The 141,528-nt window shown below is 50.0% G+C and overlaps 3 protein-coding genes and 1 long non-coding RNA gene across 6 annotated transcripts; 1 reads left to right on the forward strand and 3 right to left on the reverse strand.

Annotated features, from left to right (window-relative positions):
• Window positions 1-8,866: 8,866 nt before the first annotated feature.
• On the reverse strand, window positions 8,867-56,407 carry Myom3 (myomesin 3). 2 transcript variants are annotated; one of them, XM_040756359.1, is made up of 38 exons: window positions 56,260-56,407; window positions 53,807-53,985; window positions 52,948-53,028; window positions 51,515-51,674; window positions 50,738-50,895; window positions 47,394-47,462; window positions 47,215-47,310; window positions 46,452-46,540; window positions 44,251-44,295; window positions 43,819-43,959; window positions 41,452-41,613; window positions 40,691-40,832; window positions 39,793-39,992; window positions 38,624-38,677; window positions 38,123-38,250; window positions 34,901-35,084; window positions 32,991-33,165; window positions 30,777-30,898; window positions 30,245-30,432; window positions 29,910-30,036; window positions 28,206-28,384; window positions 25,855-25,969; window positions 24,650-24,806; window positions 24,151-24,260; window positions 23,730-23,774; window positions 22,607-22,743; window positions 20,060-20,204; window positions 19,806-19,865; window positions 19,454-19,521; window positions 18,469-18,579; window positions 15,718-15,805; window positions 15,039-15,077; window positions 14,677-14,785; window positions 13,385-13,548; window positions 12,579-12,615; window positions 12,394-12,416; window positions 10,795-10,850; window positions 8,867-10,220 (listed from the first exon to the last, which is right to left on the reverse strand). In XM_040756359.1, the coding sequence occupies exons 2-38, from the start codon at window positions 53,965-53,967 to the stop codon at window positions 9,957-9,959; spliced, it is 4,389 nt and encodes a 1,462-aa protein (XP_040612293.1). In that variant the 5' UTR covers window positions 53,968-53,985; window positions 56,260-56,407; the 3' UTR covers window positions 8,867-9,956. The 2 variants fall into 2 exon arrangements, with proteins under 2 accessions (XP_040612293.1, XP_012975634.1); XM_013120180.3 differs by lacking the exon at window positions 47,394-47,462 and having other exon boundaries at window positions 56,260-56,406.
• LOC121143893 lies at window positions 10,418-20,066 on the forward strand. The gene is made up of 3 exons (XR_005881184.1): window positions 10,418-10,530; window positions 10,997-11,099; window positions 19,823-20,066. It is a non-coding gene; the product is annotated as an uncharacterized LOC121143893 (long non-coding RNA).
• A 3,620-nt stretch (window positions 56,408-60,027) lies between the features above and the next one.
• On the reverse strand, window positions 60,028-84,956 carry Il22ra1 (interleukin 22 receptor subunit alpha 1). Of its 2 annotated transcripts, XM_005079607.4 has the most exons (7): window positions 84,796-84,942; window positions 80,544-80,676; window positions 79,923-80,101; window positions 76,532-76,707; window positions 69,314-69,452; window positions 65,223-65,344; window positions 60,028-63,188 (listed from the first exon to the last, which is right to left on the reverse strand). In XM_005079607.4, the coding sequence occupies exons 1-7, from the start codon at window positions 84,836-84,838 to the stop codon at window positions 62,235-62,237; spliced, it is 1,746 nt and encodes a 581-aa protein (XP_005079664.1). In that variant the 5' UTR covers window positions 84,839-84,942; the 3' UTR covers window positions 60,028-62,234. The 2 variants fall into 2 exon arrangements, with proteins under 2 accessions (XP_005079664.1, XP_040612294.1); XM_040756360.1 differs by lacking the exon at window positions 80,544-80,676 and having other exon boundaries at window positions 84,796-84,956.
• A 16,150-nt stretch (window positions 84,957-101,106) lies between these two features.
• Ifnlr1 (interferon lambda receptor 1) lies at window positions 101,107-122,175 on the reverse strand. The gene is made up of 7 exons (XM_013120128.3): window positions 121,523-122,175; window positions 117,478-117,601; window positions 110,599-110,783; window positions 108,136-108,278; window positions 105,342-105,501; window positions 104,995-105,122; window positions 101,107-103,996 (listed from the first exon to the last, which is right to left on the reverse strand). The coding sequence occupies exons 1-7, from the start codon at window positions 121,578-121,580 to the stop codon at window positions 103,223-103,225; spliced, it is 1,572 nt and encodes a 523-aa protein (XP_012975582.1). The 5' UTR covers window positions 121,581-122,175; the 3' UTR covers window positions 101,107-103,222.
• Window positions 122,176-141,528: the final 19,353 nt, after the last annotated feature.

Genomic DNA, 141,528 nt, shown 5'->3' on the forward strand with positions numbered 1-141,528 from the left:
CAAACATACATAATGTGAGGTTTACCTGATGTAATTGTTTTGAAGTGTTTTGCAGTCACACCACTGTCTATTTCTGGGAAGTATTCATCACCCCAAGCAGAAACTCTACACCCATGCAATACTTCTCCAGTCCCTCCTCCCCAGAGGCTCTGGAAACCTCAGCCCTATTTTCTGTTTGAATTTGCCTATACTAGGTCACTTGCTTAAAGTAGAATCATACTATATCTTTCCTTTTTATCTGGCTTTTAAGGTTTTCCACTGTCATAGAATATGCTAGAATTTCGTCCTTTTTAAAGACCAATTAATATTCAGGTATGTATGTATGTGTGTATGTATGTATGTATGTATGTAGTATGTATGTATGTATGTATTTCATTCACATGAGCTATCCATTCCTCCGCTGATACACAGTGGAATTGCTTCCACCTTCTGGCTGTTGTGAATAACGCAGTTCTGTATGTTGGTATGTGTGTGAGTATGTGCTCGACTCCCTGTTCACCATCCTGAGTATACTAGTAAGTGTGATGGTTAATCTTGATTGCTGACTTGATGATGGGCTTTGGAACCATCTCTGGGTGTGCCTGTGAGGGAGTTTCTAGGTCGGGTTAATTGAGGTGGAGGACCTAGCCTGAATGTGGGCAGTGCTCCTCCATGGTCTGGGATCTCACTCTGAATAAAACGGAGAAAGTGAGGCCAGGCATGGTGGCACATGCCTTTAATCCCAACACTCAGGAGGCAATGGCAAGAGGATCTCTGTGATTTCGAGGCCAGCCTTGTCTGTAGAGTGAGTTCCAGGACAGCTACGGCTATGTTACACAGAGAAACCCTGTTTCAAAACAAAAACAAAATGAAACAGGAAAAAAAAAAGGAGAAAGTACGCTGGTCATCGGTGTTTGTGGCTCTTTGCTTCCTGACTGTGGCTGCCTCATGGTCCTACCCCTCTGTCTCTGCCAGGGCCAGGGTGGATGTGTCCTGCAACTGTGAGCAGGAAGAAACTTTTCTTCATTAAGTGGTCTCTTAAGGTCTTTATTCCCAGCAGGGAGACAAATAACTAAGGCACTTGGCAGTGGAAATGACATGGCTGTACTCAACTGTCTATGTTGGTCTTCTACCCCTTTGAGAAAACAGATGTCAGCACCTAGAACACACCGGAAGCTGCACCTAGAACATGCTGTAAGCAGCTGGAGTACAGGGCCTATTCTTGGAATGAACTGAGCACATGTCACAACAGCAGCCTTCCACACAGTATTAGAAGAGGTTTAGGTGGAGTCATCAAGGCCTAGCACCAGGCTCCGAGGACAACTGTCATCCCCCAGTGAACCTTCAGCCAAGAAGCTGATAACTGCTTTTGAGACTTCTGTCCCCATTCTCTGATTCCAGTAAAGAGGTTTGTGTGTGTGTGTGTGTGTGTGTGTGTGTGTGTGTGGTTTTTCCTTCTTCTTTTTTTTTTACATTCGGCAATTTTCCTGGTGTGGGAAGGGCATCTGTGTCAGGGTGATGGGGATTCTGGAGTGGGAAGCATAGGAGGGACTCTGCATCTATTCTCAAGCCATTCAGAGTCTGAGTCTGGAGTTTGGGCTTAAAAGTGGAAACTAGCCAGGTGTGCCACCATGTGACTGTAAACTCAGCACTAGGAAAGCTGACGTACCCTAGAGGATCACCCCAAGTTCCTGGCCAGGCTGGGCTATGTAGTGAGTCTACAACAACAACAAAAATCTGGATGTGGTGGTATGTACCTCTAACCACAGTGCTTGGGAGGTGAAAGTAGGGAGATCATGAATTCAGGTTCATTCTCGGCAACATATTTCACTGAGAGACCAGCCTGAGCTACATGAGACCCTGTCTCAAAAAGTCAGAATAGCACTATAATTTTCTATAACACATAAATGCCTACTTGCTTCCATAAAACAATGGGCCATTTAACACAATGTAAGGTGATAGTATCCATGGGCTTCTATGTGGGAATGTAATGAGAAGTAGGCTATTGGAATTAAACAAACACTTTTCTGTGTTTGTACTTTCCATGTCTATTAATAGCTTTGCTTCATAAAACATGGAAGGGATGCAGGGATGACTCAGCAGTTAAAAGCCCTTGCTGCTCTTGCAAAGGATGGACTTTGGTTCCCAGCACCTATGTTGGGTGCATCACAACCACCTGTAACTCTCAGACTCTAGGGAATGTGGCGCCCTCTTCTGGTTTCAACAGGAACATGCACTCATGTGCATATACTACCACACAGACACACATGGGTACACACAATTAAAACAACTTTTTAAAAACTGAAATAACCTTCCACAAAATTTAGCCTATGCCCTTCCACCAGCAAATCTGTTACTAAAGTGAGCCATGATGCTATCCATGTGCTATCTGATGGGCACAAAACAATCTGTTAGCTAACTTCCTAATTAGCCTCAATATTAACTCCCCATTGATATAAACAAAAGGCCTCAAGTGGCCAAAAGTTATATCCAGTAGGAGAGAAAAAAATGCAAGGCTATTAATTAAAGCTTGCTACCTTGTTCTCAAGCTGCAAGTGCCCTTCAGACTAGCATTAATTATCCTTAATTAGCTGTGCAAACAGGGACATACAGGCTGATGTTTGCTCTGCAACAGATAATTACATTAAAAATAGCCTAATTATGTCATAGTTCAGTTGGTCATGGCATAGTTTCCCTAAGGGGGAAAACATTTCTTGTTCTTTAAGAACCCGGTGGGGGGAAGGGGGAGGGGAAATGACGTAGCAGGCACAGTGCTTTGCAAGCATGAGGACCTGTGTTCAGATTCCCAGCACCCATGTAATAAAGCTGGGCACAGCGGCCTGAACCCATGGTCTCAGCACCGGGAAGACAGAGACAAGAGGATTGTTGTCTCTGTGGCCTATGGAATTGGTGAGATCCAAGTTCATCAAGAGAACCTGTCTCAAAAAACCAGGTGGAAGACAACTGAGAAAGACACCCAACTCGGCCTCTGACCTTCAAACGTGTTACGCTCACTCGAGCACAGACACACATGCCATACAACATATAAGTAAATAAAATGTAAATTAAGGCCAGGTAGTGGTGGCACATGCCTTTAATCCCAGCACTCGGGAGGCAGAGGCAGGTGGGTCTCTGTGAGTTTGAGACCAGCCTGGTCTACAAGAGCTAGTTCCAGGACAGCCTCAAAAGCCATAGAGAAACCCTGTCTTGAAGAACCAAAAAAAAAAAAAAAAAAAAAAGTAGAATAAGTAAATGTAAAACAATATTTTAAAAGAAAACATATTAAGTAACTTGCTAAAAACTAGGCATTTTACTGTTTAAAACAGCAAAACAAAGTAAAATCCAATGAGACAGGAGGAGGTGTGAGTTTCAGATTGAAGCGATCCTGAACAAAGGTGTGAGTTCCCGTGCACTTTTTCACAGCTTGGTGTGTGGGTTCCAGCCCAGACTCATCACTTGCACTTCCAACTATGACCCAGCTACGACACATGCCAGGGGAAGCGTCACGTGTCAGCTGCAGGACTGTCTACCGCCAGCTCAGGAAAAGGCACTGTAGGGACTGCTTGACAGACTAAGCCCCAGAGCCATCTCAGTGGCCAGAGAAGTATTTCTGAGTGGAGCCTCTGTTAGTTATAGTTAGGACAGTTGGACAAAAGCAGACTGTATAAATCCCAAGAGAGGGAGTCTGCAGTCATGTACCCGGATTCTGTGTAGCTCACATTGGCCCCACCTTCGCAGCAACCCTTCTGCCTCAGCCTCCCTCGAGCTGGGATTACACCCCACTAAGAAACATCACTGTTTTACTAATGTTCCTATTTATCTCCTCCCAATGTATCTTTCTTCAGAGCATTTAAAGCAAACACCGGGAAGACTCATTTCCTCACGAACAATCCTCACTGGGAATGAAAAGGCTTTTGAGTTTCTTTTTCTGTAGATCGGCTATCATAGGGCAGACAGGTCATTGGAAGAGGCCCGCTCAGAGATGGTGGATTTCTGGGAGGCCCAGGGAAGCGGGGTACATTCCTCACAGGCTGAGTAATTTGTTTTGCCCTTACCCAAGGCCTTCCTTTGCTGCTGAAATGTCTCCAGCTCCTGCAGTTACATTTTCCCAAATGCTGAAAATCAAATAGCTGGCTTCCATTTATTGGAGACATCTGAGGAATGTTGCTTCAGAAAGTGAGTGTGTGTGTGTGTGTGTGTGTGTGTGTGTGTGTGTGTGTGTGTGTGAAAATGTCACGTTGTTTAAAGCTATTTGGAATTTTTATTTATTTATTTATTTTTATTTTATTTTCCAGTTTAAATTTAGATAAGAAACAAGGCTGCTTCACAAGTCAGTTCCAGGTCCCTCTCCCTTTCCCTCCCCTCCTCCCGTGCCCCCCCCCCCCCCGTTATCCCCTCATTCCCCCAGGGAGGGTGAGGCCCTCCATGGGGGTGTCCATAGTCTGTCATTTCATATAGGGCAGGGCCTAGACCCTTCCCCAAGAGTTCAGGGTGAGAGTGCACCTCACATTGTTCTATGGGAGTCCAAAGCCCGTGTGTATACTTGGGATGGGTACTGATCTGCTGCCCAAGGCTCAATAGATTACCTAGGCCTCCTCACAGACACCCAGATTCAGGGGGTCTTGATCAGTCCCATGCTGGCTTCCCAGGCTGATGCCTGGGATTCAAGAGTTAACCTTTGTCTGGTCAGCTGTTTCTGGGGGTTAAACCAGCCCAGTCTTAATCCCTTTGATCATCAGTCCTCCCTCTCTGTTACTGGCTTTCTTGAGTTCAGCTCAGTACTTAACCGAGGGAGTCTGCCTCTTCTTCAATCAGCCACTAAATGAAGTTTCTGTTTCCCAGACTCTCTGGCCATAGAATTGTAGGCTGGCACTCCCCAAATCTATGTCTAAAATCCATATATGAGAGAGTACATGCCATGTTTCTCTTTTTGTGACTGGGTTACCTCACTCAGGATGGTTTCTTCTAGTGTCATCCATTTGCCTGCGAATCTCATGATTCCATTGTTTTTTTCTGCTGAATAGTACTCCATTGTGTAAATGTACCACATTTTCTCTATCCACTCTTCGGTTGAGGGACATCTAGGTTGCTTCCAAGTTCTGGCTATTACAAATAAAGCTGCTATGAACATAGTGGAGCAGACATCTTTGTTGTATGAATGGGCATCTTTATTTGGAATTTTTAAAAGTTAATTAACGGGGGTGGGAGAATTAAGTATGGAAAGTGTCCACCTGGCACCTCAGCAGGGTCCTAGCTGTAATTATTGCCCAGGCCTGCTACTTCCCATCAGTCAGGTTCCTGGTGCTTCCTGTCAGTTTTGAGCCAATAATTGCACACTGCTTATCCTGTGAGAGGCGGCATAGGCAGGATGGGAAAACAGTGACCAGTGGTTTATTACTGAGGGGACCCTGTGGCTGCCTGTGCTTCCTCCAAGCTGTGCGTCCAGCCTGGGCTCTTTGAAAGATAACACGTTGGATGATCCCATGTTAGGGTATTCTGGAGAATTCTTTGCTTGTGTGCTGCTAATGGGTTCTGCCAGGTAAGAGCTAAGGTTCCTCGTGTACAGTGTTCCCCACAGGGGACCAGGAGTCAGGCTGAGTGAACTGAGCTATTTCCCAGGAGGAGTCAGACAAAGAGGAGTCAGACAAAGAACAGTAAGAGAGGCTGATGGGACTCGGAGCTAAGGAGCAAGGTGCTGGGAGAAGAGGCAGGGGCCAGGGGGTCTTGGAGCAGGTTGGGGAGGGAGAGTGTAGGGAAGTTCAGGCTCCCAAGCTGCTAGATATGAATGAGATGCGGCTGGGCAGTCTGGCTTCACTGGGCCATAGCACACAAGGGTCGCTTACCCAGGCTCAAGGAATATAGAGTCTGGAGATGGAAAAGGCCCATGGGAGGTTGTTGGCTAGTGTCTCTCCCTCATCCAGGTTCTATCCCTGTGACACTGGAGATCTTCCCAGGACTAAGTGCAAGAGGTCAGAGTGACAGTGGGAGGTTCCAGGAACCTTTTGATGTCAACTTGATGAACTCTAAAGTGACCTGGAGGATGGGCCTCCAAGGGTGTCTGTCAGGGATTATCTGAACCCGAAGACCAGCCCACAGCGGGTGGCACAATTCCCCTAGGCAGGAGATCCAGAGCTGTGGAAAGAGGGGTCTGCTGAGCCCTGGCACACGCGTGCACACACTCATTTATCGCTCACACGTGTGCACACACTCATCCATTGCTCACACACACGTGCACACACTCGTTCATCTCACACACACGCACACACTCATTCATCGCTCTCTGCTCCTGACTACAGATGACAAGTGACCAAGTTCATGTTTCAACTTCATGCCGCCTTGCCTTCTCTGCCATGATGAACTAGTCCCCAGGGACATGAGCTTTAACTGTTTCTCTTTAAGTTACTTTTGTTAGGATACTGTATCACAACAACCAGAAAAGAGCCTCAGATGAGCCTCCATGTCTGCATTCTTCAGAGCTGGGGCTTCTACTTTGGGGTTTGGCCTAGAAGAAGGTTAAAAGTTGCTACTCCATTCTAACAAGTACAAAACCGCTCTTCAGCCATCTGCCGGAGAAGTTAAGGTCACAGGCATATTGCCATCCCTAATGGTTCACAGACAGGTGAACACAGGGACCTCACAGGGACGAGGGGACCAGTGCTGGGGTCCAGCATGAGCTTCAGCGGATGACTCACTGGGTACTCAGTCTGCCAACTCTGAGGGACAATTGGTGGGGATCCAGACTTCTGGGGGCTCCCCCACTTCTGTGAGTTTTACAGTGAACAGCTGAGAAAAATCTCTGATGTCCAATAGGAGGAGGACAAATTAACCAGTTTCTAAGTTGCTAGAACATTCTAGTCCCACTAGAACCTGACCTAGGACCACCATTTTACCAGCTCCTACTCTGCTGAGGAAAGGGCAAACACTTACTGCCAGCCATGGAGTTTTCCTGTCCCACGCTGGGGAGGAAAGAAAAGCCTGAGGGGTGGGTGTGGAATTCAGGGACCAGCACAGGTTCACTCAAGCCAGAGATTCAGGCCCTGAGATGTGACTCAGCTGGTAGAGAGCTTACCCAGCATGCAGAAGGTTCTGGGCTCAGTCCCCAGCCCTGCATAAACTGGCTACGCTTGTAATCCCAGTGCTTGGGAAGTGGTGGCAGGAGGAGGGTCAGGAGTTCAAAGTCATCCTTGGCTAGTAGCCAGCTCCAGGCCAGCCTGGGCTACATGAGACTGCCCTTCCCCCAAAGTCTGAGATCCAATCACACACCATATAATAATTTTTCCTCTCCCACACTTTATACCTTCCCTCAGCATTAAAAACCTTTATTTTCCCTTTTATTATTACTGTTAATATAAGTTTAATAATTAAAATTAGATTGCAATAAAAATTAAAAGCCTATGTATTTTCCTTTCCCATAAAATGTATGGCATTTTATTTTTTATGACAACTATTTTTACCTAGATACTTTTATCTGGTCTGTCTGTCCACAGGAAAATACAAAGGCAGGCTAGAAGGCAGACCACACAGGTATCAGAGCCAGGCTCCGGGGTGCCCAGGACATGGAAGTGTCAGATTAGGGATTTAAAACACCCACCTATGATTAATGCACTACAGAAACTCCAAAGCAGCAGCAGGGACCAGCTTCTGTTCCCAAGTGGGCTTATCACTTAAATAAGTGACATTTTCCCCTGGAAAGGCTTTCCTGTATATGCTTCTTAGAGTGCAACACAAGTCATGCCAATAGGGGGCGCTCACACCATGTTCCTTTATCATCACTAGGCTTCTGAAGGGCATTGAAATGCTCTATTGTCATAGACAGGAAAGCAGCAAGGATTCCTTTTAGAGATTTCGAATTTGCGAATGGAAGAGTGGGCCAGGGGAGAGCTTTTTTTTCTACACCACATTTTGATGGAAAAGGAAAACCAAAGGAGAGCAGAGTTGTGGAAAGTAATAATAATAATTAAAAAAATTAGTGTCAGTTGGCCAGGCCCTGGAAATTATTATTATTTTTTCTCTTGGTTTCTCGAAACAGGGTTTCTCTGTGTAACCCTTGCTAATCTGGAACTTATTCTGTAGACCAGACTGGCCTCAAACTCAGAGAGAACCCCCTGCCTCTGCTTCCCCGTTGCTGGGATTAAAGGTGTGCGCCACCACTGCCTGACTTGGACATTTACATTTATTAATTTATTGTCATGTGGTGGGGATGCCCTGGGCTACAGAACACATACGAGGTCAGAGGACAACTTTTAGCAGTTGGTTCCCTCCCTCCACGTTGTTACATTTCTGAGACAGTCTTATGTAGTCCAGGTTGGTTTTGAACTCACAATGAAGCTGAGGATGACCTTGAACTCATGATCCTCCTACCTCCACCTCTGAGGTTCTGGGACTACAGGGGTGTGTCAATTTACCTGACAATCTTAATTGTTTTATAGATGGGAAACTGAGGCTCAGGAAAAGGAAAAGTACTGGCAAGACCCACGGCTAGTGGACCGAGAGGTGTTTGTGGGTGAGTTGGCCCAGTAAATAAGGGCCCCTTCCCTGCAGCCTGATGACCTGGGTCTGGTTTCTGGGACTCACAAGATGGAAGGAGAGAACCAGCCACATGCGTGCCACATGCACGCCCCCCCCACATCACACACACACACACATACACCACACACACACACACACACACACACCACACACACACACCACCCCTACCTCTCCTCAGCAGAGATCTCATTAATCAGCATGGAGCCCAGAACATTTGCCCCTGGGGGCTGCAGGCACCCACATATCCTGCTAGGTGACTAGCTGCTGGCCTGAGGACTGGTTCACTTTGTCTCTCAGTTCCAAGGTCATTTCAGAAACCACAGGCAGGCCTGTGCCTCCTGATGTTGAGAATTCAGAGTTTGTTTGTTATTTTATTTCCTCCTTTATAATTTCCAAGCAAACAGCTATGCTTTCATAACCCCTCCCACACCTTGTTTCCAGTGGGAAAATTGGAAGACAAAGAAATGTCCAGCTGTGTGCTGAAATCCACTGAGTAAGGCCAGCCGCAGTGTCTGCTACAGGCTGTACAGGCTCTATGTTGGAAGAAGCCCTGGAGGCCATCAACTGCTTGCCTGGCATCCCAGGTCACCTAGGCAGGGACACGCTCTCCTGTCCTCACCTTTGCTTCTGCCAGGTCTGCTCCTGAGTGTCCTTCTCCCATCTCCATGGCCAAACTGGATTCACCCTTCAGAGTCCAACATTGCCCCACCCAACGTGGAAGGGTGTTGTAAATCCCTGTGTCTCCCAGCTGCGAGGGCCATGGCCCACTTCCTCTGATCAATGAAGATACTTTACTTGGACCCATTTAGTGATCTTTGCCATCTCCTGCCTTGCCCTGGAGTTACCTGCACTCCGAGTCCATTTCCGGGTGGGGCCTGCGTAATGTTTGTAGCTCCAGGGCTGTCCTCAGCTTTCTGTATGTATGCTATTCCTCCAACAAGTGATGGGCATACAGAGCTTCAAAAGTGCTACCCTAAAATATACGTTCTGTGCCCTGGGAGAAGTGCTCACCACCCTCTGCAGCCTCAACCTACTCAACACCAGTAAATACATCCAGTGTGACAACCAAACTGTCAGTTTTGCCAGCTGTCCCCTGCAGAGCAAAGGTGTTTCCTGCTATGACCCACTGATATAGATTGGTAAGGGATTTTCACAAATCCCCTCAGATTGGCTAGGAATGCCCATTTCATGGATGAGAAAGGCAAGGCTTGTGAAGAGATTCTGTGGAAACTGAGTTCTGTACCCCAGCGTCTGATTTCTAAGGTCAGTGCTTAATGTTTGTAGCTCCAGGAAACTTTTGCTCCTCTTCTTTGGTATATTGGATCCAGCTCAATTATGTCCTTGTCCCTTCCGCTGTCCCACCCCCATAGCCTGTGCTAAGTTGTGACCCATTGGCTGGACTGCTGGCCCATGTAGTGTGGATCTCAGGCTGTCCCTGGACATTTCAATTACATCTTCTTCAGCTCCTTGGGCTCCTCCCCGTGTTTAAACACGCTGATGGTGACCTGGCCTGTTTCTGAGCCATACTTGTTCTTGACAAAGATTCCGTAGCGCCCACTGTCTTCACTGGTGACCTTTTCAATGGTGATGGTGACCTCATTACCCTTCACCTCCATGTGGTATCGGTCAAGGAAGGAGACAGGCTGGTCATTCTTTAGCCAAGAGATTTCAGGGGATGGGTCTCCTGAGATGACGCAGGTTAGGCACAGGGTCTGTTTTGATTGACAGGAAGAGAGCAATTTTACTTCCTTGTAACTTGATCTCAGCCTTCACCTTTACATAACACACGGGAGCTACTAGTACAGGCAGCTGCTCTGAACAAAGGGTATGTGTGCTTGCATCATGCGTGCAGGGGTGGGTTTGCCTGCGTGTTTTAAAAACAAGGTCTCATGTATCTTAGCCTGGCCCTGAGCTTGCCAGCTAGCTGAGGACGACCTTGAAATTCTCTCTTCCTGCCTCTACACCCTAAGTGCCCAGTTTATGTAGTGTTGGAGATGGAACCCAGGACTTTGTGCATGCTAGGTAAACACTCTACCAACTGGACTACATCCTCAGCTCTTATGTGTGTTTGTTCTACTGAAACCCATAAAGGGAGACATGTTTTATTTCAGTGCCACTTTCTCCAGCCCTCAGCCTTCTACAGGAAAAGTTACTGGTAGAGTCTTAGACCATTTTCTAGCAATGGCCTGCCCAGAATGGCCTGCTCTTTGCATTTTTGCTTTTGGTAAGATGTCATTGTGGCACACAAGCGTGGGATGGCTGGCTGTGGATTGGGAGGAATAGTACCTTATCTTCCATGATGGTGGCCACATCTGGCAGGCCTCTCACCACCTTGGCTCGATCTGGAATAGAAAGAGAAGACCCAAGTGGCAAAGATCTGCCAGCTGCCCTCCCCCCGCAGCTTTCCTCAGAGTAGAGGCTTAGCATCAAGATGCTTTCTTTCTAGTTTCTTCCTCAACGCCCTATTCCGTGCACCTTGTCGTCACAGGGAGAAGATACGCTATGAGAGCTGCTTCTGCCATGGAGTTGAGGTCACCATTAGTGGTACCCAGGAGTGACAGTGAATTGCCTCTGTCCTCAAGAGAAAGAAGGTGAATGGGATTGCTCCTAGCTGGAACTTTAGGATCCATCCAGTAACCTTTGTCTCTGACCCATGGGTGTGTGTGTGGTGGGGGGAGGGGGATACCAAGAGGGGGCTAGGAAAGTGGAAACTTTTTGGGTATCCTGACTCTGGTCCAAGGAGGGTCCTGGTGGCCACAGGAAGACACTGTGGCTATAAATTACTAAGTAAAGAGTCAAATGTGTCCCTTATACTGCACCAGAGGACATAGGGAGAGCCAGATCATGTGTCCCAGAAGCGCAAAGAGTTTGGTGCATATGGCCGCTGTCTGCTGGTTTAAGGGAGAAGGATCCTGAATCAGACATGGAAGGACACTGTCACAGGCAGGAATTTGTACCCACTTTCCACAGTGGACCCATTTCTCTCACTGATTCTGATTTCTCAAGCCCCAGCAACCACATGTGGTCAAGTTTAAATTCCTTCTATGAGGGTCCTGGATGGGAGGGGACATTTGTGTCTGGCATATAGTTAGGTAGTGGTATGAGGTCCCCTCTGTCCTGAGCACATGTGACTGGCTTTTGGATATGCTGTCTCCCCCAAGGTTGGCTGACACTGTAAGGTCACTTGGAACCTTGGATTGTCAGGGCTGTGGTTACATATCCAATGCCTGTCCTTCCTGTCACTTGGGGACAGTAGGCATCACACAGGAAGGGGTGCCAATATCTCTGTGTTGATGGTTCTGCAGTGTCCTTGATGCTCATAGCCATCCAGGTCCCTTCCTTGTCAGGCTGGCAAGGCTGTGGGACTTTTCTGTTGCCACTGAAATCCCTATTTCCCATCCCTGGGCCAGGGAGACCTGAGGGCGGGGAGAGCTCACAAGTGAGGCAGATTTGAACACAGATTAGTGTTTTTTGGAGGGGGCATAGCTCGGAAGCTGTGTCACATCCTCTAGGCCTGAGGCTGACTCGGAGTTAGACCCACAAACCTCATATTCAGTTTCCAGGCCACCCTCTTCCTATGGCCCACCTGGAAAGGCTGGCTCAACCTCATCCCCCTCAGTTCCCTGCTTTGGGCTCCCACCAAGGGCTGTGTGCACCTGCTTGGTACCAGACCCACACTGGTCCTGCCCAACCCATGACTTCAAGTATCCTCAGGTTCATTATCCATCTACAGCTAGCTCCCAGGTGTCCCCAGTAGCAGAGCGAGGCCCCAGAATGCCACAGAGCCTGTTGGGAGCTGGGACTTCAGCAGTCTTCCAGGAGGCTGGGGTTCTAGAGAAGCCAGCTTAAGCTCAGGAATGAGGACCAGGACCACAGGGGACTCACTCTTCTCAATGATTGCCAAGGCCCTGGAAGACAGAAGTGGGAACAGGGTTGCATCGTCTGTGGCTGTTCTGTCTCCTTGTGAGGGGGGGAAGGTGAGCTGGATGGGGTTCCCAGCAGTGGCCCAAAAACTGTCACCCCACCCCTGAGGGGCCGTGATTCACAAAGAGAGTGTGGGGAACACTTACTTCAGTCTCTGGTGCTCTGCCAGGGCATCATCAAAAGCTGTGGGACAAAGAAGGCAGGACAGGGCTGAGGGGACCTTCAACTTGCCTCCCATTCCAGGGTTCTCCCGGGCAGTGCCAGGTTTGGAGGAGGAGACAGCCTCCCCTTTCTCTTTCTCTTTTTTTATTTTTATTTTTTTTGGTTTTTCAAGACAGGTTTTCTCTGTGGCTTTGGAGGCTGTCCTGGAACTAGCTCTTATAGACCAGGCTGGTCTCGAACTCACAAAGATCCGCCTGCCTCTGCCTCCTGAGTGCTGGGATTAAAGGCGTGCGCCACCAACGCCCGGCTTCTCTTTCTCTTTTTTTGAGACAAGTTCCCACTGTGTAGCCAAGGACAGGACTTTGAACTTGGCTATTGTCCTGCCTCCACCTCCTCAGGGTTAAGGTTGCCTCCCTGTCTGACCTTTCATGGAATTTTCTTTTAATTGTCTTCAATTGTTATTATTGCGTGTAAATGTGGAGGTCAGAGGACAACTGTGTGCACTTGGTTTTCTTCTTCCGTTTCTATGTGGGTTTCGGAGCATGGACTCAGGACATCAGGTCTGTGTAGCAAAGTGCTTTTAACTCCTGAGCCATCTCATCCTCCCTCCTTCCTCTGTTGTGAGATAAGTTTGCAGTCTGGGCTGGTCTCAAACTCACTGTGTAGCTGAGGATTACCTTGAATTCTGCCTTAGTGTGGGAGCTACAGATGTGAGCCACAGTGCCTGACCCCCTGCGATTTTCTAGAATGATCTCTCAGGAGACCACAGACAGATTGGAGGGTGGCTTACCTTGCCCAGACAGATCTGCCGAGAGCTGCCGGACCTCCTTCCCAGCAGTTATCTCCAGGGTGTATTTGCCCTTATCTGAGTCCTTGGGGTCCAGGATGTGGAGCCAGATCTCATCCAGGGTGGTACCCGCTCTTACCCGGTCGCCACTCTCCAGACGTTTGTCTCTGAATGCGAAGGCAGAGGATGGCTAAGGCTGACTGTGGGTCTGGCTCCCTGTCGGCGGCCCCTCTTTTGGGGGTGTTGTTTTCAGATGGAGGACCACCCACCAGACAGTTGCTACAGAGCCACTCATCCATTCATTGTTCAGTGCTCCATTCGCCATCCAGCAATCTATCCATTCGGCACTCAACCACCCATTCCTTCCTTCCTTCATCAAATCCCATGGCAGATCAACTTCATACCAAAGCTGGGTCTTTATCTGTCATGTGCCCTGCAGACTGGGCCAATGAGCAAATGGCTCATTGGAGCATTGACTTCCTGCCCTTGGGAGTCACTTCCCTACCTCTCATTCCCATCTTAACCCTCCTAGCATTTCTGCCCAGTCAATCCTAACTTAGAAGCCAGCTAAGTTTCAACTCTTCCTTCTCCACTTACATTTCCTCCTGAAGACACCTAGCCAATGTTCCTAATGTTCTGTTGCCTACGCCCATTGTCAAGGGCTCAGAAACTCTGACTAGAAAAGGGGCCCCCATCATCCTGAAGCTTCCTGTGGCTCTCTCTCTCTCATTGCACAGAGTTGCCCAAGTTGGTCTAGGCTTCATGATAGAATGGGTGCAGCCATGTCTGCTCCACGGGGTTGAGGCATACTCATGGTGAGATGCTCTAGGGAGATCCTATTCTCAAGTTATCTGGGGGTGACTTGGCTGAACCTCTGTGGAAACCTTCTGGATTTCCTGTCCTGACCCTCCCACAGCCCTCTCTGCCTGTACCTGCCTCCTGAGCCTGGCTACTCGGGTTTGCAGAGGCCCCCAAAGGCACCATCACTCTGTAACTGGCTCTTCTTGATTCTTGCATCCTCCCTTGGTTTCCAGACAATGCTCTGGGACCATAACCCTTCAGTTGTCATGGAGACCTCAAGTAAGTGGTCCTACCACCAGCATTCCCGTCTTCCCTGGGGGAAGACTCTTCTATTTCTCTCATCCCCGTGGACAGGACCTGTGTAAGGGTGCCCCCTCTGATGGTCCCTTGGGTCTGTGACCCGTGGGAGGGCAGGTGGGGGAGTAGGAGACTCCTAATGGGGCAGGTACTGGGACCTTCCAGCATGCACAGGCTCTGGGGCAAGGCCAACCTACTTGTGGAACCAAGCAGTCTTCATGTACTCCACATGGTAGTATTTGACCTTGCTGAAGAGCCGGATCCCCTCTTCAGTCCCCTGGATTTTCAGTGGGGTTGCCGAGAGAGCTGAGGGTGCAGAGGTCAAAGGTGAGTCCTTACCCCCACCCCCAGGACCTGTGAATGGTGTGTTTGGGGCCCAGGCCGCTTGCTGCAGCTCTGGGCAGCAAGGTAGGAACACAGTACTGTGTGGGAACAGGGGCCTCCGTCCCTTTCACCAAAGGCAGACACTAGACCTATGCCTGCAGCTGAGGCTGTTGGGGGCACTCCTAAGAGGCTCATTGGCATCAGGACAAGGCAAAGAGGAGGCATGCTCACTTACCACCAATCCTGCCCAGCTCAGTGAGGACAGCATCCAGGCCTGGGGAAGACAGAAAATGTTCAGCTGGGTTTGTTCTCTTGGGGATGTCCAGGGGTGACGGCGGTGGTTTTGGAGAAGGGTGAGGGACCTCAGAGCCTCTCTGAGGGTGGAGGTCTCTGCAGAATAACTTGGGTGGTGAGTGACACTGCCATCTGATAATTTTCTTGTGAGCTATGTCAACCAGCTTCAAGAACAGCAAGGGTGGGATTGGAGAGATGCTCAGTGGTTAAGAGCACTGGCTGCTCTTCCAGAGGACCCGGGTTCAACTCCCAGCACCCACATGGCAACTCACAACTGTCTGTAACTCCAGTTCCAGGGAACCTGACATCTTCACACAAATGCACATAAAATAAATTTAAATACATTATTTTTTAAAAAAAGAACAGCAAGGGCCCTCTGTGGGTAGAGGGTCTTCAAGCCTGGATTAATTGTGGCATACTATAGTAGCACGAATACCAGGTCCCTGCTGTTGGCTAGCTGTGTAACCTTGAGTAACTCATCTAACTTCTCTGTGTCTCAGTTTCCCCAAGTGACATGGAGATCCCATAAACCTTAGACCACATGTCATACCATAATCTCTTGCTCCAGTGTGACCTCTCCACAGCCCTTGTGGCCTGTCTCTGACATCACTGGCTCCTACCTTCACCTGTGAGGTCCAGGATGGTGTCGTCTTCCCCTCTGTCATCAGAAACCACTGCTCTGTAGATTCCCTGGTCTTCTTTGGAGAACTATGGAAGAGGATACAGTGTGTGCAAGGGTTCCAGAAGGAGAGATGACAGCAAGTTAGGAGGTGCCAGGTCCCAACCCTGTGTGGCTTCTGTCACCTCTGGGGTTGGTGGGTGTAAGGAGTATATGTATGTGTGTCTGTGAATGTGTGAAAACATGTGTGAGAGTGTGTGTGTGAGTGTATGCAAGTGAATATAAGTGTGCATATGTGTGTGAATCTGTGAGTGTGTGTGCATGTGTGAGAGTTTGTGAGTATATGTGTGTCTGTGAGTGTGTGTGTACTGAGGGTAGAAATAGACACCCTATTTGATTCCCAGGTGGCTCTTGGAGCCCAGCCCAGCCCAGCACGTCCAGCCTGGGCAGAGCTTGTCTGTAGGAGACACAAACTCTCCAATGTGCTCCCTGAGGCCCTGAGGCAAGGGTCCCCTGCAAGTTCCCCAGAAAGAATCATGTTTTCCTTGGCTCAGAACATGGGGTCCTTCTGACATGTGTTTGTGGTCTCAAATCCGAAGCAACGACCACCGAAGCAAGACCTGATTGCACTTTTGAGAGGTTTGCTGAGGACGGAACTGTGTTTGTCTCAAGTGCTAGGCAAGGCATCTAAGCAGGCTCTGCCTAGGGGCCTGCTTTTGGGGCCAAAAGCAGAGGTCAGACGTGACATCTTATCAGAAGGCCACTCCTTCAGGGCTCCTCGAGGGTCCCTCCCCCTCAGGCCATGATCCACATAGAGACTTTGGGGAGGATCCAAGGCAGAGAGAGGTAGGTCTTCTAGAACACAACGATCCTTTCCCAAAGCTTTTCTTCTATATCCACGGAAGGCCATAAAGGCCCAGTCATGCTCGGGTGGCACTGGAAAGGTCCCTAGAGTGGCCACCGGGTGGACAGAAGACCAGGGATGCCTCAGCCGTGTGGAGCAGACATGGCTGCACCCACTGGGGAGTGATTTCTGGTCCCACTCGAGCCTCCCGTCCTTGTACTTCACCGGGCAGAGCCTCAGCTAACTTCTCTGGTAGCAGCTCCGGCTTCCTTGCTGTGCACCCCAGGTTCCAAGGGATTAACACTACGAGAGCCAGAGCCTCCAGGAAACAGGTGATTATATCCAGAATCCATGAATATTAAGAACCCATTGAGTGACAGACCCCTTTTGAGGCACATGCTTAACAGTGACAAAGGCTGACATGGCACTGTCCTGGACTTATCGTTTCCGTCCTAGTAGGAAGCGATGATCGACTGTCCAGCGTCCCCAGCACATAGCTGAAGACGCTGCAATCAGTAACAGACAGAGGCGTCTGGCGGGTGGGGATCGGCCTTGCGTTTCCCTCCCTTAGTCCTCTGGGGACTGTGTGGAGAGACCCAGGAAAGAATCCAGCCCCAAGCCCGCTTTTCTCTGGAGCTGCCTCACTGCGGGACATCGTTCCTGTCCTCAACCCTAGCCTGGGGCAGGGAGCTCACAGAGAAAAGATAACTGAAGGTCAGAGTGGGCTGGTGACTAGCCCAAGGCTGCAAATGCTGGACCAGAACCAGGCCTGGGTCCCCAGAGAGGGAAAAAAATCAGTAACAATTAATAGTGGGCCTGGCTTTTGAAACATTTGTGTCCTGGTTTTTAATGTTAACTTTGAGTTTAAAAAATTGCTGGGGGAGGGCAGGTGAGGAGAGGGAGCTGGGATTGACATGTGAAGCAAGCTTGTTTCCAATTTAAATAAGAAAAAAGAAAAGAAAAGAACAGCATAGAAAAAATTGCATAAATTAGTTTTTTCTTTTTCTTTCCTTTTTTTTTTTTGTCTTTTGGTTTTTCAAGACAGGGTTTCTCTGTAGCTTTGGAGCCTATCCTGGCACTTGCTCTGTAGATTAGGCTGGCTTCGAGCTCACAGAGATCTGCCTGCCTCTGCCTCCTGAGTGCTGGGATTAAAGGTGTGCGCCACTAACTCCCGACTTTTTTTACTCTCATGTACCTAGGCTGGCCTCAAACACCTTATTTAGCTGACAGTGACCTTGAACTTCTGATCCTCCTGCGTCCACCTCCCCAGTTTGGGGCTGTAGGCAGACATTTTCACACTTGGTTTATGTGGTATGGGGATCAAACACAGGACTTTGTGATTACCAAGCAAGATTGGTACCAGCTGAGCTACGTTCCCAGGCCCTAGGATCTGTCTCCCAAAAAATATTCTCTTTAAATTCTTATGTGTAGGCCGGGCGGTGGAGGCGGTGGTGGCACACGCCTTTAATCCCAGTACTCAGGAGGCAGAGTCAGGTGGATCTCTTTGAGTTCCAGACCAAGCTGATCTACCCAGCGAGTTCCAGGACAGGCTCAAAAACAATACAGAGAAACCCTGTCTCGTAAAACCAAAAAAAAAAAAAAATTCTTTTGTGTATGAGTGCTTGTTTGCTTGTGTGTCTGTGCACCATGTGAATGTAATGCCCAAAGAGGCCAGAAGAGGGCATCAGGTCCACTGGAGCTGTAGTTACAACTGTGAGCTGCCCTATGGGTGCTGAGAACTGAAGTTTGTTGGGTCCGCGGCAGGAGCATCCAGTGCTGGGAACCACTCCAGCCCCTCCTGGGTTTGGATGCTCCCATGTGACCAGCTCTGCTCCGGCTCCACCCAGCGCGCTCGGCGCCATCAGCTGGCAGCGACCAGGGTGGACCCCAAGCTCCAGCTTCATTTACCGAGTCGATGCAGAGCAGCCCGGCTCCCGTCTGCGGGTCGTACTGCCCACTGGGAGCCTCTTTCTTCTGGAAGAGCCACTGAAAGCGAGTCTCCTTTTTGGTGTTGGTCACCTGAGGACAGGGCATGGGGGGAATCCATCAGACTTTCGATTTTAAAAATGAAAGCCCAACTCGCATAACTTCTTTACAAACACAACTCCTCCCACCGAGACTCACACACCAGTCCCCTGTCCCTTCCTCACACCACGTGTCTCATTCGCCCGCCTCTGGGTCCCGACTTTTGCTAAAGTTACTTCCTGCCTCTCGACCCCTTCTGCTCTGTTTTCCTTGTAAATACTTAGGCTTCTTAGCCAGTCAGACGTCGTCTCCTCCAGGAAGTCCTCCTGGAGTATCCCACAGTGTCTCTCTTTCCCTGTAATTAAGTTTCCTGAATGTGTCTGATCATCCATAAGGCTGTTTTTCAGTAATTTGCCTTGTGTTGAGGATTCCCAGAGGCCCAAGGGAACTGTGTCTGCCCAGGATCTTACTGAGCAGTGGCATTTTTCTTCTCTGAAAGAGTGAGATCTCCCCCGCGCACGTTATGGAAGGACCTGGGCTTTGGGGTCAGGCTGGGACTTGGGCCTCTGTAACCTGTGTGCCCTCAGCTGATTCCCTAATTGTGTTCTCATCTCTGAGGTGGGGTAGTAAAGTAGAGACGACAGTGCGGCAGGTGAAATTAAATTGTCCCCGAGTGCACGGAGCAGTGTCTGACAAGGGTTACAATAAACAGGAAGGTCGTCAACGCAGAGAGCCCTCACTAGCTCCCAACCTGTGTGTGTGTGTGTGCACATGCATGAGGGGCCACTTTCCAGCTGTGGGATCAGCCAGACATGGGAGATAAAATTCCAGAACGGAGTGGGCAAGGACAGCCACTGGGCTTGGGGATGAGTCACAAGTTATGCCCCACTAGGCTGATGGCAGGGTTGGAGGTGGGGAGGAGACTTGCCTTGCATGTCAGAAGCACTTGGCAGTCCTCTGTGACTTTCCACTTCAAGGGCTCCTGGAAATAGGGACCTGCAGGGGAAGAGAGAATATGCCCATGAGTCATGAGCTTTAGGCTGATCCAGGGCGCCACCTAGTGTTCAGACAGGGAAAGCCATCTGGGCAGGAGCCTGCTAAAGCCTCCAAGACCAAGACGAGGACTGGGGTCTCCTTAAATGAAAATAACTTTAAGGAGGCACTGGCTCTTGGGCTGGAGAAACGAAATTTTGATCTGTCACTAGGGGAGGACTTGACCAGATCACGGTGAACTTCCCTGGCTGGGTTGGTATTTTCCAGCACCGGCCAATGGTTCTTACCCTGCTTTCTCTTCCAGTCTCTTCTGGTTGCGTCTGCCTTCCTTAGAAGCTTGTCAAAATCTGTGAATACATCAGGAGGAAGCGGCGTGAGTGGGGAGAGCGAAGGTCCCCAAGTGGGCACTGGGGTGGACAGCACTGGCTGCTGCGTTCCGCAGACCCCAGAGCTGTGAGCGGAGAGCCCGGGAGGGTGCACGGGGAAGGGTGGGTTCAAGCCGGTGGGGCAGGTGCTTCAGGGAGGAGTGGAGTCAGCTGACCGTCATCCACCAGGGCGAGGGTGATCTGGTTCTTGGCTTTTCCATCTTGGAGCTGGGCGGTGTATGACCCCTTGTCATCCTCGGACAGCTGCTGGATGATCACCTCCACGAGGCCCTTCTCTCGGACAAAATTGATCTTGCGGTTCTGAGGGAACAAATCCATGAGTCCTTTTTGGGCATTTCCTGTTCTGGGAGCTTTCCCGGGGGCGGGGGGGGAAGCACCTCAGGATGTGATCAAGATTGGGGTGCTAAGAGCAGAACCGTCAATGTCCAGGGGCTGGGGAAGGGTTCCTGGTGGCCTTTTCCTGCTTGAGTAGTTTGGTGTCCCCAGCACCCCATGCTTGAATTAATTATAATTTAATAATAAACTCTGTATGTACCCTTACTGTGTCTCATTGTTGGCTATTTTCAACTTTTTACAATTTAAATGAAAAATGATTACATTTTAATTTAGTGCGTGCGTGCGTGCGTGCGTGCGTGCGTGTGTGTGTGTGTGTGTGTGTGTGTGTGTGTGTGTGTGTGTGTGTTGTAGATGGGGAATGTATAGGCCACAGCAAATGTGTGGAGGTCAACAAACAGCTTGTGGGAGTCAGTTCTGCTTTTTCCTTCCACTCAGTGGACCTGGGGGATTGAACTTATGCTATCAGGCTTGGTGACAAGTGCCTTTACCCACTGAACCATCTCTCTCCCACTCCCAGTTTTTTTTTTTTAAAGATTTATTTGTTTATATTTTATGGTTATGGGTGTTTTGCCTGTATGTCTGTGTGCCATGCTCATTCAGTACCAATGGAGGCCAGAAGAGGGCATCAGATCCTTTAGAACCGGAATTACAGACAGTAGTGAGCTGCCATGTGTGTCAGTGATGAGAATCAAACCTGGACATCTTTTGCAAGAGCAGTCAGTGCTCCTAACTACTGAGCAATCCCTCTAGTCCCTGGCCCTCATATTTTTTTTTGAAGCAGGGTCTCATGTAGCCCAGGCTGGCCTCAAACTTGCCCTGTAGCTGAGGATGACTTGGAACTTCTGATCCTTCAGCCTGGACCTCCTAAGTGATGAGATCACATTCTAGGACTAGTTACACCCGGTATTCCCCTTACAATTTAATAATCACTCTCTAGAAATACCAGCCACTTACATCTTGCTGCACACTAACGGTTTAAAACTTTTATTCTCTGAATTTAGGTCCTTACTAGGCCTGGCTTTATTTGCACGTGTGATTGAAGGGAATGGCCTACTTGTATTTTCTGTAAGGATGGCCAATTATCCAAATAATATACACCGAAGCCTCTAGACCAGTGCTTCTCAACCTGTCTAACGTTGTCACCCTTTAACACAGTTCCTCATGTTGCGGTGACGCCCAACCATAAAATTATTGTTGCTACTTCATAGCTGTAAGTTTGTTACTGTTCTGGATCACAAGGCAAATATCTATGCTTTCTGATAGTCTTGCGAAACCCTCAAAGAGATGGAGACCCACAGGCTGAGAACCATTGCTCTAGCCCTTACAGGGCCTCTGATAACATGTGGCAAGTTCAGTGTGTACTCTTTACACACAGCTTTCAAAATACTCCCTGATCTATTCTTTATTGATTCTGGGAAAAACCTGCCCTGCTGTGCAGATACAGAGAGGGAGGCAGAGAGGGGGACATGGGACACCCGCAGGGCTGGTCATGCCTGCCCCTCATCTGGCTGATATTTCCTCTGATCAAAACCATCATTCCCTTCTCTGGAAGATATATTCCCTCCCTCCTCCCTCCCTGCCTCTCTCCCTTCCTTGGTTCTAACTCAGGGTCTGGCCCACACTAGTAGTTGTGTGCTTGACCACTGAGTTGAATCCATGTTTTCCAGATAGCTGTTTTACCATGTGGAGATGGAGTTCACAAGAGATTAGACACTTTCATGAGACTGAAATCAATACGTTTTACAGGTAATAAAAAAATTGAATGTCAACAGCCCATTCCAACAACCTATTTACCTTCAATTAAAATGAAAACAATGCAATGACCTTGTATAAATAGCATTTAAAATAAAACCCCATGTATTTTGGCATGTAGCTTCTGGGACACAATGCACTACCCCTGACCTACAGCAGCAGCACCTTGCCCTGATTTGTAATGGGGGGGAGAAGCAAAGGACCAGAACAGGAAAACACACAGTGTAAAGCAGCTGAGAGACGAGCTGCTCTCCCTGGACGTCTGTTAAGCCTGTATGAAAGTGTTTTAAATTTCTGTCTAAAGCAGAGGTTTAGGCTTGGGAACCTGTCAGTGCCGACATAGGCTTTCTGTCTTAGGGATGCCGGGGAGACATTTGAAAGTGGCAGTGGGTTGGAAAGTGCTTTGTGGAAATGTCCCCAAAACTGGTTAGTAACTCGCACCCCTGTGCTCTCTTCCTGGCCCCACCTGCCACGTATGAAAACTGGGACTTGTCATCTGTAACATCCCCCTGCCCCCGCAGAGTCAGAGTGTCAGCTATTTCTGAAATGACAGCTAGACCCAGGCACCGGCTCACAGGTGAGGCCTTGGGGCAGGGACTGTGGGCGTCATTTACCGGTGAGCTGAAGATCTCTTTCTCGTTGAAGATGAGATGCAACTCTGCCGCTGGTGACAACTTCTCCACCTCCAGCCAGAGCCGCACTTCTCCTTGCTCGAGGATGTCCACGTTCCAGCCAGAGATCAGCTTGATGACTGCAAGGCACAGGAAGGGTGTGGGCGGGAGTACTCTCCTCTCTGCACTCCCCGCCCCACCCAGCCCCACCCTTGGCAGTAAATATGGGAAACACTTGCAGAACCTAAAGGAGCCGGACCTGCCTGGAGGCGTGTTAAGCTCTCTATAGATGGAATTGACCTCAGAAATGCATTTTCTCTTCAAAGAACCTTAAACACCGGAGTCTGGGCTTCATCCCTGCCTGTTCTGATTCAGCTGGGGCAAGGTCTGGGCACGAGGTTTGAAAAAGTTCCCAAGGTGATGCCAGTATGTGACCAAGTGTTTGGATTTAAGGATTTCACCATCCAGAGACGAAAGAACAGTGGAGGTTTAGATGATCTGATGTCCAGATGTCTCAAGATCTGATGAGGATGATGATGATGGCTGGGGATGATGATGATGGTGGTGGTGGTGACAACAGAGATAGTGGTGATGGTGATGGTGTTGCTGGTGACGATGGTAGTGGCGGTGATGAAGGTGGTAGTGATGATGGTGGTGGTGATGTTTTTTTGTTTTTAAATTTTTTTTGGTTTTTTCGAGACAGGGTTTCTCTGTGTAGCTTTGTAGACCAGGCTGGCCTCGAACTGACGAGTGCTGGGATTAAAGGCATGCACAGCGGTGGTGATGTTAATGATGGTGGTGGTGGTGCTGCTGCTGCTGCTGGTGGTGGTGGTAGTGATGGTGGTGGTGGCTGTGGTCATGATGGTGTAGGAGGTAGTGTAGCAGCGGTGGGTGATGGCGGTGATGCTTAAGCTGGTAAGAGACTGACTTGTTTTCCTCCTCTGCACACCTCTGGGCCCCTGCTGGTGTCCTTCCCCCATCAGTGTGCCTCTGGTCTCTGGTCTTCCAGCCTTGGTTGCCCCATCTCTTGCTCCCAGGTTATCCCTTGCTGTCTGCCTGACTCGGTTCTGCTCAGCACATGTTCACAGGCCTTAGAAACCACAGGAAGCTGCACCTCAGTGTTTACCTGGGTTTCTGATCTCATGACTCAACTTCTTCAGCCTGTTCAGCTCTGAAACAAGGTGCAAGGAAGAAAACAGAGGCAACATTAGGCCACAGGGTTCCACTACAGCCATCCTAGGGCCTCCCTGCTGAGATGTTCCAAGAGAACCTCACATTGCCATCAACTTGGGGTCACATGCTCCACAGAGGTTGGTGGTGAGAGCCGTGGGCACTGTGGGAGATGCTGCAGCTACAAGGTTGCATATGCTCCCCACCTGCTCAGAAAAACATCCCTTACATTACAGGCTCTGCAGGAATGACCACATTAGAGCCCAGCTCTGGTCAGGCTGAGCCTCAATGTCCTCTTGGCTTCTATGGGCACTGGTGCTTGAGCTCTAGATCAGGACTTGTTTCCCTGAGGAGGTGGCAGGGAGTAAGGCCATTACCTTCCTCTGTCAGCGTGTGGCTTGCAGAGGTGTCTTCATCAGCATCAGTGACCACCACCGAGTAGATACCCAAGTCTTGAAGGCCAGGGTCTTTCAAGATGACCTTGGACCTGGCAGAGAGAGGTGAGTTGATGCTCTGAGCTGGGCCTTTGGGCTCGGGCATTGAGGGGGTAGGAGCTGGAGCTTGGCTTTGGTGGCCTGTGTCCCATCCCAGGTCCTGGCCAAACTTGACAGCAGGGACAACTAATCCCTTGCATCCCCTTGAGGTCCCCCGTGGACCAACAAAAGCTCTAGAGCTGGGCAGTGTGGCACATGGTCTGCAACCAAGCAGCCAGTCACTCCGTGTATGCTTGAGGATTCTAGGCAGGGGCATCCTTCCTTGCTTCTCTCTGAACTGGCAGCTAGCACCGCCATGGCAGATGGGGCAGCCCTGGCTAACCTGTGTGTCTCCCTACAGCTCTGCCACCCTTGGATGCTGCCCCCGCCACGCCCCACTCACTTGTTAATTTCATCCTCCACCTCCACCCTCTGTGGGTCGGGTGGACCCTTGTAATCCTTTGACCACTGAAACTCAGAGAAGTCAGGGGCTTCAGGGGCTTCGAAAGCCAAGTAGATGCGGCCCTCTTCATCCACACCAACTTTGATCTCCTGTGCATCTGGGGGTGAGATCCAGGAAGGGACAGCAGCGGGGATTCTGTGTTATGGCTGGAGTTGGGTCGCTTCCCTGATTAGAGCCTTAGACTTCTTGTCATGTCTAAGGCCTTTCATGACCCTCAAAAGTCACCTCCTCAAGAGGTCCTTCTGACTGACTTTTCTCTTTCCTCCTCCCCTTCCTCTTTCCCTCCTCTTCCTCCCTGCCCCTCTTAATTCTCCTCTTTGACACAAAATTTTGCTACATTAGCCCAGACTGGCTTTGAGCTCACTGTGTAGTGCAGTCTATCCACGATTCCACAACCTTGGCCTCTGGAGTGCTCGGGTTATAGCCATGTACCTATAACCTGGTTCCTGTTGCTAAAACTTCCTTTTGTCTTTTCTTTCCACCTCGGCTGTGACAAAACCCAGAGCTAGGCAAGCCCTGCACCACTGAGCCACATCCCGACCTTACTCCTGGCCATCCTAAACTTCCTTGTAGACTAGTTTTGTCATCTGCCCTTACTCTCTGTCCACTCCCTGCAGCCATCTCCCCCATCACAACAGCAGAGATCTGCTTCCTCACCCACAGCTGTGTCCCTGGTGCATTTGGACCTCACCGAGTGTTTGCGAGTTGAATACTTAACAGGTTATACTTTACAGTTAGCCGTTTGGGTGAGTCTGGTGTCTGCGACCTGTGGACCTTGGTGGTTTAATTGTTTTGCACTCGAACAAAGTGAGTTCTACTGTGTGAGGACCTAGGTGCAACTCTTGGCACGCATGGCTGGAGACCATAGGCCCTGTGAGCTCGAGAGGCAAAGCTACACGGAGCTGGCTATCAGCTCAAGGAGTTGCATAGCTCATGCCTACGGCATAGAAATCACGGAAGACACCCTCACAGTCTGTGGAAGAGGGTGGTGAGGGGAACAAGCCAGAAGGGAAGACTGAGATGCCAGTGGGTGGGACAAAACCAGTGATCCAGGCCTCCCCATGGGTCTCCCCCTTTGCTCCGAGCGTCTCCTGCACCCAGCCCCCAGCCCTGCAGTGCAGCCTGGTACTCCCTGGTCATCTTACCTGGCTTGTCTTCCAGGAGCACAGGGTCGGTGGGTACTGATGGCTGTCCTAGACCGGCTGAGTTCATGGCCTGGACTCTCAACATGTATTGCTTTCCTGGCTGCAAGTCAGATACCTGGGGTGGGAGAACAAGACCTGAGGACAGGAAGGGTGCGTCAGCCCAGACACCGTCAAGAGCTGCTGGGACCCCTTCTGGGCTGGGGCAGGCCGGGAATATGCCCTTTTCCTGGGACCCAGGGTGGGTTTTGCTTTTGTTTTGAGATATGGCCTCTATGCTGTCCAGGCTAGCCTGGGACTCACCATCCTCATTCTTGGCTTTCATGTTCTGTTTTAAGACAGGGTCTTGTAGCTCAGGCTGATTTTGTTTTTCTTCAAGACAGGATTTCTCTGTGTATCTTTAGAGCCTATCCTGGAACTCACTCTGTAGACCAGGCTGGCCTCGAACTCACAGAGATCTGCCTGCCTCTGTTTCCCAAGTGCTGGGATTAAAGGTGTGTGCCACCACTGCCTGGCACTCAGGCTGAGCTTTAACTGGGTTATGCAGTTGTGACTGGCCTCTTGTCTCTACTTCCCAAGTACTGGGATCACAGGCACCACCACCATTCCTGCCTGAGAGTTCCAGTTTTCTATTGGCCTCTCCGTCTGGCTTTGTCCTCTGGGCACTGATGCACGGAACCTGATTGGACACAGCTCACTGTCCTCCCATCTAGAAATTCCTCTTCCTTCCTGCATTCCTCATCTCTTACAGATGCTGCCTTCTCCTCAGAGGCTCTGAGACAGATCTGGGTCACTTTCCGTGCTCCTTTCTTAGGCCTAAACAAGTTATTTTTCTTTCTTCCCCTTAATGACACTGGGGATTGAACTCAGGCCCTCATGCATGCTAAATAAATATTCTACCACTGAATTACATTCCTAACACTGAAAAATAATCTAGCTGGATGTGATGGTGCGTTCCCATAGTCCCAGTATGGAGGCACAGATCTCTATGAGTTTGAGACTAGCCTGGTCTACATACAAATTCCAGCTAGCCAGAGCCACACGGTGATACCCTGTCTCAAAAGTAATCAATTCATTAATTTTTGGAAACAGTCTCATGTATGCCAGGCATATAGTCAAGGATGACGTTGAACTTCTGATCCTTCTGCCTCCACCTCCTGGGCAAGGAGATTGCAAGCCACCATGCCTGGCTGACATGGTGCTAGGGATCAAACCCAGGGCCTTGCACATCCTAGGTAGGCGGTCTGCTACCTGAGCACAACCTCATCTCTAATATGTTATTCTGAAACAGGGTCTCATACACTGCCCAGGCTGGCCTCGAACTTACTCTGGAGCCCAGACAGGCCTCCAACTTCTTACCCTCCTGCCTTTGCCTTCAGAGTAGCTGGGATTACAGATGACACTGCCAAGTATGGCTCCTCAACTCATCTTGAAGGAGGCTCTCCTGTCCATGTCCCAGCTGTGCTTTGATGGAAACTATTTCTGCTCCTTTGGATTAACTCCACAGTTCCCTTGAAGGTATCTCTGCCCCCTGGACCTTTCTCCAGTCTGTCTTTACCTCTGCTAATCTGACTATGCCTAAATCTTCCAGTGGCCTTCAGGGTCAATTTCCAATTCTGATGCTTATGACCTAAAGTCTTTGAGTGTGCCTAAGATTCTGCCCTCTTACTCTTACATAAGTGACTTTCACTCTAGAGCTCCCCCAGGGTCCCTGGCCTTGGCTCTTGCTGAGGTCTCTGCCTGAGCACCCCAGCCCCACATCCTTCTTGGTCTAACTGATTACAACTCAGGCTTCCTTATTCAGCTGTGACCTATTCCAGGATGCCAGGGAGTGGCTCTGACTTCCCTCCCTGGAGCTCCCAGAATCCTTCTGATATCTCCTGTCACCAATGCCCGTTTCATGTTTAGCTTAAAATGTCTGGGACCTGGTCCAGATCTGGCAGTAAGTAGGTGTCAAGAAGTGGTCAGTGAATTACTGAGTAGCAGCCAACCATCTCAAGGTGGAAACCAGAGCCAAGTCACTGAGGCCATCTGCCCCGGCCTGAGCCAACACACTTAAAAGGGTAAGGAGACCATCCACCATGCGTCGGATGACCCTGCTGTGGGGAGACTGACCCAGAATCTGTTGGACTTCTACCTCTTCATTTGACCTACCTTATATCTGTACCCGTGTCTAGTAGACCTAGTACCATCTAAACATTTCAGCCGCCATTTGATAGTGACATTAGTGGCTGTAGAGACTTTCCCTGTATATCTTCATTTGTTCACGAGGATCCTTTTTTCTTGGTATTCGTTATTACGATTGACTTCTGCCAAATGCAGTGACACAGGGGACGGGGGGGGCGGAAACTCACCCTGAGGTGGGTACCAGAGGTGACGTCTGAGGTGACAGGCTTCCACTCCTCAGAGCCTTTCTCCTGGAAGCTGACACGGTAGCCTGTGACTGGCCCAGCTCCTATATAGAGTGGGGGCTCCCACTGCAACATCAGGGAGGTGGCCCGCACCTCAGAGACCCTCACGTCATATGGGGGGCCTGTGGAGGATGAAATACGGGCAGAAATGTGGGGGTTGTTCAACCAGGCAACAGCTAGCCATCCATCCATCTACCCCACAGTCTTCTAGCCGGACAGGTGGGTGGCCAGTTGTGCAAGTCAGTGTGCAAGCTGGAGAGTTTGTCAGTCATCACTAAGTCTGGAAGCGCCTCCTTTGGGCACAGCAAGACTAGCCAGCCTTGGTCACACAACACTTGACCTTGGATCCGAAGCTTGGCTAACTGTTTAAAAAATATGCTCAATATCACCTCCTTCCAGAACCCTCCCTGACCTCCCCCACCCCCATCTGAGACTTTTGCCCCTTTGATGTCAAACATGGAGGGTGTACTTGTTATGACATCCAGAGACAGATTGCTAGGGTCTTGTCCCAGCTCTACCCTTCCCAGTGATGGGGACTTGAAGTTATTTAGCCTGGGTGTTTCTGTTTCCTCACCTCTAAAGTGAGGCAACAACAGTTCTTATATGGAGCTGTAGAGAGCAGCAGGGAGGTCATTCACAGAGAGCACCCACACAGTAAATACCCAGTTGACATTAGCTGCTTGTAATTGCATCCCAGCTTGTGATGCTCAGGGCATGCTACACGCTAGCAAGTGCTCCACCCCTGAGCTATTCCCAGCATCCGGGGAAGGTTTTATGTGGAACACAGAACTGAGACATGCAGGGTGATCTGGCAGGGACTGTTTCTTCCTAAGAGAGCTAAGAGGCTCATTGGTGAGCCAGTAAGGTTGCAGGAGCAGAGTTCAGGGTGGTTGATGTCCCTGTTTGTCTAGGATTGGGTTTGGGGGTGGTCGATGGAAAGTCTTGGGTGAGCCTGGCTGTCCTAACAGTGTGGCCTTGGGGTTAATGATAGGTCTGTGGCCAGAAAGAGATCAGATGACGTCAAGGTGGGTGACAGTTTAGCTAGGACCAGGTGTGGTCTGGTTAGGGATCCTCTGAGGCAGGCATAAGATAGTCTGTGTCAGGGTTTATATCAGTGATTCTTTTCTTTCTTTTTTTTTTTTTTTGGTTTTACGAGACAGGGTTTCTCCGAATTGTTTTGGAGGCTGTCAGTCCAGCCCCGCCTCAAACTCACAGAGATCCGCCTGCCTCTGCATCCCGAGTGCTGGGATTAAAGGCGCGCGCCACCACCGCCTGGCTTATATCAGTGATTCTTAACCATGGGACATGATCCCTTTGGAGAGGGAGTTGAACGGCTCTTTTTCAGGGGCCACATATCAGATATCCTACATATTAGATATTTACATTATGATTCATAGCGGTATCAAAATTACAGTTATGAAAACAGTTTTATGGCTGGGGATCACCACAACATGAGGAACTGTATTAAGGGTCACAGCGTTAGGAAGGTTGAGAACCACCGACTCACAGGGTCAGCTTGTGCAGAATGTGGGATCTCGACCAACAGAGCAAGGCAGGACGCCCAGGGTGAGCAGCAGCGTTTGTGCTGTTGCTACGAGGAGAGGGCGTGTGGACAAGTCTGGCATTGGCCCTCAGGCTCTGTCTCACCTGGCTCGGGCATTGTCCATTCTTTGCACTCAAACAGGCCGCTGGGTGCCGACAGCTCGCCAATACCTGCCCAGTTCACTGCCCGGGCTCGGAATTCATAGAAATGGCCTTCTCGAAGGTTGATGACCTGCAGAGGTGGAAAGTTAGACTGTGGAAGCTGAGGCTGGACAGAGAAGTAGGAGGCCCTGGGCAGTGGGACAGCCAGATCAGGAGACCTGCGGGGACTTCCAATACGGCTGTTCTAGGGGCCTCTGGGTGGCAGGGCCTGGGGCTCTCCAAGGTGTTCCCACCACGCCTTTTGTGCCTTGGAGGTTGCCGTCACACTCCAGCCTCACCTTGTACACCCGGCTGGGGAAGGGTTGATGGTTGGCTGGGTGCCAGTCTGCCTCCTCCGAATCATGCTGGTCCAGGAAGTAGCCCAGGATCTTGCCACCTCCACGCCGTTTGGGGGGTTTCCAGCCAATGACCATTTCATTCTTTCCACAGGATAGGAGTGCAAAGTCATAGGGGGCGGATGGGGGAGCTGTGGGAGGCAAGGACTGAGGAGAGGGCTCCCTGGGGAGGCTGAATTGGGCAGTGGGGCTCCAGGGAGCTGATAAGCCTCCCCTGGTGGGTGCCCACCCTCATTTGGGAGTCCCCCCTTAGTCAGCTGTGTCTGCTCCCTTCAAGGGTGTCTTGGAATCTGGTCTCTGAGCCTGGGAGGTTTCCCACTCACCATGGCCTCAGGCCACTGTCACTTCCTCCCTGAAGGAAAGAGTGAACAAAAAGCTCCCATTCCCTTAAGAGACCTTTGCAATCAGACTTTCCAAGACATGGCCTTGGCCATGCTTCCCTGAGGATTGCAGGCTGGACCTGACCTGGACTCACCCAGAGCCTGCTTGACCCTGATGGGCTGTGTCGCAGCTGAGCTCTCGCCAACTCCAGCCTCGCTGACCGACCTGATGCAAAATTCATACTCCTTCCCAGTCCTCAGCCCTGGAACCTCAAACCTGGGAGAGAAAAGTCCAGCCCTCAGGGGTGTCCAAACAGCTGACACTATCTGGCCACCTTGTGGGATGTCACCAGCGAGAGAGGAGTAAACGGTTCTAGTCTAAATATTGCCCCCGTCTCACAGTGATATATGAAATGGCACATGGAGGATGTCCTTGGGGTTGTAAGAATATCTATTCTTCCAGAATCTATCACCCACATGCAAAGATGAGGGACTTGGGGTAGTGTAGTTGGTAAAGTGTGTTCTGCACGTGCCTGAGGAAATGAGTTCGGTCTCTAGCACCAATGCAAAAGTGGTGTGTGGTGGTGTATACGAGTAACTTCTACTCAGGGTGCATGTGTCTGGGTACATCCCTACAGATGTAACACAAAAAATAAAAGACCCAGAGACAGATATTAGGGTTCAAACTTCAAACTGAAGATCAGAAAAGCAAAGCATTTGCCACTAGCTCTTACCTCTACCTCAGTTCAGACCAAAGGGGCAATCCTCAAACTGCTCCTGACTTCACTGTTCCTTAGATTCACTCAGACTGCTATTCTCTCCTAGACGTGGCTAGAGACTACTCATGAGACTGAAAGCCTCTACCTTTTATACCTCTCAAATCCTGGGATTAAAGTTGTTGTGAGCTCTGATTCACTCTCCGGTAGCCCAGGGTGGTCTTGGACTGCGAAATCCATCTGCCCTTCTCCTGAGTCCTGGGATTAAAGGTGTGTATCACCACTATCTAGCGTCTATAGCTAACCAGTGTGGCTGGCTTTGCAAACTGATCTCCAGTGGCTTTATTAGATCATAAACATTGTATCACTACAGACAGACCACTGACTGGCCAGCCTAGTCTATTAGTGAACTCAAGAATCACAGACAGACCCTGCTCAAAGAATAAGAGGAGGTGCTGGACAAATGGCTGAACCGGACAACCCGAGTGTGACTTCTGGGGTCCGTGTGGTGAAAAGAGAACTCATTCCCACAGGCTGTCCTCTGACCTCTACATGCACGCAAGTTAAACATAATTAAAAAAATTTAAAAGGTGGGGCTGGGGAGATGGTTCAGTGCCACAAAAAAAAATCTGTAATCTCTGCTCTCCTAAATGGGGGTGGGGGGTGGGGAAGTGGGGGTGGGGGGGGTGGGTGGACAAATTGGAGAATGGCCTGTGGCTTACAGGCCAGCTAGCCTAGCATACACAGCAGTGAATGAGAGACCCTGACTCAGTCCACTTGGAAGGTGAGGACTGACATTAATGGCTGTTCTCTGGCCTTCAAATGTATTCAATGTCATGTGCGCACCCGCATTCATACACACACGCACAGACACACACACACACACACACACACACACACACACACACACACACAAAGATTTTGCAAAAAGGAAGGTGGAGACTAAGGAAGACATCTAATGTCAACTCTGACCTGCACACTTGTGCACAAACCTACATGAACACAAATATGCACACATCCGCCACATCTTCAACAAACATACAAAAGGCACAAAGATGTCTGAAAGGGGGCTAGGTCAAGGTGGAGGAAGCCTCCCTCCGGCCCAGTGCTGCTGAGGAAGCATGCTCAGGACGCTGGCCTCAGCATTGGAGAACAGCATCTGCTGTGGTCTACACTGTGGCTGTGACTCAGCGCTGGAGAAACCCTTTAAAGACCCTCTAGAGAATTATCATCCCAGGCCCTTGGGAGAAACCCTGACTTGTAGGAAACTGCCTTCCTTATCCTGTTTCCTCTGGATGAAACTGGAACCGTGGGCCTCCCTTTCTTCAACCACGTTTCCTGTAGCTCTATGGAATGCCTGTCTCAGGTCTCCACCCTTGGACTCCCGCCAACAGTGCTCTCAATGGATGGATGTGTTAAAACAGACCCTCTGGGTCTAGGCATGCCTCCCCTCCCCCACCACTTCACTTATTATAGGAGCTTTGGCTAGGTCCTTAACTCTCTGTGCCTCAGTTTCTCCATCTTTAAAGCAACGATACACACAACCATGTTACATGCAGGATTGCAGTGAGCTAGGAAAACCCAGGACACTGCAGAGCTTAGATGGTGGCCAGCCTGGGATGTCCTGGCCAGGAGCAGGTGACATAGACTTACCTGGTGTCCAGGGTGGGCTTGTTGTTCACCGTGTGCCACTCTGATGCTCCTGCTTCCCGGGAGTAGATGTAATAACCCAGGAGTTCTGCGCCACCCTCCACAGGCTCCCAGGTAAGGGACACAGAGGTCTGCGTGTCTCTGAAAGCTTGAACTTGAGCTGGTGGAGGGAGAGTTGCTAAAAAACATAGGGGTGGAGAGGATAGGTGAGGAGGAGGAGCACGGGATTTGGGAGGACTTCTACAGCAGTCAAGGCAGTGGCTAGATTCCAGACCGGCTACAGGGCTTTGGAACCGCCGAAGCTGAGTGTGCCTGACACTTACTCTCCTGTTCTACAAGTCACCTTGTTCCTCATCAAAGCCTTGTACATTAATCTCAGTTCCCTTCCTCCCTCGCTCCTCCCTCCCTTTCTCCCTCCCTCCCACTCTTCTCCAATTTGATAGCTTTCCCCAGTCTTTAACTTTAATCTTAAAAAAAAAACAAAAACCAAAAAGAAAAAAAAACAACTCGATTTTCTTTTCTTGAAAATTCTCTACTGATTTTCATGGTTCCCAAAGACCAAATTGCTTGAGTTGGGACTCCCATGATTTAGTAAATAGATGGTTGTTTGTATGTACATTTTGAGATATACAAGTGTTCATGGGTAGATGGAAGAATGGATGGTGGTATGTGTGTATATGTGTGTATGTGTGTATGTATATGTGTGTGTGTATGTATATATGTGTGTGTATGTGTGTATGTATATGTGTGTGTATGTGTGTGTGTATGTGTGTATGTGTGTATGTATGTGTGTATGTATGTGTGTATGTATATATGTGTGTGTATGTGTGTGTGTGTAGATGTGGGCATGTGTAGGCTCATATATCTGAATGCTTGGTCACCAGGGAGTGGAACTGTTTTAAAAGATTACAAGGATTAGGAGGTGTGGCCTTGTTGGAGGAAGTGTGTCACTGAGGGTGGGCTTTGAGGTTTCAAAAGCCTGTACCAGACTCAGCCTCTCTCCTGCCCCTGTCTGCCTGTATGCAGCCATCCTTCCTGCCATTGTGATAACGGATTAACCTCTGAAGCTGTAAGGAAGCCTCCAATTAAGTGCTTTTTAAATAAGAGCTGCCTTGGTCATGGTACGGTGTCTCTTCATAGCAGTAGAACAGTGACTATGACACACACATATATACAATTTACACATAATATGTATGTTTGTGTATATATATTATATATATGTATGTATATATGTATATATTATTGAAGCAGGGCAAATCCAGGGCTTTGTAGTGCTCTCCGGCTGAGATCTGCAGCCACCAGATCTTTCAAGAGATGAAAGATGGCTGCTCCAGGGAGCCCTTGGAGCTTCTTGGAGAGCAGAGAACCCCAGATTCCAGAGGCTTTGAAAGAATGGGGGCCTTGATAAATTGGGATGGAGCTGCCATGGGGGAAGACTCAGGAGGAGTCAGAAGTTGGGGTGACAGTCACCAGGGACCCCAGAATGGGAAGCGTGGCAAGTAAGAACACCAGGTCTGCCTGGAGAGCAGTTCTCACATGGGACTGTCTGGCCACTTGTGGAGGAAGGCAGGGGTGGGGGTGGGTAGGGGGAGAGGGGTGAGGGGTGAGGGCTGCACAGGAAGTCCATCCGTTTAAGAGGCTCAGGACACCTTCAGAACTGAAGGACACTTCCTCACACTCCTGTGCTAAACTCAGTTGGAGTCTGTCACCTGCGAACCATTGATCTGGGGACAATGCCCATCCCTTCCCAAGCCTGCTGCCCAGAAAAATGCAATTTCTGATAACTCAAAACATTGCTTTTCAGCTTCAGTGGCAGGGAAGCGGGCAATGCTCTTGCTGAAGCCTGAGTTCCATCCCAGGTTTGACAGTCTGGATAGCCTGCCTTCCCTTCATGGAGCAGCATCACTTGGTACCTGGCTTGCTCTTCAGGGCAATGGGCTCGCTGGGCTCAGAGGGATCGCTCATGCCATGCTGGTTCAAGGCTCGCACCCTGAAGACATACGATTTTCCTTTCTCCAAGTCCAGGAGGGCAAATCTTGGGGACTTGATGGGTGTTTCTGAGTTGATGGCCTCCCAGGTTCCACTACCTATGATGGACTGGAGAGTAAGAGAGATTAGCGTTGGTTTAGTGGCTGCTGGAGCCTGGTTGTGGGCTGGGCTCTTCCCTGCAGGCTCTCAGAGCAGCTGTCTGCAGCTTGGATGACTCCTGGGCACCTGATCTCTCTGATGTCTGGGGAGCCCCTCACGGGAGTCCTGGCCAGCACTAACTGTGAGTTCCAGTGAGTTCCAGTGTGGCTCACACAGCGTTAATGGCATTAATACCTGCAGTCCCTTGGGTCCAGACCATTGGAACAATGGGGCCACAATAGGCCCAAACCTGCGCTTTAGCACGAAACCACCTTCAAAACACATCCAGGGTCCAGTTCTAACTCCCCAGTACACCCGTGGCCCAGGCCAGCCTTAGCTGCTGCTCGAATTACTTAACTAGTCTCACTGACCCCTCCCATTCTGACTTCAGCTTTTTTTTTTCTTCCCTTCCTTCCCCCTTTCTCCTTTCTCTTTATTTCTTGTATCTTTTTTTTTTTGTGGTTGTTGTTAAAAATTTCTATTTTATTATTTTGTGTGTGAGAGTACCCAGAGGCCAGCAGGGTGCAACCAATCCCTTGGAAGTGGAGTTACAGGTGTTTGTGAAGAGCTGGGATCTGAACTCTGGTCTTCTGATGGAGCAGTCAGGACTACTAACTGCTGAGACATCTTTCTAGCCCCCTTTTTTTATTTGTTTGTTTGTTTTTGAGACAAGGTTTCTCTGTGTAGCCCTGGTGGTCCTGGAACTTGCTTTGTAAACCAGGCTGGCCTTGAACTCACAGAGATCTGCCTGCTTCTGCCTCCCAAGTGCTGGGATTAAGGGTGTGTGCCACCATGCCCAGCCTTCCCCTTTGGTTTTTGAGACAGGGTCTCATGTAGCTCAGGCTGGCCTAGAACTCATTCAAAGGTGGCCTTGAACTCTTGAATCCTCCTGCTGGTATCTTCTCAGTGCTGAGATTATAGGCATGCACCACCATGCCTCACTCTAGTCTTTTCCTCAGTGGCTGTCAGTGGATTTTTATAGCAACAGGCCCCTGTCTGCTCAGAACCCTTTCAGGCTCCCATGTCCTTCTGACCTGTTACCAGACACTTCCCTGTGACTTGCTACCTATCTGGCCACCATTCATTTTCCTTTCTCTAGTACATTATATCTAGGTCTTCCTGTTGTCCTCCAGAGGCCCAGGTCCTATCTCCAGGCCTTTGTACTTACTGGAGCCTGTACCAGGAATGTTCTGGAATACTCTTGACTCTTACTAAGAGCTCACCTTCTGGGTAGGCCTCCATTCATACATGAGACTTCAGAGGCCTCCCCTGTTTTCTGTCTTATTCCTTAGCCATTCCTACTAGACAGTGGACTCTTGTCCTCGTTTTTACAGCCTCTGCTTGTCTCTCAGCCCTCCCCACCTCACCATATTCCAGGGCCAGGATTGGTTCCAGCCCATGGGAGAATGGATGACTCAGCCAACGAATCCTCAGGAAATCCCTGCAAGATGGATGTTAATTTCCACACCAGGGAGGGAATGTAGGTGTTGAGACTCTTTGATAACGTGTCTGAAATCACCCGCCCAGCAAGATGCGGACGGGGCACGTAAACTTGGGCGTAGGCGACACCAGTTCAGCTCATTCTCTGCTGTATCAGGGGCTCAGAAGGTAACCACTGCTCCTGAGCTTCTGGTGGGATGGAGGGTGGGAAGCCACAGTGAGGACCCCCTGACCCTGTCTCCCTGGCTCTCCTTCTCCAAGGTCCTCATAGCCTTCAGGGTTTAGGACGCACCGAAACAATTGCCACAGGCATCAGTGCACGCTACATTGTACTTCATGTGTGCCAGGGGCCGTTCTCTGAACCCTCAGATGACAAACACCTCAGACCTGCGAGGTGTGTGTTACTTGTTATGTTATTATGTATCGTTATTATAAACACTGTACCAGACTAGAAACTGAGGCACAGAAGGAGTAACACGACTCGCTCAAGGTCACACTGCTACTGATTAGCAGAGGCAGCCTTTGAACCCAGGTAGCCCTTACTCCAGAGCCCAGGAAACAAAGTGTCTCTTTCGTGTGTATGCTTGTGGGCTTGTTTGTGGTGTGTACATGTGTCTGCGTGTAGGTCTGTGTGTGTGTGTAGGCCAGATGTTGACAATGGAAGACTTCTTCAAGTGTTTTCCTCTCTCTCTCTCTCTCTCTCTCTTTTTTCTGTGATTCTTTTTGAAAAAGGATTTCTCTGTGTAGATTTTGTAGACCAGGCTGGCTTCGAACTTACAGAGATGCACCTGCCTCTGCCTCCTCAGTGCTGGGCTCAAAGGTGTGTGCCACCCCCCCCCCCAGCTATCCCTGGACGTTTTAAATTCATGCATTCAGCTAAGTTGTTATGTCGTCTGCTAACTCAGACTCTGCCTTTGGGGAGGTGAGTGAGCCGCAGTACTACCCTTGGCTATGTGTGACATGCTCTCCCATTCCCCAGGGCAGACTTTCCAATACAGGACGGAGGACACTGAGCTGCAGCGAGCTTGGCTCAGACTCATACAGCAGAGTCTGGGTTTGACTGGATCCCATCAATGCTGTCTTCTGCTTGGGCAGAAAGAAGGTACCCACTTCCGCCAGGGCCACCCTCTTCCGCCAGGGCCACCTTCCTCCCCCCTCCTTCCCAGTCTCCCTGCTCCATCTCTGTCCCTAGTGAGGACCTTTACCTAGTGCCCCAGTCTGGTGAATAAAAGCCTCCCTTCCCACCCAACATGGCCTTGGATGCTGGGTCCCAGGTCCCTGTGCCATTGACCTGGAGGTTGGGAGATGCCTAGGAAACCAGTGGATCTCATCATAGTTACTGACCCTAGGGAGCATTATCTAGGGAGCTTTGGCTTTCAACACAAAAAGGCCACATAGTCCATCCTCCTGTCTCAGAGTAAGGCTTAACTCAGGCCCTTCCAGGCTGTAAATTCTCATGTCTGAAGACCCCAAAGTTGTTCCTGGGGTTCTCCACTGCCTCCACCCCAGGTCCCACAGCTGCCTATGTCTTAGGCTATCCTGGGGCTGTTTCTCAGTCCCATCTGTACCTTTTCCAGGGAGTAAGTCAGTGGGGCTCGACCTCGGGGGCGAGGCTCCTCCCAGCTCAGAACTGCATAGGCCTCTCTGATTTCACTGGCGTGGACATTGGTTGGGGCTGAGGGAATGGTCACAGCGTCTGGAATCCAGAGTCATTAAGAGAGAGATGAGTGTGCCCTCAAAGACCCCTAATCTCAGCCCCGCATTCCACAGAGGGTGCTAGGAGCATGATGGGGGAGGGGGGCAGAAGATGGTCCCAGCTCACCCAGCAAACCTAGACAGAGCCAGCCCCAGATGCTGGTCCTTTGAGGCCCTGCCCAGGGCTCCTCCTTGTAAGTCATTTATTCCACAGCAAGACAGGCTACGGGGACCCCATATTTGGTTTTCTGTGAGTAGATTCTCCCACATCCTTAACACAATAGCTTCCCTGTTCTGCTAGCCAATGAACGCATGTCCCAGCTTCGAGGATGTTGGCTCCAGGGGCACAGCTGGGGAAGGTCGGTCTCACGTACCTTCGAAATCATTCTTGCTGATGGTGATCTTGCTGCCCAGGTCAAAGGGAATCTCTAGGAGGCAGAAAGGAGCACAGGGGATTGGGTCAGTAGCCAGCTAGTCACCTCAGGGTCTGTATCAGGCCTGCCTGGTTCTGCTTGACCTGGCATTCCTGGTCATGTAGCTTCAGGAGTGGGCCTTTGGGCCTGGCTTTCTTGGAGTCCAAAGTGGGCCCTGTTGCTCTTGGGGCAGATGGAGACAGACACAAAAGCCGTGTGCATAGACTTCATAGAGTTGGAGCAAACCCAAGGCATGGAAACCTGTAAGAGCTGGGAGAGTTGTGTCTCTAACACCCCCAGAGGTGGGGCTGAGGACAGAGTGATTGCCTCCCTTGGACTGGGGGCACCTGAGGTAGCAGCTGTGTCTCCCAGTGACGGGTCCGGTGCCTCTCACCAGACGACCTGTTTCTTCCCCCTCAGGGCAGGTGTTCCTAAAAGCAGTCCTATGCCTCCTGTACCAGACTAAGGGTATTTAAGAATCAGACTGTGAGCTCTCTTCAAATTAGAGCTGGGCAGTGCCTTTTTTTTAAATCTCAGGCTAGGGCTTCCTGGGGGTTGAGTTGTGTGTCCCTGTGATGGTTGGTGTTAGATTGTCAACTTGACAGGATTTACAATCACCATGGAAACAAACAAATGTGCCTATGAGGGGGCCAAATGAAGTGGAGAGGTGCATCCTAAATGTGGTGTGTGTGTGTGTATATGTGTGTGTCACCATTCTTTTTAATTTTTTAAAATTTTATGTGCATTGGTGTTTTGTCTGCATGTGTGTCTGTGTGAGTGTGTCAGGTCCCCTGGAACTGGAGTTACAGACAGTTGTGAGCTGCCGTGTGACACCATTCTGTGGGCTGAGGTTCTGGACTTAGTAAAAAGAAGAGACTGAGATGCCCGTGGTGGCGGTCTCTCTCTCTCTCTGCTTCCCCACCAGCTGCTCTGTGCTCCTAGGGCCGTGGCTCTCCTGCTGTGAGGGACTGGGAGCCCAGAGAGCCCTTCCCTTCTTATGTTATATTTTCTAGGTGTTTTTGCCACCGCAGTGACCATGGGAACCAGGCCACCTCTTTCCTAGTGAGACAGTCTATTCTGAGTGTCCTGACCGGGTCCCCGCAGTGTCCCCTCAGGATCTCCATACTCACCTGTCTTCCTCTGGACCGCATCATGGTCACCCATGACAACTGCTTCTGAGGCTTTGGAAGGCAGGCTGCTGCCGGCCTTGCTGATGGCACGCACGCGGAATCGATACCTCTGCCCTTCAGTGAGGCCTTGGATGGGGCACCGACACGTTCCCCCAGGGGCCATATGGCAGGTCACCCATTCCTCCGAATCACCCTGGCATCTGTGGAAACAGAGCCTGGCTTTCAGCTCTCCACAGTCTGAGCCCCTACAGGGCCTGTTTCCTGCAGGTAGGCCACAGCTGCCTTCTGCCTGGGCGTGGCTTCTCCCCCCACTTAGAAGCCTTGCTCCTGCCTGGGCCTAGAGGCCTTTCACCATCTACCACCATGACCGGAAGATCCAGTGCCTCTGGAAAGCTTGTTGTGTCCCTGACACCACAGCACGAGCTTCACCCTCTGCTGCTCTGCCTCCCTTCTGTCCCTGCGTACTTAGAGAGCTAGAGAGCCGAGCACGGGCACACACAGAAGTCACCGGTTCCTCTTCTCTTAGGCCTGGTTTTCTCCCTAGCACCGGCTTCAGTATTCACAGCACATGAAGCAGGTAGGGAGTTCTGTGTCTCCATCCATCCTACCCCCCTCTCAAGAGTGTCTCTCTCTGGGATCTGACCTAGCCACCAATTTCAAAGGTACACAGGCGTCAGAGTACTTAACAGTTTTGTCCGAGAATTCTAGGCATCAGTGTGAAAGAGATTTGGAAAACTGTCCCTAAACTGTTTCTTACTGCTAGCCCCTAGCCCTCTTCTGAGAATCAGGGATGACAGACCTAACACCAGTTATATTTTTCCTACCTTTTGTATCCCCCCACCAAGTTGTTTGTCATTATTCTGTCTACGGGGCTTTGCCACACCAGAATGCAACTCACAGCTCAATGGAGTAGCCAGTGATGACGCTACCCCGGGTGTTGCTGGGTGGGGTCCAGGTCAGGGTCAGGCAGTCTCTATGCACATTCAGGCACTGGATATTTAACGGGGAACCTGGGGCTCCTGGCTTCTCAGCTGCAGCATCTGAACCCCAGGACAGGGAAAGAAAAGGGGTTCATCCTTGGCCTGAGACCATTTGCCAGCTAGACCATCCCCAGCCCCTGTCTGGCCTCCTCTTCCCTTGAGTCGAAGACCAGTGACTGGGGTCTAACCTGGCTCCCACTAGTCAGCAGCATCTGGGGGAGGAGCGTCGTATCTTTTATTAGGTGCCGTTTCATACTGGGCACCTGAACATCTGACACAATTAATCTGGGAACTCCAGAGTAACCTCCGTTTCCGAACTGAGAAACCGAGTCTCACAGAGGGAAAATAACACGTTCAAGGACACCCAGCTCACAGAGTGACCAAGCCAGGGGTTGAACACAGGCAGGGTTAAGACACCAGAAACGGAATTCAGTGATCAGAACCTCCCAACACTGTACAGAACCCTCCCTCCCCCCGGTCCCCACCATGTCTCCTATAGGAGAGCGTGGAGGCTTGGCTGTGCTTCTTAGGACCCACAGGATGCTACTGCAGGGACCTGTAGAGACCAACCCAACATCCTCATCTTATAGCAGAGGAACCCAGGGGCCTTGGTTGAAGCCTCCCCTGCAGAGCTGTGGCCTCTGGTTCCAGCTGCCCCTCTTGACCCACCACCCCTTACCTCTTATAAAGACATAAGCACTCTGCTCCTGCGGCCCAAAGGGGGAGGAAACCCGGATTGTGTGGAGCCCCTCGTCCTCCTTGTAGGCACAGGACACCTTCACAGTCGCCTGGCGGTCTGCGTAGAGTATCTGCCTGCGTGTTGAAGACCTCAGTAGCTTGCCTGTGGAGGGGAAGATGGCCCAGTGTGAGCTAATGGGGGATCCTGGCCTCACCCAGGAGCTCAGAGAAGCTCCGGGCTCCAGAGGCACAGACCAGGTGTGTGTGTGTGTGTGTGCGTGAGAGAGAGAGAGAGATAGATAGATAGATAGATAGATAGATAGATAGATAGATAGATAGATAGATAGAGAGAACTTGTGTGGCTGCAGGCTGAGGCTCGGGTTGGTGGTAGAGGTGGATATCACTGAGGACTTTCAGAAATCTGTCACTGTGGACTCTAAACTCTCCTCTAAGAGATTTGGAGGATGGGATCAGGGCTCAAGGGGAGACTAAAGGCTTAGGAAGATAATAAGCAGGTGAGGAACTAGGAGTTCTGTGGGAAAAAGAGACAAGCCTGCATGAGGCCTGGCAACTCAGCAGGAGACTCACTGGATGGAAATAGTGATTTTTTTTAAAGATAAATTCTCATGTAGCCTGTGTGTCCATCAGACTTCTGATCCTCCTGCCTCTGCCTCCTGAGTGCCGGGGTGACGGGCATATGCTTTCATGCCCTATTTGTTTATGTGGTCCTGGGGATGGAAGCCAGGGCTTCAGGCTTGACAGGCAAGCACACTATCAAAAGTCCACGACTGGCACTTTAATGTGGGAGTGAACTGACTGAGAGACGCGAGCTCAGTCAAGGGCCAGGGTCTCACACAGCGAGGTGGGCAGAGAGCTGCTCAAGAGGACAGAGCTTAGCAGGGAGACTCGGGGATCTGTGAGGAGGACCTTGAGTGGGGCTCTGGGAATGGCCTTGCCCTGAGCTGCCTTCGAGAACAGTCCTTTCTCGTCTCCAAGGTCCCTCCCTCCTGTTAGCACTCTATTTTGAATGATGGACAGGTTTGGGAAAACACATAGGTCTTGTTATTGCAGCTGTCCACAGAGCTCCTCCACCCCACCCCCAACAGGTGCTACCTCCCTGGGCTCAGGGTAAGGGCATGGGGGGGGGGAGACTGTGCTCCTTGTCCTTAAGCTGCAGGCCGGGCCACAGTCAGGACCAGAGGGCCAGCTGCCTTCTGTCCTCAGAGTAGCCTGCTCTAGTCTTTCTCTGGGCCACCCTGGAGCTCTTGATCTTGAACACACACATGCATACACACACATACACATGTATGTACACTTGCTCATACACCGTCTTCAAAAAGCCTGGGGTGAGCTACACAGCCTGTCTATCCCCTGGCCTTGGCCTCTGGTCCCTTTGTCTTAAACATCATTGCTCATTCCAGGGTGGAGGTGACACATGAAGTTGGTACCTGACCACAGCCACGTGGGTAGACCTCACTAACAGTGGCTATATGGCTTCTCTGACACACAGCTCCCTAAGTCCATGCTGTCTCTACCCACTCCTGGACCTGACTTCAGAGTGGAGTCTTGGAGTCCAAAGTGGGCCATGTTGCTCTTGGGGCAGGTAGAGACAAGACAGGAGTTGGAGCAAATCTGAGGGTGATTTCTAAGAGCTGGAGAGAACTATGCTCCTAACATCCCCAGAGATGGTGCTCTTGAGGGCAGACTGATCACCTCCCTCAGACTGAGGGCACCTCAAGAAGCAGCCATGATCCTCCCTGGACAGCCATCTCCTAGGGATGGGTCTGGTGCCTTCCATCAGACTGTTTCTTCTCCTCAGAGTAGGCATTCCTAAGGACCGGACTGAGCCTCCTCCATCAGACTAGGGATGCTTAAGGGTAAGACTGTGAGCTCAGGGTGTGCCTGTGGGGGATTATCTAGACTGCATTCATTGAGGTGCCACAGGAGCAGAACCTTCCCCTGACTGGGTCCTGGACTGTCTAAGCAGAAAAGGGCACTGGGCAGCAGCTAGCATCCATCACCCACTCTCTGCTGCCTCCCTAGCTGTGGATGGGATATGACCACCAGATGTTTCTGGCATCCAGCCATGGGAGACTGAACCCTTGAGCTGTGAGCTGAAATCAACCCTTTCTCCCTTAAGCTGCTATTGTCAGGGTGTTGTAGCAACAGGAGAAGAAACGAGGCAACTCGTGACCCCACTTGGTTGTGCCCATCACTTCTCTGGCACTGCCTGGGGGAGGGGCATGGCGGACTCCCATGGTGGGGGGGTGAGGCGGGGGTGGGGTGGGGGGTGAGGTAGGGGTGGGGTGGGAGGGTGCCCCTGCTTTGGGAGGGGGTGGAGCTCTGCCTCAGAAGGCCATGGCCTCACCGTCTCTGAACCACTGGATTCTCTGCTCAGCTTCTAACACATCGTCTGAGAACAAACAAGTCAGGGAGAAGGGCTCTTTCTCTCGGACAAAGATTGGCTTCAACACCGATGTAAATTCCACGCTGGGGCCAAACATAGATCCTGGGTGGGGACAGAAGCATGAGATGAAAGTCTTTTGAGACACTGGCCTGTCCCAGGGTCTGAATGGGAGTGAGGACTCTTCTGGCCTGTTCCCGTTCCTCTGGGTCAGGATTCACAGTTCTCAAAGTTGCATCAGCAGGGAAAGATGTACTGGGGTAGGAGGAGGGAACCATGTAAGTCAGCATGTCGGTTGGGGATCTGCGCCTGTGACAGCCTTTGCGGGCAACAGTGGCAGTTCTGAGAAGGTCACGGGGATCCCAGATACCACGTTCTCATCCCCAACCCACTTACGTTTAAAGATCTCTGAATCGAACCCAGCGTCTTTCTCCAGGTAAGCTGCAAAAATAAGGCAAACACAGCTGGAGAGGACTCAGACCTCACAATCCTATACATTTGGGGACGTGGTGTTGGGTGTGGATGTGAGCTCTGGCTTGTTAGTGATCCCTGCAGTTCCTCTGGGGAAAGTCATTTACGTGCCTGTGCCCAGTTTCCTCACCAGTAAAATGGGAGCTGTGGTTGCTCCCTGATGGTGTGGGTTATGAACAAACTGGTTTCTATGAATAAAGTCCCAATTCAGCACCCTGCACATAGTAGGTGCTTCATAAATGCTGGGTTTCCCCCTCTGTCTGGACTTGCTGACAGGATCACACTGTCCTCAAAGGGGGCAATCCCCGTCAGAGACTCTGGGCTTCCTGGAGGTATCATCACTGGCAGAGACTGGAGGTTCAGAGTGAGACAGATGTGAGCCCTAGAGACAGCTAAGAGCAGTTGCCCTAGTACTTAACCGACAATCCTCATAGATGGAGAAACCGAGGCAGTGTCACCCAGCTAGCCCCAGCAGCCCGAGCATGATACGACCCTGGTCCCCAGAGTGAGGTCCTGAAAGGGTAGGGGCAGGTTCCAGGTGGTACACAGAGCTGGTGGGAGACTCAGTGTTAGACCCCAGGGTCCTGTCTCCCAGCACAGGAACATGCACAGAGACACCCCCACCTATGTCACCATGGAGATGACAGAGGGCAGCAGTAGTATCTGAGAGCTAATGCCTCGGGCAGGGATTCTTGAATTGCTGGCCTTGATGGAAAGAGGGAGGGCAGGAGTATGGAAAGAGGGAGGGAGGGTGTAGTGTATGACCAGTGTGTGACCTTGGCCTTCACTCTGGGCACGGCCTATGGGGCAGCTCAAATGTCTACATAGAGAACCAGAATGGGTGACGGGGACAGCTGCCTCCCAAGAGCTATCTCAGGAATGTACAGAGGGTAGGACTGCAAAGGACAGTTTAGCAAGGATTGTGACAGTCAAGAGGGCAGGGCTGGACAGCTGCCCTGGTTGGGTGGGACACACACACACACACACACACACACACACACACACACACACGCACACACACGCACACACGCACAGGGGGGGGAGAGAGAGAAGGGGAGGGAGAGAGGGAGGGAGGGAGAGAGAGAGAGAGAGAGAGAGAGAGAGAGAGAGAGAGAGAGAGAGAGAGAGAGAGAGAGAGAGAGAGAGAGAGAGAGAGAATACACCGTCTGGGGGCCTCTCACTCCAGAGCCCTGAAGGCCAGGCGTAGCATTCACAGAGGGACAGAGGGCAGCTCCCTCTCCCAGGAGTAGTGAGTGCGTCTGCATCGTTTCACCGAATGGTCACAAGCGTCTGAGGCAGAAAGCAGGACCGCGTTGTATAGGCAAGTAAACCACACCTCAGAGAGGCTAGGCGGCTTGTCCAGGCCCACACGGCTAGCTGGGGCAGAGCCAGGATGGGAACCCAGGTCTGGCTGATGTCTGAGTGTCCGATCTGCTGTGAGCTGTGATTTTTGAATGTTCATGGGACAGCATATAGGAGGGGACACATTCAGTAGGGAAATACACACGAGAAAGGCAAGAGGGACAGTGGGTCAGGGCATAAGGAGGGCTTGGACATTCCCTGTCTGTGTTCCTGGACCAGGCCACCCTCTTGGAGGCTCTCATCTGGATCAGGCTCCAACATGCTCATGGAGATGGGTAGACAAGGAACAGCTGGCTAGGTCCTCCATGGAGGTCTGTCAAGGAGCACTGAGGCCTGAAACCTAGTCTGTTCTGTCATCCACTTGGAGGGTAGTCCTCCTTTTCCAGACCATCCACATAGTTCATTCACACAAAATTTAGTGACTGGTCCATGCATGTTAGGACCCTGTAGGCAGAGCTAAGTTCAAGACCAGCGCAGGAGAGAGAGTGTATATGCTTGACGCATAAGGAGTGCTCAGGGGAAGACCTGCCTTCCTTCTCCTCCTGGTGGCTCTCCACACCAATTTCCAGGGACAGAGCTCCCTGCCTTGTCATGCTTATGCCATCGACTCACCTAGCTGTCCTTGTTAGTCTGAGGGAGGAGGCTCTCTCAGTCCAAAGAACCCCCCCCCCATTTCCCAATCTCAGCCACCACAGCCCTTTCCTCTTGTGCGACCGTAGGTCCATGGCTGTCTGCTGGCCTTGGGCAGGGATGGGTGGACTTACAGCGGATGAGGACTTTGGCGAAGGAAGAGGCCTGGCCGTAGGCATTCCTCACCAACACAGTGTAGGTGCCCGAGTCCTCAGTCATACATCTGAAAAGGAGCAGATGGGAAAGACCGGGTGGGAAGAGAGCCTGGTGGGGAAGACCCTAGGCTGCTCACTGGGTCCCCCTGGAAAATTAAGGCTACACCATCAGCCTAAAGGAAAGGGCTTTGAAAGTATCGTGTTCCGTACTGCATTCATTATTGACTGTAGAAGACCAGAGAGGTGAAGGGATTCTCCCAGAAACACACAGCAACTGAAGCTCATTGTGGCTGCTTTTGCCTCTTTCCAGGCACTGCCTCCTGCCCTATTGACATCTGCCTGTCAAAAACCAGGCACAGGGCTGCCTCCTTTCACACAGGGCGACAAACTAGCTGAGGCCTCGTGCCAGTCCATGCAGCCAGGCACAATGCCCGAATCTTCTGTGTCAGGCCTGGGTCTCGTCACCAGCCAGATCAGCCCTGTGTGTGCCCAAAAAAAGCACGGCTGGTTCCTGTCCAAGGTACCCTGATGACAGAGTAGGCAGTAGGGTGTGCCCATCTGGCCCAATCAGCAAGCCAAGAGTCCCTTGGTGTCCCTCTGTTCCCTGACACTCCAAAGAGCTGTCTTACTGGACCCCAAAGTTTCCCCTGGTCTTACACGCCTTCTGAGGATGAGGAAACCCGGGCACCAGACTTCTGCTTTGGTCTCAGTGGTGCTGGCCACACTGGGTCTGTGGTTTTACCTCCTGATCTCCAGGGTCAGCAGCCCATAGTTGTTGGTGATTCGGTACTTGCCGGCTGGAAAGAGGCGGGGATCGATCCGGATGTCATTCTTGTACCTGTGGAGACACAGTAGCTGTGGTGAGCTGGGAGGACACTGAGCTTCTCAGGCCGATTCCAGCCCCAATAATGTGCTGCTCACCAGCTGGCGACATCCAGGGAACCTTCAGTGCCGTCCTTTCCTGGGGCCTGGGAGTACACTGGGCTGGCCCTGTACCAATGAGAGCCCTACAACCTCACTCTATAACTCCTCAGGGCAGAGATTATAATTACTGTTATTTAGTTATTGAAGTTTTGAAATTGGTTCTCAGGTAGCCTAGGATAGCCTTAATTTTGAGGTGTAGCCGAGGATGACCATGAATTGCTAATACTCTTGTCCTCATCTTTCAAGTGGTGGATCACAGGTGTACAGCCACCAAGCCTAGCTGCTGCTGCTTCTCTCCCTCTCTCCTCCCCCTTTCCTCTCTCCCCCTTCGTCTCCCCTTCCTTCTCTCCTCCTCTCCTTCCTCCCTCCTCCTCCATCTCCCTCCCTCTTCCTCTACCTCCTCTTCCCCACCTCCTCCTTTATCTTCTTTGGAGACAGGGTCTCACATGATCCTAAGAGCTCAGCCTTCTGAGTGTTGGAATTACAGGCATGCGCCTCCACATCTGGCTTTCTGTTCTTAATTTTAGCTCTCAGTTAATTTACCCAAGGAACCTTAAAAGTCTGAGCAGGGAGTTGGGGTGCAGGCTCAGTGTGGAACATTTTCTTAACACACACGAGGCTGGGGTTTGTCTCAACAGCATCGAAGGCTCTTTACTACGTGGTGCCTGACACAAGCCTTGTGGGGTCTGCATCAGAGACCACCCATTGCTCTCCCATATCAGTTTCCTCCAGTCCTAAAGAAACAGGATTTGACCGGGCGGTGGTGGTGCACGCCTTTAATCCCAGCACTCGGGAGGCAGAGGCAGGCAGATCTCTGTGAGTTTGAGACCAGCCTATTCTACAAGAGCTAGTTCCAGGATTACCTACAAGCCACAGAAAAATCCTGTCTCGAACCCCACCCCAAAAAGTAAAAGAAACAGGATTTACCTTGGAGACTCCCAACATACTGCCTGCCTCCTTGTCCTCTCTGGGAGGTGTGGTCATGTAACAATGACGGACACCGGTGAGGACAGGCAGGTGCTAGCTCTGAACACACCTCCAGTATTTTTGTTGTTGTTGTTACTGTGGTGTGTGTGTGTGTGTGTGTGTGTGTGTGTGTGTGTGTGTGTGTAGTCCTGCTGGGGATTGACTCCTAGGCCCATACATGTTAGGCAGGTGCTAAACCCTGAACACACTCCCAGTATTTTTGTTGTTGTTGTTATTGTGGTGTGTGTGTGTGTGTGTGTGTGTGTGTGTGTGTGTGTGAATGGTGAATGCAGAAATTAGCCTCTTCCTGCTCAAGTGTTGGCAGTTGAGATTGAAGATGGCATCCTTGCTGCAGACAGAGGTTGCCCCAGCCTGAGGACAAGCCTTCCTTGGACCTGGCCTGTCTGTCAGGGGTGTTCTGTTTATCTCCATGGTTACAGAACAGAGGCACACCTACTCTGTCCCCAAGCTGTACCCATTTAGGAAAGGGGCCCAGCTAAGTCCCCTGTGGGGAGGGCAGTGCTTAATCTGGGTACACATCTTCTTAGGCTCCGAGGGCCAGGCCCCTAGTCCACACCTGCCAGGAACATTCCAGATACCTCAGGCTGTCCAAGCTCTGCCTTCTTCTCAAGACACAGCAGTTGTAGCTCTGGGTTGGCCTATACTGACAGATCCTCAGCCTCATACTGCCCTTCTAGCTAGAGAGGCCCCATGAAGGAGATTTTTACTATTTACCTAAATCCTACTGTTCTTTGAGATTGTGTTTGACTGGGTAGCTCAGGTCATTTGTGACCTTCCTGCTTCAGTCAGTTTCCTGAAAACAGGGATCACAGGCCTGTGTTTCTATGCTTACCTCTCCCAGTGTATTTTGATTATATTTTATTTTATTTATTTATTTTTTTCTTTTGAGACAGGGCCTTACTATGTAGCTCTGGCTGTCCTGGAACCACAACTCCTGCTTTGTCTGTCCCTGATGCCCCTCTGAGCACTGAGCTCCCCAGATACCCAGACTTGGCTTTCTCCTTCCTCTTCACTTGCAGCCCCAAGTAGAGTGCTGACTTCCACTGGGCAGCACCCTGAGAACAGCACCCCCCCCCATCTTCTAGAGGTAGCAAGTCTGTCCTCAGTGACAGCAGCTCCAGTTTGTAAAACCCAGGGTAACTGCATGTTTGAGTCCTCTCAATGCCTTTGCGTCTGGATAATGCTCAATGGTTGCTGAATGAATGGACTTTCATGACAAGCCTGTATCTCGAGCAGGGACATTACTCTTAGAGACCAGTCCCACGGTTCTGCCCCGGGATCACAGAGCCAGGAGCCCCAGGGGCCACCAGAGACGGTGTGGCTGGACAGCTTGGCCTTGGCTTCTACCTTTTCCGAAATGCTTGGCTCTGTGGGGCTGGCCTTGTTGACTGGAGCCGAAACCAATCCCCCTCCTAGAGGCTTCCATGGAATGCCTTAGATGAGGGCTGAAGAGCCAAGGTGGGTGGGGCTTGGCTGCCAGTGGACAGCTGAGGCTCTGAACCCCCACTTAGCCCAGATCTGAACTGGAAGCAGATCTCCTACTGGGGCCAGTGACTTGCACATGGGATTGCTTTGGTCTCCATGGCACCTCAGTGGCCAGCACACTGCCCCGTGTGTGGCCGGAACTGGCCAACCTGGAGGCCAGCTCCCTCGAGATGTCACTCTTGGTTATGACCGCCTACATGCTTTCCATGCTCAACTCCTTAGCACTCTGTGCTTTAAGTAACAAACAAAAACAAAACGCCCCCCCCAAAAAAGCAACAAAAACTTGCCCTGTGGCAACTGGAGAGATTTCCAAACTTGAATAAGGGGTCTTCAGCCCATTTATGAGCAGGAGACTGAGGCAAAACCAGAAACACATCAGGGAGGGTTAAGTCACATACCTGAGGCCACACTCTGACTCAGAGGCAAGAATGCTAGGCCTGACTTCAGACTCACACTCTAGAACTGAACCTGTTCTCCCAGCAGGGTCCTGCCCTCCTCCCCCTCTCCTCCATAGTGTCTGGGCTCTCTGTCCTGACTTCCAGACAGTCTCTAGAGCTGAAGACACCCAGCTTAGATCGGCTGCCTTCTCACGCCATCACAACCATATTTTTACAAGGGCTGGCTCTCCAGGGGTTCAGTTTTCCAGGCCCAGGCTGGCGGCAAGGTGACTAAGAATAACCAAGGCCTGAGGTGGCCTGAGGCTCTCAGGCAGCTGTCGTTGCTAAGTGTGTAGGGTGGGCAGAGCTCGGAGTCTGTGGGCTGTGGTCTTGCTGAGACAGAGGAACCTTGGGTGAAGGCGGAGGGTCACAAAAAACTCCAAGCGAGATGGGAGCAGAGTGAGAACTCTGTCTCCAGCCCAGGGGCCTTACCAGGAGACCTGGAATGGAGGCGAGCCCTGGACGGTGCAGGTCAGCAGCACCGTGGTGTGCTCCCAGACGGCGTGCGAGCGGAGTGGGATCCAGAACCAGGGGCCCCGGCCAGAGCACAGCTCGATCAGTTCCTTGGCCTCCCGCACCTTCTCCTCAGTCTGGAAGTGAAGGGGTGTGTGATTCCTAGGGAGCCAGGATGGCTTCCCCACAATGTTGTCCCCTCCCTTCCAGCCCCAGCGTTCAAACTCTGGCTGAGCCCTCATCCACACCACCTGGAGGCAGTGTTGCTCAGTGGGCAGGGAATGTGCTCCGGGACCAGCTACAGGGTCACAGGAGAGCCTCGCTCTCCATGACTGTAAAATGAGGATGATGAAGACATTTATTTGCTCACTGCCCCTGGGGTTGTAACGGGGAGTAGATGAGTCAGTCCATGAAAAACATGGGGCTTATGTGAAGAAGCCGCCTGAAGCGTGACCTGGGCGGTGGGGAGGGAAGTGAGACCGGACCCTGCACAGTTGTGAAGGTCTTCCAGACACTGAGAAGTCACTCTGCAAATCTAAGCTCATCTAACTTCTACCTCAGCACAGAACTGTGACAGCCACACCTGGGTCACAGACCCTCTCCCAGGTTACCCAGACAAGCGTAGGGCCTTGGGATCGGAATCCAGGGCCCAGGCCCTTTTGTGGGTGCCTTCTGAGAAGGGGATGAGAGTGAAGATAGGGCTTGTGGTGGGTGTTAGAGTCAAGGGGGGCTGGGGGCGATACCCCAGTGTCTCACCCGTTGTCGTAAGGCCTTCCAGTCGCGCCTCTGGCGCAGTAGCCTCTGGGTCCGGAGGAAGGCCATCTCCATCCGCTCCAAGTCATTGCCAAAGCCCACCCGTTTCTGTCCACGCTCCTCCAGCTCCACTGTGGCGGTCTGGCGCCTCAGCTTAGCTTCCCTGCAGGGTCAGGACTCAGACTTGGCACGCAGAGGCTGGGGCGTTTGTACTCCCCACCCCCACATGCTAGCGGTCCTTGGGAGTGTGCTTTAGGACCAAGCACAGCCTTGTATCTTCTGCTTGCAGACAGACACCTTGGGACCAGACTGCGGATTCAGCTCGGTTGGTGGCATGCTTGCCTCAAGTGCACAGAGCCTTGGGTTTGATCCACAGAATCGCATAAACTAGATGTGACAGTACGTGTTGCGGTCCCAGCACTCAGGAGAAAGGAGGACCAAAAGTTCAAGGCCACCAATGGCTGCATCGCAAGTTTGAGGCCAGCCTAGGCTACATAAAACCTTGTCTCAGGAAAGTGTGTATGTAAGTGTGCGTGCGTGCGTGCGTGCGTGTGCGTGCGTGCGTGTGTGTGTGTGTGTGTGTGTGTGTGTGTGTGTGTGTGTGTGTAGGGGGAACCTGCTTACCGTCAGAATTTAATTATATAGTTATGAATGGAGTGTGTGAGTCTGCTTAACAAACCATTAGCTGCTTTTTAATTATTATTTTTTGAGACAGGTTTTCTTTTTTCTTTTCTTTCTTTCTTTCTTTCTTTCTTTCTTTCTTTCTTTCTTTTTTTTTTTTTTTTGAGATAGGGTTTCTTTGTGTAGCCTTGTCCTGGAACTCACTCTGTAGACTAGGCTGGCCTTGAACTTGCAGAGATCTTCCTGTCTCTGCCTCCTGAGTGCTAGGATTAAAGGTATGCCACACCCAGCTTTGTGGTCTGATTTTTGCTGTGTCCAAGTGGACACGTGATCCCCTCTTCATTTCATAGGATAGGAAACTGAGGTCCAGTGACTTGCTTAAGGACAGCAGGACTGTGTCCCAGACCTCTAAGCCCAGGATCCTTCCCAAAGCCATGGTACTTCTGGAGAGGCGTCCAGGGACCTTTCCTTCCTTGTGTGAGACTTGCAATTGTCACCAGTTCTGTAACCCTTAGGCAACGCCTCTTTTACTTTCGAAGCTTTTTGGTAATGAGGATAGCCGCTTGGGGACAGTCCTTTCTTTCCTGCTGTGGGGACTCTTCTGGTGGGTTGTGTGTGTATGGGGGGGTGGGGTGTGAAGCTTGTTGTGGAGAAAGTGGCGGTTTGCATCCTGCCCAGCCCTTCTCCACCAGAAGAAGGCCCACTGTGTATCAGTGGGAGCCCAGTGATGAGGTAGGGGACAGGGGACCAGGGACCAGGGACCGGGGTCAAGACAAGACAGTCCACCCTCACCCAGGGACAGCCATATGACTCACCAGGACAACTCTGAGGAGGCTGTCAGGGCCAGGGCAGCCGCCAGGGCATAATCTGCAGAGCTGAACTGCTGTTGCTCCTCACTGCCAGGAGAAAGGGAGGTCACTGCTCGCTCTTGGGGGACTGCCTGGGGTTTCTGAGACCATGGCTGTTCACTAGGGTACCAGTAGGCACCCCTGAGTTCCTTTCTCATACAGGACCTCCTTCTTCATGCTGGGGCCTCAGAGAGCCGGGGTGTCTTGTCCACCCCAGAGGCTCCAGAGGACACGCTGTGCCTCCTCTTAGGGTCTGGATATGGGGTACCCACTAAAGGACTCAGTCCTCATTGAGATGTGACTGGACCATGGGCTGTATGTTCATCGTAAATGAATCCCCTGATGAATTCAGTTCAATGGTTTTATTGGAGGCAGAAGAAACATTTAGAGGTGAACCTGGTTGGAGGAAGTCTTTTTGGGGGGGCTTTGTCATGTCCCAGGCATCTCCTTTCTTTCTTTGTTCTTGGCTGGCTACCCTTCCACTATGATGCTTCTTCTGTCTTACCTCAGGCTCAATGCAATGGAGCCAAGACTGGAATGAACCCCATACAGGGGCTATCCAAAACAAAACAAAACAACAAAACAACAAAAAAGCCACTTCTAAAGTGTTTTCCTCAGGTGTTTTGTCAGGGTGACAAAAGTCCCCAACACACTCCCCCATCAGCCTGTGTCTGCTCTCAGACGGGGTCATTCTGATGGGGGTGGGGCATTACCTCAGAAGGTCCCTGTGCTTCCCATCTTAGATGGGAGTCTCCGGACAGCTGGGTTATGCCTCTAACTGGGGTCCTTGGGAGGGGAGGGGCTGCGGGGGGATGGGTACTCCCACCTGCTGTGGTAGGTCCGCCGCTGCACAGAAGAACCCATGTGTAGGCTGTGTTGTCTCTCCTCCTTCTGTTCCTCCTCCTGCCTGTGTTCCAGCCTGTGGACCTGCACAGCCTGGGAGGCTCGGGACTCCCCGGCGCTTCCGGGACTGTGGGGCAGAGTCATGGCTGCGAGGGCAGCAACCTGTCAAGGCCGAGGTGTATGGTCATCCTACCAGGCACCTCCCCTCCCTTCCCAAGTGCTTTGGGAGGACTCGGGAGAGAGATGCTCTTTCCCTAGAGCTGTGGTTCTCAACCTCCCTAATGCTGTGACCCTTTAACACAGTTCCTCACGTGGTGGTGACTCCCCAATCATAAAATTATTTTGTTGCTACTTCAGAACTGTAATTTTGTTGCCGTTATGAACTGTAATGGAAATATCTCATATATGACCCCCAAAGGTGTCGCAACCCTCAGGTTGAGAACCACCGCTCTAGAGGCTCACAGGAACTGAAGCCCGAGAAGGTAAAGGACTATGGTGACCGAGGCAGGCACAAGGAGAACCTGGCTTCGCTACTGTCCCACGTGCCCTGGCAGTGGGTGAACGGAACCCACCGAGGAGCAGAGCCCTGGCTGCCAGCTGCAGTCCTGTCTCTCCACCCGCTTCTCCAGGGCTTGGCTCTCTAGATGAGGAGCAACAACATGATGCTGTGGGAGGCTGATTCTAGGTCTCAGCACGGGCCGGTGTCCCCTCCTTCCTTCTAGTCCTACTCTGTGCCTTTGCAGTACTGGTTTCCTCCCCCAGCCACCCTCCCAAGCCCAACCTGAAGGTGCCACGTTAACACATGCCGTAGAGAACGTGGGTGTAACCCCACAACTCTAGTCCCTGCTTCCACGTGGGAGCCCTCGGACGGTATAACTTGGCTTCCTCATCTGTAAAATGTACCCATCACACTCCTGGGACAGGGGGACCAAAAGGTTAATTGAAAGCCTGGAGAAGTAAGTCCCATCCAAGTGTCAGACACTGCCACCTTCTTCCTTAGAAGCCTTGTAAAAATATAACAGGCCTCCTAGAACTTTCTCTCCTTTAATCCTTTTGGTGTTTTGAATCTGTACCCTACAATTTGGTTCTCATTCAGAAAGTGATTATTTCATATCCGTATGTAGGCCATACATGGCTGGGTGGGAGCGGGGTTCAGGCATATGATAGGCATATGCATTCTTCCACTGCATTAAGGTCTGGTTTCCTGTGCTGTAGCCAGCGGCCGTTAAGTGCTGCTCCGGAAGGTCTCCTGGCTCCTAGCAAGTGTTTCTGCAGAGCCAAAGGACAGTTGCCCACTTAGGCTGGCTCTGGCTCCTCCTGAATAGAAAATGTCTCCGCACAGAGAACTAGCCAGACCTGCTCATCCCACACTTCTTCCCAGACACAGGGTTGATATGGGGAGCCAGGCTCCGCTGCTGCTCCGGGACACACAGCAAAGGGTTCATGTGTTCTGGCATCAGCACTGGCTCTCTCCCTGACGAACACATCGGCCCACTGGCACTCAGCCTCCAGACCACTCCACTGTGGTGAGCCATGGATGCTTTTTAAGGCGCTGACTAAAGTGTGGGATTAATCAGGGACAGGTTTGTGGCCTCCAATGCCCTTTGAGAGGAGCTGTATTGGCTGGGCTGGAGTGGATGTATCCTGCCCAGTGGGTCGGCACAAGCTAGAACATGCAGTGACTCGCTAGATCCCCGGAGGCTGTGATGATCTGGCCCTGGTTATTGGAGGCTCTTCCTTTCCCAGCAGAGCCCCATGTCCCCATCCCCTGTGCCGGATGAGCCTGGCAGTCCTAGGATATGGAATTGCTATGGTTCCAGGCTCCCTGACTGGCTGCCCCACGAAGCAACAGCTCTGGTTCCAAGGGTAACCCCCAAGGGCCTTTTCCTTTCTTTATTTTTAGCTTTGATTTCAAGGAGGACTTACACCAGAAGACTCAGAAGACCCAGGGCTGCAAAAGTGAAATGAGGCATGGAGCTCTGGGGTCCCGTTTTCACCTGGGGTGCTACCAAACTTAAATCTCCCAAGCCTCTCCCCCAACATATTTACACACACACACAGACACACACACCCATAGCACACATATTCCCTATAGCATACACATACCCTATAACACACATACATACACACACACACACAATATACACACATCATACTCACACATTCCCTCACACTATACTATAGAGACACACTACCCCTCCCTACACAATACACATACACCATGAACACACACACACACACATCATAGACATACAAGTAAACCTATGCATAGACCACCCCCCACATCATATACTCATACACAAACCCACATACCATAGACACACACACATCACAGATATGTACACTATACACACACCATTTACACCACCCTCCATAGGTCATTCCCTGTGGAAGGTTGGGGTCTCTCTCAGACCCTGATCCCTGTATGTGACTCACAAAAGTAGCAGTGTCCACTCAGATGTCTCCAGGACAGTAAGAAGGTCCCTGGTCTCTTCCTGTCCTCTGCTCAGAGAGGACGGGTGAAGAATGTGATCTTGGAGCCTCGCACTGTCTTAAATATAGCAGCGCTGAGACAGTGTGATGACAATGGATGGGAGTTATGGTGAGGGTGGAGGCAGAGGGGAGGGCTGCGTCTTCCTGCCAGCACTGCTGGGCAGCAGCGACAGGTGGGGTGGCCCCCACTGCTCCTCCCCCACCTCTAGCCTCCTACCCCACCCCATTCCCTGCCTAGAGGGATGAGATGCCTAGGGTTCCAGCCTGGTTTGGGGAAAAGTGAAAGTTTGTTCTCAGTCAGGCAGCAATGGCACTCCCCTTTAATTCCAGCATTCGGGGAGTAGAGGCAGTCGGATCTCAGTGAGTTCAAGGCCAGCCTGGTCTGTAAATCGAGTTCCAGGCCAGCCAGGACTGTCACACAGAGAAACCATGTTTTGAAACACACACACACACACACACACACACACACACACACACACACACACACACAAAGTTTGCTCTCAATTCTCCTTCCAACTGCTGGGTGCCTTGGGGAGGGTTTTCAGCTTTCCTGTTCTGAGTTCCTTCCTGAAAGACAGAGACGTCGTGTCAGGGTATCTGGCTTCATGTAGTTATGTGACCCGAAGGTGAAAATTGTGATTCCCTCGGCTAAGGTAGAGAGAGATGTGTGGCTTCTTCTTGTCTGTCATTCCAGCAGTTACTGGCCCTGTTCCTGGTCTGCCCACAGTTGTGTGTCCGGCCTAGGAGAGGGGTTGAGGAGCCATGAGGAAGGGACATAGCTCTCCAGAGCATGAGCAGGTCTGGGAGGACTGTGACAGCTTCAGGTTGGAGAACATGGATTCTCTACTGACATCTTCTTGGGACCACAGGCACCAGGGTTAATGCCACCGCTACCCTTCCTAGAACTTCAGAGGCTGCTCCCTGGGGAGAGGGCATGAGTGGCATTGAGCTCTTCAGTCCCAATCTTAATCTCCTGCCTTACTTGCAAAGCCCTTCGTAAGCTTGCCTGATTCTGCCTCTTCCCCCGGCGGGTGTCATAGAAGCTCATGGGAGGATGCTGGAGTGCCTGGCTCCAACATCCATTTCTTTTTCTTTAAAAAAACTTGTGCACATGAGTATTTTACTTGCATATATGTCTGTGTACCACATGCCTGCCTGGTAACCACAGAGGCCAGAAGAGGGCATCAGCTCCCCTGAACTGGAGAATACAGATGGTCGGAGCTGCCATGTGGGGGCTGGGAATTGAACCTGGGTCCATTGGAGCCAGTGCTCTAACCACTGAGAAATCACTCCAGCCCACCACCATCTTTTTGTTGTTGTTGTTGTTATTTTGAGGCAAGGTTTTGTTATGTAGCCCAGGTTAGCTTGCAACTGGCAACTCCCAAGTGCCATGGTTTCAAGTACGTACCATTCTGCCCTCTCCATCTCCTATTATCCTGTCCAGAAAGAGTGTCTTCAGATCCACACACTTTCTGTGATGCCTAAGTGAGATGTGCCTCTGTTCAGCAGAACACAGCCCCTTAAATAGGCCCTGTTGTCCCTGCCCTCTGAGGCAGCTTGTAGAGATGAACTTAGACACACGTCAGAGTCAGGGACACCTCAACATGCATTAAAAATAAATAAAATGTAACAACACACACACATTCTTAAGCCTGGTATGGTTCTGCACATCTGTAATCCCAGTTTTTGAGAGGCATAGGGTATGAATTCATGAAAACTGTCATTGATTCGAATCCAGCCTGATTACATAATGATTAACAGGTCAACTAGGGTTCATAGCAAGACTCTGTCCCAAACAATGACAACAAAATATGTATTCTCTGCTTGTCTTGTCTCTCCGAGAGCAATGCTGGGAAACTGTATTTTCAACAAACTTGATGTTATGATTTGAGCCTGAATGTCTCCGATAGGCCTATGCATCTGGGTGCCAGGACCCCATCTGGTGGTGCTGTTTTGGGAATGTTGGGGGCTTAGCTAGTGTATGTGGGTCTCTTAGAGAGGGCGTGCCTTCTTCCTTGCTGCCTTGAGCTCTGTGCTTTCTGATTGAACAAGGTCTGGGGAGCTGTGAGGTCTGGGGAGCTGTCGTCACGGCACTCAACCGGGAGAGATGGAGCTGCTGTCCCCTCCCGCACACATCCCCACCATGACAGAGCATTTTCTTTGAATCCATGATCCAGAAGGAATTTTTCCTCTTTCTCCTTTTTGAGACAAGGCTTCATAGAGATCAGCTTGGCTTCAAACCTACTGTGTAGCTGAGGATGGCCTTGAACAACTTCTCTTCTTCCTCCTCTTCCTTTTAAGGTAGTGTCTTACTATGTAGACCAGGCTGGCCTTGAACTCACAGACATCTCCCTGCCTCTGTCTCCTGAGTGCTGGGATTAAAAGTGGAAGCTGTCACACCCAATCGACATCGAACTTCTGATCCTCCTGCCTCTTCTCCTACGTGCTGGGATCACAGATGTATGTCACCATGCCCTGTTTATGGGTGCTAGGGATTTGTGAGTGTTAAGAACGCATACTATCAACTGAGCCACATCCCCAAGTTTTATTGTTGTTGGTAGGGTGTGTGTGTATGTGAATGTGAGTGGCGAGTGTGTGTGAATGTGAGTGTGGTGTGTGTTGAATCGTACAGGTGGGTGAGTATGCCCTACCCACATGTGTACAAACCACAGAGGATGACTTCAACCATCCTACTCTGTTACTGGCTGTTTTACCCCCTTAAGATAGTGTCTGTGGCTGAACTTGGAGCTAGGCTTCCCTCTCCAGAGGCTGGGTTACAAGTGCATTCATGGGTGCTGGGGATTTGAACTCAAATGCTCTTACGTGCTGAACTATCTAGTTCCCTAACTCCCAGTCCCAAGTTCTGAGGGGAGGAAAACCCATTTATCTGAGCCACATTTTCCTCCTTGAGAAAGAAGGACACCGAAATGTATCATGGAAGGAAGACTAGCAGAGGGTAAGTGATGATGATGGAAATCCTCTAGGTGGCACAGCTGGCTCCTTTCTCTTTCTTACCACGCTGCTACAGTGAGTTCTCCTCACCCATGGTTTTGCTTTTTCTGGTTTCAGTTACTTTTAGTCAACAACATTACATGGGAATGTCCAGAAATAATTCACACAGTTAAAACATTTTTCCCTCCTTCATTTTTATTTTATGTGTATGGATGCTTTGCCTGCATGTGGGTCTGTGCTCCACATACATGCAGTGCCCACAGAGGTCAGGGGAGGGTGCTAGATCTCCTGAGACAGGGGTTATAGACCGTTGTGAGCCATATTGTGTTTGCTGGCAATCAGACCTGGGTCCTATGAAAGAGCAGCCAGGGCTCTTAGCCACTGAGTCACCTTTCCAGCCCCATAATCTGTGTTTTGTGTTGTTCATTATTCCCATCGACATGATCTGTGTCATGTGCATCATCCTGTGAGCCAATGTAGCCACTCTCTATATGCTACACTTCCATCATTCAGTCAGACGGGTTATTGTAACTAAGTATCTGTGTTTAAGTAACCTTCACTGTGCTTCCTAATTACCACTCTATTATGAGGCTAGTCTCTTTATGTGCCTAATTAAGCTTTATCACAGGTATGTAACACATCAGAGCCTTTGCAGGATTTGGGAGCATCTATAGTTTCAAGCATCCTCTGGATCTGACACTGTCATCCTCACACTTGCAAAAGCAGACAGCTGCATTCAAAAAAGAAAAGACAGAAGCCTTTCCTGTTTAAGTAACTTTAATAAGTTTACCATTTTGTGTTGGGATGCAGTCCCAGCTTTCTTTGGCTGCATGCAGCTTGTGGGTTCCAGCTGGACAGGGGTCTAGGGTCTTGGACTCTTCCCCGAGGATAAGGCCGAGGCAATTCTGTGGTCACTCTTCCTTTACTCTTGGTTATGCCATTCCTTGTTAAGCAGGTGACTCAGAGACTCACCTTTTTTGGGTGGGACAGGGCACGACAGGCAGAGCTGGACACTTTGCAGGTTTTGGGGTAGGGCTCTCAGGAAAGCCAAGCTCACTCAAGATAGTGTGGAACTTTGACAGCCTGACTTCTAGCAGGATCCAGGTCAGCTATAGGCCTGGGGTGCCAGGGGAGGAGTGTGTGTGTGCTGATCCCAGAGCCTGCTCCCTCCTGGAGGGCGGGGGCCCAGGCTCCTCCTTAGACACACCCGCATCTCCAGTTTATGGCTCTGGTTGCACTAAGTGAGAACAGGCCTGCCATTCCGTGGCTTTTTACTCATAAACAAAGTGAAGGCAGTTAACCTTTGGCCAGAGATACTGGGTCAGTGACCTTGGAGGGAGGTTAAATATTAATGACATATAGATAAGAGCTGCACCTGTCACCATGTGTCATTAAGGGGATGAGGTGGGGAAAAGAAGGGGAAACACAGGTGAGTGCAGAGGAAGGGCACCGTGTATTTCTGGAGGGCCACAATGTCGCAGGTGGAGTTTGGTGCTGTATCTCAGAAATCTGGAGCCAGAAGGTGATGGGGAGGGCACCTATCTCTCAGGAACCCTTTAAGGGCCCTCCTTTCTCTGTGTTCAGCCAGACTCAGCCCCCAAGAATTTCAACAGGGTGGAGAGCATTCACTCTTGACACAAAAGGCCCTGTGTTTGAGGACGGGTTCCACGGCAGAGCCTTAGATAGGCCTGGCCCTCGGGTTCCTCCTGGAAAGACCCATCTGAGATGAGAGTAGTATAATGGGCATGGCTTCCTGACAGCAGAGGGTAAAGGATGCTTCCTCTTCCTGGGCACAGGCATGGGGTTAGGGAGCCAGAGAGGTGCAGTACTGCCACTATGTCATGAGAAGGAGCAGAAAGGTCTGGGGATCCCTCCATGCCAAGAAGGCCCTGTGCGATGTTTTCTGCCCAGACAGCTTCTGCCTCCAACCTCAAAGGGAAGGCTCTGTGCCATTTGTGGCCTCTGGGCCTGTTTCCAGACAGCCCTGTAGAGACTCCTCCTGTCTGCCCTAGATAGTCCAGTCCTTGCCTGCAACAGTCTCTATCCCGTGAGAAAACACCCATGAGCCAACATGAATGGGAGGAGGCTCTCTTTGTGTTTCCAGATTTAAAAAAATTCCCAGCAGAAGACCATGACCGTGTATTGGACCCTGCCCCAAAGCACCTCCTAGACATTAGTGTCATCCTTGGCACCACCTCATAAGGTGACTGTGATGATCGCTGTTTCATGGATGAGGAAGCCGAGATCTGAATTAGCTAATTCACTTGTTTGATGTCATATAGGTGTAGAGGCCTGAACTTGAGCCCAGATGTGCGGAGATTCCAAAGCCTCTGGGGTCCATGGCCATCCATGGCCCATTCAAACACTTTTCTCTGGGCCCCTACCTGCAGAAAAGTTTTGTGGGGCACAATCCTCCCCTTATGATGGATTTTCCAGGGAGAATCCTCCTACAGAACAAAGAAGGAACCACTGGCAGGGAGTGAACCCCTAGCCACACTCTGCCCTAAAGTCTGGCCTTGGTGGAAGTGCCTGTTATGCTGGTCCCCTAGCTTCCAATCCAAGCTCCTCCAGAGAAGGTGGATGGATGCCTTACTCTTGGTTTAACTAGATTAGGGCGCTGTCCAGGAAGCAATGAAAGATAGGCAGCCTTCAGCTCAATGTCCTAGGAGCTGAGGGGTGGGGTAGCATGGGTCCCCAGGAGGTTTGCCTACATTATCCCAATCCATCTGCCCTACCTGCCAGGCTGGGCGGCACAGGCTGTTTGCACACGCCTCCTGCCTGTAGTTTCTCCACCAGAGCCTTCACCGTACATCTGTATTCCCACTTGGGGCCCAATCTTCCTTTTGCTAGTTCTTGCCAGGGGACCCAACTTTGGGCTGGGCCTTGGAGCCTACGGCCTAGTGAATGTGGAGCTGCCGGCTGGGTGGGGCAGGAGGAAGCCCAGGCCTGCTTGCTCTGATGTCCCTTCAGGATTCCCACTGCACAGTGAGAGCCAAGCCTTTGAAAAGAGAGTCCAGCTCTGTGGGCAGCTCCAGCTCAGAGGCTGCAGCGCTGGGACTCATGCCCTCAGTCTCATCCGCTGGACCTTCGTCACTGGGACACACAAGGGAGTCCAGCAGGCCCCAGGGACTTGATCCCTGGTCAGAGGGGGAACACGAGAGGGAATGGGTGTGCAAAGGGAGGGAGACAGGGTGGCCTTCGATCTGGACAGAGGACAGGAGGGATAGCGCTCCCTTCAAGTACCCTGGTGTCTCTGGCTCACCACTTCGCAGGGCGTGAAGGTCAGGCCCTCTGTCTGTGCAAAATTCCAGAGGTGGGGGGAGTGATTTTGGTCTTTGGGTCTCCTTGGAAGCCAAGGAAGTGATTCCCTGCAGAGAAAGGTCCCCTGGGAGACAGCTTCCTGCAAGTGTGACTTCATGGAGCTGACCTTTTGGCTTGAGGCGTTTGGGACTGGAGAGGGCCTCAGGAGGGGAGTCTTTGCCAGTGTCTTCCCCACACACAGCATAGGAAGCAGACCAGCTGTCCAGAGTGCCCTGTGCGGTACAGGTGGGAGGGTGGGTCCTCACCACCTGCTGCGGAGAGTAGACGAGAGTTTTGGCATCAGAGGCTACCTGAGGTGCATAGGAAGGGGGCTGGACCTCAGGGACAGCCTTTGGGGCATAGGATGGTGGAGACAGTGTCTGCTGAGGTGACACATTGGTGGGTCGGAGGATGGAGACATCTGACTGTCCTATGTAGGTGACCTCAGGCAGACTGTGCTGCTGTGCGACTCCAGGTGGCTCCCTGGACGTGGAGACCATCACTTGGGAGTACTGGGTGTGTTGAGCCAGACTGCTGGGACCATTGAGGTCCAAGGCAGGGATCAGCACACGCTCCTGGATGAAGCGTAGTGGCTGGAAGGTCAGAACTCGCTGGACATTCTGTGGGAAGAGAAGAATACACCCTTTAGGGTATGCTCTTTTGTGTGTGTGTGTGTGTGTTCTTCTACATGATGTGTGTGCATGACATGCACAAAGAAGTCAGAGGCTGACACCCAGTATCTGTGGCCATTCGTCATTTTGTATATCAAGGCAGGGTTTTGGAAATGAGCCCAGAGCTCACCAGTATGGTTGGCCTAACTAGCTACCATGGTCTGAGAGTACCATGTGCCCCTAGGGCACTGGGTTATGGGTGGGGCTGCTGCACCCTCCCAGCACTTATGTGAGTCTGGGAATCCCAACCCCGGTCCTCTTGTTTGCGTGGCAGGTGCTATACCACTAGGTAATTTCTCCAGCTCCACGTTCTGCTTTGTGGTATGGGCAGGCAAGGCTCTCTGTGGGTGTCCAAGGCACTGGGGGTCCATTGAGATGTATGTAACCCATTCTCTCCCACAGAGTTCCTTCCAAACGCACCCAGCCTCTGAGGCAGCGCATTCCAGAGAGACTGACACAGAAAGATCTTGACTTTGAGGTCGTCCTGGGCTACATGGTGAGACCATGTTTTGAAAAACCAAAGTAAGCAAGCAAATGGATGCTGTGGCATCTAAGGTCCAGGTCACACCTGATAGAGGAACTTAGGAGTCTCTTGCTCCAGGTGACTGATGGTCCAAGAAGTAGATGACCCATATTTGGAGCTTCCCCAAGGTTGTGGCTTGCATGGCTATGAGGGACTGAGGAGGGAAAAGATGGGGAAGGCCCGGAGAGGCTGAGGAGACAATGAGTATCCAGAGAACTGTGACACTGTGTGAAATGCCCCCTGTGCCCCCAGATGGAGAGAGTTGGCTCCAGAGCCACACTGCTCAGTCTGAGGCTCTGATGATGACCTTGCTGCTAGAGCAGAGGCTGGCCCACAGCTGGGTGGGCTGCTAGAGCAGAGGCTGGCCCACAGCTGGGTGGGCTGGCCGATGTGTTGATTCCCTAGGGACTCAGTGCTAAAACCAGGTGTCAGTAATCGAAATTAGAGATTTCACATTATAGTCTGAAGCCCGAATTCTCATAAAAAAGTGGGGCAGACATGGGCTGCCCATTTAGGGGCTCTTTGTTTAGTTTTGAATTTTGTTGTTGTTTCAAGACAGGGGCTCTCTATGTAGCCCTGGCTGTCCTGGAACTTGCTTTGTAGACCAGGCTGACCTCAAACTCACAGAGATCCTCTTGCCTCTGTCTCTTGCGTGCTGAGATTAAGGATGTGTGCCATCATGATTGACTGGTTTTGTTTCTTTGAGGCAGGGTTTTATGTAGCTGAGGCTAGCTTTGAACTCGATATGTAGCCAAGGATGACCTTGGGTTTCTCCTGCCTTCACCTTCCCTGGGTGCTGGGATCACAGCGCTGGGAGTCAAACCCAGGGTATTGTGCCTGCTGGGGAAGCACTCTGCCAACTGAGCTGTGTGCCCAGCCCTTGTGACATTTTGGGACACAGGCTCTCACTCACTCTGTAGCTAAGGATGAGCTTGGAATCCTGATCCTCCTGCCTCTACCTTCTGAGTGCCGGGAGGGATAACCTCCACTCTACCCGTGTTTCTGACCTGTTTCTTTGTTGTTGAGTTTTGATTTTTTTCTTTGTTGGTGGTGGGGGTAGCTTTGTAAGATAGAGTCTCACTATGCATCTCAGGCTGGCCTGGATCTTGGATTCTTCTGTATCAGCACCCCTAGTCCTGGGGTTACACGACTGTACCCATACACTGAGCTCTGATTTTCTATTCAAACAGTCATGTGTTCTGCAGCCCCACAGAGCCTCACTGATCAGCCCTCGATGTTCCTAGGACTTGCACTCCCACCTGGCCCTAATGCTTCCAAGCCACAGGGCACCCCTGGTCAATCCCACTGCCTTCTCCACACACCCTGGAACCTGCCGGGCCGTCCTTATAAACCATCTGCTTTGTGGCAGAACTCTACAACACTCAGGGCCTCCCCTGTCCTCTGGGACTTGGAGGGTCTCCCCCAAGACTCCCCTCTCTGGCCTCAGGTGGGTGACTCACCAGGGAGTTAGGAGGTACTGGTGGTTTGGTGACGTATTTGTAGCCTAGGTAGCAGAGCAAGCCGACGAGGAAGCCCATAGAGAACAGCATGGCCCCTGAGAAGGAGTAGGCCCACGTCCGGTCTGCAGAAGAACACAGAAGAAGGCTGTGTGAGGCTTGGAGGCCCCTGGACCCCATCCTGAGCAAAACTAATATGACCCTGTCAGTCAGGATGAGTTCTTCACCACCTTCTCGGGCAAAATGCATCACCAGGGATGCCGCTCAGTTGGTGGCAGGCTTACCTAGCATCCAGAAAGCCCTGGACTCAATAAAGCACTGCATAATTGGGGAACAGGTCTAAAATCTCAGCATCTGGGAAGCAGAGACAGGGTCAGACACTCAAAGCAATCCCCTGGTACAGGTGAGTTCAAGGCTATTCTAGGCTATGTGAGAGACCCCACCTTAAACAAAAGTGAGACAGGGAAGGCCTCTTTTCAGGCCTCCTTCCTCAGTGTGACTGCAACTCACACAGCCAGGGGCCTCAGCTGGCCACCGACATCCCCACCCACACAGCCAGCTCATCCAGACCCCACATCTAGACTTAATAATCACTCTCTGGGCCAAGCATCTGTACACTGGTCAATTCCTTCAGCAGGAGGTGAGCCTGGTCAGGATGCAAACTCTGTCACAGGCATGGGGACTTCCAAGTGTCTGCTCTTGGAAGGGTGTTGTCTAGAAGGATCTAGAACAGTGGTTCTCAACCTGGTGGTCACAAACAGGGCTTGCCTAAGATCATCAGAAAACATATTTATATCATGATTCACAGCAGTAGAAAAATTACAGTTATGAAGTAGCAACGAAAATAATCTCAGGGTGGGGTCACCACAGTGCCAGGAACTGTAATAAAGGGTGGTTGAAAACATTAGGGAGGTCGGGAACCACTGATGTGGAAGGTCCACTGCTACAGTGAGAAGAACGACATGCATGTCTCTACACTACGGCAATGTCACAGCGAAGCCACCGGTCTTTGTACCAGGACAAGACAGGAACACGATGTCCTTGGCCGGATAGTTTTCCATATGTCATTTCACCCATGTGGGGCAGGGTGAGAAAATGATGGTGACAACCTGGAGATGAGGAACAGGGTCCTTAGAGGTCTGTTTTGCTGCCAATGAGCTGAGCATCCCCTGCTGTGCAGCCCTGTCTGGTCCAGCTGCTTGTGGTTAAGCTTTACCTGCATGAGCAGGCTGGCCCAGCAAATCACCAGAGCACACAGAAGGATGGGGATGATCTCCTCTTTTAGGCAACAAGGATGATGCCCAGAGAGATTCAGTGTCTTGCTCAAGGTCACACAACTCCTCAGTGGAAAGAGTTTGACTCCAGAAAATGTATAATCATGCCTCGGTTTCCTCATTTGTGAAAGATATGAAGTAAAACAACTTTGGGACCCCTTGTTGGGGCCTAGCCCCCACAGGGTCTCTGAGTTGTTTGTCAGCTGATAGCCACAGGTGCATCTTGTTTTCTAGTCCTGGCTTACTGCCCCCGCATTGCCCCAGTGACATCAACATCTAGCAGGAGGAAAACACGCACTCTTCCACCTGGATTTTTCTACTGTGTTGTAAGACTATATATAAGACTGCTCCCACCTACAAGAGAGAGACCTCTTAGCACTTGCAAAATAAAGACACTTCTTAGTAAAAACAGGTGGACATCTGGTCTTTCTTTTCCCGATACCTCGGAGTTGCTTGTGGTGCAGGCACCACAATTGGAGGTCCCACTGAGATCCAGAGAGACTTGGAAAGACTGGGAAAGATCGGTCAGAAAGAAGACTTGGGAGAGGAGAGACTCAAGAAAGAAAAGATTTGAAAACAGGTACCTCAACTTCTAACAGTAAAATTGAATGGTCAAATCCCCAGGCTTTTGCTTGAGAGATCTCCTTCTAAGGAGAATGTGTATTGAATTAATCTCCAGCCTTTTGCCTGATCCATTGAGGTCAGGAAAGTAAAGGGGAACTGAGAGATCTCCCTCAAAGGCTGGCCAGCAAGTAAGTCTATGAGGATGTATTAGAAAGGGGTACCAAGTTAGGGGTACCAGGTTAAATCTCCAGGCCTTCGCCCGCAAGGTTGAAGTTTTCTTTGCACCACTGATGGGCCTCTGTGTCATCAATCCCGACACCCTCCACACATTCTTGGACACAGGCTGCACAGCGGTGCGGCAACCCCTTTCCCACACCAAGATGCTGGGATGATAATCTGTAACTCCCAGGCATCCTGAGGAAACAAAGAGGGTATTCTGGGATCTAGAAGAGGCCAAACCTAGATTAAGGTCAAGGGCAGGATGAGTCACTCTGGAATGAAAGTGCAGAGTAAGCCTTCAGCAGAAGGGGCTAGCTGCTCACTAGATTTTAAGGTGATGGTTAGAGTCAGGCAAAGCTAACTGGGTCACTGGCCAGCTGTGTAGTCATGAACACGTTACTTAACCTCTCTGAGCCAGAGTTCCTTCTGTGTAAAATGAGGATTATGCTACCAACATTCTTGGGGGATGGTGGTCTTAAAAATTAACATGCAATGGTAAAGATGAAAGAATGTATAACGCAGCTGGCATGCTGGCAACAGAGTTATTCATAATAGCAGGAAGTGTTTGTAACATAGTTTGTTCTCTAAAGAGAAAGTGTCTTAGTTCCATTGGCAAGAAACAGCCAAGAAAAGGAAGCTTCAGCCGAAAGTAGCGGTAGTCTCAGGGGAAAGTGGTATATGCCTGTCAGGAGGCTGAGGCAGCAGGATAGGAAGCTAGAGGTTAGCCTGAGCTACAGAAGGAGACCCTGGCGTAAAACATAACAAAAAAGCCAAACCCAAACAAAACTAGTGTGACATTGAAGGCAGCTCATGTGAGGTCAAACCCACAGGAGGGTGGGTGAGGAGTGGCCAGTCTGCCGCCCAGAAGCAGGGTGCCTGGGGACAGGTGAAAAATATCCAACCGGGTTAGGGTGAAGGTCAAAGATCACATTATACATGGCCCAGCTTGGCACCCACAGAGTGGTTTCTGTTCCTTGCCTCCTGATTGCCAGGTTCTATTCTGGTGCCCGGGTTCCTCATGAAGGAAGGGCATGCCCCATGCTATTGGCCAGGGCTGGTTGTCCTCCAGCTGTGTCTCCTGCCAGATAATGTCCTGGGACTCGGGCAGAGAAGCCAGTGTCTTGCAGGTTCTGATGGGCTGAGTTTTCAGGACCATTTTTCACAGAGTACCATGCACTGCTGTCCAGTCCTCGAGCTGGGCTCTGAGGGAGACGTTCCCACCCAGTGACATCGTCACCCTGCTCTCACTGGCAGTTTGAAGCATCACAACTCTTCTTACTTGCTTGGGAACATACGTCTAATTGGAAGAGCAGACACTCCAAAGCTTTCGTTGGTTTGCTTCTCATTGTTAGGGATGGAACCCCAAACCTTGCCTGGGCTCTGCTCCCAAGCCAAAACCTGAGTCCCAAGAATGTGCGAGAGGAAGGGGGTCTGCCACTATCCCCCTGAGTACATGACTCAAAACTACGCTGTAACACAGTGGTTAGCACAGAGTCACTGGATTTGAGCCTCATCCCATCCTTCACTTCTTGTGTGACCGTGGGTAAATTATGTACCACTCTGAACCTGTCTCCTCTGCTGTAGAATGAAGGTGATTGAAGTACCCGCCCCCAGACTGTGTGGGAGTCAGGGTTTACAGTGGCTAGTCCCTGGTCCGCTCAGCAGACATTTATCGTTCGTTGGCTTTGAAGATATGAGGATCATTTTATCCTCTCTGTCCCCACCCCTGTACACCTCCTCTCCTAGTATATGCTGCTTGAGCTGATAATGTACATGTTTGCTTTGTCAGAGTTTACACAAAGCTGGCCAGAGAAAAGAAATTCAGGTGTTGGCTTAGGGTGGTGATTAAACATTCACTAAGTGAACCCATTAGACAATTCAGCTATGGATAAACAAAGATCAGTCTTAATATGATAACACCAATCTCCAAGGGTTCTCAGAACACTGACAAGCATCCCCTTGGTTACGGGGAGGAGGAGGGAGTGGAGTTAAGCTGGGCACTCAGGAATCCTCCCCCACGGCCTCAGCTGAACTCACCTGGCAGCGTCTTCACTCGGCACACATAGGGAGTGCTCTCCTTGGACCACATTGGAGCCAAAATTGTGATGGCTCCGAGGAACTCTGTGTCAGGAGTCAGGCCAAGGAACTCATATTCTCTCTGCTTGCCTTCAAGGTGCTGAAATGGACAGAGAACCCAGCATGACTGCATACCGTGACTGTACAGGTACACACACACACACACACACACACACACACACACACGCACACACACACACACACACACACAGATACAGACAGACACACACACCATGCACACACACACACAGATGCAGACAGACCCACACAGACACAGACAGGCACACCACACACATAGACACAGACAGACATACACAGACACAGACAGACAGACATACCACATGCACACACACACACACACAGATACAGACAGACACACACACCATACACATGTTCACAAACATGCCACTCTTCATTCCTCTTCTTGATACTAAGATGACCCCATCAGCTAGCCTGACCCGGAAGTTCAGCTGGTGCTCTTCCTTCTGCTCCTCCATCTTCTTTTATCTTCAATTCAATCAGCCTTCAAGCTCTTTGAACCTTTTGAATAGCACCTGGCCTGTCACATTGTGACAGCCTACAGATACCGGCTTTTTCGGTGACACCATGAATGCCACCACCATCTCTGCCTCTCCCCTGCCTCCTCCATTATCAACCCTGCCTGCTCTATGTCCCTCCACCCTTCTGCCCCTTCTGCCCTGCTGCCCCCAGCCTGGGCTCTGCGGTGGCTGGTCACTCATCTCTGGCTTCGTCCCTGGCCACTGGCACATTCATCTTGGTGCCGCCGTCTGGATTTACAGCGTCTCTCCTTCACAAGGCATCATCCCAGTCAAATCCCATCTACAGCCCCCCCCCCTTGGCTCACTCAGGGCTCTGAGGATGCAGGGCCCTGGGTCTCTGGTGAAGCCCTGACTTGAGTAAGCCAGGGTTCATTTCCATCTGCTGTCCTGTGTGGTGACAACTTGTGGTTCTCCTTTCCCGGGTTTCTCTAACTCCCTTTCCTTAGATCCCTCCATCTTGCCTGCCCTGTGCCACTCTGGGGGTGGGGATCCTGTCAGCTCCTGTCACTCTGTGACAAGGTCACCTGTTTTAGTCCCCCAGTCCCATCCGTGTAGGATGAACTCTTCACCCGTCTCTACCTCTCTGATCACTTAATGATCCTGGGTGGACCCGTAGCCTCCCTGATCACTGATGCATGACTCTGAAGGGTCCCTGATGGACGGAAAAACCCCCTTCTGGGTGGCAGCCGGCAGGCACCCCCACACCCCGTGTCCCCAGACCCATCCCCACACCTGCTCCCTGTTCTCAAGTTGTCTCATAGCATCATGTCCTCATCTTGGAGACCCAGACTTAACTCATCCTCTGTGGCTACCAGCTTCCCTTAAAGCAGCAGGGCTGCGTTTTTGTTTTTGTTTTGTGTTTTTCTCTTTGCACTCGAGCTTTCTCTTTTCTGGACACGTGAGGCAAGAGTTTAAGGTCAGGCACTGGTGACGGGGGAGGGGCGGGGATCTCTTCACGAAGTGGGTGGGGTTGTGTGGATATATTTCATAAATCGCTCTTGTAGAGCTCAAACAGCCGACCCTGAAGACATTAAATATTCTGTGGTCCAGGTCCAGGACTGTCACCACACTTACCCTATCTCCGTCTTGGCTTTGCCTGTGTCTGTCACCCCCTGACTTCACCCTATTCTAGGGATATATGCCGTTTATGGGATGGACTGTCCCCCAAATAACAACATTAACATGTCTATGACAGCTTGGTACGAGAAGTCACACATAGACTTATGTTTTGACTACTTGATTCCCAGATGATGGCAATATTTTGAGAGGTTCTGGGAACTTCAGGAGGCAGGACTAGCTAGAGGAAGTAGGGCAAGGGTAAAGGGGTGGGTCCTTGGAGATGCCCTGTCCCTGACCCCTTCCTGCCCCTCACTCCTGCTTTCATTTTTATTTTATTTAAACTAGGTGTGTGTGTGTCTGTGTGTGTGTGTGTGTGTGTGTGTGTGTGTGTGTCTGTGTGCAGGGCCTTTGGAAGCTGGAGTTACCTGCAGTTGTGGGCCGCCTGACTTGGTTGCTGGGAACCCAACCCAGACCTCTGCAAGAGCAGTGCACACTCTTAACCCCTGAGCCATCTCTCTAGGCCTGCTCCTCCCCTGCCCTCCCCTGCCCTCCCTCTCTCTGCTATTTTCTGTGTATGAAAATCCTTCTCTGATGCATGTTCCTCCCACCATGAATTCCACCCAAGTGTATGGTCCCAGCAACCACAGATGGAGTCCCCTGAAGCCGTGAGCCCACGGGCGAATTCTTCCTTTTATGTTCTCCTGTACTTTGACACGTGATGAAAAGCAATGAAATTAACCGTCTAAAGGAGGGAGTGCTGGGAGATGAGGGAGGAATGGCAGCGAAGTTTTTAAATGTCTTCTATCCTGAAGGTAGATTCCAAACTATGCTTTGTGGGGTTGTGGAGAACGCTCTGTGGAGGAGGCCCAGGTTCTTTGTGTGAACTCAGCTCTACCCCTGGAGGCCTTCAGATACACACTGCATGTGTGAGGTAGCCTCCATGCCTAAATAAGATGCACACTACATGTGTCAGGTAGCCTCCATGCATAAATAAGATACACACTGCATGCTCGAGACAGACTCCAAGCCTAAATAAGACTGGAAGACTGAATGGAGATGTCAGAGCGTAAAGTTCAGCCAAGTTAATGTAAGAACACCACAGAAAGTAGAGAATGGTGGCAGTCAGGAGCCGGAGATAGGAGGATTACTGCCAGTTTGAGGGAAACCTCAATTACACAATAAGTTCCAGGCTGTCTTGGGCCAAAGTGGGAGATTTTGTTACAAACAAACAAACAAAATCCACCCCCCCCACAAAAGAACACAGACTAACCTACACCCTTTGGAGGTTATTACACAAGCTAGAGCCATTTCAAGGCGGTGTTTGTAATATTCAAGCTGTACTACAAAACGTACAAGGAAAGCAAAGATTGTAAACCCCAATATGACCAGAATGTTGGGCTCAACATACAGTAATTTTGAATCAGTGGAGAAAGGTGCTTGCTGCCAAGCCTGGGGATCTGAGTTCAATCCCCAGGACCCCATGGAGGAAGGAGAGACCAAATTCTGCATGTCCTCTGACCTCCATACTTGTGCCAGGTGCACCTTGGCATATGTACAAAATTCAGCAAATAAATAAATCTCAGCATGCTGTGGGACAGCTACCCTAGGAGTATGTATTACTCTCATTGGTTAATAAAAGGCTGACAGGCAGGTAGCTGGACAGGGAGTTAGGTGGGAAAAAGGAGGGCAGAGTCAGGAGAGACATCAGCCAGCTACCCAGGAAGCAAGATGCTAGAGGACAGGTAAAGCCCTGGGCCACGTGACAATACAGAGATTATTAGGAACAGGTTAATTTAAATGTAAGACTTAGCTAGTAATAAGCCTGAGCTATCAGCCGAGCATTTATAAATAATATAAGCCTCTGTGTGGTAATTTGGGAAGCCACTGCTGGGTATTTGGGAACAGGAGGTCAGGGCAGGGAACATCCATCTACATCAGTAATACATAGTAAATATAAATATTGGGAACTTCAGAACTGAACAACACAATATATGTTTAAAAAATGCACATGGCCTTAACAATGGTTTGCAAAGGAGAGAAGACAGAAACCCAAAGACAAATTGATTGGATGAATTACGGTAAGCGGGAGGGGTGGTGATGCCCCTTTGTGGTATGCTCAGAACCCCTGGACTCTGCACCTTAAAAGGGTGACTTTAGGTCTGGGGGTGTGGCCAGAGTTTGATTCCACACATTACAAAAAATGGAAAGAAAAGAATGAATTTTTATGACATATGAGTTGACTCTCAGTGAAAAAGGCTTGTGAGGTGGCTCAGTGGGTAAAGGGGCTTGCCGCCAAGGCTGGTGGCCTGAGTTCAAACCCGAGAGGTAAAAGGAGAGAATCAGCTCCTGCAAGATAATCTCTGACTTCCACACACATGCTATGACATATGGATGCCCTGACACATGCCCACATACATCAAAAGGAATACTTTAGCAGAGCACTGTCTTCATAGATGCATTTAAAATAGATAAATGGTTATAGAAAGGCCTGAGGCTTGGATAGGTAGCTCAGACATTAAAGGCTCAAGTTTACAACCAAAAACTCCAAGAGTGCGGTTCCCAGTGCCCACGTCAGAGCCCATCTCTCCAGCTTCTCTTCTGGGGCCTGGAGAGATGGCTCAGTGGTTGAGAGGCCTCACTAATTTCGCAGAGGAACCAGATTCAGTTCCCCACACCCATATAATATCTTACAACCATCCATAACTCCACTTCCAGAGGATCTGATGCCCTCTTCTGATCTCTAGGGGAACCAAGCATGCATGTGATACCCAGAAACATGTACAGTCGAAACACTCATAGACATTAAGTTGACCTTTAAAATTATATTCGTGTATAAACCAGATACACTATAAGGAGACTGGGGTGGCAATATCCATGTCAGATAAAGTGGATTCAACAGGAGACAAAAAGGGGGTTTCCATCATGATTAGAGGCCAACCTATCAGGAAGATGTGACAATCATGCAAGCATATGCTTAATAAGAGTTTCGAACTGCATGACAGAAAAGTGCACAGAACTAAGGGAAATAAACTCATATGCCTAGCTGAAGAGTTCAGTACTCTCATTAGCTTTAAGAACAACACAGTCCTCCCTACCCCCTGCCCCATGTCAGAAAAGATACCGATGAGAGAGCTCCATTAGTCTCCCCTATCTTGTTGGTGTTTGTAGAACACACTACCCTACACCTCCGAACACACTTACTCTCTTCAGAAGCCAAGCAGATGGCAGGCCATAAAATAAACCTTCATGAGTTTAAAAAGCCTAATTCAGATAGAGTAGGCTCACGGACAACAGGCCAAATCAAATCAGAAATCAGGAATCATAAAATCTTTAGTCCAACCCAGATATTTATCAGAAGGAGCTGCTTTGATGACAAGGTAATCTCTAGCTGTTCCTATGGCAACCGTGGACTTTTCCTCTACCATCTGTACCCCACAGTCCCAACAGGCTCCTCAAGCTTGTCTCCCACAGTCCCTCCACACAGGAGGTTCTCAAGCTTCAAGGCAAGGGAGGAGAGTCCCCTGTGGGATGCTCACTACAATCCAGGTTTCAGACAGGCAGCTGCAAACATCGGAGCAGACTGGGAGGGGCCCCTGATGGTTAAACTTATCAGCTTTATTGAGTTGAGAGCCACTTAGGAGACCATGAGGTTGTGCCTGGGTGTGTCTGTGAGGGTATGTCTAAGAAGATGGATTGCCCAGGTTCTGACCTAATGAATGGATCAATCCCTTTATGGACTTGTAATTTGATGGTTTCACTAGGAAGTGATGAGAGTTGGGAAGTGATCTTCTGGAGGATGGAGGTTACTAGATGTGTGTCCCTGATGCCTGAGTTATGCCCTGGCCTCTTCCTGTGTTCCCTGCATTGCTCTACTCTGCCACACCCCTCCTGCCTTGCTAGCTGATACCTTTGAGACTCCTTTTGTTCCTTATGTGATTTCTGCCAGGGCTCCCAGGAGCTGTGTTTTGAGCAAGTACCCTGGGAGGTTCTGACACCACCGGTCCAGGGCATGTGCAGGAAAACTGCTTCGTGTGGCTTCACACTCCAGCCAGAGTGGCCAGCTTTGAGCTTTTGAAAAACGTATCATACATGATCCTGCTTCTCTTTCTGATCATGGGGTCACAACAAATGGAGGCCCTCCAGGGTAAGAGCAGGTTTTGCTGGCATCTCTGAAGGTGCTGACCTCTGTCCAGGAAGTGGCTTAACCTCTCTGAGTCTGTGTCTTCTCATCTCGAAGATGGAGACACTAGCTCCCACTCACGGAACTGTGTGAGGCGCCATGAAGATAAGTGACATCCTTGCACGCCTCAGAAAGTGGCATGGACACCCCAGAGTTTTCCAGTCTCTTAGGTCGTGCTGAGCTGACATGAAGTCTTGCCTGTTCCAATTCTTGTTTTAACCTTTCCCCCACCCACTAGGTTGTTCACTCTTTGAGGGATTGTTTCAGAACTGCAGAGGAGGAAATAAACATTCACTCAGCTGAGTCATGAACTGATGGTACACACTGGGGAGTGCACAAGATCAGGTCATTTGCATACTGTCTACCATTTGTGGCTTGACCTTTTGTAAGAACCCATCTTAAGCCGCTCCCTGCACACAGCTTCCTCAAACACTTCCAGGCTGACTCCAGGATTCTAGTCTCCTTTCTCTCTCTGTTTTAGACACAGTCTCACACAGGCCAGGGTGGTATCAAACTTGCTGCCCGAGAATGGTGACGAACTCCTGACTCTCTTGCCTCCACCTCTGATCTGGGATTACAGGCATACACCACCACGCTTTGCTTCTGTGGTTTTGAGAACCAAATCCGGAGCTTTGTACAGGCTAGGCAAGTACTCTCAAAGCTATGGCTGCTGTCCTGACACCAACATTTTCTAAAGAGAATGACTGGGAGGTGGTGGTTTACACCTTTAATCCCAGTATTCTGGAGGCAAAGGCAGGTCTGGATTCCACAGTGAGTTCCAGGGCAGCCAGGACTACACAGAGAAACCCTGTCTCCAAAATAAAGAGAGAAAAACTGGGGATATTAATAGGAATATATTCTTCTCTGGGATATTGCAGGATATTAGGCAAACAAAACAAAACAAAACAAAACCCAAACAAAGAAAAAAACAAAACAAAACAAAAAACCAAACAACAAAGCTTTCTGGACAGGTCCAGTGACACATGCCTATAATACTAGTGCTGATGCAGGAGGATTGCTATGAGTTTTTAGGGAGTTCCAGACCATCTTGGATTACAGAGTAATACTCTACCTCAAACGGACAAACACCAACTAATGTACCCAACAAACAAAAGGAATCTGGCCCAATAAATACGAAATTTGCATGGTACAAAATTGAAGCCCTGGCTCTGCAGGACTTGTCAGAGCCTTGAGGATGCTGTATGATCCTACAGAGGGAGACGGTGCCTCACGACTCCACTAGAATTCTCGGAGCCCTACAAGGACATTTTTTTGGGAAGTGCCATTTTTATATAATGTAGCACTTTTGCTGCAAGCAGCTCAATATTCTTGGGAGGGAAGGGGGTTCCCAAGAAGGCATGGGGTATGACCTATATTTACCGTTTGGTAGGAGTGGTTGACTCGGAGTTCTAAGCGGTAGAACAGGTCACGGAAAATCTCCTCCAGGGTTAGTTGGTGGCCATTTTCTGAGCGAATGGGTGTGAGTGTGGGGTAGATCAGCATCTGAATGGACCTCACTTTGGGGATACAGGTCACATCCGGCGGTTTGATGGTAGCTAGAAACGGGGAGAGAGAAAAGCCAAGAATGATTTGCGGAGTGGCAACTAACTCAACATGTGAGAAGAGGCCTTTGGGTAGCTGGCGTCCAAGAATGAGGCTGTTCAGGGGTGACAGAGGGTGGATGGGAGGTACTCAGGCAGAAGGCAGTTGACCTGAGTGGTGATGCCCCTGGTTCTGCCTTGATTCATCCTGGCCCTGGCATCCCCGGTATGAGTGTGCCTGGAATACCCTTCCCCTTAGTATGAGTGTGCCTGGAATACCCTTCCCCTTAGTATGAGTGTGCCTGGAATACTCTTCCCCTTAGTCTGCTGCAGTGACAACTTTGGGGCTATCAATGACTGATGAGTCCAGACAGAGTGTAAATAATACCAGGCCCAATGTTATCACTTCTGCTCCCGAGACTCTGCTCTCTCAAGATGGAATTTTCCAAATGAGCTTCACTGTGTTACAATACCTTAAAATCTCTCTTTCTCTCTCCCTCCCTCTCCCTCCCCCCCCCCTCTCTCTCTCTCTGCATGTGGAGGCCACAGGAGGATATTGGGTTTATTCCATGTGTAGGGGTGTTGCCTGCATGTCTGTATGTGCAATACATGTGTACCTGGTGCCTAAGGTTGTTGAAAACAGTTTCAGATTCCCTGGAACTGAGTTCAGATGGTTGTCAGCTGCCATGTGGGTGCTTGGGATTGAACCTGGGTCCTCTGCAAGAGCAGCCAATGATCTTAATTGCTGAGCTAGCTTTCCAGTCAAAATGTTGGGGTGTCTTGAGTTAGGAACCCTCTCCCACTAAACTGGAAGTTCTTCATTTCAGCTAGCCTGGCTTGGCCCCTGAACACCTAGGACCCCCCTGTCTCCACACTGCAACAATGGGGTCACAGGCAAGTACAACCACACCTGGCTATTTTTAATTTTACATTTTTACATGGGTGCTGGGGATTCGAACCCAAGCCTTTACAGTTACATGGCAAGAGCTGGCTAAGCCATGCCTCCAGCCCCTGTATACCTTTTTAATACTATGATGATTGCTATGGCTCTTTTATCCAAGACAATGTAAGCATACAAAAAATCTTTCATCCAATATCAGGAGTTTGTGAATCTATTTTGTACAAGTCTAATAATGGTTTGTTGTCTTCTAAGGTTTAGAATATCATAGCTAAAGAATTCTAATGAAGTTGAAAAGCAGAGCTACTGCTGGCAAGAGGGCTCAGTGGGTAAGGGTGCTTGCCACCAAGCCTGATGATTTGAGTTCAATCCCCGGAAACCATGTGACAGAACGAAAGAACAAACTCCTGAAAGCTGTCTGCTGACCTATATGCACACAGACACACATGCATACACAAATAAATAATAAGTGTAAAAGAGAAATCTGAAAAAAAGAAAGAAGAAAAACGGAAATTAATGTCCTCAAAAAGGAAATGGAATTAGGATTCTACTGAAGAATGGGTTGTTCCATAGCTATGGGAAATCAGGCTGAGGAAACCATTTCATAGAATGGGCAACGTTCATGACACCGTTGTATGGACAAAAGGAGTTCTGAAACTATAATGTGACACTCGATTAGGAGGCTGAGGCAGAATCCCCCCATCAGATTGGCCCATGTGCCTGTCTGCGGGGCATTTTCTTGATTGCAGCTGATATAGGAGGGTCTAGCTCACTGTGGCCCGGGCTGTACCAGAAAATGAGCTGCAGGTGAGTCTGTGAGCACGTCAGAAGGCAGACCTCCATGGCTCCTGCCTTGGGCTCTAGTGTCCCTCGGGGATGAGCTGTGATCTGGATATGCAAGCCTTAGATAAGCCCTTGCCTCCCTTTTGGTTGATGTTTATCACAGCAACAGAAAGCAAACTAGGACACTACTATTTTGAGACTAGCATGGGCAACAAAGTGATGTCCAAGCCAGGTAGCACTACAGACTAAGAGCCTGTCTCAAAACACAGGGAATTGTGGCTTCATAAGTCAGTCGATGTCACCACATGCTTAGTGTGTGAATAGGGTTTGGCACTGGCATTAAATAATTAATTAATTCATACCTTCAGTGGCTATATGTGGAGCCTTTTCTATGTACTAGGCACTGTGCTAATGGCTTGGAACACAGTGGGACCTATAGGCTGTCCTGGAACACATGTCTTTGTGGGGGAGGCTGAGAATACACATATAAGCAAACACTGTCTTTGCCAGTTGTGACCTGAGCTGTGAAGACATGAACGGTGGCACAGGATCTCTAAGTGTCTGTGGGGATGGGTTCTGGATTGCCTCACCAATGCACAAATCCATAGTTCTTAGTTCATTGTGTAGAGTGGCCCAGCATTGTGCCCAACCTAAACACATCTCCTGTGTACTGTTAACAGATAATGCTTAATACTGTGTAAGTGCTATGTAAACAGTTGTGTATGGCCCAGGGAGTAAGAGCAAGAAGAATGTGGACAGACTCTATGCAGATGCAATATTTTTCATTTGCATTTGGTTGAATCAGAGGTCCACTGGGATGGAGAATAAATAAAGATAAAGAACAAATACAGATCTCAGTTGGCTTTGACGGGATGAGATCAGGAGGTCAGGGCTGGAGGCCGGGACTCTCTTTGGAGTCTAAGCCCTCATACCTGGGGAGCAGTGTATGCACCGAGGCAGGGGTCAGCAGAGAATGGCACCACTGATACAGAGTGTCACCCGTGGACTGGGCTAGGCAAGACCGGCAGGGCCAAGGGAGGACTCTTATCTAAGGCTCACCAGCACAAAAAGAGATGGAGGGCTTTACAACCTGAGAGGATGGGCAAGGGGTACCAGGAGAGTGGAGAAATGAATTAGGAGCTCCAGCTGCGGTGGTGGGGCCTCCTATAGCCTAGGAAGTCCTGAGCAGAGGTAGAGAAAAGAAACAACCCCCTGGGGTGTGTCCTGGCCTGGGAATATCTTCCCTGAAAGTCACATGCCTTAGTGCAGAGTCTTATTGGGTCCCCATCCACTCCAGAGATCTGAGAACTGTCCCTTCACCCCAAACGCACATGCCATCCTCTCCCCTCACCCCAGATGTGCAGGCCATCTTCTTCCCCATCCCAGATGTGCAGCCCGTCCTCTTCCCCACCCTAGATGTGCAGGCCATTCTCTCCCCACCCCAGATGTGTGGCTAGCCTCTCCTCTCACCCAAGATGTACAGGCCAGCCTCTCCCCCACCCCAGATGTGCCTCTCCCCTTCCCGAAGTGAGCAGGCACCCCGCCTCACTGTGTTGCAGTGAGCTGAAACGCTCAGTTTCCTTCAAGTCTTGTTTCCTTCCTGGGCCGACAGCTGTGACCTTGGCATAGTAAAGTTCGGTGAGGTTGCCCGTCTCCATAGTCAGGTTGCAGGACTTCTGGGTGGTCCGCTGGCAGCCTGCCTTGGCCAGCCACACTTTGTCTCCGTACCTGTAGGTAAGGGCAGACAGGGCACAGAGTGAATTAACAGTTCTACTAGGCCCGTGGTTTATAAATGATGATAAGGGCATCTAGTGTTTACTCATAGAGGTTATCTGTGTGGACACTAAGGTCAGCTCTCACAATAGTCCTTATAGGTAGGGGTGTATGTTGTTCTTAAGGGAGGAAGCTGCACTCTGAGGAGAAAACTGCGACCAAGGGTTTGAGGTGGGCATATGATGACTAGACAGAACTCTGCCAGCTTGAGTCCTTATCCTGTGCTCCTTGCTACCCAACTCTTTCACAAGTGCCGTGAGCCCGAGCTAACAGATGAGGAGACAGAGGCTCAGAGACAGGGAGCGACTTGCCACATGTTGAAATAGCAGGACCAAGAAGGGACCCGGGCCTTGTGAATGCAGAGTCAGGAGGGGGTCGGGTCGGACGAGATACCTGCCTCTTATACTCCACGCTGTAGACCGTGTCCGGGGTGCTGTCTGGTCCACCGCCCCATATCAAGATGTTTTCAAAGTTCCTGGACTGGAATTTCACGTATTGAAGGAGGCTAGCTTTGTCCACAGTAGTTTGAGCTGCAGGAGGCAGGAGCAGGGAGAGCCTGTGGGTTTGCAGACTGAGGACCCCACCTTCAAAAAGAGGGGGCCCTCATTCTCCAGTGCTGCTTCCTGCTCCCACCCATTCCTCCCTGCTTGGTGAGCTATGGTTTACCCTCCATTTAAGTGTTCGGGTCAATGTCTTCTGAGACCATCCCCACCCCTGTGTAGATATCATGACTACCTAACTCTAGAACATTTTCATTATCCACAAAAGAAACTCCATATTTGGTGGTCACAGCCCATCTCCCCACCACCCCAGTTCTTGGCAATCACAAATCTCTTAGGATTTTCCAATTCTGGATTTTCATTTACTTTACACCCTGGCTTTTCCCCAGGTCTGGCTTTTTCACTCAGCAGGTTGTCAAGTTTCATCCCCAGCATGCATCAGTATTTATTTTTATGACTGGATAATATTCCACTGTATGGATATACCACATTTTGTTTATCTATCATCAGTTGATGGACATTTGGATTTCCAGCCTTTAATTTTTTTTACTATTTTGAATAATGTTGATGTGACCATTTGCGCAAAAAAAAAAACTGGACATGTTTCCAATTCCCTTGGGTATGCATCTAGTACAATTTCATATATAATTCTCTTGGGTATACATCTTGGTAGTGCTATAACTCTGTCTGTCTGTCTGTCTGTCTATCTATCTATCTATCTATCTATCTATCTATCTATCTATCTATCTATCTATCCATCCATTTATCTACCACAGTGCTGAGGATGGAACCCAGAGTCTGGGCTTTTATATTAAAGGGAGCATTCTGCCACTGAGCCTTGGCCTTCTTTATTCTTAACTTTTGAGGGAATTACCAAGGGGTTTCCTAAGGTGTCTACAGTGCATTAAATTCTACCCCCACTCCCAGCAGTAACTGAGCTGTCAGGCTTCTTTATACCCTTGTGAATACTTACTGCTCATTCACTTTTTTTTTGTTTTATTTTTTTGAGACAGGGTTTCTCTGTGTAGCCCTGGCTGTCCTGGAATTAACTCTGTAGACCAGGTTGTCCTCAAACTCACAGAGATCCACCTGCCTCTGCCTCCTGAGTGCTGGGATTAAAGGTGTGTGCCACCACTGCCCGGCCTCATTCACTTTTTAACGCTGAGGTTGGCATTCTTAATCTGATTTTAGAGTTCTCCCGGTAGAAGCCTAAAGACGGCACGTGTTTGAAGTCAATCCTTCCACACAGTGGTAGAGAAGGTATTGTGAATTCCTTCCATGTCAGTCCCCACCTACTCGCCATGCTGCCTCCATGGACTGCAAAGACACCGTCTACAACGAGGCCTTGTAGGGGGCAGAATGCTCACATATGGACAAGGTCATCATGGGGGAAATTGTTTAAACGTTTGATCTTGTTTCCTTCAGTCTAGAATGGGGGCAATCTGACTTACTTAGCAACAGATAATGATGACAACAGCAGCAGCTGATGCTTGGGAAGGGTATGTCAGCGGCTAGCCACCGGCCCAAAGCCTCTCCACTCCCTGAACACTCACCCTGTGAGGTAGTGATTGCTGCTGTTCCCATTTCATGAATGAGAAACACTGAGGCTCATCCAGGGCTATTGACCAGTGCCACCGCCAGCATTTGACAGGGTCCCAGGGCTACGTGGACTGCTCACTGAGCAGAGGGGCAAGGTCTGTGAAGGTGACCAGCACTTCATAGGACCTGCCTGTCCTGAGAGTAAGGGAGGGGCTGGAAGAACAGGAGTGCCTGTGGGAAGGAACGTCCTCCTCCATCTCCGCTAAGTGGGGTGTCAATGATCTGAGTCCTGGTAGGGGACCAGTTCAAGGAAGATGGGAGGAGAGAGAAGGACAGAAGGCAGACTAAGGAATTTGCGGCAGAGGCTGGGGGTGTGGCTGAGAGACAGAGGAGGGCTTAAGAGGCACAAGGGCCTGGCTTCAGCCCCTAGTCCCCCAAACCCCAGCCCCAAACTGGAACGAAACCTGCCTGCCGTCCATCGTCTCTATAGCTCAGGCAGTTTGCTCAGCTTTAGACAAGGCAAAGGCCGGACAGGCTTGGGTCCCAGGGTGACCACGGAGGGGCTTGCCTCTGAAGCAATGTCCTTGTTAGTGAAGGGCCTATGGCTTACAGCACCCTCCCCTCAGTCCAGACCCCACCTGTGGTGATGAAGAAGGGACAGCAGAGCTGCTCTGGCTCTGTACATACTCAGAGTAGCCTGGTTGGCGAGGGTGGGAAACGGACAGGTGCCGAGCTCTCAGTGGAGGCCTTGAGGACAGATGTCTTTGATGTGTCTGTGCCTCCCTCCCCCACAGCCATGAGAGGGGAGAGTTACTATTCCTACAGTCCAAGTCTACAAGGTTCTTTCAAGAGGGACCTGTACGTTGCTGGGGTGAGGGTGGGCAGACATCAGAGCAGCCCATCCCTGTTACTACAGGTGCCCTGGTTACACATCCCTGAATCTGGGTCAGTCTGGGGCAGCAGCTGTGGTCACCTTTGTTTTCCAGGCTTCCCCACAGTGCACACAGTGGGTCCTTGGGGACAGTGTTGGAGTGTGGCGGCGGGGCTGCTGAGATGTGACTAACAATCTGCTTGGATCCTGGGCTGGGCAGATTTGAGGCTAGAGTTCTCTGTTGAGGTGGGGTCTGAGGCTGGGTGCAGAGACCAACAGAAGGAACACAGACTTAAGCAGTGGCTTCTGGGGGGACATGGGGTGAGCCCCGTGCAGAAGAGAGAGACAGAGTAGATTTGAGAGAAGGCTGGGGTCTGTCTGGGCGAGCTTAACCTTTCCTCCTGGTAGCTTAGACTCTGCTGCAGTGTAGGCTGCTACTGGGGACCAGCTGGGAGCACCCCGGATATAAGAACTGAAGGGGAGCAGGCAACATGTTCTTTCTGACAAGGGCTAGGTGGTCTCGGCAGAGCCCCTCCTCACTTAGGGGCCAGCGAGGCTTCACTCTCCTCTTTCCCCCCTCTTTAAGCCCATCTGCCCTCCCCCTCCCGCCTGGGTCATTCCCGCACTTCCTGGTTGAAAGTCTACATTGTGAAACCCGGGGAAAGGAGGAGATGTATGGTGGGGAGTCTGGCTGTCTGGTCACTTTATAAAAGACAACCTGTCTTTCACATTTGTGTGGAAAAACAATGTATCAGCTGGTGCGGGAGCTAAGGAAAAAACTGATGTCCCCAGTGACCTGGAGCCAGCCTGAGGGCTGGTGTGGGAGCGTCTGAGGCCAGTGTTGGGGACCTGTCACCTCAGGACTCCTTTCTGTGCCTCCAACCCCCTAAAGTGTCAGGAGATCCACAGCTCCACACCACAGCTTGTGGGACATAAGAGAACACACTTTGGAGAATTGGGGGGAGGGGTGGTGCCTCTAATCTCCACAGCCCACCACAGGCAGGATTGTGAGGGCCTGCCTGTACTGTTTGGAGAGAGGATCCAGAGCAGATTTGTCTCTTAGGGACCGGATTCTACACCAGGCAAGAAGGTCCACGAGACGGCAGGACCACTTCCTTCCATCATGCCTGAACTCTGACTTCTGAGAGAGAATCCCTGGATTCCATTTCAGGAGAACAGACCAGAGCCCCCATCTCATCTGAAGTTCTCATGGGTATGAATCCCAAAATTCCCTTTTTGGACTTTGCAGTGATAGTCCTTAGTCTTATTTATATGGGCACCCCGGCATGTGACTGCAGCCCATCTGGCCTCTCTTGGTTATTGGTTCAGCCAGAGTGGCTTCAGGAGCCGTGGACAGAGGCAGTGGCCTAACTCCTGCTCTGTCTAGTCTGTCGCCTCCTCCTTGGTGAGAAGCTGAACATGAAGTGGTACCCACCCCCTAGGCCAAGACTTTACCTACTGGGGGGTGGGAACTCAGCACCCCCAGTTCAGACAGCCTGCATACTTGAAGGTCAGTTGAGTCCCTTCGGGAAGCCAGGGTCTAGGGTACTCTATCGTCCCCTCCAGTTACCTAGAGTAGACCATCTATCTCTGTCTCCAGGAAAACCCGGCACCCAGTCCACTGCCAGCAAGGAAGAAAATGAAACTGGATGTTATGAGGCTCTTGGGGCACGAGGAGGCAAATGTGCTCCTTGGCTGTTGGGGTAGGGGGAGTTGAGGGCAGGTTAGGGAGCACTCACCGGCTAGGGATCCCACAGCTAGGAAGGTCAGTAGTGTCTTCATTGGGTCCTGCCAAGGTCCCCTTTGGGCCTTGGCTCTGGACCCTGCAAGGAGGCTGGGCTCTGGGTGAAGTCTTGCGGCTTTGGCAGCTGGCTCCGCCCGGCATAGGGCGGGGAGAGTGGAGTAAGCTCTAGGCCCGCGGGGGCAGGGGTACAAAGGTGCCTAGCCTGGTGCTCAGGAATTCCAGGGCCTGGGTGAGATCCAAGGGAGGTTCCCCTCTTGGGTGCAGAGGAGGCACCCGCAGCAGAAGGGCTTGTTTATCTGGTCTGGTGACTGATTCATCCCAAGGCCCCTGGTGGTGTATCAGTCAGTGCACTGAGAGGTGGGAACGGCAAAACCGAAATAGTTTTATCAGGCGGTAATCGGCACATATCACCCCCCCCCCCCCCCCCCAGTACGTGTCTTCTGCCTTAATAACTCCATTACAAGAAGATTTATCCTGAGGAAAAGAATGGGATAAGCCAGGGGACAAATCAGAGTGTTCCTTCAGCAATGTCTCCCTGGCTTGATTCTGGCTGGGGGAAATGCAAGGAGCTTGATGTTCCTTTTCTGTGCCTATTCTCCCCCGACAACCCCCAGGCTGAACAGTGTCCTTGGAACAGTCGCCTCTCGGCAGGGCTGCTGAGGTGCGAAGCCCTGGCAATTGTTTTTTTTTTTTCTTTTTTTAAGGGGGGGGTGGGTGTTGAGACAAGGTTTCTCTGTGTAGCTTTGGAGCCTGTCCTGGGATTTGCTCTGTAGACCAGGCTGGCCTCAAACTCACAGAGATCCATCCACAGAGAGCTGCCTGCCTTGAACTTACAGAGATCCACTCTGCTTCCCGGGTGGCAGGATTAAAGGTATGCACCACCACTGCCCGGCACCCAGGCAGTCTTAAACTTGAACCTTGGGTGAAGAATCTATAAAAAGTAGGGGGAAATTGGAATGGAGATGGCTCAGTGGGTTGAGTGTTTTCAAGCAAGCATGAAGACCTGCATTTGAACCCCCAGAACCTTAGTGAAGCTGGCTGGATGTGCAGGTCCAGTGTCTGTGATCCCAACACTCCTGTGGGTGGCTGAGAGGCAGAGACAGAAGGATCTCTGGACCTGGTGGTCCAGCTACTCTGTGGATGCAGCAATGAGCAACAAGAGATGCTATCTCAAGGAAAACAGAAGCAAGTGCGGATGCTGAGGCTGTCCTCCAGCCTCCACACAGGCGTGCCTGCCCCACTCACACACACATGCACGGAGGAAAAAGTAATGATAACAAAGGGGGCTCTTTACAGTACGTTAGAGAGGCCAGAGGCCGGCAGTCCTACAGGACTTTAGATTGGGGCAGTGAAGACTGAAACTCCTCCCCTAGCTCTTACTCCACCTCCAAGAGCAGTCCTGGACAGCAGTATCCACGGAAACAAAGATGGACTTCTTGATAACGAAGCTGTGTGTCTAAGTTTTCTCCTTCTGGCTGGGCTCCAGAGATGATGGGAGAAGTCTATTTGGGCTAGATTTAGTGTGCACATGATAAAGGATCCTGCCCTGTAGCATATTTTCCTGGCCCCATTATCTACTGCAGACCAAGGGGATCAAACCCATCCACCTCACCTGAGAATGTAGTAAGTTACACTGTACTTCTCCATCAACTCTGGGATTGGTGTTTTAGATAGAATGGACTCTGATATATGGATTAGTGTTTCATCTACCTTCCTTCCTTCCTTCCTCCCTCCCTCCCTCCCTCCCTCCCTCCCTCCCTTCCTTCCTTCCTTTCCCAAGATAGGGTTCCTCTGTGTAGCTTGGCACCTCAGCCATGGCCGTGTCTTCTCTGGGGCTCTTCCAGGTCGATCATGTGACCAGCCCCGGTACTGTCCTACTTTGTTTTCTATGCTACGATAACACCACGGCTAAGAGCACCTCATGAAGGAAAGGACAGATTACAGTCCATCACTGAAGAAAGCCAAGGCAGGAACTCACACAGGCCAGGAACTGGAGACAGGATCTGACAGAGGCCATGGGGGTGCTGCTCATTGGCTCGCTCTCCATGCCTTGCTCAGCTGCTTTCTTGTAGAACCCAGGGTCATCTTGCCATCCCGGAGCAACACTGCTCACAGTGAGCTGGTCCCTCTCATACCAACTATTCATGAAGAAATTGTTCTTCAGGATGATCTGATGGAGTTATTTTCTCACTGAGGTTTCTTCTCATGACCCTACTTTGTGTCAAGTTGACAGAAACAAACAGACAACAACAACAAATACAAACCCAAACCCACAAAACCAAACAAAAAAACTCCAAAACCAACTGAGCATCACAGGTACCACAGTCCCCTCTGTCTTGACTGTATATGGAAGGGTGGACTAGCACTCTTTTGTGGAATGCTGGCTGCTTCCCAGTTATGACTGGACCCACAGTCTCCTGCCCCTTTGAGAACCAACCTTTTTGTAGTAAAGTCCCTTGGGAATGGGCCCTGGTGGAGGAGGGGGATTTAATGATTTTAGGGACAAGCTGGAGTGGGAAGACTACCTCTTGAGGGCTGGGTTACAAATTGCCAAGAAGAGACTGATGGGGGAAGTCCTTCTGTATATATGGTGTCCTACAATGTAGGACACCAGAGGAGTAAGAGGTCCGGACCCTTTCTCCAGTAAGAGAAGACCACGTGGAAATACTCAGATTAGCAGTTATGGGTTAATAATTAAGTCAGAGCTAGCCGATAAAAAACCAAGCAAATGGCCAACAGCTTCATAATTGACATAGCGTCCTTTGTGTTCATTTGGGACTGTCGAGGCTCTGGGGCCAGGTTGGTGGGAAAGACTACATGTTGCAAGAGACCAATGGTGAGAGGAGACAGTGGGGACCAAGGTGACTGGCCAAGAGGACAAGCTACGTCACATCAGGTCTGTGGAACAGGAAGGCTTTCCTTGGGGTTCCTGGGGTGCAGGAGAGGAAAGAGTCTTGTGGTGTGATATTTGTACACAGTGTGAAGATATATTGCTTTAATAAGTGTAATAAAAAGCTTAATGGCCAATAGGTAGGCAAGGAGGTATATACAGGACTTCTGGGCAGAGAGAAAATTCTGGGAGAAGAAAGGCAAAGTCTCCAGCCAGACTTGGAGGACAGTATGGGGATGAGGTAGTGAGCCTCGTGAAAGAACTTAGATTAAAAATATGTCTGAATTTGAGTTATAAGAATTGGTTAGGAACAAGCCTAAGCTAAGGCCGAGCTTTCATAATTAGTAAGTCTACATGTCGCTACGTGTAGGCTGTCAATCTCAACAAGAAAGTACTAGTACAGAGCCTGATGAGGGCCCCAGCTCTGATCGTCCAGGTCTGCACAGGAATGAAGGGACATGCCTAATGAGCATCTGCTGTGGGCTTGGCATAGCCTAGAATCAACTGAGGGGGTTGTATTTGAGGATTGCCCAGCTCAGACTGGCCTGCGGCCGTGTCTGTGAAAGACTGTTTTGGTAGATGATTGATATGGGAGGGCCCAGCCCACTGTGGGCGGTCCCACTCCTAGGCAGGGGGACTGTATGAGAAAGCTGGCTGAGCACAAGCTGGGGATGACTCTCAATCAGGACTTCGGGGATGGACTGTGACCCGGAAGTGTAAGCTGAAACAGATGCTTTCCTCCTCAGGTTGTTTTTGGTCGCTGTGTTCATCACAGCAGCAGAAAGCCAATCAGAACAGAAGATAAGATGCTAAGGAGTTTGGGGACTGGCAAAGCGACTCTGCAGGTAAAGGTACTTGCTACCCGGTCAGATGATAATCTGGGGTGATCCGTGGGGCTTGTACGGTGGAAAGAACCAACTCCTACAAGTTGTCTACTGAACCTCACACTCAGGTTCCATGCCATACACAACGCCCACACAAACAAACAAACAAATGGTGTAATTTAAAAATAAATTGGAAACATTGTTTTGTGTGTTTGAGAGAAAGAAATATAGAAAAGGACAAAGAGAAACACACAGAGATGCAGAGCGACAGGCAGACAGGCAGACAGACACACACATAGAGAGAGAGAGAGAGAGAGAGAGAGAGAGAGAGAGAGAGAGAGAGAGAGAGAGAGAGAGAGAGAGAGAGAGACTGGGCTAGCACGGGTTGTTGAAAGCTCAAAGCTCTCCTCCAATCTTCTCCAGCACCACATCTGCCCGCAGGCCACCATGTCACACCATGATGATAATGGACTGGACCTCTGAAAATGTAAGACACCAAATTGACTGTTTTCCTTTATAGGGGTTGCTGTGATCATGGTGTTTCTTCACATCGATAGGAGCCCTAACTAAGACACAGTTCCAGAGGGGTAAGAGTGGGGGTCATAACACAAGCAGCGGGTGCAGCAGCAGGAGCCGGAAGCTGAGAGATCACATCTTGACTGTGAACATGAAGCACAGAGAGCAAACCTGACGTATGATGAGGCTATGAACTCTTTTTGGGGGAGGGGAATTGAGACAGGGTTACTCTGTGTAGCCCAGGCTGTCCTGGAACTCGCTCTGAAGACCAGACTGGCCTCAAACTCACAGAGATCCACCTGCCTCTGCTTCCCAGTGCTGGGATTAAAGGTGTGTACCACCACTGATGGGAGATGTTCTTCTGCGAAGTAGAGGCAGGAAGTTAAGTGGGCGAGGAGATCAGGGGAATGCTGGGGAAAAGGAGAGAGAACTGCTGCCAGGAGACACCATGTAGAGACTGGGCAGGTGAGTTCAAGGCAGGTGTTCTCTGGTAAGACAGGGCCATGTAGGAATACATAGAGAGATGGCTCAGAGGTTTAGAGCACTGGCTGCTCTTTCAGAGATCCTGAGTTCAATTCCCAGCACCCACATGGTGGCTCACAACCATCTGTAATGAGATCTGGTGCCCTCTTCTGGCCTGCAGGCATACATACAGGCAAGACACTGTATACATAATAAATAAATAAATCTTAAAAAAGATTAGTAGTTATGTGTTAATAATTAAGAGAGAGCTAGTAATTAAGAAGGAGCCGTAGCCATTGGCTAACACTTTAAAATTAATATGTCTCCGTGTGCTTATTTGGGGCACAAACCTCCATCTTCACACTCTTAGAGCCACCTCTAGTGATGTACTTCCTCCAGAAGGTCACACCTCTTAACCTCCCCCCAAACAGTGCCACCAACTGAGGAATGAGTGTTCAAACGAGCCTGTGGGGACATTTCTCACTCAGATCACTATAGGGAACCATATTGATTTCTGTAAGGAAAAGACAAGGTTACTAGACAAACAGCTAAGAAGGGCCTTTGCCAGCATTGAGCCCTTCCTGGAGTGCTGGTTCCTCTTCCTTAGCCAAATTCTCACTTCTCCAAAGCCACCTGGGATCGTTTCTGCCCGCAAATAGCAATTCCAGCCCATAATAATCTCAAAAATCCTTCCAGAGGATAGCTCAGTGCTTAAAAGCATTTGCTGCCTTTACAGAGGACCTGAGTTCTGTTCCCGGTCACAAGATGGCTCACAACCATCTGTAACTTCAGTTCCCGGGGAATCTGATGCCCTCTTCTGGCCTCTGCTGGCCCTGCATGCACATGGTGTGTGTGTGTGTGTGTGTGTGTGTGTGTGTGTGTGTGTGTGTGTGAGAGAGAGAGAGACGCAAAACAACCACACAGATAAAATGAAACTAAATAAATCTTTGAAAAATCCTCTAGAACTGTAGTCTAGCCCACACTTGGCGCTGTCCAGTGTGACTTGCCAGGGTGATAGACTCATGATTGAAGGAAGATGCCTGGGTTGGGGTGGAGGGGAGACGCGAGAATCATTTACAAACATCTGGAGGCTGCGGCATGAAGGAGAACCAAGACCCTTTCTGCATAACCGATCTCAGAGAGGAAGGGAAGGTGTTGAGGGGAGACACAGCCTCCCTACCCATCAGCTTAGCTTGTGCTGTCGAGTGTGGCAACATGTCTCTCCCTGGAGGGTGTAAAGTGAGGTTTGGCCTGGTTTGAGGTCCCTGGATACTTTCATTCCTGGGTCTCTAGAAGTGAGTAGCTCTTTAATTCCTGGGGAGGGAGTGTTCTGAGAGCAACGGACACCCTTTGGCTGAATTCTAGGAGGGCAGGCATCTATAACATCAGCTAGCGGGCCTGGCCATGCAGCGTAAGGGTTTCCTCTCGGGCTCCAGCTCAGGCCGTGAGGAAAAGCCCTTGTTTTTCGTCTGACGTCTCCATCACTCCTCCCCCCTGCTCACCTCTGGGCCTTTGCACAAGATGTTCCCATTGTCTAGAGCGCTCTTCCCACCTCTTCCCTATCTAACCCTTGTTCATTGTTCAACTCTTCCTCTCGGAAAGCTGCACGGCGTGAGCATCCTGTCTGCTGTAATTACTGTTTCCTGAGCCTTGAGATCAGGCCACTATTTTCTGTTCCCTTAGTGCTGACTTGGAATCCAGACCCGAACTCTGCTGTTCCACACCTTTGCCTTTGGGCTGACACAGAGCAGATACTGGGTAATATTTGATTGACTGAGTGTGTGTGCCAGGGGATCTGGCCCATGGCTGGTCCCCTTGAAATATCACCCCTAAGCTACAGAAAAAGCTTACCCTAACTGGATGGCATGTGTCTGTCATCCCAGCCCTTGGGAGGCCGAGGCAACAGGCGATTGTGAATTTGAGGCTAGTTTTGACTATCTAGCAAGGTCAAAGACAGATTGGACTATATATAACAAAACCCTGTCGCAAAAACAAAACAACAAAGAGACAACATTTTAAAAGTACACTCTAAAAGTACAAATACTCAGAAATATGAATGGTGTCTGTCCCTTCCGTCAGCTTGCAGAGACACCAGAACCTCCTTGTCTGAAGGAAGACATCAGGAGTGGGGTGTTTGTGGTGGCCTTTGTGGGTAGAAGAAGGCATTCCTGAGCTTGGGGTGCTCCTAGAGAGTTTTGGTACTCTTCCATACTTCTCCTCGGTTATCCAGACGCCATCAATTCTGACTCATGGTCATGTGACTACAAGTCTGGACTGAATAGACAGTCCAGCTTAGACCATGGAGCTAGTTCCTGCACCTGCCTCTCGGTGACCATTGCAGACTTCAGTGTCTACATGTGTGGGGAAGGTTTGATATAGAAAGCCTTGAATAGCATCACTTCAATGCTGCTTTGGGGTCAGAAATCACTTGAGGATTTGAATTCTTTTCACTCCTATACACGCGCATGCTCACACACACACACTCACACACACACACTCTCTCTCTCACACACACACACTCTCTCTCACATACACACACACTTTCTCACACACACTCTCTCTCTCTCTCTCATACACACACACAGGATTTTTTTTTTAAATTTTATTCTAGTTTCTTGAGACAGGGTTTCTCTGTGGCTTTGAAGCCTGTCCTGGAACTAGCTCCTGTAGACCAGGTTAGTCTCAAACTCACAGAGATTTGCCTGCCCCTACCTTCCAAGTGCTGGGACTAAAGGTGTGCGCCCCCAAAGGCACACATACACAGTTTTTAAAAAGCTAAGACATATAAGAACATTAGACCACCTGTGTCTCATGCTGTAATTGGAGGGGACAGCTCTGTGGATGGATAATGTGCACGTGAGTGCAGGTGCCTTCAGATAGACCTGGTCCAAGCCCTGGCTCTCCTGCTTCTCCCTGTGTGTAGGCCACTTACTCCCTCCCTCTTCACTTTCTCAGCTACAACACAGAAACGAGGCTCTCTACTCCTCAGTGACTGTGTCGTTGCCTTGGGACAGATTTTAAGGGGGCAGGCTCTTGTAGTGCACATCCTCTTGTCCTGGCTAGTTTTAAGTCAACTTGACACAAACTAGAGTCACTTGAAAGGAGGGCTGTAGGGCAGTTTCTTAACTAGTGATTGATGGGGAAGGGCCCAGCCCATTGTGGGTGGTGTCTTCCCTGGGCTGGTGGTCCTGGGTTCTTTAAGAGAGCAGGCTGAGCAAGCCACGAGGAGCAAGTCAGTAAGCAGCACGCGACCTCTGCATCAGCTCCCGCCTTCAGGTTCCTGTCCTGCTTGAGCCCATGCCCTGACTTCCTTCAGCGATGGACTGGGACCTGGACGTGTAAATGAGATAAACCCTTTCCTCCCCAAGTTGCTTTGGCCGTATGTTTCATCACAGCAAGAGTAACTAGGTCACCCCTGTTACAAAAGGAGGAACCAAAGACTCAGGGTGGGTGGCTTTTGCAAAAGCCCATGTGAAGAGCATGGTGACACAGATTCACCCAGGACAAGTTCAGGAGTACACTCATACCAAGTCCCGCTGATCAGGACTCCAGGGGGTTCATTACTTCTTCAATTTTCCCCACTTATACACTCGGTAGTCAGACGTTTCTCTCCTGCTAGTCAGTTTCCAAATGGCCACTCAGAGGCTTAATACTACTTAAAAGTGGTTGGCCGATAGCTCAGGCTTGTTAGTAGCTAACCCTCACACATATTTCCTACCTATGCTTCACATTGTAGCTCATGGCTTGCTACCTCATTTTCTATAGGCCATGTTTCCTCGGCAGTTGGCTGGTGTCTCTTCTGACTCCTCCCTCCCTCATCCCATCATTCTCAGTTTGGCTTTCCTGTCTAACTTTGTCTTGTTCAGCTATTGGCCACTCAGCTTCTTCATTAAACCAATTGCAGCGACAAATATTCCCAGTGTACAAAGGGTTATTCCACAGCAACGCTTTTCTCCTGAGAAATTGTTACATAACATATAAAGTAACAAATTGAATGTTTACTGATAGAACATTGTTTGTACGCAGACCTTTGCCATTTGTTAGTATACAAAGGCAAATGTGCACACTAGTGAGATGAATGTGCTTGCTGATTTTTATAGAAATAATTAAATCTTGGCTGAGTGTTTGCTACTGCAGGACCCAGAGTACCTTCAGTGCTTGTCACAGTTAATTAGAATTTTATAATCATCAAGCTTGGAATGTTGCCTTTTGTAAGCACATAGGACAAAATGGCAGACCATTTTTTTAGGACCATTTCAGGAAGGTTTGGAGATTGTGTTCTAACCCAAGACAAACGCTCTTTAAAATATTTTTTTATGATTTTTTAAAAAAATGAAGCTCAAGTCATTACTTTGAACAATTTTTAAACCAAGCAGTCTGGGGCTGGAGAGATGGCTCAGTGTCTCAGTGTTGAAGAATGCTTGCTGCTCTTGCAAAGGACCTGAGTTTGGTGCACAACGCTCCTGCCCGGCAGCTCACAACTGCCTGGAACTGTGACTCGAGGGAGTCCAAAGTGCTTTTCTGCCTCTGTGGGCGCCTGCACATAATGCACATATCCACCCCTACAGATTACATGTAAGCAAAATCAAATAAGTCTTAACATCAAGAATTCCAACACAACACAACCCAGAGATGTCACTTTCATACCTGCTCAGGAGTGAGGACAGGAAAATACTGAACGTCCACGTTTCTCGTAACTAAACCATTACATTTCTATAAGAGTAGAAGACATCGAGGGCACAGTGAAAGCCCCGTTCTATGGGGGCCAGTGAGAGGGTTCAGCAGGAACAGGCACTTGCCACCAAGCCTGACAACCTGAGTTCAATTCCTGGGACCCATACGGTAGAAGGAGAGAACCGACTCCCTCAAGTTGTCCTTTGACCTCCACACTTCTGTCACAGTTATGCAAATAAGTAAATACAATTACAAAGTAGAACCCACAATCTATGACTTACACCTGAGCTGATGTGCTTCAGGCAGTGGCCACTGGCAGTGTGTGGCATGGCGGTATGTCTTACACCTGAGCTGATGTGCTTCAGGCAGTGGCCACTGGCAGTGTGTGGCATGGCGGTATGTCTTACACCTGAGCTGATGTGCTTCAGGCAGTGGCCACTGGCAGTGTGTGGCATGGCGGTATGTCTTACACCTGAGCTGAGGTGCTTCAGGCAGTGGCCACTGGCAGTGTGTGGCATGGCGGTATGTGTGGTCCTGGTGCTAAGGCAGCAATGTGTGCAGCTCGGTGAGCGCTGCAGGAAACACCTCAGATCTTCTGCAGGTTGAACGCCCCAGACTCTGCTGTTGCCAGTTTTGTTGTTTTGGAGACAGGGTTTTTCTGTGTAGATATGTAGACCAGGCTGGCCTCTAACTCACAGAGATCCACCTGCTTCTGCCTCTGCCTCTGCCTCCCGAGTGCAGGGACTAAAAATGTGTGCACCACTGCCCAGGTACTGTTGCCAATTTTTTTTTACAACTCTCCATTCAATTATATGACTTCTCTGTATCAGATCATAACCACAGTTTAAGATGCTGAAATTTACAGGAGGCGGGTACTTGGCCTAAGGTTCGGAGGTGGGTATGTGGGCTCTGTAGGAATTTGGCTTCCCAGAGAAACTGAGGCTGTAATTACAGTTAATGTAATGTAATACTCAGGGAGGCCACCTCCATCTGTTGATGGTTTTGTGTACCAGGACAGGGACTGGCCCATGCTTCCCTCCTTTAGACTTCACATAAAGCAGTAGGCGGGAAATAGGCAGACAGACAGACAAACCTACACCAGACTCTGTACTTTGTGTAAACTGCTCTTTCCATTTGGAGCGCTGTGCTGAGGAGCCTGCTTCGGGGGCTGGACTGGGTCCCAAACTGTCCTTGAGCAATGACTCATAGGGCTGACTCATTGAGATATAGACAGAACTGTGGGTCTGTGCTCTATAAAGCAAATGAGATCACTTGGTACACCCGGGAATGAACCCAGGGAAGATGGTAGTGGGCAGGGAGACGTAGGCCGTACAGGCAATGCTACGGTGCAGGTCACAGTCTGGGAATTAAGGTCTCGGTGTGTCTTGTGCCGTCTCCACCTGTGCTGTGATCACTGAGCAGCACTGACCCCTCCCATCCAACCCCTGCTGCCCAGAGCGGGCGTGTGTGACAGAGGATGTGGGAATCTCATACTGTAAGTCAGCCCCAGATACCTGGCCTCCCCTCCTGTGTCTGTTCACTTACTTTGGAATGTGTGTGGTGTGTGTGCCTGTATGTCCATTCACGTGTGTATGGGAGCATGGCCACTTTTACGTGTGTACGTGTGGAGACCTGGAGTTGACATCAGGTGTCGTCCTCCATCTCTGTTTCTGAACGGTCTCTCGTTCAGCACAGAGCTCATTGACTCAGTTAGTGTCACTGGCCGGCTTGCACAGGGAGTCCTCCATCTCTACCTCCTGAGGGCAGAGGGGCCTCCGTGTCTGCCTGGATCTTAATTTGGGTGCTGGGTCTCAAACTCTGGCCCTCATGCTCTTGTGGCAAGTGCCTTATCCACTGCGCCCTCTCTCCAGCCTCTCAGTTTGCAAGAATCTTTTGGGTGTGTGTTCACTAGTCTTGAAGTCAGTTTGGAGTCATGTTTCTTTCTTGTCAACAAAATGAATGAGCAAGTCAACAACGTGGAAGAAAAAGTCAGCAAGAAAATCGAGATGGGGTAATAGAAATGAGTTAAATACTAATAAACGTGTAGGAAGTGTCACCAGTGCACTGGGAGGAGCAGACGAGGAAATGTCAGGGGTGGCGGAGATGTTGTTGACTTTCCTGGGAGCTGGGCGGGTCTCACCTGCTTGTGCGTTATATCCTCTGACGCTTGACCTAGTTCAGTGGGTCTGATCGGCCACTGTGGATTGAGGAGCTCCTGAGGAAGCCGTGCTGTCTCGTGCTTCTGCATTGGGATTCTTTTGTTTGTTTGTTTATTTCCCGAGACAGGGTTTCTCTGTAGCTTTGGAGCCTGTCCTGGAACTCGCTCCATAGACCAGGCTGGCCACAAACTCACAGAGATGCACCTGCCTCTGCCTCCAGAGTGCTGGGATTAAAAAGATTAAGAAGTTAAAAAAAATGGGGAGGAGGGAAAAACTAAGGAAAAAATGTTGTTGCCAAATGGAAAAAAAAGTGCATAAGCCAAATTAGATGTACTCTTGGAGGAGAATAACAATAAAGGCATTTCATTTTTAAATATGCTAAAGTCAAAGTCCTACTAAACTTCTAGGGGACAAAAAAGAATTACAAGGAGAAATAAAGAATTGCAAAGATGATGTGCTGGACCGGGTCTTAGTTAGGGTCACTGGTGCTGAGGGAACACCGTGACCAAAAGCAACATGGAGAGGAAAGGGTTATCTGGCTCACACATCTGGAGCCTTAGTCTATTGAGGGAAACCAAGGCAGGAACTCTGCAGGGCGGGAGCCGGGAGTCAGGAGCTGGTGCAGAGGCCGTGGAGGAGCTCTGCTTACTACTGGTTTGCTCTCATGGCTTTCTCAGCCTGTTTTCTTGTGGAACCCAGGACCACCAGCCCAGGGATGGCATTGTCCACAGTGGGCTGGACCTTCTCACATCAATCACTAGTTTAAAATGCCCCACAGCTGGATCTTAGGGCCACATTTTCTTAGCCGAGGTTTCCTTCTCCCAGGAGACTCTAACTTATATCGAGTTGACATAAAACTAGCCAGTGTAGTCAGTTTCTCTCTGGGTCTTTAAAGATCAGAAATGCCAGGGAGGGTTGGCTGAATTTTTGTGCTCTTTCTCTTCTTGTTGCTGTTTGAAATGCCTGTGCTTATTTATTTTTTTAGACATAGAATAATTTTTGTTTATTCTTTGGCAATTTCACACAATGTGTTTTGATCACATGCATCCCCAACTCCCAACTTATCCCCCAGGCCTTCCCAACCATCCCTCTACCCCCTTCATGTCATCTGCTTTTTCTTCTTTTTTTTTAAGGTACTGTATTCAATTTTATCTTATGCACATTGGTGTGAGGGTGTCAGGTTCCCTGGAACTGAGTTACAGACGGTTGTGAGCTACCATGTGGGTGATGGGAATTGAACCCAGGTCTTCCGGAAGGGCAGCCAGTGCTCTTATCCACTGAGCATCTCTCCTGCCTGTCATCTCCCTTTTCTGTTAATAACTCAGTTATAACTCACTGCCTGCTGGAATGGTGACCTGTCTCAATGCCTCCATCTTGTGCAGGTCACCATAGCTGCAGTTTGTTTGTGAGTGCAATGGTTATTTCACATCCTAAACGCAGAACTCCTCTTGCATTCTCTTTACCTCTCTTTGGAGATGTTCCTTGAGCCTTGGGCACAGGTTTTGACACAGGTATCTCATTTAGGGCTGAGTGCTCAAGTGGCCCAGATTCTCAGCCCTTGAGCAGTTATGTGGGCTCTTAGTTTTCTTACGGTTTATATTGCTGTGTGAGCCTGACCCGGACTGACATCGGTTTATATTGCTGCGAGAGCCTGACCCGGACTGACATCGGTTTATATTGCTGCGGAGCCTGACCCGGACTGATGTCCCCTGGCGCTGTACTTCCTCCTCTGCATCCATGGGCTCGTGCTTTGGGTGGGGCGTCTCCCAAGTGTGCTGGGAGTGTGAGAAACTGAGGTTGGTTTGGGCAAAGGACCAGTCTTTGTGTTTCCAAGGCTCCCCTTAAAACCACCACTGTAGAGGAATTCTGCCATGGGTACCATGTACACTCCTGGAACGTCAGAGTTCTTGGGCTAGAGGAGGGAGAGGCAAATTAACAGGCCCGGGGCCCAGAATCCGATGCACCCACTGGTCTCAGTATCAGAGTTATCATCTCTCGGTTGATAAGATTTGTTCCCAGCTGCAGGGTGAGGCTCTCTCCCTGTGTGTTTTCTGAGCCCAGCCTCCTGTCTCTGGGCCCCATCAGCATCTGGTCTCCTGCCTCCCATAGCCATCTCTCCCCCAGCAGCCATGGCAGGCCAGGCTGATGCTCATGGTTCTGTGGGCTATCTTAAATAATAACATTTTTTATTTTAAAATTTCCAGAGTTGTCAGAGAGAAGAGCTGGGATGAATTCTAAGTGGAATACTTTTGAGTAATGCCTCCGGGGTAACCTGGGATAGGAGATTCAGCAGCAGCCCATAGAGCACAGGGAATCCCATAATTTTATAGATTTGAGAGGGGAGGGGAGTCTCTGAATTGAGCAGTTTGGTGAAGGTACCAGGTAGGATATAAGGTATAAACTCAGGAGTTAATCCTATTTTCTACCCCACCTGGGGGCTGCTACAGGTTAGGAGTTGAGCAGCTTAGAAATAAATGGTACCAGGTAGGACATAGGCTGGCCCCTCTCTTGGGGTGTGGATGGTTCTGTTCTCTACCATGGATAGACCCTGATCTCAGGCACCCGGAGTAGGTCTGCTTTTATTTTATTTATCTATTTATTTTAACAATAGATTCTCTCTGAGGACTGTGTGGCCAGTTGGGATTTCTTTCCTGCCGATGGCTCGAAGGCCGCAGGTCTCAGGGGACACTGCTAAGGCGGTAGCTGGATTTGAAGCTTGTGAGGGTTGTGGGCATGTCCTAAGGTAAGGCAGCCGAGCTCTCAGGCAGCTTGCTTTTAGAAGGGGCTTGATCCCCCTCTCCGGTGGGGATGGTATGGCTGAGCCTGTGTTCACCTCACTTCTCTCTGTCACTCTGCTTTTTTGCTAGCTCTTTCCCAGGTATCACTTCCGGTGACTTTCGGAAACTCTTCCTCTATTTCTCTGTTTGGGATAAAGTCTCTTTTCTCTTATTCTGGCTGTCTTCCCCTTCTTGCTAGACATCCTACCCAGGGGGTCTTATTATTTCTTTCATTTGTTTATTCATTGTCAAGAGTCACCCTGGGTCTTGATGTAGTTAGTGTCAGCTTCGTCCCCTTGTCACAGCAAGGTTGAACAGTCCTCTGTCAGTCCTGCCATCCCAACACTGTCCACAGGGTGGCAGCATACAGCTCCAGGTGCTTAGCATGGAATCTGGCAGAATTAGGGTGGGACGGGTTAAGGGTCTTCAGAAAAGGAAGACCTGCCCTGCTCTCCGGGAGGATCTGATGGTACATCAGTTAAGCGGGCCACAGTCGCCTAAGCCTGCCCACAGTCTGCTTTGTTCGCTGCCTGTGCCTGTGAATCGCAACGTCTTTAGTTAAAACTAGAACACAGAGAGGCGACTCGGTGGTTTAGAGCACTAGCTGCTCTTCTAGAAGACCCAGGTTCAACTCCCAGCACGCACATGGCAGCTCCAGTTTCAGGGGATCTGATGCCCTCCCTCTTCTGGCCTCTGTGGCACCAGGCACATCGTGGCTTCTCACACCAATGACCCCATTCTTGCTGTAGACTGAACCACCCCACCCCTCAGAGTGGGAAGCATATATATATATATATATATATATATATATATATATATATATATATATATATTTCTCCTACAGAGGTGGGAGGGGCCGCAGCATCCCCTCCTGGGCTCCCTGGCCAGGAAGACTGAACTGGAAAGAGACTCGGATCAGCGCGGGCTGAGTCTGGGGTCTGATGGGCGGCAGTCTATGGTGACACCTGCAGGTGCAATGCCACATAATCACTGTGTGTCCCCAGGAGTATCCCTGGAGAGCTGCTGCAGTGAGGGTACTGTTGCAAGGCTGGCCACACACACCAAGGCTGTTCCGTGTCCCTTTGTGAGCCCCTATCTCCACTGGGCGAGCTCCCACGGCAGTGCGCAAGCTCCAGCCCCATTGCAGTAGGTGGCGCCGAAGGTCCAGACCCGTGCCGTTCACTCTTCTCACACCATGCATGTGGATCCCAACAGTGTGTGTGAGAGGCTGGACCTCATGGCACAGGCTTGTCACTCCAACCACTCGGAAAACGGAGGCAGGAAAATACAAGTTCAAGACCAGCCTGGGTAGTAGGGTGAGCTCAAGGCCAGCACAGCCAAATTAGAGAGTCCCTGTCTCAAAAATAAGAAGGGGTCAGAGGCACTCGCTATGTAAACCCGCAGACCTGAGCTCAATCCGCCCATACCCTGCAACTGGGGCTATAGCTCAGTGTGGTAAGGCAGCTGTCTAGCGCCTGTAAGACACTAGGTTCAAATGCAAACCAAAGCCGGGCGTTGGTGGCTCACGCTTTTAACCCCAGCACTCGGGAGGCAGAGGCAGGCGGATCTCTGTGAGTTTGAGGCCAGCTGGCCTACAGAGCAAGTTTCAGGATAGGCTCCAAAGCTACACAGAGAAACCCTGTCTCAAAAACAAAAACAAGAACAACAACAACAAAACAAACAAACAAAAAATCAAACCAAATGCAATCTCCACGTGGCAATGAGTGCCACTCAGAGCCCTCCAGTTCCTGTCCTTGATAGAGGGTCAAGTCTGGTAGGCCATGCACTGACATCAGAAGCTCCCCGGGGATGTGGAGGCCTCATCTTCAGCATCAGGGACTTGTCTAACTTTGTACCTTGACTGGCTACCCTCTCCCCACCTCAATTCCCCACTCCCTTATGGTGTCATCTGGAGTCTGTATCCCCCAGACCCCTGGTCTCCTTTTGGGGACTCTCCATGTATTCCAAACAGCAGAGTACACATTAGTTCCCAGCAATTACAGCTTTTTCTCTAAAAATAGATCTCTTTATTTAAGGTTCTGGGTATTATACTGACATACATTAAAGTATTATTTAAATAGGATATAAAACACAGTGCAAAATTTGACAAAAATACGAATGTATAAGAAAGGTGTATAGCTTCCGTGTGCTGAAGCCACACACCACTGTGACCCAAGGCAGTCACGTAGACCTTGATGTCTTTGCAGTCCCCAGATGTTGTGTACATACAGGGCTATTATGTAAGTTAAGTGCTGAGCGCTTGCGTTGATCTTCATGACCTTTCTGTGAGCTTCTTTGTCAATGACCTAATGGCTGGAGGGAGCTGGAACCTAAAATGAGTAAAAGGCCCAGGATAGACAGAGAGAAAGCTTTGGGAAGTGTGGACAAGCTTTCCAAATGAGAAAGCGAGCATATGTCACTGAGGACGAGGACAGTGAGCATGTGTCACTGAGGACGAGGACAACACTGCTATGAAGATCATTTCAAAGGATTTCTGACAGTGCCTCCACGGAGCAGCTCAGGACATTTCCAGGAGCTGCTCCTGTGCTATGGTCTTCCTCGAGCATACTCAGTGTTCTTCTGACCTCAGTGACATGGTCAGGCTTCAGTGCAGGGAAATCCCAGGGAGGTAGCTGTGTGTGTGTGTGTGTGTGTGTGTGTGTGTGTGTGTGTGTCCCAGAGGAGATGGCAAAGACCTCCTGTCAGTTTGACGACTCTGGAGACTCTTGGGACCACACATATTAAGTCATTAGGACAGCCTTGCCAGGTAACTTCAACAAGAGCCTTGCCATGCTGCACTTGAGGTCCCTTGTTAGAAACATGACAGAGATGAGGACAGTGCTTTGAGAACTTTTTGTTAGCTGTGAACCCCCTCAACACACCTTCTATGCAAGGCCACTGAGTGTAGATCAGCTCAATGAGGGGAAGGTCCCAGGCTCCCAAAGGTCTTTGGGAGTGAGTTGGAGAACCCCTGATTAGATACCTTTAAGGGGTGACCTCACATGTGTTCTGTAAGGCTGCAGCTTTATGCCAGATTCAAAACCGCACAGCATCGTGGATAAAAGCGGTTGTGGGGTCTTTTTTTTTTTTGTGCATCATGGAGTAAAGTGCCCAGGACTGTTTAGATTCTCAGCAACAAAGACTTCGGTTCTCTGGGTGACAGCTATGCTCATCTGTAAACCATTGGCACACATCACTCCCCAAAGAGGACAATCACCCGTTCCCAAAAGACACTGGTTTCTCAGACACTAAGACCGCACAATGACCACAACAGTCAAAAAACTGTCACAAGGCCATCCAAGAAAGGCCATCAGGGCAGGAGGGCAGTTTCTGGCCTCTGTCAACCAATCTGGCCCCTGGAAGGTGAACTGTGCTCAAGAAGGAAGCAAAGTTGATTGGACTCTGTTTTCAGGGAGCCCCTGACTAGAAGATGTGAAGGTGACAAGGAAGGAATGGGGTGACCCAGAGGGTAGACATATCAGAAGGTAGGTATTCTTGTCACTCTTGTCTTAGGGGGTCTCTGGTGAGAGATGCCTGGGGCCTCCCAGGAGTCCGAACAGATGGAGGGTTCTAGTGCATAGACAGTACAAGTGACATGGGTGACCTCATGCCACACATACCTGAAATCCTCACCATACCCATGTGACAGCTACAGAAGAGGAAACTGAGGCATTGAGACTGAGAGTGGCTTGCTCAGGTTACTACTAGTAAATGGCAGAGCTGGGATTTGATCTGAGGTCTGTTTTGTACAGTGCCATATATGACTTATGGACTAGGGTGTGTCAATCCTTGGGGTCCACAAGCACCTGGCTTCACTTCTCCTGTTTCATTTTCTGTAAGGTCTATCATCCCTGGGACAACGGGCAGCAGGAACTCAACTAGTCTCTGACCACAGCTCTATCCCTCTCACAGGTCACCTACAGCAGGTGGGCCATAGGAAATGGTGACATCTTACAGCTCTATCCAAATGACAAAGATCCCGTGAGCGATCCACAAATGCTCGCCAGGACTTTGATTACCTCGGGAAGGGACATGGCTCTTGAGACCTGGAGGTGTCTCTGGTCCCTGGGAAGTGCAGTAGAGGTAGCAATACCAGACTAGATTGGCCACCAGGGCCAGCTCACCTGGCCATATAATCTCCCAGCATCCTGTCCCTGCCCTCTGCCCTCTGCAGGCTTGAGGTGTCCCAGCAGCCGGTGATGCCGCCTTTGGGTTCTGATTCCCAGGCATCCACGTCTTCCTCTTCTTCCTCCTCCTCTTCCTCTCCCTCCTCTCCCTCAGAGTGGCTGTCCCAGGAGAAAGTCAGTGTCTGAAGAGAAACTGGGGGCTCCCCAGGAACCAGATCTCTCTTTGGGGATAAGGAACCCCAAATTCGCCACCTAGAGAAGTCATCTTTCAGAAGCTCTTCCACGGTGCTCAAGTCCTCAGAAAATTCCAGGCATGGGAGCACCTCCTGGTGCCCATCCCCATCAGGCTCTTGGGCTGGCTCCTTCTTGTCCAAACAGTCGGAAGATCCAGCTTCATCTTTAAGGGAGGAGTCCACTGTGCTGGACCAGCTCCTGTCCGAAGAGTCCCAGGCAGATGAATCTTCACTTCCCCCTGAACCTACCCCAGACTCAGCTGTCTCCAAGTGCCCCATAATCTGGAGCTTCTCCCTCATGAAGAGGGATTGTTCCAGGTAGGGCTGGATACTGTCACTGTCATCTGTGTCCTCATCTTCCTCCTCGGTGCTGTCCTCTTCTGGTCCTCCCTGTAGTGTGCCTGGGTCTCTGACTTGAGGGAAGGGTCTGATCCTTACGGTCAGTTCTCTCTGGGGACAGAGCATCAGGTCATCTGGGAGCTCAGGTGCACTGGGCTGAAAGGTTGCCACGGGACATCTGTATTCAGAAAAGTCCTGATGTAGAAAGAGGAGGGGAGAGAAGGTGACTCGGGCTTCTTGAGACAGGACTGGTTGAACCTGGGGCCCCCTGGCAGCAGTTCAGATGGGTTCAAGTGGAAGTTGTTTCTTTGGGAAGGGTTTCCAGAAAACACAGGGGTCAACCACAGTGGGGGGAGGAAGCATTTCTCCCTCTAGCAAAAGCCTTACTTGTTCTGAGGACCCACTGCGCCTCAGCTACCCCACTGATGGGAGGCGCCTGGGCTATTATGGGAGATACAGAGGGTATGGGAAATGTCACCAGCATGAGAATCGCCACTGGTGTAGGCAGCCTCATGGCTGGGCCATGCACTGACCAGCAGAGGGCACTGGCCAGGCAGTGGCCAGGTGAGCCTCTACAGGTCTTTGAAACTACTTTCTGCTATGACACAGGGACACAGGGACAGAGAGACAGGGACACAGGGAGATAGGGAATTCTGTCCTTGAAGCCCATCACTCCCTGAGTATTTAGAGAACCCCACCACTGAGTCTGGCCCAGCTCTCCTCTGACCTCTCTAGGTCTCTCCCTCCCCCCAGAAAGCTCCTGGAGCCTGATAGAGGACCTAGCACCCAACATTGGCCTGGAGATGCTCGACCTTGGTCAAGTTGTAAACTAAGCATTTATAGCCCCAAACAGTGCCCCCCCCCTCTGTACCACCTCCAACCGCACACACTTCTGGCCCCCTCTCCTGGGTCTCAGGGTTGGGTGGTTCTTTTTGCACCTGGCAAATCCTTAGCAGAGATGATGTGATTACATGGAAAGGGACTTAGGCACGTCTCCCTGGTGGGCAGACTTGCTGTGGGATTGCACTGCCAGAGGTGGGAATTTAGAGACCGAGACAAGATAGCCAATGTTACAGTCTGGGCCATCTCTACATGCTGTCTGAGGCACTGCAAACTCAGCCTCACTGTCTGTTCCTCAACACCCCACTTTTACATACCCTCCATGCCTCCCATACACCCTAGTCGCGCCATACCAGTGCGTGAGGCGTCTTCACCCACTGAAACCAGGGATCCCCTTCCAGTCTCTTCCAGATCACACCTGCTGCTGCAGCTGCCACCAGTAGAGGCGAGAGTAAGGGCAGCAGGACAGCCCAGTTGGCTCCTAGGGAGGAGAGAACATAAAAACTCCAGACAGAATAAGCCTGTTCTGGTGGAAGCTGAGGCTCAGAGAGGTTGTGTAAACTACCCAAAGACACACAGGCAGTGCGGTAGAGCTGGAATTCCCATAAGCGAACACATCTCTCAGCTTATACTTTCAACAATTCTATCATGAGGCTTCCGAAAGAGGGAAGTTCCCATTCTAGGGCCATTTTCCACTCACCTGGGGCCTCTATAAAGATGCAACTGGGCTCAGAGAAGTGGCTGTACTTGGCCACAGTGAGGGTGTAGATGGTTCTGGCGCTGAGGCAGTGGCGTCCACTAGCACCTTGCTGGAGAGGGATCTCCATGGGCTTGTTGTGCTCCGTGGCAGAGAACTGTGTCTGTATGGAGAAGCAATGGGCATGCACCCAACGGATGGCGGGTACACGCGGAGGGGTGGCCAGGCGAGATAGAATGGGACTCGGGAGCTTTCATTTCTCTTCTTACATTAAAGCGCAAGCATTGGGGCTGGGGAGATGGCTCAGTGGCTAAGAGCATTGGCTGTTCTTCCAGAGTTCCCAAGTTCAATTCCCAGCACTCACATGGCAGCTTTCTACTATCTATAACTGTAGTTACTGTCTATAATTGTACCCTCCTCTGGCGTGCAAATGAGCATATGAACGTAACACCAATACACGTAAATAAGTAAATATTTTTTAAAAAGTGCAAGCACTAAGGGAACTTTCTACTTCCTGGTTTCTTCTCAGCTGAATTTCCTTGTACAGATCATTGGGGTTCAAAAGAAGCCTGCTACTTGGGGTCATTCCCATGTAGCTCACCAAGGCCCACAGGGACCCACATCCACTGGGGATAAGGGTCATTCAATCACTGCATGTTAGGAGCTGCCCCAGCTGCCTAGTAGCCCAAAGCAGGGGCAGGTGGCTAGTGAGAAGGGAAATATGCCCTGAATACAAATTGCCTATCCGTTTCCAAAGACAGAGGAGAAAAAGAAGGCCAAACAGCAATCGTATTAATTCCATGTTGACAAAGCAATATGCTATGGGATAAAAGGCAGGCGCATCTCTGTGAGTTTGAGGCCAGTCTGATTTATACAGTGAGTTCCACAATAGCCAGGGCTATGTAGAGACCCTGTCTCAAAACAAAAAGCTAAAGTCAAGCTAGGCAAGGTTGTGCATGCCCGTAATACCAACACTTAGGAGGTGGAGGCAGGAGGAAGAAGGTCAGGGGTTCAAAGTCATTCTTGGCTACATTGCGAGTTCAAGGCCAGGCTGGCATATCAGCATATCAGAAATCCTATCTCAACCACCTCCCCTCCCTCAAACTGGCTCCTTTAACTTAACGAGGAACATTTTACATGACTTGGGACCAGTAGGATGATGTAATAAAGTTGCTTGCTGTCAAGCCTAATGATCTAAGCTCAATCCAATGAGAGAACTCATTTCATAAAGTTGTCCTCTGACCTCTAGACACATGCTGTGGCATGCACGCCTGCCCTGCCCTCACAAAGTCACACACACAAAATAACTATAGGCAGTAAAAATTTTTAAATGACATACATGGCTTGTAATATGCTCCTGATGGGCAATGCTAGCTAGAAGGTTTATTTTTTATCAACTTACAAAAATTATGCGCATTTAATTCAAGCATGCTGGCATGTACCTGTAATCCCAATATACATTCAGGAGGCTGAGGCAGGAGGATGGAGTTTGGGCTAACCTGGACTGCACAATGAGACCCAGATTTGGACAAATTGTATGTGCTGATGGAGTATGGGGGCGATGTTTCACTATTCCTGAGATTTTCCAGAAGGCAGCAGCCAACTTAGGTTCACATCCCTAGGGTCACAGGCGTGAACCCTAGAAAGAGTGAACTGGAGTTGGGATCATCGAGCCACAGTCATGCCAAATCTACCCCACCGCCTAGCTTAATAAGTGGGAACCCAGCAACACACACTTCTTCCATATTGCCTACTAGCGGTTGCTTTTGAGTTACAGCTGTGGAGCTCAGACTCTGAGGCCACAGTGGCAAACATATTGACTCTCTGGCCCTGTATAGGAAAAGGTTTTCTAGCCTGTCGTGAGTGAGTATCTGTCGTGAGTGAGTATTCAGGCCTGTTTTCTAGTCTGTCGTGAGTGAATATTCAGGCCTGCTCCTGGACTGTGCTGGGAACTGAATGTGCAAAGAGCCATCCACAGTCACCCCTGGGTGCTTTTTCTTTGCTTGCAGATCATTTGGATGTTTATGGACTTTCTGTAATGAATCTGGTGACTGGAAGAATCGATTTCCTGCAGTCCAAAACACTTCACTCAAACTTTTATGGGAGGTGGGACCTGGGGAGAGACTCAGTCTATAAAATGCTCTCCTTGTAAGCATGAGGATCCGAGTTTGATCCCTGGCACCCACATAAAACTCTGGGCATGCCTGTATTACCAGAGCTAGTGAGGCAGAGACAGCATCATCCCTGGACTTGCTGGACAGTTAGCCTAGCTTAATCTGCAGTGCCTGGTTCACTGAGAGACCCTGTGTCAAAAACAAAACAAACAAACAAACAAACAAACAAAACACCAACAAAAAAAAGCCCAAGGTGGAGTATTAATCCTGGCATTCAGATCTTTGTGAGTCTGAGGCCAGCCTGGTCTACATAACAAGTTCCAGGCCAGCCATGGCTACATGGTGAGACCCTGTCTAGGAAAAAAAAAGAGTGGAAAGTGATGATGACACCTTGAGGTTTCCATATGAACACACATACACATGGGTGTGCGCTGGCACACTCAAGTGCACACATCGCTGGGCTTGTGCTCCACCCTACAGTTTCCAAGAGGAGAACTATGGTGCGGTTGAGGCCTGTTCTGTGAGGGGCAAAGCGATCTCCTGCTGAACAGGCCATCGGCCTTGCACATCATCAAGGGCCGACTGGAGTCAGGGAGCCTTGGGAGAATTCTCGGAGGAAAGTGCAGGAAGCAGTGTGAGAAGTTGGGAGGAGACCCTGCTCAGGACAGCACAGGGTTTCCTACCTTGTGCTCCACGCCCTCCTTCCAGAATTGCACCTCATACATTAGGTTCAGATACGGCATGCAAGGCGGCAGCTGGTAGGTGGCGTTGACCCACAGGATCTTCTCCATCTGGGTGAACACAAGGGTGGGCGGGGCTGGCTCCACTGTCAGAAACAGAGTAGGACCTGTCAAAAAACTCTGGGAGCCCAGTCTCCTGTTTGTCCTGCCTGGGGAGGAGTCACATTAGCATTTTTTTCAAATATCTACTATGTTGCAAGCTCCTCACAGCCCTTTTACTTGCCTTTCCTTGACCCAGAGAGGGAAACATCATATCACCACTGTGTATGTGCAGTGTGCACGCGTTTGTGTGGGTGAGCGCATATCCCCACTATGTGCAGTGTGCACGCGTTTGTGTGGGTGAGCGCATATCCCCACTATGTGCAGTGTGCACGCGTTTGTGTGGGAGAGCACACCTGTGAGTGCATGTGCAGAGGCCAGAGGTCCATGTGTGTCTTCCTCTGTTGAGCCTCACCTTATCTTTTGAGTCAGGCTCTGTCACTGGACCTGGGATTCACGGAAGCATTTGACCATTGAGATCTCTCCCCAGTCTTCACCAACTCAATTTTTAAAAATAAAGCAAGACCCTAGAAGCTAAAACTTGCCAGAATACACTACTAGTACTGGGTAGGTACTGGATGGGAGTCTGGATCCTTCTGGCTTTGGCCGAGTCTGTGAGGAAGGGTGGACACGGGTGAGGACTGTGAACGCCAGACGGTAACCTCACAAAACTTAGGTCTGTCTCTTGCTGCCCCAGAGAGATGAAAGGCGGGGGGTGGGAAGGTGGGTTAGTCAAAGATGTCCAGGGAAAGCAACCCAGCACAATGTGCCTAGACATAGCAGTAGATGTCCCATAGGGGTGACTCTTACAGCAGCCACAGGACATCCGTAATTCTTGAGATTCTTATATTTACAGAAACATTGCCACCTCGTCTTTTGTGTATGAGATCAAAGAAAGCCATTGACTTCATTTCTGCTAAGATGGAGGCTGGCAAAACCTTGGCTGTGGGTACTTAGAGCCCATGGTGAAGAAGGTAGCCTGCCTTGGAAGTGGAAGCCAAAGGTCAAAGGTCTTCTCTGGGAGTCAAGGAGAATTGTCCCAGACTGTCTACCTGAATGGCATTTGTTTGCCTGGCTGGATTTTAAAGCTGCTTTGGACTAATGCCCCCATTTCCTGTGTCTCCTCAGCTTTTATTAGTGTTGCCTTCCCCTCCCATATCTTATATAGGGAACAGAGATTGTATACTTCAGTCTCGCCAGCTCACAGGTGGAGAGGAACCATGCCCAGAAACCATACTGAGTGGACTGCACCCAAGCCATCCTCTGATGTATTGGTTCAGACACCACCCAGAAGATCTGGAATTTAAGTTGATGTCATAATAAAAGGGAACTTTGGGGGACCTTGACATGGGGTGAATAAATTCTGCATTTGCAAAAGGTATGAATCTGGGGGCAAGAGGAAAGCCATGGCAGGCAGAACCCCCTCCAAAGATGTTCTACCCTGATCCCTGGATGTGGCCAGTCTACTGTGTCGTTGTTGAGCGGCAAAAGAAAATTCCAGTTAAGGTTCAGAGCCTTAAAATGGTGAGTTTATCCTTGGGCCCTGCACATAGGCCCAGAGCCTTAAGCGGGGAGGACTTTCTGCTGCTGTTGGCAACAGAGAAGAGGGGGAGGTGCTGAGACTGGGACACAGTTGTGCCACTTCCGGTTAGCAGAAGGGGGTGGTGTGAGCATGAGGAGAAATGCAGGCGTCCTAGCAGCTTGGAGAGGTTCCTAACTGGTAAGCAGTGAGGGGTCCGGGACCTCGGCCTGGCAACCGGAATTAGCTCAGAAGTTCATTCTGCCCTGAGCGTCTATGGTGAGGCCCAGGTGGAGGATCGGTGAGACCTGGGAAGGGGGTGGTGAGACCCGCGCAGAGGGGTGGTGAAGCTGCCTGGACTTCTGGACCAGAGAGGCCAGTCTGGCCAGCTTGGCAAGTTCCAGGTCAGTCTCTATCTGGAAAGCAAAGGATTGTGCCTGAAGAACTGTGACACTAGAGGTTGCCCTATGACCCCTACATGCACACATGCATACATGTATGTACACACACATGAACACATTCACACATATTAATACACACACAAGATTGTTGGGTTGGACAGTGTTCTTAGGAGGGATAGCTGCTCACTTAGCATCTTCATTAAAAGGACCAACTGCCAATATGTATTTTATGTATATACATACGTATGTATGTATGTATGCATGCATGTATGTATGTACGTATGTATGTGCACATGTGTGTGCACATGACAAACAAGGCCAGAAGACGGCATCCACTTCCTAAGAACTGGGCTGACAGTCTATTGCAAGCCTCCTGACATGGGTACTGAGAACCAAACTGTGGTCCTCTGCAAGAATAGCAAATGCTTCTCCAGCCTTGGGACTTACCGTCAAAAAGGTAATGCAGGTACTTGGACTCCACCTGTGGGGACTTGCCACGTGCAGAAACTGCCTGCACCCGTCCTTTGAACTTGTTGTACAGATCCTGTCTCTTCAGGCACATGAGGGGACACACCAGAGACTTGGTGCCTGCACACTGCTCCACTTTTTGCCAACGCTGGTAGCTGGGATAGCTGAGGGGGAGACAGAAGAGGGTGGGCTGTGGACCCCTCTGGGTTAGAGGACCTGACCCTCCCCAAATATATCCCACGTGTCAGCCAGATGCAGCAGGCAGCCATTAGCAGACAAGTGTGGGTGGCAGTCTTGTCTGTGTTCACTATCTCTGGGTCCTTCCACAGGGCACTGCCTCTCCGTCCCAGGTTCCCATCTGTAGTGCCTCCTCACACGGCCATGGTGGAGCCGCGGTCACTCATATTAGTGATACTTTCTGTGTGTTGATTTGCTCGGACATCTGGAGGCTACTGGATGAAGGCCAGGGGCCATGTTGGGGGCTGAGTGAATGGCAGAGGGAAACACAGAGGGCTTCATATGACTGCAACATCCTCAGGACTTATGCCCCGGTGTTCTTCCAGGTACCAATAAATAGGCAAAGCGTGGCAAATGAGGTTCTGCCTCCCCAAGGTTCTCACAGCTGATGGGAGGGAACAAGGGACAATTATCACGCCTACAAGGTAAATCCAGGAGGTAGCAGGCGCAGTGATAAAATGATAAAAACAGAGGGAGGCTGCTCTCAAAGGGCAGCTCAGAAGAGGCCAGGGAGATGGTGCTCCCCAGGGAGACGACGGTGCTCCCCAGCGAGGAGGAAAGAGGAAGCCAGGTGATGGGGTGGGAGACCAAGAGACAGAACAAAGGCCTGAGATGTGTGCTGAGGAGCTCTTGACAATACCAGGCCGGAAGAGGGAACTTGAACTGAGAGAAATGCTTCCATCAGATTGGCCTGTGGGCAACTCTGTGGGAGATTTTCTTAACCAATGACTGATGTAGGAGGGCGAAGTCCACTGTGGGTGGTGCCACTCCTGAGCAGGTGGTCCTGGCTATTTAAGGAAGTAGACAGAAGAAGCCATGAAGGGCAGCATGTAAGCAGCATCCCTCCACGGTCTCTGCTTCAGTTCCTGCTTCCCGGGTTCTGTCCCGCTTTGAGTTCCTGCCCCGACTCCCTTCAGTGATCAACTGTGATCTGGACATGTAAGCCAAATAAACCCTTTCCTTCTCAAGTTGCTTTGGATCATGGCATTTATTGCAGCAATGGAGAGCACACTAGGATGCATGGGGAGGAGTTTGGCATATCCAGAGACATGCAAGCCAAAGAGCTAAAGCCCAGTGGATAAGGGATGTGAGACCCAGGTGGACAGGGGATGAGGGGGACAGGAGGTGGCAACCAGGGGACTTGCAGGGGATGAGGGGGACAGGAGGTGGCAACCAGGGGACTTGCAGGTCTGGGCTAGGAGTGTGAATTTATCACAAGTGTAGTGGGAGGCCACTGGATGCTTAGAAATGAATGTTGGAGTTTAAACCCCAGAGTGATGCCTTCTGGGTATTAAATCATGAAGACAATATGTCTAGAAAGGATGGCCTTCTAAGCATGTCTTCAGAGAGCCGCCCAGACACCCTGCCTCTTTCCACTTGAGGACACAGGGTTGTTATCTTTGCCATGCAAGGACAAGGTGAGAAGGCATGATTTCAGAAGTGTCCCTCTCTAGATACCAGATTTGCCAGCGACTTCACCTTGGACTCATTAGCCTCCAGAAATATGAGAGATAGTTACTGTCTCTAACTTACATAGACTAAAGTACTTTGTTAGAGCACCGTGCAGGCCGAGGCACATTGAAGTGATCTAACACATTTTTAAAAGGTCACCCTTGGAGTTGGCAAGACAGTCCCACAGGTAAAGGCGCATACCGTGCAATACTGGCCACCTGAGTTTGATCCCAGAACTCATGTAAAGAGGGAAGTAGAGTCTGGGTATGGTGGTGCATGCCTTTGATCACAGCATGTACACAGGCCCATCTCTGAGTTTGAGGCCAACCTGGTCTACATAGAAAGTTTCAAGACAGCCAGGGTTAAATAGTGAGACCTTGTATCAAAAATCAATCAATCAATCAATCAGTCAGTCAGTCAGTCAGTCAATCAATCAATCACAACCAAAAAAACACACACCACTGAAAGAAAATAGAAAACTGACTCTACAAACTTATCCCCTGACCTACCTACACACACACACACACACACACACACACACACACACACACACACACACACTGTGATATGCATGCACATAATAATAATTTTAACACAGTAAAATGCCATTTCAAAGATGACTCTGAAAGCAGAGTAGGAGGCTGCAGCAGTGTCAGAGACAGCGGGTGGCGGAGAAGGAGATAATAGGTATATCCAGGATATATTTTGGAGGTAAAACCAGTAAAATATGCTCAGAGCTTGGGTGTGCAGTGTGAGGACAGGAAGTCGGATGCTCCTGGATTTGATGGATGAGTCATGGGAGAATGGAGAAGCTGAGTAAGGATGCTACAGAGAACAGCACCGCCAACTGTGTTCAATACCTGAGTTTATGGGGACATTTCTTAAACTGCTGCAGAGGATGGTTCTAGTGAGGTTCCAGACAAAAAGGACGTTCACTATGTTACTGTCACCTAGAGGGGAGGTAGTTCTTGTTACAATAACTATATCTATATATCTGTATCTATGTAGCTAAGCATTAAGCTGAACTATGTTCTAGTGTTTTGTCGAAAGTAAACATTAAGAGACCTCAACTTGAATATTTAGCTGAAGAAATTTCTAAGCAAGGTGTTGAGGGTGTGGCCCAATTTTGGCTTACTATAAAAGGTGAGAGGCTGTTCAAGCAAAAATGAACCAGAGCTCAAAGATTTGGAAAAATATCAAGTCTCAGCCTATCCATACAGCAAAATAAACAAGTAAGGAGTTGGATGTGGCAGTGAATGCCTGTAATCCCAGAACTTGGGAAATAGAGGACTGGGAGTTCAAGGCCATCCTCCACTACTTAGTGAGCTCAAGGCTACATGAAACACTGTTTCAAAACAAGTGTTCTGGAGAGAACAGCAACATTGTGGTTGGAAGCTCCTTTGATAAAGAATTCCTGGATGTTATCTCTGTAGCTAAGACCCCTTGCTACTCTTGCAGAGAGGACCTGAGTTTGGTTCCCAGGACCCACATGACAGCTCACAACCATCTGTAACTCCAGTTCCAGAGGATCCAACACCATTTCCTTGCCTCGGTGGGCACCGCACTGGAGCATTTACATATATGCAGTCAAAACACCCATGCACATGGAAATAAAGACATCTCAACAAAAAAGAATTCCTGGGTGTAATTAACGGATGCAGTCAGCTCCCTAGTCAGGAACCGGAAGTGGAGGAGGGATTACTCCAGCAGAGCCGCTGCCAGCTTTGACTGAAAGGGAGGAGACTGGACAAAATGAAGTATGCTGACCAGAGGGGACAAAAGAGTTGTTTGTAGGTTAACTTGCATCACTGTTTGGGACAAGGGAAGACAGACCGTGAAGATGACTGAGAGATCAATGGGGTTAAGGCAAGGCTGTCTTCCCAATTGCTGGGACACAGTTCTCCCGGGGTCAGGGCTATCTTACAGGAAAAAGGGGAGCGTCCTCCAGACTGTTGTATTCAAGATTCACAACGGCCAGCCCAGTGGGCCCAAGGCCAGAACAATGAGCCGAAAAGGATAGTTTCTGGGGCCTTAAATGGAGCCAGGCATGGTGGCTGTAATCCCAGCACCTGGGAGGCTGAGACAGGAGATCATGAGTTCTAGGCTAGCCTGGGCTACATTGTGAATTCTAAGCCAGTTTAGACTACATAGGGAGATCCTGTCTAAAAAAATATCAACAAATCTGGGTAAAGTGGCAGATGCCTGTAATTCAAGCATTTGAGGAGTAGAACAAGTCTGAGGCCACCCTGAGGTACACAGTGAAACCCTGTCTTAAGAACCAAACAAATGGGGCAGCTGGAGATGGTTCGACAGTTATGAGCACTTGCAGCTCTTGCAGAGGACCTGAGTTCAGTTCCCAGCACCCACACCAGACAGCTCACAACCACTTGTAATTCCCTCTCCAGGGTATCTAATGCCCTCTTCTGGCGTCTGTGAGTACCTGTACCCACATGTACATTCACAGGTACACACACACACACACACACACACACAATTATGGTTTTGATTTTTTTGAGATAGGGTCTTACTATGTAGTAATGGTTGTTCTGGAACTAACAGTGTAGACCAGGCTGGCCTCAAACTCACAGTGATCCATCTGCCTGTGCCTCCTGAGTACTGGGACTAAAGGCATATGCCATCATTCCCAGCAATAAATCTTTTTAAAACAATCAAACCAAGGGAAAAAAAGAAACAACCTTACTGGCATTGCCTCTCCAGGTGTGACTGACATTCCATCACCCTCCTGACCTTCCCTCTGGGACTGGACATGCCTATCTCACACCATTTCAATTTAGAAGCATGTGCCTTCATCTGGCTTCCAAGGTCCACTGATGAAGAGTAATTCTGCCTCAGCATGAGTCATGTTCTAAGGCACGCCCACACCTGATCCAGATAGTATTTAGACAGAACTTTGGACTGAGCGCATGCTGGAGTGAGGTAAGACCTTTGGGGCGGTTGAGACACAAGTGAATGCATTTTGCATATGAGGAGAACATGAGTTTGGGGGAGTACTGGCAAGAGTATGCAACCGTCCCAGCAAGCGGATACACACCCCAAACTGGACAACCCCAAAATCTAGAGAGGAAAGTGGAGAAACAAGGACAAGTATAGTCGAGACTGGAATATGACCCAGCAGTGAAGAGGACATCAAGGATGCATGTAACAGTGTGGGCAGATTCCAGAAAGGTGCTAAGCAAAGCCAGCCAGGCACAAGAGGGGGCACACCACACAAGCCCATTCTCTGTTTGGGGAATAGGATCTTATTCTGTAGTTGAGGCTGGTCTGGAATTCACCTCACACTCAGAACAATTCTCCTGCTTCAGCCTCCTTAGAGCTGGGATCACAGGCATGGAACACCACGCCTGGTTACAAAGCTATTGATATGAGCTTTAGGAACAAACAAGGTTAATCAATAGTGTCAGAGGCAGATGGGTAGCCAGCTGTCCAGATCAGGGGGGTGGGGACTGAAATGCCAAGAGACCCGATAGAACCTCTGCGACTAGTGGGGATGTTCCACACCTTCATTGTAGGGGTGGTTGCGTGCATACATCCGTGGGGAGTAGTTTGTTCTATGAGTATGCAAATTTTAACTCAAAAGTGCCGATTCAAACAGAAACATGAGCTCAACCAGAAAGCAACAAAAGTGGCGCTGCCAGCTACAATCATGTCAGACATGCCTTAAGGAAAACAAGGTACTACCAAGGTGGCTGCACACGCCTGGTGACTCAAACTCAATCCCTAAAACTCAAGTGGAGGAGAAAACTGACTCCATAATATTGTCCTCTGACCTTTGTGTATCCCCCCCCCCCCCACATCATGCACATTCCAACAGGCACATGCATACTAACAGATATTTAAAATGGTGACTAATCTAGAGTATGGAAGTACATGGAATTAAAAACAATCAACAAAATCCAAATCATTTGGAGAACAGCATAAACAAGCAAACTATATACGCATTCACGGGTTTTGGTATGCACCACAGCTGAAACAAAGCCTTAGAATGACCTCGGGTTAGATTACGATATTTTGATAATAGCTTTGAGGTTAGGAATCAAAAAGTAAAGCCGCTCAATTATTACTAGATGACGTACTTTCCTTTGGAGGATTGACGGGTGATCAAAGATGAAGATTAATTCCTTCTACCCAATTTTGCCCTCAATGTCCTGATAGAAAGAACCATTTGATGAGTGGGGTGTGTACCCTGAAGGTTTAGAGTAGAACTGACTATTTTAAAAGTTTAGGCTTACGATTCCTTTAAGATTCCTTCTAAGATTACCTTTCAAGGTAAATAATAAGATAATTGGTTCTTTCTTTGTAACCATAAAAATGCAGCCTGTCATTAAAAGAACTGGCTGAGAAAAATACCTTGCTTACTTACACTTTGTTAATCTACAACAAATTGCTTGGGTGTGAAGGAACGTGGGTTCTTAGGGATAATTTGTTTTTCACCTGTAACATGTGACCGTAATACATGAAATGTTTAATCAAATAAGAGTAATGAAAAACATGTTTCTTACTTGTATTCAATGTAATCATTCACTTGAAAAATAGAATGTAACCACATTGTAATTTCTATATTGCCTGAGAGATTTTATTGGGGTATAAAAGCTGTAGAGGAAAACAGTCAGAATACAGAATAATAAAGAGAGTGTGTGAGTGTCTTTTCCTTTACTGACTCCGTGGATTCCCTTTGAGCCCTGAGCTACTGGAGGCTGGTCCCCCAGGCAGCCAAAGATGTCATCTCTCGGCTTCCTGCTCTTGCCGCCCTGCCTCCTCTACGTAGCATCATGGACTTTTCCTAGAACCTTAAGCTGAAATAAACTTCCATCCATACGTTGCATTGGCTCTGGTGTTTTATCACAGCCACAGAAAAGTGACCAATACAAACCCCAAGGACTTCTGTCCTCTGGTTCCTTGGCCCTTACAGCTCCTTTCAAGCCCACTCCAACCTTACACAAAGACCCACCCCGTCTCCAGAAAGCCCATAATCTTCCACTCTCCACCGATTATCTTACCTACCATCTCTAACCTCTAGTAAGAGCATCTTCCAGAGACACAGAGAACTTCTGAATGCCAACACATGGATGCAGAGAGCCCAGGGAAACCCTTCCATCCCTCACCCACTACTCCATCTCCCCGACCACCAGCATGGAGGCACCCCTGTACCCTTGGTAGGTCACGAAATAGGTCACATCCGGGGGGCTACCAAGTCCTGGAAGCCATGTCAGGTACACTGTGAAGTTCTGGGACAGCAGTGTCACGTTTCTGGGTGGGGCTAGACGGGACTGTCCTGTGGGAGAGAGAGAGGTCATGAAGGCTGGAGCTCTTGGCTAAGCTTGGCACAGGTATCCATAGCTGGAGAATGAGATGTATGACATGTGTTCAGTTCCTTGCCACCTGTGAGGACCAGCATCTGCCAGCTGCTACACTGCAGCCCTTCCCCTCCCCAACCCTCCCTCAGTGTCCCTTCTGTGCCAAGAGAGCCAGCTCTGTGTACTCTGGCACCCAAGGGTGGGTTCTACCTGGTTGCCATGGGGCAACCCCTCTTGAACTCCACAAGATGCTTGGTGCAAGGATTGCTTTTGATGTTAACTTCTTAAACTTTTAATTTATTATTAGTATATATGTGTGTGCATATACATATGTGTTTGTGCATGTGTGACATATATGTATGAGTATGGGTGTGTGCATACTATGGCACATGTGTAGAAGTCAGAGGATAAATTTGAGGAGTTAGTTCTCTCCTGCCACTATGGGTCTTGAGGACTAAACTCAGGTCATCAGGTTTGGACGATATTACCCACCAAATCTTCTCTGTTATGTTCTCCCTGTGACTCCAGTGCTTATGTGGGATGACTCCTGAAACACAGTGCACATGTGATACATGTGTGTTGGGTGAATAGATACTGCTATAATCTTAAAGGGCCCCTCATAGGTCTCCCTGCTGATGGAACAGTGATGCTTGCTGCCTAGGTGGCAGGCACAGAGCTGCCATCCCAAGCGATGCAGCCAGAGTTGAGCCTACTCAAACCTTTCCACCTTACCACCTCACTCCCCATGGCTTGCTTATTTAACTGGACCATTCCGGCACCTGCCCATGAATGCAAGGTGGTTCCCAGACATTCCCTCACACAGACTATAAGTTGTTTCCCCCTTTCTGCTTAATCTGTTGTACACCTGCTTCATTTGACCCAGAGAATGGGAGGGGACAATCCTCCTGCCTTGTCACACCCTCCCTGTCCAGGATCCTTGGTCTTGTTTCCACCTATAGTTATGTACTGAATCTGCACTTTTCATTGAAGAATTAGTCTGGGCTCTCCCTAGGGTACCATAGACAACACAGGGCCAGCGCTCAGTGCCAAGGTGATGGTCAGGTGGGTTTAAAGTGGGCACCAGTCAGACGAGAGCCACAGGAGTTTTTTCAGGATAAACTGATTTCTTCTATGAGGGGTACCTGGGTTGTTGGACAACTGGGTCCTAGGCACTCTACCAGGTATAAGAAGTGTCCTGTGTGTTCTGGTTTCATATTCTGAATATTTGGTCCCCAGCTCTTAATGCCATTTTGAAAGTTGTGGAGCCCATGGGATGTGGAAGCTGGCTGGTGGAGTATGTAACCGGGAGTGAGCCTTTGAGCAACATACCCAGCCCATGTTCCAGTTCATTCTCTCTGCTTTGGGTCCAGTCCACGTCAATGACCCACCACACGCTCCGGCTGCCACAGCTTAGAGCCACTCTGCCATGCTTTCCTGGACACGATGGCTGTAGAGGCTCTGAAACCCTGAGCCCAACACATCCTTCCCCTTTTAAGTGGCTTCTACTGTGTTTTATCACACCAATGAACAGAGAACTTATTCACCAAGAAAGCCACATCAAAAACACCGTAGCCAGCTCCCCTGCAGTGTCTGTGAGGATGCGGGCAGTGACATCCCCTCCTACTGGAATCCTCAGTTATCTGGGGATTCTCAGAAAGTCCTAACCCTAACCCTAACCCTAACTCTAACCCTAACCCTCTTCAGTCCACCCTCTGAACAAATGCAAGGCTTACAATGAAAGTTACACCATGTCTGCCTTCTGCTTAACCCTTCCAAGGTTTCCACCTATCTTCCTCCAAGGAAACCCAAAGCCTTTGCTGGAACCTCCAAGGGGTCCCAGGATGCCCCGTGCCTCTCTTCCGGGAGTACTCTGCTCTGAGCCTTTGCATATGTTCCCAACATCTAGATATCCCACCGGCTTCTTTACATTCGTTTGATGGCACTGTCTCGATGTGACATATTCCTTGGCCACCTTTTATTGGCCTCTGTTTACATCCTCTTCCATAGATACCTAGTTACACTAATTATGGGCAGCTGATTGCTCCACGCCTGGGCTTCCTGCTCTTTCTCTGCCTAGAACAAAGTTCATAATCCTCATCCAGGTGTTCAAGGACTTGTCTAGGTGGCCTGGCAGCTTCCCATAGGCTCCCAAAGCTGCAGGTCCCATCATTTGGATGCCTTTGAACCTTGGTGTCTTGGGTTACCTGGAGTTCACCAGCTAATCTCTAAAAGATTCTATCCAAATGTCACTTCCTCCAGGTAACCCGCCTTGACATCTCTAAGAGGAAACAGTGATGATGACAACAGAGTAACAATAGCCCCTTTTGTACTGGGCTGTAGCTTCCAGTTAGCTGTGCTGAACACTTGGAGGGTGACTTAGGAGCTTTGCACACAGGTGGGGAAACTAAGGCCCTCTTAGACACCCCAGTCTAGATCATGGCAGCTCTCGGGTCTGTGCTCTGGGCTTACTTCCTCTTCCAGTATATCCTGGGCTCAGTCTATGGTGTGTGTGTGTGTGTGTGTGTGTGTGTGTGTGTGTGTGTGTGCATGCGCGTGCTAGGATTACAGGCATGAGCAACCATACCTGTTGACCACTGTAACCCATGTTTCCTACATTCCTCAGTGTGCCAGGGAACAGAAGAAACAGCTCCATCTCCTGCCCGGGGGAGCTCTTGGTCCCAGGGAGAATCCAGTCACATGGGTCACCATGGAGACCAGTATATTTCAGGTACCAGGTAAGGTAATCCCAGCTCTACATGCTGTCTCTCTGCCTCACTGCCTCAGGTATTTCAGACCCAGATGTGGGTTCCCAGTTCTAATTCTGTCCAACACCCTGAAGCTGCATCACTGAGACACTGTCACCGTGGTCAGTCTGCTAGGCAGGCACCCAGCCAGTCTGCGCATAACCCCTTAGTCTTAACCCATCCACGAGCAGGGCAGTCCCAAAGTTTGAGCTTGGCCACCACCACTCAGGGTGTCAACTCACATCCTTTGTGGAAGAGACACTAGGCTCAGAGTCAAAGTTTGTGTTGGGGATAGAACATACTCGACCCCGAAGACCCTCATTAATTAAAAAAAAAAAACATCGCGGCAGAACTGTGAGGTGCTCGAGGCATCGATAGCCTGGGCGAACCCAAGACTCAGGCTAGCTCTACTCCCTTCAGCTCCACAACTCTGCCCTGCGTGTCCCTCTCTGGGGTACTTCTAAGGCAACCTCTTAAGTGTTCTGAGACTCAGTTTCCCTCACCTCTGCCTCATAGGGCACCTGGGCTGCACTTTAATAAGAATACAGTGCACAGCACAAAGAAGCAACTAAAAAAATACAGACTATTATGATCGTTTACTTAGTCTTAGAACCCTTCCAGCACTTTCTGCTGTGACTCTGAGGCACATCCATGGCTTCCAAGAAGGGTTCTCCTCCCCGGGACAGTTGATCGGTGCAAAGTTGGGGTTTTGTGCTTGGGTCCTGGCCTCGGGTATTTTGTGCCTTGTCATTTTATTTACTAGCTGAGAGACCAAGAGAGAAAACTCCCTGTTAAGTCTCATAGCAGGGGCCAGATCATCCAGAGCAGGGTCCCCGGGGGTCCTGGGTGGGGCATCCGATCCGCAGCCTGAAGAAGAGGAGGGCAGCTCGGGTACGCCCCCTTCTTAAGAGTCAATCAGGTACGCGCTCTGGGATTCGGTGAACAAATACCGTAAACGCTTTCAGATGTCTCCGGAAACCCAGCTCCTTTCTTCCCGGAAAGGACGTCCACGCTCAGGATTGCTTCAGTCTGGGCCAAGCAAACCCGCGGCGGGAGCATAGGGTCCCTGAGTGCCCGGGTGGCCCAGCACCCATCTCCCGTTTCGGAACCTCGGGTGAGTGGCTCACCCACGCCGCTCCCGAGGCTCGCGCTTACCTGGGACGCTACCCAGCAGGCACAGGAACAGGGGGCCCCACCGGCCGACCCACCACATCTCGGTCCCGGGGGTCCCCGCGGCCGGCCGCCGCCGCCCGCCGCCAGGCCCGTGGGCCGCAGGTGACCTAGGCGGCGGCCCAGGGAGGCGGAGCCTCGGGCGGTGCCTCTGGTGGGGATTTACCTAGGGCCGCCCCGTGTCGCTGCCTGCGGTCCCCGCCGTGGGTGGAGGCGGGGATATTAGTAACATTTTCTGTAAATCAGGCACCCAGAAAAGAGTTCGAGGTCACCAGCACGTAGTCTCCTGTTCCGCAGGCGGAGCCAGGGAAGGCACCCGGCGCGTCCTGCTTTTCTTCCAGTTTCTGCAGGAATTCGAGGCCGAAGTGTTAGTGTCCGTGTCCGCCTGCTTCGCTCTAGGGAGTTTAAGGAGGCTGTCCTTCCCAATCGGGACACAAGTCACAACGCAGGCTGTTCAGTCACTAACCAGAAAGGACGTTCCTAAAAGCTTTGTTTTCTATCTTAGAACAGGGGACAGACACTGCATTCCACGACACAAAATGTTCTAACCGAGCCAAGCGGAGGCTGGTTTTGCAAACAGAGAATGGCTGAAAAACCGTGGGACACGGAAGGGAAAGCCGTTAGCTCTTTCATGTTACTCTTTGTAGGTGGAGTGGGCAGGAGCAGGACAACATCAGGGGTCCTTTGGTGTGTAAGTTTTAAGAGCGTGCAAACTTCATTTTCTGTCTTTTGCTTGAGGGGGCAGGGTGTGGGAATGGGGAGTTGGGGGTGGATACCACCAAGATACATTGATGCTTGTATGGAATTGTTGGAGAATAAATGCAAGATAGAAATAACAACAAAAGCCTGGCGTTTGGGAAAGCAAGCCATTAGCTCAGGTTTCTCTTGATTTCCCAGAAGGTCAATAAACAGCTTAGTCTCTTTCTGAGGGATAAATTTTAACATGGGTGGGTCTATTTTGATTTTTTTTATTGTATTCTGTTCTGGCTCAGCGCAATAAGGGACTCCTGGGCTCAATCTTGGCTCTGTAAGAAATCAATCATTATGGTCCATTTTCAGCGAGGTGTGCTTAGGTACGGTTCATCAGAGATAAGCAGAGGACACCAGGCCCCTGTCTCCTTTGCCTGGCAACTTTTCTAGACACCCTTAGTGTGTTCTAGGGTTGGAAAGTCACAGTTAGTCTGCCCATGAAACTGACCCCACCTACCAGAAAAGGAGGGGGTTGTGTCCTGAACCATTAAGGTGAGGAATTTGGGAAGGAGGCAATACTAGACTAGATTGTCACTCCCTGAAGAATTCAGCCAATGAGAACTAAAGGGGGCAAAGAAATATATGGTTAGGAACATAAAAACCAGTTTGTGTCAAATTTGGTACACCAACTACTTTTGCCTTTTCTCTGGGCTGACACCCACCTGCAAGTTCACAAAACAATCTGATTGGCTCCGGAGTCTCCAGGGCTCTTATTGTGAAGTGAATATCATGGCTTCTCTCAGCTTCATATTGAGTTGAGGCTAGCCTGGTGTACTCAAGACTCTGTTTCTATGAAAACAAAACAAACAAACACGAGATAGAGCTCTGTCTTTGTAGACACCATAGGGAGGAATTCCTAGACACCTACTACTATAGTAATGGCTATTACTTTTGGATAAAGAGGATTCGTTTTTACAGTTTTTAAAAATTAGCTGATTTGTGTGCATGTGTTCTGTCTGCATGTGTGCCTGTGTACCATGTGCATGCAGTGATAACAGAATCCAGAAGATGGTACCCGATCCTCTGGAACTGGAGTTACAGATGGTTGTGAGCTGCCAAGTGGATGTTGGGAATTGAACTGGAGACCTCTGAAAGATGAGCCAGTGCTCTTAACCCTGGAGCTATCTCTTGTAGATGAAAGTTTCTGTCCTGCAGCCATTTAGTCCCAAATAAACAAACGGAGGCTTATATTAATTATAAACTATTGGACTGATAGCTCAGGATTCTTATTGGCTAGCTCTCTCTTAATTAATAACCCATTTCTATTAATCTGTGTATCTCCACGTGGTCTTGGCATACTGGTGATGCCCAGGTCTCTTGCTTCCTCGGCAGCTACATGGCGTCTCCCTGACTCTGCCTACTACCTTTCTCTATGCTTGTTTGGGTTTTCTGCCTGGCTAAATCCTGTCTGTCCATTGGCTGAAACAGCTTTATTCATCAACCAATAAGAGAAACATGTATTCACAGCATACAGAAGGACATCCCCCATTAATCTCTCCATCCCCAAGAGGATTTTTTTTCTTCTTCTTTGTTTAGCAGTACTGAGGATTGAATCCAAGTCCCCAGGCTGTATCTCCACGCCTCTTTTCACCTTTTGAGTCCGTGTCTCACTAAGTAGTCCAAGTTGGCCTTGAACTCACTGTCACCCAGACAGGCTTTGCCTCACCCTGCCACGTAGCTTCCACTGTTGGTCTTCGTTCCCACCCCATGCAGTGTTTTCTTTTAAAAGCCTCTTCGCTCTGATTTTAATTTAAAAAAGCAAATCAGTGTAGACAGTGACAGCTCCTACTTTCCAACAAGAAAAGTCACTTTTACTCTAAAGTTTATCGTAGCTATGTTAATCTAAAATAAAGGGGTTTGCTTACTGAGTCCAAGTGGGCACTGGCTAGAAAAAGCACAAGCTACCTCTTCCGAACCCACGCAGCTACGGACGAGAGGGGCAGGAAGCTTGGGATGGGATCGTCCACAGGAGGATGCTGCTTCTACAGTACATGGGGCTAAGTCTAGAAAATTCCCGCGTGAGCAGACCTTAGTTGTCTTAGAGGTGGGACAGGGCATCTGTGTGACGTTCTGCCTGGAGATGTTTCAATTCGATTCCTTGTCCTTCCACTCCATCTCATGGCCCTTGCCATAATGCAGGGTTCAGAAGTTTCCCTGCCTTTCCCTACCCAGCTCCCTTCCCCTTCCTCCCTTCCTTCCCCACCCCCAGTCTGTTCCTTTTCCTCACCGTTACCCACTTCCTTCTTCCCTCCTTCTTTCCCGTTCTTTGTTTTCTCTCCCATCCACAGATGTGGAAGCTGCCTTCTGAGTGCCCAGTGGCTAATGACGCCAGATTCAAACTCAGTTCCACTCAGATCCTGGTCTGTCTGACTCCATGGCCACACTGCTCCTGTGGCACCACTCTGTCCCCTGCCTGGGTATTGGGGATAGCTAGCTAGCAGAGCAGGCAAGGCAGAGGACTCCTCCTGCAGTTTGGTCCTGCCACAGAGCTGCTCTCTCTTGGTCTGGGTCCTGCCTGGCTCTCAACCCAGGTCTCACCAGCTCCTGGGAGAGATGCGTCTTCACAGAATTTCCTGGATCCAAAAGTTGCCCCGAGTTTGGCCAGGGCGTCAGACATTCTGAAGGTTCAGACTGTTGTGGAATTCGTAACTTCAACTCCAGCCACCCTTCTTCCCAGGGCCTCCTGGCCAAGATGAGGCCTTGGTGGGGAGAGTTCAGTGTTTTCCTCATCCTCAGGTGATCTGGCTTCATTTCCACCCCGAAGCTGCAGCCCTTTCAGACCCAAAGCCCACTGAGTGGGCAGTTGGCGACAGTGGCAACTCTGAGTGGCCCACTTCTGCCTCTGGCTCTTTCCCTGCAAATCTGCCTACGCTCCCCCTCACTCAAACTTGTCATTTCAGTTAGGAAACTGTGTCCCAGATATCTTGGCCTTTGTAAGGACACTTTGTGACCAGTTTGGATAAATCAGAGTTCTCAGAACATTTTTAGCTGAGGGTGACCTTGAAGCTGCAATCCTTTTCCCACGGTGGAATGCTGGGATTACAAGCGTGTGCCACCACACCAGATTCCAGCCACATTCCCAGCCCCTCTGCTGATGTCACTTTGTTGATAAGCCTTGGTGACACTTTTTTTTCCGTTGCTGCTTGTTGCCCCGAGGCACTGCAGAATGCCACGGGACAGATGTTCTACCATTTGCTCTGGTAACCCCACACACAGAGAGTAGTGTTAACATTTTCCTTTAGCCAGTGAAACTCACAACTTGCATGTAACACAGCTAAATATAGAAACAGTTGAATTCAGACTGTCTGTCCTCAAAACCTGTGGTCTTTAGACTTCTGCTATTCATTCTCCAGATGGTGAAGGGCATTCGAGAAGGAAACCCCCCAGTCCCAACCTCTTCCTAATTTGCAAAGATCACAGCCCTTGGCGGTGCCCTGTGGCTCCACTGGTACCACTGCCAGCCTCTGATATGTTGGCCTATTACGTGGAAGCAACTGTGTTGAGAAGTCACAGTGTCTGGGTGGGGGTGGGGGGGTTAGGACCGTGTGACTGGGGCAGCCAGTCTCAGGGTATGAATGGCCATTCCACGGCGTCCTGGAAGCACTAGGCCAGTGGGCACAAGCCGCCCACACACATCGGTGAGTCACAGGAGCACCTTCCATCCTTAAGTCCCATTCCTGACTTATTCATTGAGAGCAGACCATACCCTGAGTCTCAAGTACTATGGGGCTTACGTGCAAAGTCTCCAGGTCACTTCCCAGGATCCACAAGGCTTCAGCGTGCCCCACCAGTTTCCCCTGTGGTCTTGTGTCCCAGCCATAGTCTCAAAGGTCCCTTCTTTGTCATGTCTTTGGTCTTGTCTAATACAGTCTCTACGCCCAGTATTCACTCCCTGGCTTACGTCCTGCTTTGCCTCATAGCCAATGCCTATTCTTCCTTCAGGTCTGGATTTGGCGGCGCTTCCTCAGGAGCCTTCCCTCACCTTGACTTTAGTTTGCTCTCTGTTGACCTTTGCTTTGTACAATGAGAGCAGAATCCCACAAGCCAGGTGTGTTGCTTTTTTGTTTGTTTGTTTGTTTGTTTGTTTATGAGACAGGGTTTCTCTGTATTGTTTTGGAGGCTGTCCGGTGTGTTGCTTTTCTAATCTCCAAGACAAAATACTTTGCAGAAGCAAGTTACGTGGTGCTGCTGGCCATGTCAGTGGCGCAGCAGGTGGTGGTTGAAGTTTTCAGTTCAGCCCACCAGGAAGGGCTTAAATAATGACTTAAGGTTAGGTTAAGGTGTCTTTATTGGTGACTTTGGGGTAGAAAATCTTGGGGGAACAATTTAAAGCTTAGAAAGACATACTTTTAATACGAACTAGGTACTTTTAATATGAACTGGGGACTTTTAATATGAACTAGGGGCTCGTTGAGGTCAGGGAAGAAAACAAGGGCAGCCTCACTATTGCTTCCTGATACACCTTTCTTGCTAGGATGGGTTGGTGATCAAGGGTGATGATTAATTCCTTGTACCCATTCCTGTCCTCAGCTTCCTGATATGATTTAATAAAAAAATACTGTTGATGAGTGGGTATGCACCCTGAGGATTTAAAGTAGAAATGACTGCTTTTCATATATAAAAGTTAAGTCTGGCCAGTGGTGGCACACGCCTTTAATCCCAGCACTCGGGAGGTAGAGTCAGGCTAGTATCTGTGAGTTTGAGGCCAGCCTGGTCTACAGAGTGAGTTCTGGGATAGCCAGGGTACACAGAGAAACCCTGGCTTGAAAAACCAAAAAACAAAGCAAAACAAAACAAAAAGTTTAGATTTGTGATTCTTTTAAGACTTCCTCATACGATTACCTTTTGAGATAAATAATAAATTGTCTGATCCTTTCTTTGTAACCACAAAAATGCAGCCTGACAGTAAAAGAACTGCCAGAGAAAAATACCTTGTTTGCTTACACTTTGTTAATCTACAACAAGTTTCTTGGACATGAATGCATGTGGGTTCTTGGGGATAATTTGTTTTTCACCTGTAATATGTAAAATGTTTAATCATGTATGGGAAATATGTTGATGTTGTTGTTTTTTACTTGTGTTCATTGTGATCATTAAAAAACAGAATGTAACTAAATTGCAATTTTAACGTTGCTTGAAAAATTTTGCTGGGGTACATAGGCCGTGAGGGAAAAAATAGAGTAGGAAAAGGAAGTCATCAGGGAAGAGGAAGAAGGGGAGCATCAGGGTAGAAGGAAGAACAGAAAAAGAGTAGAGACAAACAAGCAACAGAAAGAATAATAAAACAAAGAACTGGATTTTATCCCCCGGAGAAGAAGTCTGTGTGTTCTGCAGTCTCTCTGTAAGTGGGGAGGGGCTTGTCTGGGCTCAGGGTTTCTGAGGCTCTTTAGTCCAGCTCAGGGTAGCTCCGTCTGTGCTACCAGGAGTATGACGAGGTGTCTGTTCATGGCAGTGAGAACATGTGCTGGGGATAAGGGGCTGCCCACATGGTGGCATCTCAGGAAGCAGAATCAGGGCTGGGTGTCACTTTCCAAGGCCCATCCCCAGTGACTTATTTCTTCCAGTCAGGCCTCCCTCCGGAAGACTCCACAGCCTTCAGAACAACGCGGCAAACTGGGGCTGGACTTTCAAAACACGAACGTGAAGTCTAGGGTTGGGGCTCAGGCAGTAGAGCGCTTGTCTAGCGTGCATGAAGCGCTGGGTCAGATTTTCCACAGCACAGCAGAGCGCAAGCGCAGTGGTTCATGCCTGCAACCCAGACACCAGGAAGTAACGGCGGAAGGATCAGGACTTTAAGGTTACCTGTAGCTACACAGTGAGTTAGAGGCCAGCCTGGGTGACATGAAACTGTGTCTCAACAAATACTACCATCCCAGACTTACCCAAAGCAAACTAAAAAAGCCACGAAGCTGAGGGCTCAGGGACGTTTCAGATGCCAGCTGTAGTACTTAGTAACTTCTAAGTAACTGAAATCTTTTCCTCAGTTCCGGAAGCGGGGAAGCCCAAGATCTGTATGCCAGCATCTTGCTCTATAAGGTATTCTCTGTTCTCACGTGGAGAAGAGCGTGGAAGAGCCTTCCTCACGAAAGCCCTTTCTGTGATGATAAGAAACCCACTCGTGAGGGCGGAGCCCACACAATCCAAACACCACTCCCCATTCAACCTCATCCCCCAAAGCTGCTGCATTCGGGGTTATGTGAATTTGGGGGATAATTCTAAGAGCCTTTTTGATGGCGCGTAGTCACAATCTGTAGAAATTACTTTTGTGTGTGCTTTCTTGATGCAATTTCAACAGCAAGGTCCCCTCACATAGCAGCGGTCCAATGGTCAGTGAATAAGCAAACTTTCGATGTCCGGGTCTCGGTCAAGAACATTCCATACACCCAAACGACTCAGCCCTCCACCTCCTGGCTCCTGGCTGGCTCACTCACAGACAACCAGTATTTGCTGAGCTGAACTTGGCATATGACTCACTCTTGATAGACCTCCGTATCTGAAAGTGTGACTTCATGGTCCTGCTTCCTTCCGTGGCTGGGATTGTACAGGCTCTCATTTGACATCAGGTGGGTAAGGAGTTATACTCGAGAGACCCAGGAAACTGCAGTGGTGTCAGAAGGCCCCTCAGTGGATAAATATCTGTGAAGTTACAATCTGCTTGCTGCTGCATATATCAGAAACCCTGGCACCGGGGCGTTTCCCAGCTGCCACACATGCACACAAATGCTGACTCAATGTCTTAGTTTCTGTCCCTGTTTCTTCGGCACAGTTCCCTGACTGAAGCAGCTCAGAAGAGAGGGTTTGCTTTGGCTCACAGTCCCAGGCGAGTCCATATGGCGGGAAAGGCGGTCAGAGCTCACAGCCGAGGGTCACACAGCATCCACAGTCAGGAAGCAGAGAGGGACAGAAGCATGAATGCGGTCCAGGATTCCCTGTCCAGGGAGCCAGCCCTGGACAATAAAGCTGGGCCTTCAATTACTGTAGTCAAAATAATCCTCTGTAGGAATGCCCAGAGCCACCAAAGTCTCCCAGGTGATTTTAGATTCTGGCAAGTTGACAATTAGCTCTAGCTAGCTGCCAGTCTGTGTCCTCCAAAGACCGTGGCTTCATGGTCCTAGCACCCCCATTGTTGTTTGCCCCTTCCACCTGGGCACTTTTCTAGGGGACCATGGGGAGACATACCTAACGGGAAGATCTGGTCCTCTGTGATCTGGAGGGAAAGGGGGCACTTCCCCACCAAACACCTCCCACTTCATAATCAGTCATAAAAACGTCTCCATTGAAACTGCCTCTGTCTCTTGGCCAGTCTAGTAGATGGTGAGTTCCAGGTTCAGTGAGAGACCCTGTCTCAAAAATCAAGTGGGGACAATTGAGAATGACATTGAACCTCTGTGTGTGGCCTCCGTGTGTGCTCAGTCTCACCAGGACACACACCAGGACACACAAACACATGTACCTCACACACCCCACACACAAATGACTTCGGGTTTCGGAGAAGAGCAAGATTAGGGGTCAGCTTGTGAGGTTTGTGAAGAAGGGTGAACCCCAAACTAGCCTAGGAAAAACCTAAATTCTATGGTTTACCACACTGGGAATTTCAAAGTTGGATATGACTGAGGGTGTTCTAGCAGAGAAAATTTCTGATTGGCTGACTTGGATCACGTGCCTCTGACCTAGTTTTGTGGGTGGAAGGATGGGCTGCCTTCATTGGTCAGTCTGGGCTGTAGCCATAGTGGGATGGAGGGGACTAAATTATAGCAGCTGCTATTATAGAGGAGCTCTCAGAGACTGTCCATACCAGCCTCCCCTAAAGTCTCCTCCAGGGACCTATGCTACCACATCTGGGGGTTGTCAATACTCTTAGGAATTTTCCTTAGGAAGGAATCCTGTCCTCGGCAACTTGAGGCTCGACCAATCCACACTTTGAGAACACTTAATTTCATTCTGAATCATGAATTCCTGAACCACACATCCCATGAGTGATGGTGGTTTTGTGTGTGTGTGTGTGTGTGTGTGTGTGTGTGTGTGTGTACGTGTGCACGCATGTGTGAAATGGCAGGAATTTTGTTCCAAAAGTAACCCTGTAGAGAAGCTCAAATTAAAGCAAATCAATGAAAACCACAGAGTAGGGGTCTGTTCAGGCTGCGAAGGAGTGGACAGGCAGAGGGGGCGTGTCCCACACATCCAGGAATTCTAACTCCGCCTCTGCTTCCCGGGCAGCTCCTGAGCACCTACAGCTTGCCCCACATTCTCTGTTCATTGTGCACAGCCAGGCCGAATGCAAATCTGCACCCAGGCTTTGCCAAGGGGCATCTGTGTGTGTGTGTGTGTGTGTGTGTGTGTGATGCATCCACTCCTCTGAAAACTGAAGTGAATCACCACCCAGCTGAGACATTGTATCTTTTGTTGTGATCCGTTCCAGAGATTTAAAACACATGCGTGGATGTTTACCGCCTCATTATTCACACAACTGGCAAGAGGGAACAACTAGACACCCACTGACAAATGAGCGGGGAAGCAGGCTGTGGTATATCCATTCAATGGAGTCCTATTCAGCGGTAAACAGAACGAAGTCCTGGCACACGCCACAGTGGGGGTGAGCAGTGGGGACACCCTGCTAAGGGAGCAAAGCCAGTACAGAAGGCTGTGCGGTGCGTGCTCCTGGTTACATATGGTTTGTGGGGAAGGGGCAGGCCTATGGGGACACCAAGAATATCGTCATCAGTTGCTAGGGGCTAGGGGCAGGGAAGGGAACCTGTGTGTGGCTCTTCCTGGGTACACAGTTTCCTTCCTAAGGAAAGCTGAATTGTTGAATTCACTACCTATTGAATTGGATGGTAGTGACAGATTGATAAACACAACAATGTGAGCATGTTGAAACTGTACATGCTAAAAGGGGAGGTTACGGGGCAGAGAGATGGCTTAGTGGTTTAGGATCACTGGCTGTTTTTGTAGAGGACCTGGGCTCAGCTCCCATCACTTACATGGCAACTCACAACCACCTGTAACTCCAGTTCTAGGGGACCTGACACCCTCTTCTGGCTCCACAGGCACCAGGCACACATGGTACATGTAGACACATGCATACACAAAATGTGTTTATGCATATTATAATAATCATACACATGAAATAATTAAAATTTAAGGGTGGCTTATTTGGTGTATGAATTCTCTCAGTTAAAGAGGGGCCTTTGGGCAGACAGTTTGGGAATGTCAGAAGTGGGGTCTGAACTTGAGAAACAGCCTGGGATTTCATACCTTGTCTTGGATCTGACCTTGTGCCAACATCGGGCCTCCGACTGCTGCACAGTGGGGTGGGATAGGATGTTCTAGGCCCTGGGGTGTGGAGGATTCTGTGATACTGGTACAGAGATGGTGGGAGAGGAGGGGGCGGCCGTTCCCATCGGAAACTCCCTTCCCCTCTCTTTCCTGTAAGAGCAGCCAGGTTCTTCCGAACCTTGTCCCTTCCAGGCTCTTGACAGAGCTCCAGGTGGGCAGGTCACAGAACAGGCATGCAGGGGCAGATACCCATGTGCCGAGACCCAGCTCAAGGCTCAGAGACCTGCCAGAAGCTTCTGGAAAAGCAGAGTCTGCTCCAGAACCCAGTTCCCACTGGCTGATGTTTTGGACCTATTGGGCGCCTCAGCCCCATGAGGACCTACTCTCTCTCCCCTTCTATTCTCTCTCTCTACCTTCCCAAAAGGAAGTTTAAATTACACAACCTGTGGGCCAGTACAATGTCTTTGTTAAAATACCTCTGACTCACCCTTCCTCTCCTCACAGTAAGAGGGCCCTTTCCTGCTGAGGCCTTCCCTGGTTCCTGTGTGCCATAATTGAACCATGTGCGCGAACGAACAGTTGAGTATGTCTAGTTTCTTCACCATGGCCAACACTCAGCCCTTGTATACCTGGGCACATGTTGCTCCAGGGCAGATAATGCCCAGATATTAATCTGCTAGGTCACAGGGTGTGGACATTTAAAATTCCAACCAACACAGCCAATGCTCTCCACTGTGGCTTAACCAACTTAATTCCCACCAGTAGAACACACGAGACCATTTCCCCAGCTTTCAGAGTTAAAATGTCTCATCCACAGGTTTGTCTCAGGGTTTAATGAATATTTCTGTTGGCATTTTGTGGAAGCTCCAGCTTACTAGTATCTGAAGAGAATTCATAAACTGGGGTTTGATGACCTCAACACTAAACTGAACTGTATAACCATCTGCTCTGTGACCTGGAGTGCATCCAGTGACCTCTCTGGTCCTGGGCATGTTCTTGTACATAATCTCTCAGTGTCCTATATATTAGTCCAAGAAACTTAGTCATGAACATTTGTGGGCTTCTGTTCAGATCCTTTGTCTTGTTCTTCCTGCTCCCTGTGACCGCAGAACACCTGGGTAAAGTGGGGCTCTCAGAAGCTCCCCTCTCGCAGTACACGCACGCTTGCACGTGCACACGTGAACACGAGTACACGCACACACACTTAGTGCAAGTGGACACATTTGCAACCGAACAACCCTCTGGAGACATCACGGCATTGCAGCAGGTAGGCCAGGCACCAGATGGAAGGAACCCGGCGATGGTGGTGCACACCTTTAATCCCAGCACTTGGGAGGCAGAGGCAGGCGATCTCTGTGAGTTCGAGGCCAGCCTGGTCTGCAGAGCGAGTTGCAGGACAGCCTCCAAAACAATACAGAGAAACCCTGTCTGGAAAAACAAAAACAAAAAACCCTTTCCTCCAGATGGAAGGAATCTTTCTTTTGAGACAAGGCCTCACTCTGTAGCCCAGGTTGGCCTGGTACTTGCTATAAGTAACCAGGCTTTCTTTGAACGAGTGACAATCTTTTCCCCAGTGCTAGGATTATAGGTGTACATCACCATGGTTGGCTGAGGGGGCTTTGTGACTGCCTTTTTGTCTTTACAAAGTTTACTTCAGAAAGAGGAAAATGCGGCTGGAGAGACTGCCCAACAGTTAAGAGGGCTTGCTGCTCTTCCAGGGGATCTGAGTTCACTTCGCAGTGTCTGTGTTTGGAGGATCATGGCTTCCTGAACTCCAGCTTGGTGGGCATCCGTGCTTGTATGCATATACACATGTGCATGCGCGTGTACACACACACACACACACACACACACACACACACACTTCCTGTCTGCCACCTCCCACACACAAAGATACTAAAAATAAACCTAAAAGCAGCAACAACAAAAATGTATTGGGGCGTGTTGGCACAGCCTGCAACCCCAGCCCTTGCATGGCTGAGTAAACGCAATAACAAACCCAATCTGCAGAGACGCTACCGTTTGTAGGTGTATTTCTCAAAGACATGTGACATGGATAGTACACACATTTTGTATGAAGTTCTCACTGAGCATGTAGCATTGGGATACTACTCAAACCTTTTACAAAACACTTCACGTTTCCAAAGACTGTTTTCAAAGTCAGCCTCAGTTTGGGTTCCCAGAAGAAAGGGTAAGGGTCTGTACGCTGAAGGACCTGCTCCTCACATGCTCAAGTGTGTGCTTTCTTCACTGAAGGATGGAGGAGTCCAGCTAGGAGAGAGCAACCTGGACAGTGTGATTAGACTAGATTCCCCGTCTCCAAAACCCACTCCTTGCCCAGCGGCATCTTAGATAATCACATGCACTTCATAATATGAGCACCAGGGGGCACCATACACCAAAGGAAAGTGACGAACGCTGCAAGCCTGCTGGATCATGAGGTCAGTTTTTGAGGATCCCAGTAAGACCAAGGGAGTATCTTCCTGCTTCCTTAACTCCTACCTACCTGACCTGAAATTTTTGGATGTGTCTATAGGAAGGTTCTGAGAGCCAAAGGGCCACTCTAGGGAGGGCAACGGCAGGTGACCGCACTGAAGTGAGAGCCGAGCCTGGCAGCTTCACTGTTGTGGGCGTATTGTTACTCTGGGCTTCAATTCTTCTTGTCCACCAGATAGGAATCACAATTCCCTTATCTCTGACCCTTCTCCTCCCCGTGTTTATTTATGTAAAAGTACCGGAGACCATCGGAGACCTCAGGCTGAGATTAGTCTTCGAGGGACAAGGCAGGCTCCAGGTGATAGCAACTACGGAGGTGGAAGGAAGCAGATGTATCAGGCCCTTATTTCAAAAGCAGAGCCAGCGAGAATGATTCAGAGTTCAGGTTGGGCGTTGGTGGCGCACGCCTTTGATCCCAGCACTCGGGAGGCAGAGGCAGGAGGATCTCCGTGAGTTTGAGGCCAGCCTGGTCTCCAGAGCGAGTTCCAGGGCAGCCAGGGCTGTTACACAGATATGGAACCCGAGAAGAGAGCATGGGGGAGGGGCGATACCAAGGCCCTTGTCTGCGGTGAACAGAGACCGTCTGCTGAGTGGGGAAGATGGGTTTTGGGGTGCAGATCAAGGGTTCGTGTTTAAGGGTGATAAATCTGAGGTTGTCTAGCAGAAGAAAGAAAAGAGGTGGAGGGCTGAGCCTGATCCCTTTCTCAGGGTCTCGTAAGATAACAAAGCTCAGCAGGCTGGACCAGGTGAGATGCTAAGACAAACCTGACATTCGTGGCCGAATCCATTCCAGCACCCCCAGAAGACATCACCAATTCATTACCGCACTCAGGATCCCCCTCGACGCAGGCAAGGATGAAGCTGTCTGTTTACCTTGGACTTGACAGAGGTCTAAGAATATGCTTTCAAACGGGCTTTCCAGTCAGAGAGATGTTGGCTGGAGGCTAACATTGCTACCAAGTAACTTGAGAGCTCAGAAAGAATTGCTCATGCCCACGCCTCACTTTCTTCAGATTTAACGGTTCCATTTTACAGACCATTATAAAGATTAAACGTGATCATTCAAGAAAAAATGCTAAGCACAATGCTGTGGTCACGGAGGGCACCTAATCAACAAAGGAAACGCAGCAGCAACAGTCACTGAACTGTTATCCAGTCAGAATGCTCTGCAATCGATCCCCATGGCTTGCTTTAATCTGACCTTTCCAGCATAGTGTAATTCCAGGAGTGTCCAGAAGGAGGCGATCTTGACATTTACTCCTTTGCCCACAGAGATTCCAGAAGTGGGTGGTGATTGTCCCTGGAGAAGGATCTTCTGTTGATGGTCCTGGCTAAGGCTTCAACCCTTCTGGTACAATGAGCAGAGCTTCTGGTTCCCGCCAAAATGGGCCTGGTCCTCTCCCCAGACACTATTCTTGGTCTCCTTTTGCTAATAGGTTCAGGCCAAGCCATCCACTGTCCTAAGGTGTCCATGCCACCCAACCTTCCTGTCCAACCTCCCAACCGTAGTGATCTTGTGGGCCACTTTCCTGTGCAGGCTGAGGTCTCCTCCCCGCTGACTCCCTGCCTTGCCTGGGTCTTCCTGTATGTGCCCAAGCTTGGGGCACAGGCAAGCCAGGAGGAACCTTGCAGATGGGGACCTAAGCACTCAGACTTCTGTCACCAACAGACACTGACAGTCACATTCACCTTCTGCTTGTCAGTACCTTGACCAGTGCCGGGCTAGACACTAACAGAGGGAAGCAAGGTGCTGGGCCTACGAACTCTTTAGTCTTTTCTGACACAGAGGGCACCATGAGACCACAGCCTCAACAAAATGCAAGCCTATTATTTATCTACTTACTTTTGAACCAAGCTATGCCTATGCAGCCCTTGCTAGCCTTGAACTCTCCAATCTTTTGCTTTAGCACAGGTGTGCACCACCAGGCTAATAGCACATGTGTTTATTTGCGTGTGTGTGTGTGTGTGTGTGTGTGTGTGTGTGTGTGTGCGCGCGCGCGCGCGAGCGCGCGTGCTTGGATGGGGCCTATGTGTACATGGAGGCCAGAAGAAATCGTCAGCTCTCTCTCCACTGTACTCCTTTGAGACAAGGCCTCTCACTGACCCTGCAGCTAGGCCAGTGAGCTCCAGTCATCCTCCTGCCTCCGCCTCCCATAGCGCTGGAGAGCTACAGGCATGTGCGTGGCATGGCAGACTTTTTGATGTAAGCACTGGGGTCCGGACTCAGGTCCTCGTGCTTGCACAGCAGGTGTTCTTACCCACTGAGCCATCTCTCCAGCCCCAGCCTGGAGCCTCTAACTGGGCTAGCTCGGACCCATCCTTCTCCAGCAATCAACACTCCCTGTGGACTCCCCCACTGTTCCCTGATCTTCAGTATGACCTTCTTAGCCAAATATCACCGTTGTTGCGTCTCTCTCTCTCTCTCTCTCTCTCTCTCTCTCTCTCTCTCTCTCTCTCTCTCTCTCTCTCCCCCTCCTGATGTTTGGGAAAGCCCTGGCAGAGGGCCAGTTGCCTGGGGACACAGCTCTGATTCCTCCTTCTGTCCCCGTCTCCTCCTAACACCTTGGCCTCTAGACCCCCCTTTGGCTTGGTGAATCCTTGCTCTCAGCCTAGACTGAAGTTCTCCAGGCCCCACCTGGGTTGCACAGAGTTCCAGGAGGTCCTGCCTCCTTGTGGCCTCCCTCCCGTGGCCTCCTATGGGTGGGCACCGTAGCCTTTGGCGTGTGCTTCTGACAGAATAATGCCACCATGAGTTCATCTGCTGCCAGTGTGAACAAAGGAGAAAATGAAAATCAGTCCCAAACCACAGAGACACGCCTGAAGGCGACCCGGCGTCAGCCCACGTGATGGCCTGAGGATGCCACATGAGTCAGCCAAGGTGGGTAGTGGCTCCTGTTGGATGTTGATACAAATGTCTCTTTTCCCTGAGAGCAACACAGTTAGGTACAGGGTGATCAGGGCAAGAAGCCAAGGCATGTCCCTGTCATCCACCACCTGGAAACTACCATTGGGGACATCTTGTGGGAGCATGTAGACCAGCCATATAGGTCTTTGAAATTATGTATATATACAAAATGGGTTTTACTGTGCACATTATTTCCATAACCCATTACACTTTGTGTGTGTGTGTGTGTGTGTGTGTGTGTGTGTTGCTGAGGCTCAAACCTCAGCCCTCCAGCATGCTAGGTAAATACTCAGCCACTGAGCCACATGCCAGCCTGCAACCTGCCTCTAAAATGTTAAGTTACCTCAAAGTGTCACTATTTAGTCCAGGTTAGACTCAAACATAGGCCTCCTCCTGCCTCAAACTCTCAGCTGTTGTGATTAAAAGTATGAGTCATAACACTTAGCAATGACCTTTTCCGAACCTCTCTCTGTCTCTGTTTCTCTCTGTCTCTGTCTCTGTCTCTGTCTGTCTGTCTCTGTCTCTGTCTCTGTCTCTGTATCTCTCCAGGATCTCATGCAGGCTGTTATAGCTTCAAACTCACTATGTAGCCCAGGATGACCTTGATACCTGATCCTCTGCCTTCATCTCCCAAGTGCTGGGATTATAGTCTCGAACCACCACAACTGGTTTCTATGGTGCTGTGAACAGAACCCAGGATTTGGTGCGTGTTAGGTAAGCACTTTACCAACTGAACTGTGCCCCATTTCAAAGGAAACAAAACCCAACCCATAAAACATTAAACAGCAACTACGTAAGTCCAAGAAAACCCCCATGGTCTTACAACACGAGGTGCTTTCCAATACTGTTTTCTCCAGGTGATTAAAAAAAAAAAACATTCTGGCCAGGCAGTGGTGGCATACAACACACCTTTAATCTCAGCACTTGGGAGGCCAGCCTGGTCTATAGAGCAAGTTCCAGGACAGAAACCTGGTCTAGAAAAACAAAAACAACAACAGCAATAAAAAGCCAAACCAAAAGAAAACAAAACCATTCTGGGGGCTAGAGATGGCTCAGTGGTTAAGAGCACCAACTGCTTTCACAAAGGACCCAGGTTCTGTTCCCAGCATCCACACGCCATCTCACAGCTGCCTGTAACTATTTTCAGGGGTTCTGATGCCATCTTCTGGTCTATGTGGGCACCAGGCTCACCACACACACACACACACACACACATACACACACACACACACATATCCAGGCACTTATACATACGCATAAAGTAAAACAAATAATCTGTAAAATAAAACAGTTCTAGCAGGGAGGTAGCTCGGTTGTAAAGCCATTGCCCAGCAAGTGTAAGGACACCAGGTTAGGTTTCCAGGACCCAGATAAAAATCCAAGCGTGGTGTGTGTGGGTGTGTGCGATGAATTGGCTCAGCATGTAACAGCATTTGCTATGCAAACCTGACAGCCAGAGTTTGAGCCTCACAACCTGTGTAAAGATGGAAGGCGAGAACTGACTCCCAGAACTGTCCTGTGATGCCTGCCCCACATGTGCGTGCATACACGCGCACACACATTGCAGCTGCAATAAAAAGCCAGGCGTTTGTAATCCCGGTGATGGTGAATGGTAAAAGGAGGGGTGGAGGCCGATGGGACCATAGTAGGCTGAGAGCCTGCTAGCCTGGCTTATGTGGCGACATTCCCGGCTGATGGAGGAACACAATCTAAAGAAAGAGCGGAAAGCCCTTGAGGACAGATGCCCCGGGTGGTCCTCTGACCTCCATACTCACTGCTGGCATGCACGCACCCTCCCCAAAGGACACAAATAGAAGATTATTCTGGCTGCGGCCACCACTTCGCTTTTAGGACTCTGACATACTGGAGATGCTTGTCCAGCATGTGTAAGACCCTGGGTTCCATTCCCAGTACTGGACGTGGGTGGGGTGTGAAAGGCTCATGATAGTTTGTGACCAGAAGTTTGAAAGTCAAAAAGAAAAACAAAACAAAACAAAAACAAAAAACAGTGTTCAAGCCCCACTTTGCCTCAGGGAGCTCGCATGCTTTTGTCTGTACTGGAAATAGAACCCAGGCAGGTGTGAATGCAAAATGTGTCGGCCGCAGAGCTTTGCCCCAGCCCTGTAAGGGGCACAAGGTCTGTTTTATTTGGTCCTAAGCTTTTGCCAGCTCTGGAGCAGGGAACTCATTTGGCGGTGGGGGTGGGAGGCGGTGGGAGAGGAGGGTTGGAGGAATAGAGATTGGGGTAGCCAAGCACGCAGAAACTAGGATGTGAAGCAGGCTCAGGGTCCCTGCACCGAGACTTGTAGCAACTGTGCACCTGCTCCTTATCAGGTGCCCCATCTTTTCAGCCAAAGCTTAGTCAGGTTGTCCTCAAGGAACCAGGAGGCAGAGAGGTAGAAAACCTCTGTCACAGTGGAGTCCACTGAGGTTCACAGTGGTGGAGGGTCTTGGCCAAAGCCCCACAGCCTTTAGGAAGTCAGTTCGGGTCTCTGCTGTGATTTTAGAAGGAAGCTGAGACACTAAAAGAGGAAAACATTCTCAGTAAACATTATCTGACTGTCCCATGGCCTTCTCTCTGTGTGTGTCGTTGCTCCACGAGGGGGATATTGGGATATTGATCCGTTTTCTGGAGGCTGAGTCCTGGGTGGAGCAGTTTCCAGGGCTGCTGGAAGCTGTCTGGCGTCCCCGCCTGGGCGAGGGTCCCTGGCGAGCACGCTGCTTAGTTTCGGTTCCAGGTCCCTTCATGCTCCTTAGCCCTGCCCTGTCCCAGAGAGGGAGGGAACGAGGCTCCCTGCCGCTCCCAGCTCTGGGCTGGGCGGCAGAGCTGGCCAGCACCTGCTCGGGCCTCTCCCGCCTCTGGTGGCACCCTCTCCTTCCCTCTTACTCCTCTGATTGGCCAAGGGGATCTCTAGAGGAACCCGAGAAAGCCTGAGTCAGGTCCCTGCCCTGGGGGCCCCCTTCTCTTCCTTGTATTTCCAGGTCCTCGGTCTTTTCTTTGGGGAAGTGACTGAAGGTGACTGTCTTTGGTAACTCTGCTCGGCTGGGCTGGCTGTGTGCTGTCTCCCACACGCCAATCCCCACCCCAGAGGAGGAAGGTCCCTGCAGCTGAAGGTGGCCCTGGTCCCCAACCAGAAAAGGGCCTGACCCTTCCCCAAGGGGAAGGCAGAGCTGACTCAGGAGAGGGCTGTAGACCTGGGAGCCAGGGTGGAGAGCCAACAGCTGACTTTAACAGTGTGCAAAGGGCCAAGTGTCCTAAGGGTGTGGCATTCTCGCCTCCACCCTCTTCCCTGCCACAGGGCGCTCTTCCTCTTTATGCAGATCCACACCCCCTCCAGGAAGTCCTCCCAGCTTGATCCCATCACCCTGCTTGCCCCATCCTCTGTGAAGCAAAGGAAAAGAGGACCCCGAGAGAAGACAAGCACAATGGAGACTTCCCTCCAGGTGCTAGTGCACTGCAGAGGGTTCTTGTGTCCTTGTTCTCCTCTTTGTGGGTCATACACACGTGCACACCCCCCCACAGATACAGAGAGACAGAGAGACATACAGACACACAGACAACACACACAGAGATACAGACACACAAAAAATACACACACATACATACACAGAGAGAGATACAGACACACAGAGAATACACACACATATACACACACAGAGAGATACAGACATAGAGAACACACACACACACACACCCCACTCTATCACTACTTCTTAGTCCTACTTTAGATTTGAGTAGTTGTTTTCAAAGTAAGTTTTGGAGGCTCCCATCATTCACCCGGCTGCATAACAACCCTGCCAGAGCCAAGAGAGTCCTGTGGTCACAGATTTGTTGGCACAGGGTCCCGGGTTCAGTGGATGCACAGCCAATTCCTATGCTGCAGGCCTTCTTAGAACCTTAAATATTAAATATTCATGTCTCTCTCCCAGCACCTACAGGTTTCCAAATGTGCTTGACCTTAGATCTATTTGTGTATGTATGTATGTATTTATTTATGTATTTATGTATTTATTGAGCTGATCTTGTTATGTGGCGATCATCTTGCTATTTAGCCCAGGCTAGCCTCAAACTCGGGATCCTCCAAGTGCTGGCATTATAGATGTTCACCACAACACCTGGCAGATTTGCTTTTGACAGTACGCTGTCTCAATGTGGGCCTAGGGTGTAACTGAGTAAGCCTCAAGACAAAGAATATTCTAGAAAGGGCAGAGCCAGCTTAGTGCTGACTTTACAACAACAGAGAGCTCACTCTACATCAGAACTCAACATCTCAGAACAGGGGGTGATATGAGTATTATTCCAGGAGGGAGGGAAGAGTACTCAGGTCACGGATGAGTAGATCTGCTGCCATAACCCACCAACCTGTGGAACCACCGAGCTGTGGAACCACCGAGCTGTGGGTCCCACCGAGCTGTGGAACCACCGAGCTGTGGAACCACCGAGCTGTGGGTCCCACCGAGCTGTGGAACCACCGAGCTGTGGAACCACCGAGCTGTGGAACCACCGAGCTGTGGAACCACCGAGCTGTGGAACCACCGAGCTGTGGAACCACCGAGCTGTGGA

Source organism: Mesocricetus auratus, unplaced genomic scaffold, assembly GCF_017639785.1.
Source record: "Mesocricetus auratus isolate SY011 unplaced genomic scaffold, BCM_Maur_2.0 Super-Scaffold_100014, whole genome shotgun sequence".
Lineage (NCBI taxonomy): Eukaryota > Metazoa > Chordata > Mammalia > Rodentia > Cricetidae > Mesocricetus > Mesocricetus auratus.

Excerpts from the sequence above, each read along its gene's own strand:
- Myom3 (XM_040756359.1), bottom strand. The coding sequence starts at position 53,967 with ATGACTCTGCCCCACAGTCCCGGAAGCGCCGGGGAGTCCCGAGCCTCC. Across the intron at positions 44,296-46,451 it reads CGCCAAAGTCCTCATCCGCT|CTTACCTGGAGAAAGACGCT; the intron begins GTAAGTCCACCC and ends TTATTTTTGCAG. Across the intron at positions 19,522-19,805 it reads AGACTGGAAGAGAAAGCAGG|GTCCCTATTTCCAGGAGCCC; the intron begins GTAAGAACCATT and ends CTTCCCCTGCAG.
- Il22ra1 (XM_005079607.4), bottom strand. The coding sequence starts at position 84,838 with ATGAAGACACTACTGACCTTCCTAGCTGTGGGATCCCTAGCCG. Across the intron at positions 80,102-80,543 it reads TACAGCGTGGAGTATAAGAG|GTACGGAGACAAAGTGTGGC; the intron begins GCAGGTATCTCG and ends CCTTACCTACAG. Across the intron at positions 65,345-69,313 it reads CCGAGTGAAGACGCTGCCAG|ACCGGACGTGGGCCTACTCC; the intron begins GTGAGTTCAGCT and ends GTTCTTCTGCAG.
- Ifnlr1 (XM_013120128.3), bottom strand. The coding sequence starts at position 121,580 with ATGTGGTGGGTCGGCCGGTGGGGCCCCCTGTTCCTGTGCCTGCTGGGT. Across the intron at positions 117,602-121,522 it reads CCTGCTGGGTAGCGTCCCAG|GACAGTCCCGTCTAGCCCCA; the intron begins GTAAGCGCGAGC and ends TCTCTCCCACAG. Across the intron at positions 105,502-108,135 it reads AGGAGGGCGTGGAGCACAAG|ACACAGTTCTCTGCCACGGA; the intron begins GTAGGAAACCCT and ends TTCTCCATACAG.